At 37.6% G+C, this 121,896-nt stretch overlaps 1 protein-coding gene and 1 non-coding gene across 4 annotated transcripts; one reads left to right on the top strand and one right to left on the bottom strand.

Moving 5' to 3' along the window:
• Nucleotides 1-360: 360 nt before the first annotated feature.
• On the bottom strand, nt 361-72,944 carry AASS (aminoadipate-semialdehyde synthase). Of its 3 annotated transcripts, XM_033192353.1 has the most exons (24): nt 72,808-72,944; nt 62,781-63,005; nt 58,619-58,795; nt 55,564-55,648; nt 47,941-48,008; nt 47,686-47,832; nt 45,931-46,009; nt 45,688-45,815; nt 43,801-43,949; nt 42,302-42,424; nt 41,818-41,929; nt 29,832-29,891; nt 29,583-29,650; nt 26,633-26,751; nt 26,338-26,464; nt 20,579-20,689; nt 20,374-20,482; nt 19,222-19,362; nt 12,916-13,083; nt 8,373-8,468; nt 6,468-6,583; nt 5,736-5,824; nt 4,379-4,555; nt 361-3,155 (listed from the first exon to the last, which is right to left on the bottom strand). In XM_033192353.1, the coding sequence occupies exons 2-24, from the start codon at nt 62,988-62,990 to the stop codon at nt 3,037-3,039; spliced, it is 2,778 nt and encodes a 925-aa protein (XP_033048244.1). In that variant the 5' UTR covers nt 62,991-63,005; nt 72,808-72,944; the 3' UTR covers nt 361-3,036. The 3 variants fall into 3 exon arrangements, with proteins under 3 accessions (XP_033048244.1, XP_033048245.1, XP_033048246.1); XM_033192354.1 differs by lacking the exon at nt 19,222-19,362; XM_033192355.1 differs by lacking the exons at nt 361-3,155; nt 4,379-4,555; nt 5,736-5,824; nt 6,468-6,583 and adding an exon at nt 9,681-9,785.
• On the top strand, nt 8,595-8,657 carry LOC117073849. Its single transcript, XR_004433403.1, has one exon. It is a non-coding gene; the product is annotated as a U7 small nuclear RNA (small nuclear RNA).
• Nucleotides 72,945-121,896: the final 48,952 nt, after the last annotated feature.

The raw sequence follows: 121,896 nt of genomic DNA, 5'->3' as shown, positions 1-121,896 counted from the left end.
TTTAGATAGAGAGTGAAATCAACATGACACGAGTTGTATTTCCTAATCAATTGAGTCGAACTGAATGTCATGGTAAGAAAAAAAATTCCACAACAAAATGTTTTTACTTATTAATAGATTATTGATCTCCATATATTATCTGTGACAGGTGGGACCAGGCCTTAATCAATTTTGATTGTTTTCAAATAGCAGGAGATGTTTTCTCAACTGTCACATACTTCACACGTAGTACCTGCTTCTTTCAAGGGCAGAATTAGTTTCACGTGCCAGGATATGAGCACAATTTGTGAAGTTTAAACAGGTGCTTACTTTGTATCTCTAAAGGCAAGAGATTTTTTCCCCAAGAAGCAAATAAACAAATTGTATTTGTAATTTAATTTTTTATAACAACTTGAGATAAAATCCACATACCACACAGTTCAAACATTCAAAGTATACAATTCAGTTGGTTTTTAGTATATTCAGAGTTGTGCCACCATTACCACAATCAACTCTACAACGTTTACATCACCCCAAAAAAGAAACCCCATACTTATTAGCAGTCACCCCATTTTCCTCCCCAACCCCTCAGTCTAAGCAACCACTAATCTACCTTCTCTTTATATGTATTTGCCTGTTCTGGACATTTCATATAAATGAAATCATATAAGATGTGGCCTTTCGGGTCTGGCATTCTTCACTTGACATATTTTCAAGGTTTTTCCATGTTGTGGTGCATATCAGTACTTCATCTCTTTTTTATTGCTGAATAATATTCCTTGTATGGATATGCCATGTTTTGTTTATTCACTTGTTAGTTGATGGAAATTAGGGCTGTTTCAATTTGGGGCTACTATAAATAATGCTACAAAAACATCTGTGCACAAGTTTTTGTGTAGACATTTGTTTTTATATCTCGTGGGTATCCAACAACAGTGGATGAGGGTTCCAATTTCTCTGCATCCTCACCAACACTTGATATGATCACTTTGATGATATATCTATTCCAGTGAGTGTAAAGTGATATCTCATTGTAGATCTCATTTGCATTTCCCTGATGGCTAATGATGTTGAGAATATCTTCATGTGCTTATTTGCCTTTTGCATATCTTCTTTGGAGAACTGTTAATTCAGATCTCTTGTTGATTTTTAAAAATTGAATTATATGCCTTTTAATTATTGTTGTAACAATTCTTTATACATTCTAAATACAAATTCCTCCCTTAACTAATACATGATTTAAAAAAAAATTCTTTCATTCTGTGGGTTATATTTTTGCTTTCTTGATAGTGTCCTTGGAAACACAAATGTTTTTAATTTTAATTTACCTATTTTCTTCTTTTGTTGCTTGTGTTTTTAGTGTCATTTATTTAAGAAATCATTGCCTAATTCAAAGTCAGAAAGATTTGCACCATGCTTTCTTCGAAGATACTTATAGTATTAGCTCTTATGTTTAGATCTTAAGTCCACTTTCAGTTAATTTTTATATGCAATATGAGGTAGGAGTCCAATTTCATTATTTTGCATGTGGATATCCATATTTCCAAGCACCATTTAATGAAAAAAGACTATTTTGCCCCCATTGAATTGTCTTAGCACCATTTTCAAAAGTCAGTTTACCATAAATGCCATCAATATTTCTGGACCCTCAATTATATTAGTATTTTATTCTTTCTGATGCTGTCAATTTTTTTTTTTTTTTTGAGTCAGGGTCTAACTCTGTCATCCAGGCTGGATTGCAGTGACCCAGTGATAGCTCATTGCAGCTTCAAACTTTGGGGCTCAAGCCATCCTTGCACTTCAGCCTCTGAGTAGTTGAGACCACAGATGCATGTCATCACATCCAGCTGGTTTTTGTTTGTTTGCTTGTTGTTGTTGTTGTTTGTAGAGATGGGATCTCACTGTTTCCCAGGCTGGTCTCCTGGCCTCTAGCAATCTTTCTGCCTGAGACTCCCAAAGTGTTGGGATTACAGTCACGAGCTACCAAGCTTGACCAATGTTGAAAATTAAATTATTTTCTTAATATCATTTTTTATTTATTCATTGATACTATATCAAAAGATAACCAATTTCTGTATATTTAATCCTGTATCCTGTACCTTTGCTGAATTTATTTATTAGTTCTAATGTTTTGTTTTTGTAGATCATGTCATCTCCCATCTCTATTTAGTTACACTTCTTCCTTTCCAATCTAGATGCCTTTTATTTTATTTTCTTGCCTAATTGCCCTTTCTTGACTGTCCAGTACAAGTTGAATAGAAATGGCCAAAGCAGACATCCTTGTCTTGTTTCTGATCTCAGGGGGAGATAATCCAGTCTTTCACCATTAAGTATGATGCTAACCATGGGTTTTTCATAGATGCCCTTTATCAGGTTGAGGAAGTTTCCTTCTGTTCCTAGTTTATTGAGGGTTTCTTATTTTACATTTTTTACTGTAAAAGGGTGTTGAATTGTGATAAATACTTTTCCTGTGCCTAATGAAGTGATCTTGTAAATTGTAATTTGATCTTATCTATTCTCATTTCCAAACACTCAAGAGAAAACTATAAGGAACTACATTTACAAAAATAAACCATAACTTTATGAAAAGGGCATAAAATAGCATTTTGGCAAAAACTCACAGATAGGTAATCTAAAGGTATCTAACTGGATCAATTTTAAAAATACAAAAATATAACATAAAGTTATATTTTTATATAACTTTTATATAGGAAATTTTTTCTGACTAAAAAAGTAAAACTTTATCTGCTGGTTATAGAAAAATATGTTCTTGTAAGAAAACTGTGGCATAATAAATTAACAAATAGCACAATCATCACTTTCACATACATATTTATAAAATACAGGATAGAATTATTAAAATTCTCTGTTAGTAGCTGACATCTCCTGTTCCAAACATTTCCATATTAAAATACAGATTTATAGTTCAAAAACTACATTGTGTTAACCAAAACATATTATGCTTTATACTTTAAAACAGCACATTAGCAAACCCATTTATCACACACGTTCAGAGCTGTATTGCCTGGGAAGAAAAGAACAAAATATAATTCCCAATTATGGTTTAATTGTACTCTGTGTAGTATATATAATGCCTTCTGCTTTAATTCGCTCCAATATTGGTCCATAGATCTCCTTTGAAAAGGGCCCCATGAGGCCTTTGGCTCCAATTTCACCTGGAAGAAAATAAATGTGTAATTACCATTTTAAAGGTAGTGTCAGAGGTTAATTTCCCCATCAGGAGTCTCCACAAAGAAGCAAACTCAGAGTCAATGAATTCTTGGAGGCCTAGGCATTTTTTAAGTAGCTGCTTAAAAATGTCCCTTAGTAAATTATTACTTAGGCAACACTTTGAAAGGAAAAGGAGTTAATTTTAGATTGAAAGCATAGGCAGACCTAGGGATATTGTCAGAATTTGTACACTTACCTGCATTAATTACTGCCAGGACAATCAGAGAATAAAGTAAAGTAAGAAGTAAAGTCAATCTGACTGGTCAGCTTAACTTGCTAATGTCATTTTTTAAAAAAGGCAAGACACCAACAGAATGACTTGTAACAAGTTTGATTATATGGGCACAGGCACCTGTCAGCATGACTGAAACATAGAACCTGGGCACTCTCACTAGAGGCCACAATGACCCCAACTTTTGTCACTTATTTCTTCACTGATTCCTCAGTAACTAAGTTGGTCATTTAATTTGACATTAGCTGATATGCTACTATACATTTTTTTCATTATTTCACATTTATATGCTTTGATATTTTCTACTCCCCTCATTCTTTCTTGAGAGCCAAACAGAGGCAATGCTTATTGAATGTCTATGTGATCTTCTAGGGAGAGTGGAGAATTGAAATTTGTATTCATTTAGCCTAAAATATTTACTGAGTACTAATAATATGCTGAGATATGAAGATTAATAAAAACCTATATTCTTGAGAATCTGAAGTGAATATCTTTTTCTATTTTAGAGTTATCACTCCCAATATGGCAAAAACCAAAGAAAGAAAGGAAGGAAGTGACCATTCCCTGGGGACCCCTCTATGTGGCAGCAGCTTTATGTGTTATATCAGTTAGCGTCACAACAACTCTATGAAATAGAGATGGCAATACCCACTTTAAATATGAGGAAACTCTTGCTCGGAGGTGCTGAGTAACTTGCAGCCCATCACTCAGCCACCTTGTAATTGAGCTGGAGCGAAAATCAGGTCTATCTCCAAAGTCCCCATGCATTACTCACCAAAAGGGGCCCTCCCAGGCAGTCCACGCTTGGATCTTCTAAGATGGCTCACTTTTAGTGAATGCCTGTGTTACACTCAAAAGCAATTACTTGATGTCCAGGCACCAAATGACTTGGAGGTGATATGGAAACAGGCTCATGCCTCAAATGAACAGACTTACCGTCAAGCAACATTTTGGCTGCCATGGCGGTGGGTAACCCCACGGTTTTAGCCATGGCTGAAAAGCCATTGATATCCCCATAAGCCACAAGATCAATCGTTTTATTTTCTAAATGTCCAGAAGGATGTCTGATCCCAAAGCTGTCTCTCATCACAATCATATCTTTTTCTTCAGGACCTTAAAACAAATAAGATAAGTGAAAATGCCACTATCGTTACAACTCGAATATCGTCTACCATCTCCTCCTCCTGCCTTTCTGGTTTTAAAAGTTTTCCCTCCTTTTTTATATGATCACTAGACAATTATTTACACAGCTTTTTAGCCCAAAGTCAAAGTGAAAACCTCAAGGAAATTAGAACTCTGATTGCATTCCTTTATCTGGGATGGTATCACCGTATCCTGTTTACAGACACAAAGGCACTGCTTTAGAGGCCTTTTAGTGTGCTCCAAAAATGCTACTTAGGCATGTGCCTAATGCATTAAAAAAAAAAAAGAAGAAGTAATGCCGGGCACGGTGGCTCATGCCTGTAATCCCAGCACTTTGGGAGGCTGAGGTGGGCGGATCACCAGGTCAAGAGATGAAGACCATCCTGGCCAACATGATGAAACCTTGTCTCTACTAAAAATACAAAAATTAGCTGGGCATGGTGGTGCACACCTGTAGTCCCAGCTGCTCAGGAAACTGAGGCAGAAGAATCTCTTGAACTTGGGAGGCAGAAGTGAAGTGAGCCGAGATCACGCTACTGCACTCCAGCCTGGTGACAGTGCAAGACTCCATCTCAAATAAATAAATAAATAAATAAATAAATAAGGCCGGGCGCGGTGGCTCAAGCCTGTAATCCCAGCACTTTGGGAGGCCGAGACGGGCGGATCACGAGGTCAGGAGATCGAGACCATCCTGGCTAACACAGTGAAACCCCGTCTCTACTAAAAAATACAAAAAACTAGCCGGGCGAGGTGGCGGGCGCCTGTAGTCCCAGCTACTCGGGAGGCTGAGGCAGGAGAATGGCATAAACCCGGGAGGCAGAGCTTGCAGTGAGCTGAGATTCGGCCACTGCACTCCAGCCTGGGCGGCAGAGCAAGACTCCGCCTCAAAAAAAAAAATAAAATAAAATAAAATAAATAAATAAATAAATAAACAGTAAAACTATGTTTTTCCTTTCCCATAATAACTATCTTTATTTTTACTTAATAATTCTCAAATTCTTCTCCCTGGAAAAATGTCCAATTGCCCTTTTCATCATATCATATCTTCCCATTCCGGCTGCTTGGTGCCAACCTTCCAATACGATTATCTGCACTGACTCTATCTTATGATTCTTCTTCAGGTATATTTAGCTAACACTTCAGAGCCTACCATAGGAAAGCTTCATGACCAAATGCTTGGAGAGGGCATCCACAATGGATTCTGCCTGAGGGACTTCTTCATCCCCAAGTAAGCCCAACCTGAAAAGCACAGGAGATGGCTGCATTAGTTCAAGTCCTAGACATGTTCTCATTTGGGAAGCAAAAGGGAGCTCTTTGAATTTAATCTTGAAAGGGCAGAATTACAAGATGGTAACTCAAGTTGTAGGATTTTCCTAAAGTGTAAAATAATAACAATATCAATGTTTTAACCTTCAGAATCATCTCCAGACTCACCAAGGCACTACTCCCCGGAGCAGGGCAGAGATGTGCATTGTAATCCCATGTTCTTACAAAGCTCTTTATGAGATTAACTTAGAGGTTAGTTCTCCAACATTAAGTATACCAGCAGGATGCCACAGCAGTCATATGAAAGAATGTTTTAACGTAATATTCTCTGACTACTCAGAATCTCCTACAGGAAAGCAAAAATACCCCACTACGCTTGGGAACTGAGTGATAAAGTGTTTCCAGATAAGTATTTATCAAATTATAATTGCCATAGAGCTCCTTTTTTTATCTATTGTCTATGACCACATGAACATGGCACATGATAATCTCTCTACCCACATTAGAGCAACAAATTAATCAAAGACAAATGTAAAATATTTAACTTTTTTTTTAGTAGAAATTTACAATCATTGATCCAGTATATTTTGCTCTAAGTTGAGTGGTGGGTGCCTACCATTCAACAGCCTCCAACTGGGTATTGTCTCCTCCTAGTTTCTTAAGAACAGCTTCCTTCAACACATCGTGCTCAGAGGAGGGCGAAATCCCAACTAGGTCACAGAGGAGTTGTTTCTGGTTAGAAAAATAAAGACAAAATTTCTAAGTCCCTAATAATTTTTTTTAATTAACTGAAAAATTATCCTACTAAAACACTGAACTTCAAATACACCTCAAATTTTAAAATTAAAAATAATTGGAAACAGGAAATTGTAACACATACACATACATATACGCATCTGCATACCTACACATCAATAAATAGCTGCTATTCCAAAATGATACTTCACCAATAAAAATGGGTTCTAAGATCAACTCAATACAAAACAGATGGTGTGCTTCTTACTAGCACATTCCCTGTCTTTGTATATCCTCTCTATCACTATTTTTTTTACCCATTCTCCCCCTACCCTCCAGCAGTCCATTTTGACCAGGATGAAGTGGAAAAGGCTTACTGCAGTGGTTGCCAGTAGCAACTCAGGTTCTTTTGTAGGTTCAAGAGATAAGAAAGACCTTGCAGTTAATAAAATCTCAAAGGAAGAACATGTAAACAGTAGCCATAGTTTTTTCTACTTTCAAAACAAGACTTTTTCTAGGCTCCCAAAGGAAATGCTATGCTCTAGATCAGGAGTGAACCAACTGGTTCACAGACCAAATTTGGCTCACTGTGTTTCATTAAATAAAAAGTTTTATTGAAACACAGTCATGCTCATTGGTTTATGTATCATCTATGGGAGAAGTGAGTGGTACTGACAGAGACCGTGTGGCCCATAAAGTCTAAAACATTTATAACCTGGTCCTTTACAAAAAAGACCATCCCTAAGAATGTCTGCATCAACCTTCTCAAGCCAGCTGCCTCAACCCCAGGTTCTCTCTGCAGATATTTATTCACTCCTACCCAACAAGTAAATTTATGGAAGGTAAAACTTAAGATTGGAAAGGTTCACAAATGCACACACAAAAAAATGAATGTAAAAGCATCATAAAGAAATGTTGAATGCTTAAGGTGGTAGATACTCCATTTACCCTGATGAGGTTATTACACATTGCATGCCTATTTCAAAATATATCATGTCCTCCATAAATACACACACCTACTATGTACCCATAAAAAATTAAAAAATTAAAAATAATTTTTTTTAATGAAACTAGCTAGCAAGAATACTAAAACTTTTTTTTGAGATTTAATAGAATTAGCAACATTGGTCCTTTTCTCCTTGTGATACATTTCTGGCATTTCTATTGGAATATGGGCACACTAGTTTAAGTTGAATGACCAGCTGGTAATGAGTTAATTCTGAGCAGTTAGTGGAAGCTCTACTTCACATTCAGTTCCAAGCCTCCAAAGTTCATTCCAACTCCGAGGCCTTAAGATTTTGGTAGAACAAATGATAGACGCATAAGCTTGGTAACTGAAAATCAAAACACTCATAGTTCTAAGTAACCACATGAGAGTATTGATAAGATTTGGAGGTTGGGAATCTAGTTCTGTAATACACTAGTAACTCTCCTGGATTCTCACTTTCAGGAAGCCCAAGTGACTTCCATCACTGGGTCACCACTTAGACCACTGGAAGAGCTCAGAGCTTAATGCAGAGAGCAAATGCATCTCTTATCACAGCTCAAGGAGCAGTTAAATGATATAAGTTGCTGCAGGACATAGGCCTGATATGTGTCAACCCCACACCCTCTCCATTCTTCCACAACAGTGAAGGGAAAGGGGGCTTCAGAATTAGGATTTATCTTCCTGCTCATAAGCTAATAAATGGGTCCTTTCATTGACCCAAAGCAGAGTTCACCCCCGATCATTTCAGAAGGTATTTCTGAAGAGGAGCAGATAGAACATAATTCCAGAGTCACTCACCCAGGTGAGAAAGTTGGCCTCAGGTCTAAAGGCAGGAAGTGCTTCTCTGTTTATAAGACCTAATTTTACAAATCCATTCAAAGCTTTCATATATCCCTGAAACAAGAATTAATAAGCAGTATATAAAATGTTTCTCTTCCAATGAAAAAATATAAAATATTTTTGAAAAGAGGGATCTATCCTTGTAACTAATTTAGAAAATAATTGTTTATATTATGATATGAGTGCTACAACTCTTTTAGAATTTGCCTAGCCAGGTTTTCTCATCTTTACTAGAAACCCCTCCCCACAACCCACCAAAAAAAAAAAAATTGTATTGAGGATATAGATACAACCAATTTCAAGCTCAAACTGAGATCAATAGTGTCATAACAATTCCACTGGTTTACATAAAAGACTTTGCAAAACGTGAAGTCTTTAATTCTGTTTCTGGGTAACATGTGAATGAAATTTTCTGGCAGCATAAGGGCAAATTTTCTTATGTGTTATATGCTATCAGCTCAGCAGAATATTATTTAATAGAACAGTCAGTTGAGCTTTTTCTTATAATGGAAGGAGGAACTTGTAAGAATATCCTCCTCAAAAGCAGATAATCCAATCTACTGATTAGAGCCACTACCCCCAAGATATATGGAGAGAAGAAAAAGAGGTAGGAATCAGAGAGATTTTTCTAAGATATGATGACATCACCACTCTGATAAAAATTCCTCATATATCTTTCATTGTCTACAAAGCAAACCTGAGGTCCTTGGTATAGTATATAAAACCCATCACAATATGCTCATCTAACCTAATTCACAGATCTCCACTTTCACTATTCCCCAAATGTGCTGTGTTCTTCCAGAAACCAGGGCCTCTGTATATGCTGCTCCTGTAACTGGAATGTGCTGGCCACAGTTCTTCATTTATGAAATGTTTTCTCCTCCCTTCAGACCCAGTTTAGCACCTCTTCTGAGTCCCCTAGGTGAGTGGGCACTCCCTTCTTGTAGCATTTTGTATATATCTTTATCATGGCAATTAATACAGCTTGTAATTAATTGTCTATTCAGCTGCTGTACTGTAGGTATTGAAAGGAGGGAAATAATATCTTTATATTATATTATATTATGTTATATTATATTTTATTTGTGTGCATATTCTTCATCCCAATGCCCACTTCGGGGCAGATAAGTCAAGCAAATAATGCCTAGTCCATGGTGAGCAAAAATGCATCACCACTGATGACAAAACTGTAGAAGAGTATTATATTAATAGGTGCTAGGATAGAGGAAAACATAGCTGTGGGAGCACAAAAGAAGGGGAACTCACATAGATGGGGCTGGGTGGTTCAAGGGGAAGGAGTTAGAGAGGATACCATAGGAAGGTATTCAACATTATTGAACATTCCAATCCATTATTCAGCATTCCAATCCCCTAAAAGAGAACAAATGGCTGGATAAATAGATTCTGAATAATAGATGAAGTGAAGAAAGACCATAATGTTTATTCTCCAGTGTGCAAATGGGAAGCAAGGTGAGAGGGCTACGATAAGAAATTTTGCAGCTGCTATAATTACTGCTCAAGCAGAGAGAGAGAAAAGAAAAGAGAGAGAGGGAAGTAATTCTAGGGAGCAACAGAGTTTTTAAAATATAAAATAGTTCCTGTAACCATCAGATATTTCACTACCGAATGTTTGGTCAACTAGCAATTTTCACATTTCTAAAGGTTATATTGTTCAAACTGTTTAAAGGTTACTAAAAAAAGAATTCTCATTTGCTCTAATCCAAATGCAAATATACTTCAAAGAGGAGAAACAGAAAAGTATTATCACTAGCTTGTTTAGCTCACTTCTGGGACCTGTTAGGTGCTAGAGATCCCTTTATCCAACATCTAAAATGCTGATTTCTGAGCTATTTATTAATCTCAGAAATATATTTTTATGCTGACCCCTAGAAATGAATTTATTTTATGTATTCATTCATCAATAAGCATTTTGCAAACTGCTGCCATTTGTCAGACTTGTGCTAGGGACTGAGGCCACAGAGTGAAAAAAAATGCAGTCCCCTCTATGCAGAAACTGCAGTCAACAGAAGGGTCAGATAAGTCAAGCAAATAATTCCTAGTCCATGGTGCGCAAAAATGCATCACCACTGATGACTAAACTGTAGCAGAGTATTATATTAATAGGTGCTAGGTTACAGGAAAACATAGCTGTGGGAGCACAAAAGAAGGGGAACTCACATAGATGGGGGTGGGTGGTTCAAGGGGAAGGAGTTAGGGAGGATACTATAGGAAGGTGCTATTAAGCTGCATCTAGAAGGACAAGCAGGTGACAGGCAGGCAGGGAAGGACAGTAGCCAAGGCCTCTTTGTCATATTTGAATGACGGTATCTCATCTCCAATACTGGAAAGAATGTTAGGGTTACCGAAGGGTTGCTGGCATTGCCAAGGATGGTGGCCCTCATGATTATGAACACTGTGACATCTTCCATCATCAGAATCTGTGGGGATGGCTCCCACTTGCACACCTTGTTGAGACCTTTATTCAATGTTTAAATCTATTAAAATCCTTCATTCCAGGATCTATATGTTTGTCAAAAGACTATACTGAAAGCTATATATCCTAACTGCTGGCCAAAAAAAAAAAAAAAAAAGTTACTACTCATATTCTTTGAACAAATTGAAGAAAAGAGATGAAGAAATCTGCCAGAGCTGGGGATAGTAGGCATGAGTTCAGACTAGAATTTCTACTGTGCCTAAAGGTTGGTAGAAGAGCCACAGCTCCTAGATCTCAGTAGGACATTATCATTGATGTCTCATTTGATTTCTGGACAACGAAAAAATCATATTCATGGAGTACAAGCACCTGCTCTCTAGGAGCTTACAATCTTTTTTGGGAGACAAGAAAAATATACATAAAATTATAACTTAAAATGCTGACAAGTAAATGTTAAGTGCCCATACATGTAACAGAAGCTCTTAAGAGTAAGAAATATAGTGGTTGTTTTCTTTTTAAGAACAGATAGGTGGGTGAACCTGGAAGACATTATGCTAAGTGGAATAAGCGAGACACAAAAAGTAAAATGTTGCATGATCTCACTTACATGCAGAATCCTTTTTTTTAAGAAAGTAAAATATGCAGAGATAGAGAATAAAACCGTGGTTACCAGGGGCAGGGTTGCAAAGAAGAAAAGAAGAAGGCCTGAAGGAGTATGATACAAATACTTGGAGGAAAATTTCCAGGAAAAAGGAACAGCCAGCAAAAAAAGGTAAGAGAGTGACAGAAAAGCAGACACAAGATTGAAGAGTCATCACTGACAGGTCCATGTGCCTTACATCTTCCAGTTAAAAAGATAATCAGAGAATACTAGATAACACACATGAGACAAATCCCCTCTCTGACCTTAGCCAGGAAATCTCACAAGACAGACAGATTTGCAGCCAGGTCTCTGATCTTGAGAGATGCATGTATTTTAGGTATGCTGGTTACATAGGTTGAGTCGAGTCCCCTGTGGCCAAATTCATGGGCATCCAGAGCCTCAGAATATGGCTTCACTTGAAGGTTTGCAGATAGAATTAATTAAGGATCTCAATATGAAGTCAACCTGGATTTAGGGTGAACTCTAAGTCCAATGACTAGTGCCCTAATAAGAAGGGAGGCAACACAGTGAGACACACAGAAGAAGGTGATATGAAACTGAGGCACAAATTGGATGGATGTTTCTCAAAGTCAAGCCTCCAAAAGGCACCAACCTTACTCACACACACCTTGATTTCAGACTTCTGACCTCCTGAATGGTGACAGAATAAATCCCTATTGTTTCAAGCTACCCAGTTTGTGATATTATGCTAGAAAACTATTAAACCAGTTGTCTTGATTTGGTTACACTTGTAACTGCTTTATTTGTGATCAATAAATGTGTAGTGGACATTTGTGTTTATGCTTCTAGAATGTACTCCCCATTTTGTGGTTTAAAAACATTTTGGATTTGCTCTGGGGAGGCCCCTTTAATCCCATCTGTTTCGTCCACCCCAGTCCCCGTTTTTTAATGACATTGACTCCATCTCCAGTTCTAGGGACATATAACATAGGCCAAAGTAGATGAGCACATTTTATCCCACTGACCTTAGGGAGCTAATGAGACAAAAATCGTATTTTTGGCTATTAGAATGGTATCATTTTTTATTCCCACTGAATTTGATCCTGAGAGCCTGGGGGTGCTGCCACAACTCTGCCATCGTGTAGCACTTCAGACTCCAGTGAATACTGGAAAGAAGAGCCGAGAGGTTACGAGAAATCAGGTCCTGGGGAAGTCACTTGACCTCCAACTCTCACTAAGCCTGAAGCCCTGCCTGTCCCCAATCCTAATGAGTCAATTAATTATCTTTTTGTTTTGAGGTGAGTCTCCTAAAATATTCAATCATAAGATTTCTGAAAAAAAAAAAAAAAAAGACTCCAACTTGGTTTATCATCTTAATTATTTTGACTACTAAGAAAAGTTAAGTGTACACATCACTTACATCAAAACTGGCAACATGTTGAATCTAAAGTCCATCTGCTTACCTTATATCTCAGTGTCCCCCGCAACAAAGTGTGAGCAGAAGAAATGCCATAAATCTCAGCATATTTCGTACTGTCTCTGTTAGGATAGCCTTCCAAATTTAATCCTGGGAAAAAATCCATGGACGTAACGACATCAAGAAAGGAGATGCCCCCTGCAACATTCACAACCTGAGGAACATTGAGAAGGCACAGATGGGGTTACAGTTGTTCCTTTCTTTTAGGGCTTCCCTGCATTCTATGGACAAAGAAAGCAATAGAACTTTGAAAAAAAAAATAATGAAACCACCATAATCATTATCCCATACTTAAGCTGTTCTACTAATATCATAATTCACAAAGCAATTCTTCTCTCAAGCTTTAAAATTTGACTCTAAAACATTTAGTTTTTCTAAACATAAGGTCTTATTTTCAAGTTTTTTCCTTCCCCTGGATAAAACGGCACTAAATTATTTCCCACTAGAATTTGCCTTTTTAAAAAATATAAATATTTAGAAAAAATTTTTTAAATAAACATTTTAATTTTATTTTTTAAACCTTGTTTATTTGAAAATAAACAAGGTTTAAAACATAAACATCTAAAATTATTTTATATAAAAATGTTTAAAAAACTTAAAAAAACAAGTTAAAGCAACAGATAATTATTTAAATGGCTTCTATGCTCAAACAACAATCAATATTCTCATTCTTTTCTTTTACTTTCATGACCCTTCTAAATGCCACATTAGGCATCAGTCACATACATTTCATTCAGACAGCTAAATTTATTGAGCAGTTACTATCTATGTTCCCTTCACAAATTGTGAAGGGAATAACATGAGTGATGAAATAAAAATCTTTTGATATCTCAGTACTTCTATTTCCCATACCCCTACCCGCATCACACATACTCAAAATTCAGTGAAGGATTTCTTTGTTTCTAATTTTAATTAAAGGACAAATTTTATTTTAGTTTATGAGGCTTATTATTATCATTGAGATAATGGAAAGTATTCTGGAATGATAAAATTAGGTGTGAGAATTCTGGTTGGTGCTGCTGGTGGAACTGAATTTTATCCTTATTATACCACTGGAAACAATTTCTGACCAATTTCTCTAAGCTGCACAAAGCAACCCTGTACCAGGGAGCTGCCAATGTACTTTAAGGTGGATTCACAGGATTTGCCTGAAGAGGCCTTTGGCTAAACTTAATGATTCTCATGCCTTATTTGCAGATGGGTTCTGAACGTGCCTTTGTATGAGAGAGAAAATGGAAACTCATTTATATGTGGATGAAGCCCCAGAAAGAAAAGGGCTATGCTGGCTGCAATGTCAGGACCACTGGAGTCTTTTCAGTGCAGAGGTTCACTTTGGAGAGTGCCAAGCACCCTTTCACATTTCAAAAGTGAAAATCTGAATGAAGGATGTAAGGAATGCCTTTCATTTAATCTTCTTGTGAACTCTTCTAGACTGCAGAGTAAATATTTCCATAGGGATGATTTCTGTACTACATCTTTAAAATCAATATATTTATTTATTTATTTATTTATTTATTTATTTATTTATTTATTTTTGAGACGGAGTCTCGCTCTGTCGCCCAGGCTGGAGTGCAGTGGCCGGATCTCAGCTCACTGCAAGCTCCGCCTCCCGGGTTCACGCCATTCTCCTGCCTCAGCCTCCGGAGTAGCTGGGACTACAGGCGCCCGCCACCGCGCCCGGCTAGTTTTTTGTATTTTTTTAGTAGAGACGGGGTTTCACCGTGTTAGCCAGGATGGTCTCGATCTCCTGACCTCGTGATCCGCCCGTCTCGGCCTCTCAAAGTGCTGGGATTACAGGCTTGAGCCACCGTGCCCGGCCAAATCAATATATTTAAAAGAATTCTAAATTTTTGAAAAAATGTAAGAAAGCAAATGTTGGGCATTGTGGTGCCCACCTGTAATCCCAGCTACTTGGATCGGGAGGCTGAGGCAGGAGGATGGCTTGAGCCCAGGAGTTTGAGAATAGCCTGAGGGACACAGCAAGACACCATCTCTTAAAAAACAAAAAAAGCAAATGTTGACTGTTAGGGTCTTCACACCCATCTCATTTCTATAATCTATGACAGTTCTTAAGTTTTGTTTGCTTGTTTGAAGGTCAGGAAAATTTCTGAAAGAAACATTCAGTAAAGACAACAATATTCTAGCTTACCAATCAGAAATAAAACAGCAAGTTCTTAAGTCTATCATGAAATCCTTACAAAGAAGATGGAGAAATGTAAGCTGAACGGCAATGGTTCATTTAGTGAGAATGGCAGTTGGCTAAGCAACCTGACCCAAAAATTACTGGGTAATCATTGTCATTTGATATTAATTCATAGTTGTATTTCTAGTGGCATATAATGTAGTTCAACAATAAGTTCTTTCTTGGTTATTATTTTATTAATAATTTGAATGACAACAGAAACATATTCGTCTATTTTGCAGAGAATATACATTTCTTTCTGCTCTGACAATGCTCAGGCTCATTATTCACTGCTGTTGCAAGTTTCTCTAGGTCCAACTCTTTCACACACACACACACAGACAAACACAAATACACATCTCCCAACTAGAGAGAATCACTGTTATATTTGAATAATGTATCATATATATTCAAATAATCACAATAAGCTTGATCACCAAATTAATAAGGAATTATACAATCATTTTTTCAGGGCCCACTATGTGCCCCATGCCTTGTACTGGGCATTATCTTTAATCCATGAAATAACCCATTTTTCAGAGGTGAAAACTAAGGCTGAGTCACCCAAAGGCAAATTGAACCCAGTTCTATTTGACTGCAATGTCTGTGTTCCTTCTACTACACTGTCCCCTTAATCATGCTTATTTCTGGATCGGTATTTTCAAGGGGATATTGACAAAGTCAGCATTCCAGATTATGCCACCTAGGATGCACCTGAAAGCTGCATAAAGAATGGATACAGGCAAAGGAAGATAGTGGTAGCTCTTGATTTCCAAGGGGCTGGGTGCTGCAGTCAAGGTGGTGGCAGGCAACGGATAGAGGGCTAGAAAACTTCTCTTAAAGCGATGTTTGCAGAGCAAGCACACTTCTCACTCAGATTACATGTTTTGCCAGGTTAGACTGGGAAACACTGCAGAAGGTGATGGCAAAGTTCTGCTGGGTCACTCCCAAATGCCACCAATGTAAAAAAGTATACCACCACTGTGAGGGGAATGAAACCAAGAGAAGATGAAATCACTGTCTCTGAATATGTGGAAGAAAATCACAACTGTTAGGAATCAAATTAGAAGTTAGAAATAGTACAAGTGGCTAGAAATCACGGCAAAGATGTAAGACAATGAGTTATATTCAAATTCATAGGCCACTGCCCAATTTCTGGAAAAGTTTAAGGCTTCAATTTTAAGTAGAAGTCAAAGAAGTGACTTGGTTCCCCATTATGATTCTGTGAATTATTTAAGACCAGCTCCATGGTGCAGGGTGATGATGGCAGAGGGAGTGAAGGGCAAGAATACAAGAGAGGTTTTAAGTTGTTTAACAATCTGGCTTGGGAAACACACTGATACACCCGAATTACTGACTGAATAATGCAGCACCTAGAAAATTCTTAGACACGGAAAAATGAAGTGTCTGATTCTTTGATTCAGTTCAGACAAAATAATAGTGAACAGAGGCTGGAGTGGTCACAAAAAGCTTCATCCACAAGAGGAAACGCAAGTGGGACCTTGAAAAGAGTATCATTTTAGCTAAGAAAAGAAAGCGTCATGTTTTCTCTTGGTATCCTCCACAGTGTCAGAGAGATGCAAAAAGTACTCATTTTTACAAAAGAAGTTTAGGATGAAAGAGGAGAACTTCAAATCCAACAAATACAACTTCTCCTACCTGAAAATAACCTCTTGCTTTTCTTAAACCCTCACAACTACTAATTTCCTTATGTAGCTAATATTTGCTAGATTGATTACATGTCTGACAATCTGCTGTTAGGCAGATTGCAATCTATGTGACCTCACTGACTAAGAACCCTGGAAGGCTGGCGTGATTGTCCTCATCTTCCGACAAGGAACCCAAAGCTCACAACCAGTAATGGCAGAGCCAGGCCCACAGATATCAAGTTTCTTGCTCTTTCTTCATTGTTACCAACTTTAGCATTTATAAGGCCTCCTGAAAATAAGTGTTTTACTCAACTGAGGCAAGAATTTGTCTTGCTTTCACATGTTAATTTATACCAAACACAGGCCAGTCTCTTAAGATCGCAGAAGGTAAAAGGAGCGGTTGGAATGCAATAGGAGACAGGCTGTAGCATGTAAAAGGATGTGTGCTTGGTAAAACATCAGACTAAGATTCTGGTCCAAACTTTCATGATTCATAGACCTGAAGAATTGGATGGAACATCAGTGCTCACATTCCACATCAGGAAACTGACATCCGGTGGATCTTTTCAACTGCCAGGTCTTTGGCTATGTTATGAGGGATGCCAGGAATTAGACCAGAACTCATTGATCCTGTTTATTATTCTGAAACATGTCACACATTCCAGCATCAAGTTAAAGTGTCCTGCTTGTTTAGTACTATTTTAAGTGTAGCTGTGGTTCTCTGATCATTAAATCAGTTGTTCTCAAATTCGGCTGCATATTAGAATCACTAGGGAGATTTTAAAAATCCCCAAACCCAGGCAAATCAGAATCTTTAGGGATGAGGCCCAAGCACTTTTCAAACTCCCCTTGTAATTCCAAGGTACAGCCAAGTATGAGTTATTCTCTATATCACAGGCACAAAAGACCATGGCTAATAACAGCATTCACCTTGTTGCTTAAGAAATTCTTTCTGTCTACTCCTGAAATACATTTTGATTCACAGATACATTGACAACGTAAAATATTGATGCTAGAATAATCTTTTTAAGACACATCTATCTGATCATATTACTCATCATTCCCTGCAGGGCCAGTACTAGGGCAAGGTGAGTGAGTGCCTACAACACAATTCAAAGAGGCACTCTGAGCCTCATTACACTTTTCTCCAAACTATGAGCATAAACTATGAAGTCAGATAGATGTGATTTGGATACTCGCTCTGCCACTTGCCATTTCTTTAAGTGTAGCTGTTATCTTAAATCCCTAAACCTGATTTTTCCCCTTGTAAAACTGTCATACCATGAGTGCTAACATCCCTGCCTAGCTGGCACCTTCATATCCTTCAAGGCCAAGCACATCCTCTTCTCCACTAGTTTTCCTTCTCCCCATCCTCCTTCCCCCAACCCCTTCACCAAGGCCAATTAAACTGTTCTCCCATCTGTACCTCTGAGCCACTTTAACATGCTTTGGAAATTTCCCTATTCAATTGTAATTATTTATTCCCGTGTCTGTCCTTCCAGCCATTAGGCAATCTGGCAAAAGGAGAAAAAAACATCTTTAAGAGTTAGTTAGACCTGGGTTTGACTCTCAGTCAAATGACCTCGGACATGCTCTCTGAGCCACAGCTTTCTTATTGTAAAATAATGAAAATAATTAAACTCAGAGAGTTCTTATGTTCTGTTACATGGCAGCTGTTTCTTATGTTCTGTTACATTGTAGTTTCTTTCCCCAGCACAACAAACCCTCCATTCTAAGAGCTAAACCTCATCCCCAATCCAGCTGTGAGTTTCCTGAGGTCATGAATTTCATTCTCTGTGATAGTCTTGGGTAACTTGCCCAAAGTCCAGCACAGAGCAGATACTCAGAAAATGTTTGTCATGCTGAAATAAATCAAGAGATAACCAGTGTTTACATATATAGAGAAGTGAATTTTTGAATGGTAGAAACAACTTGCAAGAAGGCATAGGGAAGAATAGGCACAGGCTTTGCTTGGAACCTCAAGGAGACCATGCTAAACAGAGCAGAAAATATACACTGTGAAATACCGCAGGAGGAGATAATGGAGACAGCATTATTTTATTTTATTTATTTTTTTGAGACGGAGTCTCGCTCTGTTGCCCGGGCTGGAGTGCAGGGGCCGGATCTCAGCTCACTGCAAGCTCCGACTCCCAGGTTTACGCCATTCTCCTGCCTCAGCCTCCCGAGTAGCTGGGACTACAGGCGCCCGCCACCTCCCCCGGCTAGTTTTTTGTATTTGTTTTAGTAGAGACGGGGTTTCACCGTGTTAGCCAGGATGGTCTCGATCTCCTGACCTCGTGATCCGCCCGTCTCGGCCTCCCAAAGTGCTGGGATTACAGGCTTGAGCCACCGCGCCCGGCCAGAGACAGCATTATTAAAGGGTTTGGGATCAGGGAGTATTTAGACTGTCTCAGGCAGTTATTGCAGGTTGATATCACTATGCTTGGATGAGATTCCTCACCTTTCCATCAAGCAGATAGGTGGCAGACTGCATTACGTTCATCAAAACTCCCACCGGACTCCAGCTAAATTTATATCTCAATGGATTGTTCGAATGTTCAGGGGCTGGAATCCCACCACAGTAGGAAATATATGATTCAATCTATAAATTAAAGAATCAATAAATAAGGAAGAATTCACAAGTTAGAGAATGTCTAAGTAATTAATTGAAGACAATGATATGAATGGAGTAATCTTGCTACAATTTTTCATTCTTAAAGTTACTAAGGCGTTCGAAAATACAACTTCAAAGCCATGTACCATTTGATTAAATAACAGATGATTTTATATATATGTTTAAAAAAAACTGTAAAAATAGTGACTAACATTTTGTTCAGTTAAAAATTCAACTCTTAGTTCAATTCTGCTTGGTCAGTTCCTACTAACTTTTGAATTCAAATTATATATTTACATATATATAATTTGAATACATATATATACATACACATTCAAAAACCCTAAAACAATCTGAATCATCCCATTTACACCCAATAGTACCTTGCCAAAGGTACTATTTCATAAAAGATATTTCATATCAACAGACTCTGATACCCAAAGATTCTTCTCATTTTTAAAAGTCAAACCTTACTACAGAATCTTCAAGGTAGTCTAAAATTTGTATTAAGCCAAAATTTTATAGTAGCATCTGTTTCTCCAAAATTTGGTTGCTACCTAAGACCTGGACATTGTTTTCCCATATAGATATTTTTGCAGTTATAAGATTTTATTTAAAATTTCTGGGAGGCCAAGGGGGACGGATCACCCAAGGTCGGGAGTTCAAGACTGGCCTGACCAACATGGAGAAACCCCATCTCTACTAAAAGTACAAAATTAGCCAGGCACAGTGGTATGTGCCTATAATCCCAGCTACTCGGGAGGCTGAGGCAGGAAAATTGCTTGAACCTGGGGGATGGAGGTTGCAGTGAGCCGAGATCATGCCATTGCACTCTAGCCTGGGCAACAAGAGCAAAACTCAGTCTCCAAAAAAAAAAAAAAAAAAAAAAAACTCTTTAACTTTGATTAAAGGTGTTGCTATATTATAACTCATACTTTGATTCTGTACACAAGAAGTTAGACATTTTAATGTTCTCCTTTGGGCATAAATTGGGCTCACCGTGGCTCCCACTTCCTTGGCTTTATCTATTGTTTCCATTGCTAACATGTGATCAAGACCAGGGTCCAATCCCAATTCACCAATGATTGTGATGCCAGCATCTTCCACACTGCAGCAGGTGGAAAGAGAAAAAAGGAAAACTTGGATATAAAATAAAAACAGTGCCATGGATTCATTCAGTTTGTTTAAAATGATTAAAACTTACCTTTTTTCCAATTCTTTTAGTGCTGGTGTGATGTAGCTTGCGGTGACCATGTTAACTTTGTTTGTGATGCAGGCCTTGGCCACAAGAGGGTGCAATACATAAGGCAACAAGCTTAAAAACAGGAAGAAACTAATCAGAAACTCCCTTTTTCAACCCTACCTGGTACTTGAACTGTATTAAAGCTGCATCTTAAGTGACTGTTCTGATTAAATTATTCTCTCAGAAAAGGCAACACTTATACACTGTTGGTGGGAATGTAAAGTAGTTCAGCTGCTGCAGAGGGCAGTTCAGAGATTTCTCAAAGAGCTGAAGGTTGAACTACCATTTGACCTAGCAATCGCATTACTGGGTATCTATCCAAAGGAAAATAGATTATTCTACCAAAAAGACACATGCACTCATATATTCATCACAGCACTATTCTCAATAACAAAGAATGCAATAAATTGACATGCCCATCAATAGTGGATTGGGGCCAGGTGCTGTGGCTCATGCCTGTAATCCCAGCACTTTAGGAGGTCAAAGACAGGTGGATCGCTTGGGTCCAGGAGTCGAGACCAGCTTGGACAACATGGTGAAATATCATCTCTACAAAAAATACAAAAATTAGCCCAGCATGTTGGCGCATGCCTGTAGTCCCAGCTACTCCAGAGACTGAAGTGAGAGGATCACTTGAGCTCCGGAGGTCAAGGCTGCAGTGAGTCGAGATCACACCACTGCACACCAGCCTGGGCAGTAGGGTGACACCCTGTCTCAACAAAACAAAACAAAATGAAACAAAAATAAAAAAAACACCAAAAACAGTGAATTGGATTAAAAACTGTAATACATACACACCACTGAATACTACATAGCCATAAAAAAGAATGCAATCGTGTTCTTTGCAGCAACATGGATGCAGCTGGAAACTATTATTATTATTATTATTTTTCCTATACTAGGAACTCTCTTAATTCTAACTAGGTCTCTTTTTTTTTTTTTTTTTTTTTGAGACGGAGTCTCGCTCTGTCGCCCAGGCTGGAGTGCAGTCGCCGGATCGCAGCTTACCGCAAGCTCCGCCTTCCAGGTTCACGCCATTCTCCTGGCTCAGCCTCCCGAGTAGCTGGGACTACAGGCGCCCGCCACCTCGCCCGGCTAGTTTTTTATGTTTTTTAGTAGAGACGGGGTTTCACCGTGTTAGCCAGGATGGTCTCGATCTCCTGACCTCGTGATCCACCCGTCTCGGCCTCCCAAAGTGCTGGGATTACAGGCTTGAGCCACTGCGCCCGGCCTGGAAACTATTATCTTATGCGACCTAACACAGAAACAGAAAACCAAATATGGCAGGCTCTCACTTACAAGTAAGTGGGAGCTGAACATTGGGTACACATGGAATTAAAGATGGAAACAATAGACACTGAGCACTACCAAAGAGAAGAGGTAAGAAGTGAAGCAAGGGCTGAAAAACGACCTACTGGGTACTATGCTTGTTACTCGGTGACAGATTCATTGATACTCCAAACCTCAGAATCACACAATACACCTTTGTAATAAACCTGCACATGTAACCCCTGATTGTAAAACGAAAGTTGAAAGTAAAATAAATAAATATTCCCTTGGATATGATCAATGACTCCCTGTGGGCCACAGAATAAAATCATCTTTTTATCACATCTAAATAGCAACACTATTCTATTGACCTGAGGAGGAATAAATGCCTGAGAAGTGGTTTTATTGTTTATTTTGTTTTTGTTTTTTTTTTATGAACTAGAGAAAATCTGAAGTACGCAGAATGAATTTGACAAGTACAATGGTGTAGTATGATATTGTTTATGTTGGTTTTCATTTTTTTGTTGGTACTGTAGACAGTTTTACCAAATAGTCAATAAAAAACAACCTAAATATTGTCATGTAATTGACAGGGTATTTTATTATTCCTACAATAGACGATGGATACACTCATTTATATAATACTCATATTTACGAAAATTTGATTTCTTGTGATTATGCAGTCCCAGCACCAAATTATAATCCCAAAGCCAAAATTGTTGAAAACCCAGTCAAAGTTGAGCTTTGAGTACACATCATCTGTTGTTCACCATGTGGATTTTTAGCCATTTTGATAGCCTTTACACTGATCAACACCATTAAAGCCTATCTCCTCCTTGGGCCCTTCCTGGAGTCTACTCAATAACGTAATACATGGGCCATCTTGACCTAGTTTGACACTTCCTGATAGCCATTTGGAAGATGTGGAGGTAAAAAGAAAGGCAGCCCTATTTTAGTGGAAAACCCAAGACAGAAAACCCCAATCCAAATTATACTTGCCCCTTTAAGAAATTTCCAAAAAGTTGTTTTCCTCCACAAAGCTTTCCCAGATTCCTCCAAAGCCAGATATCCTTCCTCTGCATGCAACCAGTTACATCTTTATAACATTTAATGGAATTTGATCCATTCGTCCCTGTATTTCTACAGCTCATGTATTACATTATTGAGTAGACTCCAGGAAGGGCCCAAGGAGGAGACAGACTTTAATGGTATTGATCAGTGTAAAGGCTATCAAAATGGCTAAAAATCCACACGATGAACAACAGATAATGTTGTACTCAAAGCTCAACTTTGATTAGGATTTCAACAAATTTGGCTGTGGTATAATAATTTGGTTCTGGGACTGCATAATCATAAGAAATTAAATTTTCATAAATATGAGTGTTATATAAATGAGTATATCCATATTCTATTCTAGGAATAATAAAACACCCTATTAATTACATGACAATATTTAAGTTGTTTTTTAATGCCTATTTGGTAAAGCTGTCTACAGTACCAACAAAAAAATAAAAACCAATGTTAACAATATCACACTATATCATTGTACTTGCGAAATTCATTCTGCATATTTCACATTTTCTCTACTTCATAAAAAAAAAATAAAACCACTTTTCAGGCATTTACTCCTCCACAGGTCAATAGAATAGAGTATTGCTATTTAAATTTATTATAACGCAGAATAAAATTGTGTATATCTTTTATCAGTATCAAAAGCTCCTGGTCTCTGTGTTTTTGTATCTTTAAACCAAAAAGAATTAGTGCTAACAAATTTGGTAGACTTTTAGAAGCCACTGAGCAAAATACTTGCAAAACTATTAGAACCAAATATTACTAGAAAAGGTGCAATGTCAAAGGTTAAGCAGAAATTTTTAAATCACATTCGCCATATTAAACTTGCCCAATCAAAATTTTACTAAGATCTAATAATACTTTAAAACTTGTCCTTATAATAGGCTGAGAAGTATAAAGATAGGATTTTGCCTGGTGGCACTTTTTAGACAAATGGATTAGAGTTCATAATTCGTCTCGAATATGATATAGGAAGCACTCAATGGGACATACTCAAATTATTTAAGTTGACTCCAACCCAATTACTCCAAAAGGTTGAAAATGTCACCTGTGAAAAATACATACAAAATACATGTGGAATTTTCAAAGAAACATTGAAATCAATTACTACTTTGTATTAAATTATTAAAAACTAAATTTGAAAAATTAAAACTGAGAATTGTACATATTACTAAAATTTTTTTTGAAACATATTCTTTACTCATTTTTTTGTAGTCCCTATCACTGTGTTTATATCAAAACATTCTTTCCCCAACTTAAAAAATAAAACAGTTGGCCAGGCATGGTGGCTTATGCGGTAATCCTGGCACTTTGAGAGGCTGAGGCAAGTAGATTGCTTGAGGAGTTCAAGTCCAGCCTGAGCAACATGGTGGTACCCCATCTCTACTAAAAATACAAAATTTAGCTAGGCATAGTGGCATGTGCCTGTAGTCCCAGCTACTTGGGTGATTGAGGTGGGAGGATCACTTGAGTCTGGGAGGCGGAAGTTGCAGTGAGCCAAGATTGTGCCACTGCATTCCAGCCTGGGTGACAAAATAAGACTCTGTCTCAAGAAAAGAAAAAAAAAAAATGTAAGGAATGCTATATGATAACACTGTTTAATGGCATTACCATTATTCAGCATAGAAAATATACCAAATAAGAAAACATTAAATATAAAACAGATTTTGCTAATGCTAAATCTTATCGAAGGCCACCTGTTTGCTAAATTTTAAAATTTGCATATATTAATAGATTGATGTCTATGTCCATTATCTTGTCACATTTTATTTCAGATTTTGTTTCAAATGGAATTTGTCGTGTTATTTACTTTCAATTAAAAATGATATATTTAGGTACCTATGTGTGTCAAAATAAATTACTGTTCTACTTGGAAGACTAGATCATTCTATTTTGAATCAGGATTTCTTTATATGGAAAATATCAGAGAGGTTTAGTTGGTCATTAGTCAATTTTTTCTAAATAAAAATTAATGCTCATAAAATTTTTATAAGTTGAGTGACATTTTAAGTACATGAGGTTAGCCTATATTTAAAGATATCAAGAGAAATGTAAAAATGCCAGCTTACAGAACTACCTTTCATTATATGATTTCCAAGCCTACTTTTTTTTTTTTTTTAAGCAGAATATCACAGAACTTCCTCCAAAGATACGATTGGAAACTGATCTGTGAAAGTGATTAGGTAATCACTGTGAGGGAACAGATAACTTTCTTCCTCTCATCTTGGGAAAATTCTAAGAATGAATAACTATTCTCATCACTTTGACATTTCAAAACCAAATGTATTTATTATTTATTTATTTATTACTTTGATTTTAGGTTCAGGGGTACATGTGTAGGTTTGTTATACGGGTAAATTGTATGTCATGGGGGTATGGTGTACAGATTATTTCGTTATCTAGGTAATAAGCATAGTACCCAACAGGTAGTTTTTCGATCCTCACCCTCCTCCCATCCTTTACCCTCAAGTAGGCCCTGACGTCTGTTGTTTCTTTCTTTGTGTACACATGCACTCAAATATCAAAACCAAATCTAGTTATAGAGTAAATCTCATGTAATGCTGTGTCTAGATGTTAGATCTGCATTTTTGTTAGTAATACTCTATTTCAAGATCTGTTGCTATGACGAGACTTAAAATGGTCATAAGGCTAAGTATTCTACTTATTTCATTTAAGTTTTATAACTCCAAAGGATAAAATAGACACTAAAGTATATAAAATATTAATACCTTATGACCTACAATCGCACTTCTAAGTATACACCCAACAGAAATGTGTAATTACTGTTTTGGTGAAATGGTCACAAAAAGACAAATACTGAAATGTGTATAACAGTGTGACTTAAAACAGCCAAAATCCAGAAACAACCTAAATATCTATAGTAGTCAAATAAATAATAATGGTATATTCACATAATGAAATACTACACAGCAATGAGAATGAATAAACTATTATTTCAGACAATAGCACAGATGACTCTCATAATCACAACACTGAATGGAAGAAGGCAGCCACAAACGAGGATATATTGAATGATTCCAATTATATGAAGTTTGAAAGCAGGCAAAAACTAAATATCAGAAGCCAGGATAGTGTTTACTCTTAGAAGAAGGGGGAAGTGAACAGAAAGAGGCGCCAAGAGGGCTTCTGGGGAATTATTGATACTCTGTTTCCTGACATAGATAATCATCACAGAGTGTGTTCACTTTGTGAAAATTCATTGAGCTATATACTTATGATTTGTGCACCTTCTGGACCCATACTTCAGTTAAAAAGTTGACTCCAAAAGAGTATGAAGAGAGAAGTGAAAGAGAAAAAGAAAAATAAGAGAAAAGAAATAATAACAAAAGTATGAAACTCATTTCTTGCCAGATACTGACCTGATGACAAGATCCTGTTTTGCCACCAAGAAGCCCAGCTTCTCTTCTTGTTTACAAATGTCCATGCTAACAGGATTAATATTATATTTCTTGCCTAACTGTTCAATTTGATTCTTCATGTCAGAGCCTATTTCAAGCATTAAAAGTCACATTTTTAGATATGTCAGAGTAAAATATATTTTAATATCTCCAAAAATAAATGTTCAAATTTCAGAAACAAAATAGTCTTCTAAAATGTAGAAGTCAACATGCTATAAAACATATTTTTCTTCTTCAAAAATCAGTGCTTATTTACCTACTGTTATTTCTATATTGCCATCTCTTGATAAATATTCCAATACAGGCTCAGATACATAGCCAGATCCAAGAACCAAAACCTTTGTGGTGCCCATTGAAAGTGACTGAGCACATTCCCTATTTAAAAAAAAAAAAGAGGTGAAGGGGCTAATTAAAATTTTATTTTATTTTTTTAAATAACAGAATCTTGCTGTCCACAAATCATACTAAAACCTAAATAATGAAGCAACATTTTCTCTTCACATTACTTAAAATAAGAATTTCACCATGAGTGAGTTCCCGATACCAACATATTTCTTCAATTATTTTACATTTTGTACAATGAAGAACAATAGACCTGACGTCTCTGAGACACATATCTGTAGATGTATACATGTATTTCTTGAATTTCCAGTATTAGTAGTGAGGTGCAGGTGCTGGACCTTTTCTTGGTTTGCTTGTGATTGAGTAACTTGGTCTCACATTTTATCCTTCCAGAAGATGTAATTCAAAATCATGCGAGAAGCTTTACCTTGGAAACTTTATTTATTCCTCACAACAATCCCAGAAGGCAACAATTTGAGGAAGAGAATATTATTACCCATATTAGAAATTGTTTTGTCATATATCTTTAGGGTCACTTGAAAATAGTCAAAACCACGACTTTGAGTCACAAATGTCATGGGTTAAATGTAGAAAACGAAGACTAGCATTAGGCATTATTTTAATTCTTGAACAGTTTATTCTGCTGGAATTATACCTTTTGGGCAGATGACTTTCTGTCTTTCCCACAAACTATGACCTCCAAGGCAGCATCTAAGACTTACCCATCTTTACAAACCCACTAATGCTCAGCATGTTTTGTCTTAAATATGGAATTTACTCATTAAATATTTTTTGAATCAAATTCCCTGTTATCAACATGAAACCAAAGAAATGGCCTAGTGCCAGGGACTGAAGTAGGCTCTGTTATTTAGAATCTTTAGGTCAGAATGTCTCTTGAACATTAACCCAAAAACCTTTTCATTAAATTTAAATAAATAAAAATAAGTATAAGTATAAAACATTCCTGTCCCTCTGTACCCCAACACACATTATTACTGATGTGAAGAGGTCTCATTTAACTACTACCATCTCCCATTTCACCTTCCAGAGAGAACCACTATTATTTGGTTATTATATATTCTGTCTAACAATATTTTCTGTAGCTTGTATAATTAAAGCATTCCAAATACCAAATGCTCAAAACAGAAACTCACTCCTGGATTCTAATACTGTCTAGCCCATCAGTACCCCCAAATCCCAGATTCCAGGTTAATAATCACTGTGCTAAGTGATGAAAAGAACAGAAGAATAAGGCAGGATTCAATACAAAGTAAATTTCCTTTCAAAATGCAAACTTTGTTATTAGTATCTTGGCACAAGTTTCCATCAGGAAAGAGGGCAGCAAGTTTTAGCAATCAGAGCCAAGTAAACCTGCTGCTACATGAAATATGACATATAAGAGAGAAGATATCATCATGACCAGTCATGTTAGACTTTGTCACTAGTATCAGTAGTGTAAAAGACCATCGGATGATGAGAATCAAAACATAGAGCTATGAAAAACAAACAGATGTGAAGTTTTACCTGTAAGAAATTCTCCTATAGGGTTATAGAGCTAGCTTCTCTTATTCACAAAGAAAAAAAATTAAATACTTAGTGTCTTACGCCAGCATATTTCACTGACACATCAAAAAGTAACTATAATCAAACCAGCACATATGGAAAAGGCCTAACTATAGTACGCTTGATCTAGGCAGATCTCTTTGTTTACTGTTTGTAGGTAGAACCACTGAAAAAGAAGATAAGACAGTTGTGTTGTGTTGTGTTGTTTCCCAACTCTGGTTTCTCCTGAGACTTCAGTACATGGGTTCCTTTTTTAATGTGAAAAGACCAGCAGAATAGATATAAACACAGATCAAAGGCAATTGGCTGGAGGAGACCAGAACATTCCAAAAAAGTAAAATTAATGTTTTCAAACTTTAAGTAGTAAAATCAATTAGGAAAGAAGGGCCTTAGCTAAAGACCTTTCTAAACTAATGATCCTCTTGAGTAGATTCGCTACATTACTTTTTGGCATCTTCCCCCTAATAAGAATCCCTGGAGAAAACTACCTCTTATTTCCATCAATTGTTTATTCACAACTCTCTTAATTTGTTTTTTTGTTTGTTTGTTTGTTTTTTGAGACGGAGTCTTGCTCTGTCACCCAGGCTGGAGTGCAGTGGCTCTATCTCAGCTCACTGCAAGCTCCACTTCCCGGGTTCACGCCATTCTCCTGCCTCAGCCTCCCGAGTAGCTGGGACTACAGGTGCCCGCCACCTCGCCCGGCTAGTTTTTTTGTATTTTTTAGTAGAGACGGGGTTTCACCGTGTTAGCCAGGATGGTCTCGATCTCCTGACCTCGTGATCTGCCCGTCTCGGCCTCCCAAAGTGCTGGGATTACAGGCTTGAGCCACCGCGCCCGGCCCAACTCTCTTAATTTGTAACTACGAATTCACTTTCCTGAACACTACACTAAACAAAAGAGAGTCCAACTCCTCAACTAAAACCCAAACTGAAAGCACCACAGAAAGTCTAGCGTGCTCATTTTCCTTTGAAAAAATTACTGAGGCATGACCATGTGTAAAAAGTCAGAGAAAAACAAGAAGCTACCTGAAGGACAATCCTTTTGGATTTTTGCTTGTTTACCCATACGTCTACACAGGCTATTAGAAAGCCAAAATGATGCTATACTACTGTTAAGTGGGAAACAGTCACAGTGGTTTCAGTCAGCCACTTAGTTTGGATTTCGTACATTTTCAATCATCATCAAAATTTATATATTGTACAAATCTAATATTAAGAACGCCCACTGAAGCATTAAAAAATACTCATTAATTCCAAGATACGAATAAATGTATAAAACAAAAGGATTTGAACAATACTTACCTGCTCTCCCGGAGTGTCTGGATATATTTATATTTATCAGGTAATGTACCGTTGGATGTAATCACTGCCTAAATGTATATGACACAAGACATTTCTTTAGTATCCACATTTTAGTCCTACAAACATGGTCTCATGACTGATAGAGAAGAGACAGAATGGCAAAGATGGAGAGAGAAAGAGAGAGAGAAGAGAGCAAAAACGGTAATAGAAAAAACACATTTATGAAAAAATATTCTTCTCATAACTTACATCTCTCACCACAGGAGAAAAATTCTGACTTTCAAGAGGCTGTGTCGCATCTGATAATATCTGAAAGGAAAATGAGATTTGTAAGAGATAAATGACACTGCAAAGAAGGCCTCTTGGTGTTTGTATCCATATTAAAATATTAATCAAGGGAAAAAAAGAATTTAAGAAACAGTTTTCTGAGGATCACCGAGTATAAGGGATTGCTAATACAAGTCTTCTACAAGCAATTAACTCTACGCACAAGACTATGGCGTTTCAGCACAAGTCCCAATTTTAAAACTAAAATTGGATTATAATCATCTTTGCTTGCTGTGAACACAAAAAAGCTTATCTTTTGCAACCAGTTAAATGTATCATATTAAGTACTTTGCCAAGTATCTTCACAAGCTTTATAGCTATAGTCCCCCCTTTAAGGGCCTCTACTCCATTCCAAAAGTTCAAGTTGTTCTATTAGGAGTAGAGAATGAGGTTTTCCACTCAGCGAGGCCACCACCTCAGCAGTAAGCGGTCTCCCTCAGATCAGTATTAGTAGTTATATGTATAGGTACATCAGCATTTCAAAGGTGGTAGCAAAAGTGACTTGACCAAGTAGAACCTTGAAAGTCATTCACATCCTCTTCACATTATCTTGCAGAATTGAGTCAGAGACAACAAAAAAAGTAAGATGTCTCATATTAACATTTCAGCAACCTTCTAGTCCTCCTCTTTTCTCCCAAGGAACCCAACTTTTGAATATGCTGCCAAGAAGCAACGGGTATGTAAGTTAGTCCCTCTCAGAGAACGCAATTCTTGAATATACTGCCAAGAAGTAATGGCATATAAGTTAGCATTGCTGCTTCTGGTGGACAGAGAAGGGCCAATGAGACAGTCTTTCCTCCCTAACTAGGGGTTAAGATCTAGCTCACTCACCCAAATAAAAACAAGAAAAATGTACCTAGAAGGTGCTGGTAACAGAGAATCTATTTAGTGTATTAAAATAAATAGAAAATTGTTTTCGTGTATCTAAAATAAATGGTAATTTGAACAATGTCAGTTCTCCAAAGGACTAAAACCTAGATTTAAATTACTTCACCCTAACTGAATTTAGGTGAATTTCTCCTAACCTTTATCCTTGTCTATCCCACTGCCCAAAACAAAGAATATATTATCTGGAGGAAAATCACACAACATCTGGAGCCTCGAGTCATCTCTAAAATTTTGAAAACACAATGTCTAGCATTCAACCAAAAATAAATAAATATATTGAAAGGTAAGAATTTACTGAAAACCATAAAAACCAAGGAAAAAAACAGGGAACATAAACAGAACCAAGAAGTGTAACAGAATTAACAAAAATGATTCTAAATTGTGATTAATATGTTCAAAAAATAAAAGGACAATATAGATAACTTTTTTAAAAGATGCAAAACTTTAAAATTAATGAATATAAATGTTTGATAAATGAAAAATAACATGTTTCAAGCCTTGGAAGACAGATGAACATCCAGATATATGAAGAAGCTCAACAATCTCCAGAGTCAACCCAAAGAGGTCCCTTTATAATTACTGTCAAAAACCAAAATGATATTAAAAGCAGCAAGATAAAAATATAATGCTACATATAAGGGAATCTCCATTAAACTATCAGCAGATTTCTCAGTAGAAATCCTGCAGGCCAGGAAAGAATGGAATGATATATTCAAAGTGCTGATGCACAGAAAACTGCCAGCCAAAAATGCTATACACAGCAAAGCTGTCCTTCAGAAAAAAAGAAGAAATAAAGGCTTTCCCAGACAAGCAAAACTTTAGGGAATTCTTCACCACTAGAGCTGCTCTATAAGAAATGCTTAAGGGAGTTTTTCAAGTAGAAAAAAATAACATTACTAACATGATAACATATAAAAGTACAAAATTCACTGGTAAAGGTAGATATATAATCAAATCCAGAATACCCCGATACTACTATGGCACTCTGCAAAAGATAGGTATTTATAACTCTAGGATGAAAGTTAAAATTCACAACAGTCAAAATAATGATAGCTGCAATAAAGTATCAAGAAATATGTAAGCTAAAAAGATATAAATTGTGACATCAAAAAATATTAACTGGTTGCACCCAACTCAGAAAGGTAAAAAAGAAATATATATAGTATGTATGTATACTATATATACACACACAAATATACATATAGTATGTGTATATATATGTGTGTATATATACACATACTACATACACACACACACACACACACACACACACATGCACCCATTGGTGGGAGGGTAGAAGTCTAGAGTTTTGTATGCAACTGAATTTGTTATTAGTATAAAATAGTCTGTTATAACTGTAAGATGTTTTATGTAAGCCTTGTGGTAACCACAAAGCAAAATACTAAAGCAGATAAACAAATAATAAAGATAAAAGAATACAAATTTAGCACTAAAGGAAATCACTAAATCACAAAGATAAACAGGAGAGGAAAAAAAGAACAAATAAGCTATAAAACAATCAGAAAACAATTAACAAAATGGCAGTAGTAAGTCCCTGGCATATCAGTAATTGCTCTGAATGTCAACAGATTAAATTGTTCAATTAAAACACAGAGTGGCTGAACAGATTAAAAAACAAAGCTCTACTATTCACAATAGCAAAGATATGGAATCAGTCTTGATACCTATCAGTGGTGAATTGGATAAAGAAAATGTGGTATATATACACCATAGAATACTATGCAGCCATAAAAACGAATGAAATTGGCCAGGCACAGTGGCTTACACCTGTAATCCCAGCACTTTGAGAGGCCAAGGTGGGCAGATCACCTGAGGTCAGAATTTCAAGACCAGCCTGGCCAACATGGTGAAACGCTGTGTCTGCTAAAAATACAAACATTAGCCAGGCTTGGTGGTGGGCACCTGTAATTCCATCTACTGGGGAAGCTGAGGCAGGAGAATTGCTTGAACCCAGGAGGTGGAGGTTTGTGAGATGAGATGGTGCCACTACACTAGCCTGGGTGACAGAGCAAGACTGCCTCAGAAACAAACAAACAAACAATGAAACTATGTCCTTTGCAGCAATCTGGAATCAGTTGAAGGCCATTATCCTAAGTAAATTAATGTAGGAACAGAAAACCAAATGCCATATGTTCTCAGTTATAAGTGGGAGCTAAACACTGAGTATACATGGACGCAAAAAAGGGAACAATAGAAACCAGGGTATACTTGAGGGTGGAGGATGGGAGGTGGGTGAAAATTGAAAAACTACCTATCAGGTACTATGCTCACTACTTGAGTGATGAATTCATTTGTGCTCCAAACCCCAGTGACATGCAATTTACTCATGTAATAAAACTGCACATGTACCCTCTGAAGCTAAAATAAAAGCTGCAAGGAGAAAAAAAAATAGACTCTCACTATATGCTGCCCACAAGAGACATACTTTCACCTTAAGAATGCACATAGGCTTTCATCCCTCAAAGGGGATGAAAGAAGATATTCCATGCAAATAATAGCCAGCAGAGGACAGGAAGAATACTTATTCCAGACAGAAAAAACTTAACTCAAAAATTTTCACGAGAGACAAAGAAAGTCATTATTAAGGCGCTCAAGTCATTAAGAAGACATAGCAATTGTAAATATATGTTCTCTCAACGTTGGAACACCTAAACATATAAAGCAAATATTAATTAATCAACATGAAGGCAAAAAATAAATACCAAAGCAATAACAGTAGGAGACTTCAATACCCCTCTTTCAAAAATGGAAAGACCAACCAGGAAGAAATTAATTAGAAAATACTGGAATTGATCTGTGCTTTAGACAAAATGAACCTAATAGATAAATATAGAACTTTTTATCCAGTAGCACCAGTGTACGCATTCTTCTCTAGTACATATAGATCATTCTCCAGAACAGATCATACACATTGTGTAGGCCACAAAATACGTCTTAACAAATTTAAAAAAAAATGAAATCATATCAAGTATTGTTTCTGATCACAATGGTATGACGCTAGAAACCAATAACAAGAGAAACTTTGGAAACTACAAACACATACAAATTAAACAACATATTCCTCATCAATCAAGGAGTCAATAGAGAAACTAAAAAGAATATTTAAAAATTTCTAGAGACAAATGAAAATGAAAACACAACCTACCAAAAGCTATGGGATAGAGCAAAAGCAGTACTCAGAAAGAAGTTTATAGCAATGTTGAAATGCCTATTTCAAAAAAGAACAAAGATCTCAGATAACTGAATGCTGCACCTCAAGGAACAAGAAAAACAGGAACAAACTGAAACCAAAATTAATAGACACAAAGAAATAACGACGGTTAGAGAAGACATAAACAAAATAGAGACGTAAAAAATACAAAAGATCAATGAAACAAAGAGTTTGTTTGAAAAGGTAAACAAAATCAACAAGCCCCGAGTCTGCCTATGAAGAAAAGAGAAAAGACTCAAATAAATACAATTTCAGATGACTGTTGTTGGTGTATTGGAATGCTAGTGATTTTTGTATGTTGATTTTGTATCCTGAAACTTTGCTGAAATTGCTTATCAGCTTAATTTTTGGGCTAAGACTATGGGTTGTCTAGATATAGAATCATGTCATCTGCAAAAAGGGATAATTCGACTTCCTCTCTTCCTATTTGAATGCTCTTTATTTCTTTCTCTTACCTGATTTCTCTGGCCAGGACTTCCAATACTATGTTGGATACAAGTGGTGAGAGAAGGCATCCTTGTTGCCAGTTTTCAAGGGTAATCAATGTCATTAAAATGGCCATAGTGCCCAAAGCAATTTATAGATTCAATGCTATTCTTATCAAATTACCCATGACATTCTTCATAGAACTAGAAAGAAACTATTTTAAAATTCATATGGAACCAAAAAGAAGCTGAATAGCCAAGGCAATCCTAAGCAAAAAGAACAGAGCTGGAGGTATCACACTATCTGACTTCAAAGTATATTACAGGGCTACAGTAACCAAAACAGCATAAGACTGGTACAAAACTAGAAACAATGACCAATAAAACAGAATAGAGAGCTCAAAAATAAGGCCACACATCTACAACCATCTGATCTTCAACAAAGGTGACAAAAACAAACAATGAGAAAAGGACTCCCTGTTTAATAAATGGTGCTGGGATAACTGGCTAGCTATACAGAAGATTAAAACTGGATCGCTTCCTTACACTATATAAAATGGTGTAAATAAACTCAAAGTGGATTAAAGAATGAAATGTAAAACTCAAAATTATAAAAACCCTGGAAGATGATCTAGGCAAAACCATTCTGGACATGGGAACTGGCAAAGATTTAATGATGAAGAACCAAAAACAATCACAACAAATGGGATCTAATTAAAGTAAAGAGCTTCTGCACAGCAAAAGAAACTATCAACAGAGTAAGCAATCTACAGAATGGGAGAAAGTATTTGTAAACTATGCATCTGACAAAAGTCTAATATCTAGCTTCCATAAAAACTTAAATTTACAAGAAAAAACAAACAACTCCCTTAAAAACTGGGCAAAGGACATGAACAGACACTTTTCAAATGAAGACATACATGCAGTCAACAAGCATATGAAAACAAATTGAACATCACTGATCATTAGAGAAATGCAAATCAAAATCACAATGAGATACTGTCTCACACCAGTCAGAATGGATATTACTAAAAAGTCAAAAAATAACAGATGTTGGTGAGGTTGTAGAAAAAAAGGAATGCTTATACACTGTTGGTGGGAGTATAAATCAGTTCAACCCTTGTGGAAAACAGTGTGGCAATTCCTCAAAGAGCTGAAAACAGAACTACTCTTCAACCCAGCAATCCCATTACTGGGTATATAGCTAAAGGAATATAAAATGTTCTATCATAAGGACACACGCACATGCACATAGTATTGTAAAGAGTGTTCATTGGAGCGCTATTGTAAATAGCAGAGACATGGACACAACCTAAATGCCTATAAATGATAGACTGGATAAAGAACATGTGGTACACCATGGAATACTACAAAGCCATAAAAAAGAATGACATCACGTCTTTTGCAGGAACATGGATAGAGCTAGAAGACATTATCCTTAGCAAATTACTGTAGGAACAGAAAACCAAATACTGAATGCTCTCCCTTATAAGCAGGAGCTAAATGATGAGGACATATGGACACATAGAGGGGAACAACACACATTGGGGCCTTCCTGAGGGTGAAGGGAGAGGAGCAGAAAAAAATAACTATTGGGTACTAGGCTTAATACCCTGGTGATGAAATAATCTGTACATCCACCCCTCATGACACAAGTTTACCTAAGAACAAACATGCACATGTACCCCGAACCTAAAAGGTGTTTTTAAAGTATGTATTAGCTTCTGCAACGATAATGCATATCACCCACAACTCAAACAAACACACACACACACACACACAGATGAAAAAGGAGACATTACAACTGATACCACAGAAACACAAAGGATCATAAGAGAGCATTATGAACAATGATATGCCAATAAATTGGAAAACCTAGAAAAAATGGACAAATTCCTGGACAATTACAACCTGCCAAGATTGAACCAGAAAAAAAATAAACAATCTGAATAGATGAATCAATAACAAGCAGCAAGATTGAATCAGTAATAAAAAGTCTCCCATCAAAGAAAAGCCCAGGACCTGATGGTTTCACTACTGAACTCTACCAAACATTTGAAGAAGAATTAACACCAGTTCTTCTCAAACTATTCCAGAATATCAAGGAGGAGGAAATTCTTCCAAACTAATTATATGAGGCCAGTGTTAATGTGATACCAAAATCAGACAAGGACATAACAAAAAATGTAAGCTTCAGGCCAATATCCCTAAAGAATATAGATGCAAAAATTTTCAACAAAATACTAGAAAACCAAATTTAACAGCATATTTAAAAGAGCATTCACCATAATAAATGGGATTCATTCCAGGGGTGCAAGGATGGTTCAACATATGCAAATTAATAAACATAATTTATCACATTAACAGAATGAGGGACAAAAACCATGTGATTATTCCAACGGAAACATAGAAAAAGTATTTGACAAATTCAACATCACTTTATCATAAAAACTTTCATCAAATTAGGCATAGAGGGTACATACATCAACATAATAAAAGCCATATATGACAAACCCACAGCTAACATCATACTAATCATGGAAAATTGAAAGCTTTTTCTCTAAGATGTAGAACAAGAAAAGGATGCTACTATTCAACATAGTACTGGATGTTCTAGTCAGTGTAACTTGGCAAAAAAAAGAAAACAAAGGTATCTAAATTGGAAAGCAGGAAGTCAAACTGTCCCTGTTTACAGATGACAAAATCTTATATATAGAAAACCCTAAAGACTCCATCAAAACACTGTTAGAATTGATAAACAAATTTAGTAAAGTTGCAGAATACAAAATCAACATACAACATACAAAAATTAGTAGCATTTATATATGCCAACAGTGAACAATCTGAAAAACAAAATCCCATTTCCAATAGCCACAATAAAAATAAGATGCGTACGAATAAATTTAACCAAGGAAATGAAAGATCTCTACACTATAAACTGTAAAACATTGACGAAAAACATTGAAGAAAACAAAAACAAATGTAAAGATATTCCCATGTTCATGGATTGAAAGAATTTATATTTTAAAATGCCCATACTACCCAAAGCAATCTACCAATTCAGGGCAATCCTTATCAAAAAAAAAAAAAAAAAGACAATCTTCACAAAAACAGAAAATAAAATCCTAAAACTACTATGAAATCACAAAAGACCTCAAATCATTACACAATCTTTAGCAAAAACAACAAAACTGGAGGCATCACACTACCTGACTTCAAAACATACCACAAAGCTGTAGTAACCAAAACAGCATGGTACTGGCATAACAGCAGACATAAAAACAATGGAACAGAAAAGCAAGCCCAGAAAGAAATCCATACATCTATATCCAACCAGTTTTGGAGAAAAGTGTCAAGAACAAACACTAAGGGAAGAAGAGTCTCTTCAATAAATGATGCTGGGAAAATTGGGTATCTACATTCAGAAGAATAAAACTAGACCTCCTATTTCTCATCATATAAAAAAATCAACTCAAAATGGATTAAACACTTAAATGGAGGACCTAAAACTATGAAACTACTAGAAGAAAAAAAAAAAAAAAATAGGGGAAATGCTTCATGACATTGACCTGGTTAAGAATTTTTTGGATAAGAACTCAAAAGCACAAGCACAAAACCCAAAAATAGACAAATGGAATTACATCAAACTAAAAAGCTTCTGCACAGCAAAACAAACAAGCAAACAAAAAATCAATTGAGTGAAGAAACAACAGAATGGGAGAAAGTATTTGCAAACCATACATCTCACAAGGAAATAATACCCAGAATATACAAGAAAGTCAAAGAACTCAATAACAAAACAACAAATAATGCAATAAAAAAATGGGCCATACTCAAGTCAAATCTAATAGCTTTAAAATGCATATATTGCTAAAGAGAAACACAGGAAAATAATTACCTAAGCACTATTGCAAGAAGTTATGAAAAGAAAGGTTAACTAAGCTCTCAATAAAGTAAAATAAAAAATATAGTAAAGGTAAGATTATAAATTAAGAAAATAGAAAATGATACAAAATAGGGATAATCACCAAAGTTGAACTGATTTTTTGAGATGACTAATAAAATTGATCAATTCCAGGTAAAATAGATTAAGAAAAAACAGAAGGCATACCCAAACAACATCAGGAAAAAGAGAAATCACTATAGAATCTATTAAAGAGTTAATAAGATTATTACGAAAAAAATATTGTGACAATGAAGTTTACAACTTAGATGAAATATAAATTCCTAGAAAATAAGCATACCAAAATTGACAGAAGAAAAATAAAAGTCTGAGTTTTTAAATAAGATTTTCTTAAGTTTTTAAATAAAATGTAATCTATAATTTTAAAACTCACCCTTAAAACCAAACAAAACAGAAACAAACAAAAAAGAAACAAACAAAAATGCTACCAACCCAAATCGTTTTGCAAATGAATTGTATCAAGTAGAACTAAGAGTAATCTCATGTAAAATGTTCCTGAGACCAAAAATAAGGAAATACTCTCTAACTTGTTTTAAGGCCAACAAAACCTTAATATCCAAACCTGACAAATACCTGATAATAAAATTAAGTTATAGATTAAACTCTCTAATGAGCATAGATGTTAACAATCCTAAACAAGATAAATTTATGTACAAATCTCAACAAAATAATGTGGAGAGAGATATATATATATACCAAAACACATGTCAAAAATCTTTATAGTAGAATTATTAGTAAAAGCCCCAAAAAGAAAACAACCCCAAATGTCTACCAATGGTAAAATAGATTAAGAAATTTTGGTATATCCCTTAGCAACCTGAACTTAGTCATAAATAAACGGCTAACATACAACCAAGTTGGATTTATCCTAAGAATGTGAAGTTAGTTTGATATTGGAAAACCAATTGACAAGATTCACATATTAACAGAGAAAAGGAAAAAATGATCTTCTCAATGAATACAGAAAATGCATTTGATAAATGTACATAATATCCACATCATTCAGGCCATAATCCAGAATTATTCAATCTATGAAAACCAGAAGACTATGATCAATTCTCAAAGGAAAAGACAACCAATGAAGTCCAACCGCAAATTGACCCAGAAAGTTGGAAGTATGAGATAAAGATTGCAAAGTGGTTTTTATAACTATGTTCCATGCAATAACGAAAAATACACTCATAATTAATGAAAAGATAGAAACTCTCTGCAGAGAAAGAGAAAATACCAAAATGAAATTTTTAAAAAGGAACCCAACAGAAATTCTAGAACTGAAAATAGAACATTGGAAATTAAAAATGCACAGAAAAGTCTGATTAGCAGCATAGAGAATATGAAGACATTTTTGGATAAAGGACAACTAAGAGAATCTGTCACCAGCAAACCTGTACTATAAGAAGTGATAGGCCGGGCGCGGTGGCTCAAGCCTGTAATCCCAGCACTTTGGGAGGCCGAGGCGGGCGGATCACGAGGTCAGGAGATCGAGACCATCCTGGCTAACATGGTGAAACCCCGTCTCTACTAAAAATACAAAAAAACTAGCCGGGCGAGGTGGCGGGTGCCTGTAGTCCCAGCTACTCCGGAGGCTGAGGCAGGAGAATGGCGTGAACCCGGGAAGCGGAGCTTGCAGTGAGCTGAGATCGGGCCACTGCACTCCAGTCCCGGCGACAGAGCGAGACTCCGCCTCAAAAAAAAAAAAAAAAAAAAAAAAAAAAAAGAAGTGATAAATTAAGTTATTCAGTCTGCAGGGAAATGATGCCAAAGGGAAATGAATGAAGAACATCAAAAATGGTAAACATCTTGGTAAATATATTATTGCATTTTTTATACACATACAGTTTGGCCACTTAAGCATTTACTGTTATAAAATTTTAGAAGTGGAGAAACTGTTAGGATTATGTATTCATGGCTGGGCACGGTGGCTCACGCTTGTAATCCCAGCATTTGGGAGGCCGAGGCAGGTGGATCACGAGGTCAGGAGTTCAAGACTAGCCTGGTCAACATGGTGAAACCCCGTCTCTACTAAAAACTACAAAAATTAGCCAGGCATGGTGACATGCACCTGTGGTCCCAGCTACTCGGGAGGCTGAGGCAGGAAGAATTGCTTGAACCTGGGAGGTGGAGGTTGCAGTGAGCCACGACTACATCACTACACTCCAGCCTGGGCAACAGGGTGAGACTCTGTCTCAAAAAATAAATAAATAAAATAAAATAAAATAAAATAAGATTATATGTTCATTACAACCACCTCACGTTACAGATGAAATATCTGAGGCTCAGAAAGGAAGTGAGTGCCCTGCTCAAGGCCATAAAGCAAGTTGATGTCTCCAGCAAAGCCTGGCATTTGTACTCTCCTTCTCCTGCTTCTTTAATCCCTCAGCACCAACTCCAGACACATTGCAGATCCAGTACTGACTGCATCAGCAACACGTCCTTAACTTCTCTGTATTTGTTTGATAATGTGTAAAACGGATATAATGATGGTACTTACGTAATATGGTTTTCATGAGTACTTAAAATTAAAACATATTTAGTATTTTGAACACTTCCTGCACATAGTAGGTGCAATATGTCTAACTATGACAGTGTCTGCTGCCTGCATTTTGTCAGGCCTGCTACATCTCCCTGTTGACATATTCCAATAGGAAAAAGAAAGGGTCAAAATGGAATACTGTTTGAAAGAAAAGAAGATCAGAGACTGGAAATTTCATTTATTCTTGCCCCAGTAACTATTGTTCTATTTTACTGTGAGAGCTTATGAGGGAAGATGTAGATGAAAAGAACAAGAGCCATTCTTTATATTGAAATCATTGGCAGAGGCAGACATTCTGAAATAAAAATAAAGCAGGAAGGCTATGAATGCTTAGGATAAAAACTGAAATAAGAAAAATTTTCTTTGATAAACAAAATGGAATTTAGATAACATGGTATTTCATTAGCTAATCACTGATCACAGAAGAAAAATACATGACCTCAACATAAGCTATCACTTAACCATTAGTGACCAGAACGCAATAAAACGTTCTATATTTCTAATTTTTCAGATCTAGTTATTATGGCACAATAAGAGTGCCCCAATATGAACTGACATAGATGGCAAATAATTAAAAATAAAGCATGTTTTATCTCACACATGGTGAACATTCTTAATAAAATACCTATAATGGGAAAGAGATGTAATTGTAATTAAGCATGAAGGCAGTGATGTCATCATATCCCCCAGGAGACAAGTAAGCAGAACATGTCAAATAAAATAGTATCAGTACATATTTCAGGAAAGGGCTGGCATTTCATTTTACAACAGATTTCTTAGGTACAGAAGACCAGAACATTCACAGAATTACCCCATGGTTCTATTTAAAGCCACAGAGTTGTTACTGATATTACCAGTCTGCTTACCATTTCTTCAACATAAGGGTAAAGCATGTCTCCAAAGCATTCTGTAGCTTCAATTGGGAGCTGTGCTGGCAAATTGTCAATGGAACACATCAGGATCCCCGAGCCTTCAACACTAAGAGAAGCAATGTGGTTTATTCAGAAGCACAAAACATTATTTGTAAGTTCTGACTTTTCCAGGTGTCTACTTCGTTATATTTGCTTCATTATCATTTGTAATTTTGTATAAAAATACATGCAAAAAATAAACAAAACTTTTCAAACCAAACGTTTTCCTTCTTCAGCAACCCATCTCCCATTTAAATATATGTGTATGTGTGTGTGTGTGTATTCAAATTTGCATGTTTTTTTACCTAATCTTAGTATACTTGAGTATATCTCTCCAAATTTTCATAGCTTCATAAAGATGTAAAATATTAAGCATTTTAGAGTAGTATATCTATGTAACTAAGTGATGAATATCATCTAACAACTTTAACAAACTCACCTGTCATGAATAATATGCTGGTCTGCATCATACATGCAAAAGGGACGCTCTATTGTTGTACACTCAGTCATAAACTCTATAGACCCTCCTGTGTCAGCTGAAATGTCACATATTGCCACAAGTCTGAAAATAACATCAATACTTAGATGAGAGGATGAAATGCTGAAGTCTCCAACAAGACTTAAAAAAAGGAGTTCAGAACAATTTTCAACATGGATCCTAAATATTTTCCAGGCTTTTGGGGTCTTTTTCCTATAGCTCATTCTTCAGGACTCTGCACTGTTCTGTGATACAGAGAATCTTCCCAGTATGAGTTTTAGTCTCCACAAAAAAAAAAAAAAAAAGGAAGAAAGAAAAGAAAAGAAAAAAGGAAATAAAAGCAGAACATTGCTTTCCTAGAAAAATCATTAACAGACTAAAATGAACATAATTAGCTATCTCTAAATAACTCAGAAAGGTTCAGTTATGGTACCTCCACCCTGCTTAGTAATGTATAGTTTTACATGTGGTTACACAGAAATCTCTAGAATTATGAACAAAAGTCTCAGTCCAGCATTCAAAAGGTTGACTATAATTTTTCTGCCCAATCTCCAATTACCACTTGCATACATGAACCAATGCAGAGCTAGACTGACACATTCAGCACCCTAATTATGCTTTGGTAGCTCCATATTTATTAAGCACCAATCCTTTCACTTGGAATTCTTGTTCTCCTCATTCCTCCCTTTAAGGTTTGCTGAGCTCAATGCTTCTGCTTTCTTCTAAACCCCAGTGATGTTGTTGCTCCTAGCATTCCCTTGGCATTTACTTGATGCCAGTTACATGCCTAGAAAAGTAAACATATCTTTTACTCTTCCACAAATATTTAGTCATTAATTCATTCAATATTTAATAATTATTTCAATGCCTATTATATATCAGGCAACATACTAGGTGCTTATGGCCAAGAGAAACAGACCCCCTATCCTTAAGGAGATTAAGTTCTAGGAAGAGGGAGAAAAATCATAAACACGAGAAAACAAATGAGGAATTTCAAAACAAAAAACAGAGTAACAGACTAGAGACAGAGATGAGAATGGAGGAGTAAGAGAAGACTTCTCTGAGGAAATAGTTTCAGAGCGGCATGGGGCATCACAGAAGGCAAAAGAAGAGTGTTTCAACAACTGGGGATGGGCTGAGCATGGTGGCTCATACCTATAATCCCAGCTCCTTGGGAGGCCAAGGCAGGAGGTCTGCTTGGGACCCAGAGATTTAGACCAGCCTGGGAAACATAACAAGACCCCATCTCTGAAAATAAATACATACAATACATTTTTTTTTAAAAAGAAAGAAGGATGGTTAACAGTGTCGACTACTGCTAAGAGGTCAAGAAAGGTAAGGCAGAGAAGTAGTCATTAGAAATCAAGTCCTGTGATATGTGGGGACATTACATTCTTTGATCCTCTAATAATGGAAGCAGCTGGTCAAAACTACCGTCGTTGCTGAAGTAGAGTCCTTACTTGTGTGGTAATGAAGGGCAGCCTTCTACACCAGCAGCTGACAACTTGCCTGGAGCCAGGAGACTCTGAGCATCTTGGCGGGTTAGGAGGCGAGGAGTGTTTTGTTCCCAGTAGATTCCATTAATTAAGCAAGTTGTATAGGGTGCAATCTGTAATGCAAGTTCCAGGTTTAAGAAAATAGAAAAATAACCTATTTTAATGTAGTATACTGAAAGAGAGCTATCAGGAAAGTCTATGAGAAATAATTAAATGTAACTTCTAATTGATTTTCTTATTGTCCATGTCAGTGTCCATCTTTTGAGGCAAAGATAATAAATAGCCACCCAGATTTCAGTGTAGAATTACCCCATGACAGAGCAATGTATGACTATAAATACATTATCGGCTGAGCCCAGTGGCTCACGTCTGTAATCCCAGCACTTTGGGAGGCCGAGGCAGGCAGATCACGAGGTCAGGAGATCGAGACCATCCTGGTTAACATGGTGAAACCCCGTCTCTACTAAAAATACAAAAAATTAGCCGGGCATGGTGGCGGGCACCTGTAGTCCTAGCTACTCAGGAGGCTGAGGCAGGAGAATGGCGTGAACCCGGGAGGCGGAGCTTGCAGTGAGCTGAGATTGCGCCACTGAACTCCAGCCTGGGAGACAGAGAGACTTCATTTCAAAAAAAAAAAAAAAAATTCATTATTATGTTCATTCTATAATGTATTGCATGCCAAAGAAAAATGAAAGAACAAAAACAAAATAAAACAAACCAAAACAAACAAAAAACAGTGGACCTAAAATTATATTTCCAGCTCTACTAGCGGTAGGGTATGACCTAAATCATGCTACCTCAACTTCCCTGGGCTCTATTTTTCTTACCTGCCAGATGGGGATAATACACACCCCATTCCTCAAAGGAATGCTGTGAAGATTAAATCGGATAACATCTGTAAGCTCTATGGAGCATATGCTACATACATGCATGCATGGCAACTAGGTCAGTATCAGTTTTAGGATGCATCCAATCACCAATACTTCTGTGATTGGGGAAATGAAAAGGAATAAAGATTTCTTAGATTCAAAATTTTTCAGTTTGAAACTACGTTCATAACTTTTCTTCTTCAAACATCTCAAGCAGAGAAGGTAAGAGTTCTCTCTAACATGCCCTGCATGATATAAGGACTAAACTTCATACCAGAATCTGAAAATGCTATGTTGGTCAAACATATTTAAAATTATTTAAAGCATTCTTTTTCACAATAAATGCATGCCTTTTTTGTTTTATCTATTTTTTGGTTTGTTAGTTTATCTGGGGGAAGATTGTCACATGGCCAATGACTATAGAACACACAAATATATTTTATTTCTTATAAGATAAAGCCAGTGTGTCCCATCGAAGGATTTGATTTGTAAGTATAATAGCTTTTTCATACAGTGGGGATGGTCTGCACTTATGTAGGCACACTATTTCACCCTCATCCCCTGTAAACAATGGCATGCATTTCAGGATTGCTGCTTGAGATTATGGTTGTAATTTGTGGCCATGTTGAGACCAAACGTCATAGGCATTGTGCTCTGCCCACAGTGCTAACTAGTCCAGGATAAATATAGAAAACAGTAACCCACAGGAAATGGCTTAGAGCTATTGGTCACATGCAGACCTGAAGCAGAAATGGAGACAGTGAAACAAAGAGTATATCCACAGAAACCACCAAAAGCACGAAGCAAGACTACTCCAAATACCCCTAAAAGATGATAGCTCCAAAGGCCAACTCATGGTACCCAAAGGACTCACAACAGGAAAACCGAAAGCCAATGTACAATTTATAATTTCTCTCCTTGAAAATTGCCTACCTACAATGTATCATAAGCAACCAACTCAAAAGCTGAACATGATACTCACATCAGTATTAAAACGACTTATGTAGCGCTCAGGATGTTTGTCATACTCTGCAGGATCATACACACCATCTGTTTTCCTGACAAGATGATGATGACGACTTAACACCGTCCCATAGACTTTTCTGAGGTCTTGCAAAGGAGAAAGAAATTAGTAAAGTGGATGACAAATAATGAAAATTTATGGTGATAAAATATAACACAGACTGTTAAAAATATTAAAAGTTAGTCATCCCCTGTCCCTTACCTCCAGTTTGGGAAACTTCTTTTAATTCATGGGGCTCCACATATTCACAAGGTAGCTCATTAAAGATTGCTTGGGCTCCCTACAAATAACACATGAGTAAAAATCCAAACATCAATAGAAAAAGAACCAACATGGTTTTCTGCAAGGATATGATCATTTTCCCAACAATTATACAGCTCCACTTGCCTTCCCTACAACCAGGACTGCAACACAGAAATATAGACGAGCTGCTTACAACAAGCCTACTAGCTAGTTTTCATTCCTGTTTGAACAGCACACTTGGAAGGGGCTTTAATTTTTTTCTTTTTTACTCAGAGTATCAATAAGAGTGTTTAGAAATGAGGTCAAAAATATTTCCATTTATTTTAGATCCATTGCAGAAATTATTCCAAATGGGGAAACTATATTCCCTACAAAAGAAATAATCGGATGCTTACCTCACAATATAATATGAATGATATCCTATTTGTAAAATATTTTCTTTGAAGAAGTAATTATTTTACAATTACAAGTTTCTATAGGCGGTTACAAACACATTCTTAAAACCACCAGAGAAGGAAGAAATTATGAATTCCAGTCTTAAATGAATTTTCCTAACATCTTTTTGCAAAACTCCAAGTAGTCTTAAAAAATGGACTCCTGAGGTCACTTTCAAACTTATGGACATTTTGGTGATAGAGGTAAAACAGATCATCCTCAGAACAGACCTTTACACTATTAACAATGAAGTATCTTATTTATTTATTTTATTTTATTTTATTTTGAGATGGACTCTCGCTCTGTCACCCAGGCTGGAGTGCAGTGGTGCAATCTCGGCTCACTGCAAACTTTGCCTCCCGGGTTCAAGAGATTCTCCTGCCTCAGCCTCTTTAGTAGCTGGGATTATGGGTGTGCGCCACCAGGCCTGGCTAATTTTTGTATTTTTAGTGTAGACGGTGTTTTACCATATTGGCCAGGTTGGCCTCAAACTCCTGACCTCAGGTGATCCGCCTGCCTCAGCCTCCCAAAGTACTGGGATTATAGGCGTGAGCCACCACACCTGGCCAAATTATCTTTTAAAAAAGGAAAAAGAGGCCGGGCGCGGTGGCTCAAGCCTGTAATCCCAGCACTTTGGGAGGCTGAGACGGGCGGATCGCGAGGTCAGGAGATCGAGACCATCCTGGCTAACACGGTGAAACCCCGTCTCTACTAAAAATACAAAAACTAGCCGGGCGAGATGGCGGGCGCCTGTAGTCCCAAGCTACTCGGGAGGCTGAGGCTGGAGAATGGCGTAAACCCGGGAGGGGGAGCTTGCAGTGAGCTGAGATCCGGCCACTGCACTCCAGTCCGGGCAACAGAGCGAGACTCCGCCTCAAAAAAAAAAAAAAAAAAAAAAAAAAAAAAAAAAAAAAAGGAAGAAAAGAAAAAAAAAAAAGGAAAAAGAAAGGAAGAAAAAGTATTCCAAGACTCAGATAGCTAGCAATAAACTAAAAACTGTATGTGTGTATGTATGTGTGTATAGATATACACACATATAAACTTACATATACACACACATGCACACACATATATATACACACGCACATACATATACACACACACATATTTGGATCATTACTACTTTTCACTATGAGAAAAATACGTTGGTAAGAAAAGTGCCAAAAAAAGAATCTTCATTCAGTCCATTTGAAATACCCATAAAATGCCTGCCCACATCATTTGGGTTAGTTTCACAGTTTTGGATTGTTTTACAAAAGGAAGTCAGGTAAAACTTACCTTAGAAACATTACCAGTTCCTGTGAACACAAATGTTAAGGGACCTATTGACTTAGGCATCAAACCCAAAGATATTTCATAGCCAGCATCACGAACAGCTTGCACAGCCTGACTGCTATTCCTGTAGTTATGAGCCATGCCAATGTGCTGAAAACAAACATACACAACTCAAGTTAGTCCATCAGCTCAGCGTTTTTTTATTCTTAAGGTGTGAGATGTGTTTTCAAAAAAATAAGCAAAATAAACATCTCTCACCATAAAAGGTGTGTGATGTCCCAAAGCAAGGAGCCTTAAACCCATTCCATGTAAAATGTTGATCATCCCTGTTACAGAATCAGACCAATAGAAAGACTGTTAGTTGGGAAGAATTTAAGCTGTTCTCTCTGCCTGTTCTCCAACCTGTGTGGTGCCCTGCAGAAGCACAGATCACAGCATCTCAGATTTAGAAGATACCTCAGTAGATCTTATCCATCCTCTCAACTTTCTGCCATCAAATGCACTAACCCAAATGCATCCCCACCTATTCCTTTCACCTTCAATCCTGATAAAATAGGATGAATGTTCCTCTTCTTATCTAAGGCTAATCTCTCCACATTGGCTCCAGATCCCACCCCTTCCTGCCTCCCAAGGAATTTATTACTGAGTTACTCTCTTCACAATGCTTCCCTATTGCTTCATTCTTATCAGCATTTAAACATGTTCCTATGCCTCCCATACCAAAAGCAAATGAACAAACAAAAACAGTCACCATTAGCCCTAAGGCTCCCATCATCTATTTATTGACCTAAATAGCTACACGCAGTGGACACATTGTAGATCAGGTCAGAAGTACTCGGCAATGCAGACCTCTTCTTTGTTGAAACAAAGAGTGCCCCTCAGCATCCCAACTTGAAATTTTTAATCCTACCTTTCTGTAGGATCCTCTTCCTGTGGCAACTCCTTTTATATGATTCACCCTCAGGATTATGTCCTGGGCTCTATTCTCTTCCATATCTACATTTGTCCCTTAGGAAATCTCATCTAGTCCTAAATTTCAAGTACTATCTATATACAGATGACTTCAAGTCTGTCTCTCCAAAACAGATCTTTCTTTTGATTTCAAAACTTAGCCAGCCACCTTCTTATGTCTGTCTCAATTTGGATGTTCTCCGGAAAGCTAAAATTCAGCATGCCTGTAGCAAAGACCTCAGCATCGATTCTTTCCTTATTCTTTTTAGGAAAGAACTTTCCATGCTCCTCCATTCCCCATCCTCACCCCGGACACACATCCCTACCAAATTTTCTTTTATCATTTTTCAAAAGTCAACTTGTAAAGAAATAGTTTATATACAACATAATGCACCCATTTAAAATGTATAGTTTGGTAACTGTTAACAAATACACACATCCGTGTTATTACCACCATGATCAAGACACAGAGTATTTTGCCAACTCCTGGTCTCCACAACTACTGATCTTTCTCTCTGTATAGATTAGGCACTTCTAAACTTACATATAAATGAAATTTTAAGCAGTAGCCTCTCAGTGTATGCAGGCAGTTGGTTCTAAGACCCCTGTATATGTCAAAATCTGGGCATAATCAAGTCCCACAGTCAGTCCTGTGACACCTGCCTGTATGAAAAGGTGGCCCCCCCGTAAAGGTGGATTTTGCATCCAGTGAATATAAGCGGACTCATGCAGTTCAAACTCATGTTGTTCAAGGGTCAATTGTACTCTTTTACAATGTGTCGGCTTTCACTCAGCACCATGTTTTTGAGATTCATACATATTTTGTGTGTATCAGTATAGTCTTTTATTGCTGAAGAATTGCCCATTTCCATTTCAGTTGATTTCTCTGCTCATCATTTGGGTTGTTTCCAGGCTATTATAAATGGAGTTGCTATAAAAAAATTCTTTGTATAAAATATTGTATTTCTCTTAATAAATGCCTATTAGTGGAATTTATTTTGTACCTTGATACTTAAGTTTTCAGTTTCTTCTTGAGCTGATTTTGGTAATTTGTACTTTTTGAAAATTTATCTAGTTCATGAGGGCTGCCAAATTCATTGACCTATTCATAATATTCCTTTATCATCTTAATATTTGTAAGATATAGTGATGACCTCCTTGTATTCCTTCTTAGTAAATACAGTCTTTTCTCTTTTTCTATCAGTCTACTAAATGTTAATCCATTTTACTGATATTTGTCAGAGAACCAGGTTTTGGTTTCATTGATTTTCTCTATTCTTTTCCTGTTTTAGTTTCATTTATTTTCCCTGTATGTTTATTATTTTTTTTTTTCTACTTGCTTTTGATTTAATTTCTCTGATTTTCTAGCTTCTTAGAGTGGAAGCACAAATTATTAATTTAAAAACTGTCTTCTCTAATAAAAGAATTAAATGCTGTAAATTTCTTTTTAATTGCTACTTTATACCCCACACATTTTGACAAGCTATACTTTAAATTTTTATTCTATTAAAAAATCTTCTAATTTTCCTGTGATTTTTTCTTAACCAATCAGTTATTCAAAATTACATTGAATATCTCCCAAATTTTCGGAAATTTTCCAAAAATCTTTCTATAAAAACTTCTAGGTCAATTCTATTACAATCAGAATACATACTGTATGATTTCAAACTTTTAAATTTATCAAAAATTGTTTTGTGACTCACTGCATAGGCTATCTAGGAGTTTTTAGGCCATTAATGTAACTATTGATATAGCTAAATTTAAAGCTATCATGTTGCTCTTTGTTTTCTTGTTTCATTTGTATTTTTTTAAATGCCATTTTTCTTGTATTTTTGCTTGAACTGTGATTTCTTAGTATGAAATTTTACTCCCATTATTGGCTTATTAGTTTTAGAGCCTTGTTTTATTTTTAGTGATTTTTCTAGGTTACCATATGCATCTTTATCTTATTATAGTCAACTATCAAGTAATATTATACTACTTCAAGTATAATAAAAGAACCTTACAAAAGTATGGTTCTATTCCTCTTCACCTGTCCATCACTATTGGTGGCATAAGTTTTATTTTTACCTGTGCTTTGAATATCACAATACATTGTTTTGTTTGAAACTATCAATTATCTTTTAAATACTTTTTTGTTTTTGAGACAGTTAACTCACTTTGTCACCCAGGCTGGAGTGTAGTGGCATGAACACAGTTCACTGCAGCCTCAACCTCCCAGACTCAAGTAATCCTCCCACCTCAGCCTCCTAAGCAGCTGGGACGACAGGCACGCACCACCAAGCCCAGCTACTCTTGCATGTTTTTGTAGAGATGGGACTTCACCATGTTGCCCAGGCTGGTCTCAAACTCCTAAGTTCAAGCAATCAGCCTGCCCTGGACTCCCAAAGTGCTGAGATTACTGGCATGAGCGACTGTGTCCAGACCTAAAGAAAAGTTTTTAAATAAGATATGATTTTTTTATGTTTGTTTATATTCTACCATTTGTAGCGTTCTTTATTCCTCTAATTCAATCCATGTTTTCAACTGACTTCATTTTCCTTTTGCTTGAGAAATTTTTTAAATACTTCTATGCCAGTGAATTTTATCAGCTTTCATTTGATCAGAAAATCTGTGTTTAGTCTTCATTTTCTAGAAAGATGTCCAGGAAGATATTGAAAAGATCTTGTCTTTGGAAAGATATTGTAATATGCATAAAATTATAATTTGGTTTGTTTTCTTTTAGCACTTTAAAGATGTTGCTCCATTTTCTGCTAGCTTAAACTGTTACTGATTAGAAGTTTGATGTTTATCTTAGTTTTTCTATGTATATGGTTCCTTTTTCTCATTATTTTTATTTTTTTATTTTTATTTTTTTTTGAGACGGAGTCTCGCTCTGTCACCCAGGCTGGAGTGCAGTGGCCGGATCTCAGCTCACTGCAAGCTCCGCCTCCCGGGTTTACGCTATTCTCCTGCCTCAGCGTCCTGAGTAGCTGGGACTACAGGCGGCTGCCACCTCGCCCGGCTAGTTTTTTGTATTTTTTTTAGTAGAGACGGGGTTTCACCGCGTTAGCCAGGATGGTCTCGATCTCCTGACCTCGTGATCTTCCCGTCTCGGCCTCCCAAAGTGCTGGGATTACAGGCTTGAGCCACCGCGCCCAGCCTATTTTTAATGTTTTTATCATTGTTTTTTAGCAAGACAATTATGATGATTCTACTGTCATTTTCTTTGTAATTTTTTATTTCTGTTTTTGACTTGGGGTTTATTGAACTTCACTTATCTGTATATTTATAATTTTTATCAAGATATGGGAATGTTCTAGTCATTATTTCTTTCCTTTCTTCCTTCCTCATTGCAGTAGAAATTAAATAAAATGAAGCATTAAAAGAGAAAAAGACTGAGGGAAAAAGCAGAATTTAAGTGACAGGTGGTGATCAAATGGTCTAATACGTGTGTATTTGGAGTCCCAGAAGAAAGAGAGGAAGGTGAAAGGAAAACAAGCCTTAAGAGAATCAATGTAATCCACAAACATTTGCCTATTAGAACAAAGCCCAATGCTACTGAAAGGAAAACAACAAAATCTGACAATAAACAATGTAAAATGAAAAATGTCTGGCATTCAGTAAAAAATTATGAATTTTGCAATGGAACATTAACCTGGAGATAACCAACAATAGAAACAAACCCAGAAACAAGAAATGACAGAGATGCTGGTCAATGTGCTCAAGGACTAAATGAACACACAAACAAAATGAGGAGTAGAGGAAATCAATCTATCTACCATGTATCTATCAATCAATAGACACTACAGAAGAAAATCTATATATGCTCTTGAATCCTCTGCTTATGTATAGATTCTCCTTTGTGGTGACTATTGATTGATAGATGGATGGACTGATTTCCTCTATTTCTCTCCTCATTTTGTTTATGTTTTCATTTAAAACTTGAATATACTGAATATTTATTATAGCTGTTTTAATCTACTTGTCTGCTAATTGCATCTCTCTCAAAATAGACATTAGTCTCATTTTTAAGCTTTTACAGGAATGAATTTAGAGTAGGCTTTATTAAGAGCTGGTTTAGCCACACACTTCAGGGCTTCCCTGAAAGCCTTATATATTCAGTGAAGTCTCTCTACTCTGGCTGATGGGACAAACTCTGAGAACAGTTTTCCATACAGTTCTCTGGCAATTGTTCTTTTCCACAAATTGTTCCTAAGCTAGTCTCACGAATTTTCATCCTCCACTCAGCAAGACCCCTAAGCATATTTCTGGAACACTATTTCTGCATAGCTCCCTACTCTTTGGTACCACGTGTTGTCAATTCCAGCCAACTCAAGCTCCCCAACTCCTATCTCCTCAGTTCAGTGAGTTCACCAGGCTTTGTGTCACTTGTTTATATTCATACCATCTGAAAATTTCTCCAGACAGAAAGCCAGGGTAAACACAGAACTCACCTCATCTATTTTCCAGCTATCAAGGATCACAAGTCTATACTGCCTGTTGTCCAATGTCTGATAACATTGTTTTCTATATCTCATCCAATTTTTCTAGTTGGTTAATGACAGGATAGTAAGTCTGAACTCAGCTAATCCTTCATGAGTGGAGAGCACATAGTTTTCACAGCAGACATAGTTGCCCAGCTATAGATTACATTTCTCAGTCAATTTTGACCAATGGGTATAAGCAGAAATAATATGTTCAGATTCTGGGTCACATCCTTAGAAAGGAAGCTAATTGCCTCTACTTCCTTTCTCCCCTTTCTACTGACTGGAAAATAGCAACCTGAAGGGTCACCTTAGAAATGAAAGTCAAGTGTTGACAATAGCAAAGCTTTCCTCTCATTCCACCCTCCCTTGATTTCTCACTTCTGGACTTCCAGCTTATGTAAGCTCTGTTTTGTGGAGTCTCCATTACAGCAATTTAGTTTGTAATCTACTAATATATTGTCCTATACAGAACTCATTTACTGTCTTCCCCCAAATTCTTCCTCCATTCCTGTGGGTACTGAAAGAACTGAATCACTATCCGAGTTGGTGACCTGTATGTCATCATTGAAGTGTCTCCCTCACTGCCCTCACACCTACATCCAATCAGTCACCACATCCTGTGAATTCCACCTTCTAAATACTTATAAGAACCACATATAGTTCTCTCCAAATACTCTCTAAGTATACTGAACTTACTTCTATTCCTCAAAACTATTATTTTTCCCCTCTTCACTTTAAGCTTTGCACACTTGTACTGTCCTCCCTTACTTCCTTGAATAGTTTTTCATCATTCTTCAGATCTCATCTTCAAAGGCACTTTTTAAAAGAAAGTTTTTGCAACAGCCAAGTTCAAATACCTTTCTTTTCTTTTTATTTTTATTTTTCTTTTTTTTTTCTTTTCTGAGATGGAGTCTTGCTCTGTCTCCCAGGCTGGAGTACAATGGTGTGATCTCAGCTTACTGCAACCTCTGCCTCCTAGGTTCAAGCTATTCTCCTGCCTCAAGCCTCTTGAGTAGCTGGGATTACAGGCACCCACCACTATGCTCAGCTGATTTTTGTATTTTTAGTAGAGACGGGGTTTCACCTTGTTGGCCAGGCTTGTCTTGAACTCTGGACCTCAGGTGATCTGCCCTCCTCGGCCTCCTGAAGTGCTGGGATTACAGGTGTGAGTCACCGCACCCAGCCTCAAACATCTTTCTTATAGCAATTAACACTAGCATTGTATTCGTGTTTACTAGCCTGAATGCTTCTTTAAGAACATGAACTACATCCTGTTCACGGATGTGGTCCTACTTCTGAATATGGTGACTTCTAAATAAATCACCTAATTCTGATGTATTAATTCTGTCTAGGTAAATAAAACCCTCATCTGGATGAGTCCTGAAAGGCCCTAGGCATCATAGTCATCAGAGGTTTTTCTACTACTGCTTTTATACTAAGAAATTTAATTTTCTTTTAGTTTAATAGAGCTGATTTGTGTGTTGGGTGAGGAAAGGCATGAGGTGAGAGAAAAAAGCAATGAATTGTTTTTGTTGTTGTTGTTGTTTGTTTGTTTTTAAAGACAGAGTTTTGCTCTGTCATCCAAACTGGAGTGCAGTGGCGTGATCTCGGCTCACTGCAAACTCTGCCTCCTGGATTCAAGCAATTCTCATGCCTCAACCTCCCGAGTCGCTGAGATTATAGGCATGCACCACCAATGGCTAATTTTTGTATTTTTAGTAGAGACGGGGTTTCACCATGTTGGCCAGGCTGGTCTCAAACTCCTGACCGCCTCATCCACCCAAAGTGCTGGGATTACAGGCATGAGCCACTGTTCCCTGCCTGAATGGGTTTAAGTGAAAGAAATTTTTGAATTTCAAATTTTGGCTTAGATTTCTTTATTATTTAAGAAGCAGGTGGATTTGAGTATAATATTAATAATAAGCAGAATGACATAAGCCATAATAAGGAATCTTCTACTTTTATATAACAAGGTCAAACAAATAATGCCAAAGTCATGATCTTCCTTATTAGACCTGCAAGAAGTCTGATCTGAAACAGAGCTATAACATATTGTGGTGTTTCTTAACCAAACAAAGTTCAAAGAATTAACTTGACAAAATTCCTGCCCCTAGACCTTTTTTTCCCTTTCTGTTTTTCCCTATCTTTTCCTTCTCTATGTCTCATTACCAAACTGATATCTCCTTCTAGCATTTTGAAAGGAACTGCCTAAAAACCAGAGCCTATTTGTAGTTGTTATCCTTCTCCCTGCTTTTTCTTTTGAATTTTTGCGGTAAAATATTTTTGACCATGTATCTTCATACTTTATTCCACTTGTATTCATCAACCTTCAGCATACCTTCATTTTAATTTTTTCCATGGAAATAAACACTCCTATCCCCTTGCCACAGAAAAGAGAAAACTCACAGTTATTCCCCAAGCTAATTTAGAAACTGGGTGATGTAAGTCCTGGCGTACTTACCTGCCACACCAGCCCACTGTCCAAATGCCACTACCCGTACTCCTCTATGATCCACCATTTTCTCATAATCAATAAGGCGAATTTCCTGAAAGAGGGATTAAAAATTTTTCAACTGGACCCATTAGGCTTAATTTTAACAAGTAAAGACATATATGAGCAAGTAAATATTTCACATTTTTTCCTCTGAAATACATCTTAACTTGCTAATAGAAGTTATCATCAGGTATACTGTGAAATATTTAGAAAACGCCAGGTAGCAAACCAATGGTAGGCTTGTAATTAGAAATGAAAAAATGTTTGTAGCAGGTGCTCTACCCCCCTTGATGGTAGGCAATGAAATAATAAGGGTAGAATTTCCTTTACCATTTTGCACCCCCCCACCCCAGCACCATCTACAAACATATCTATAGCCCCACTCATCCTTACATCCTTCCTTCTGGTCAAAGAAAACAGATCCTTTTTGAGACAAATCTCTGTAACCTGGATCCCAGCTTCTCTCATGTCCTCCAAGACCACTCTTCTTGAACTATTACCTCTTTCTTGAATCATTCCTCTTTACATTGTTCCTCAACCATTCTAAGTACACTCAGGTCTCTTCTACCTGGAAAATAATAACACTCTCTCTCAAGTCCAAGCACAGATATTTTTCTCTCTCCTCCTCCTCCTCCTCCTTCTCCTCTTTTTTTCTTTTTCCCTCTCCTTCCTTTTACAGGTAACCTTCCTCTTAAAAGTAGTACATGATTCCTTTGAGTAACTCAGGACAAAACCTGGAGTCATTCCTGAGTCCTCTCCTTTTCTCATAGGCCACCTTTATGCCATTTCTCTTCCTTGCCTTCACTAAAATCATATTCTTCCTCTTTCCTTGAAAACCTTTCCTCTCTCAGGAAAGTATTAGTAATTAATGCTTAAAATATATTAGTGTATTGTAATTATACACTATTTTAAACAGTAATTTTATTTCCTCAAAGATTATATAATTTTTATTGTGTTTGTGATTTTAAGAATGTTTATCATTCTTCCAACTCCAAGTAATTGGTTACAAAATGCTGCCCAAAAGCAGTCCTGTTAGGTCAGTTTTTGTTAATTTTCTTATAATGAACAAAAGTTAAAGTAACAAAAAAGTTCCTAAAGTACTTTATAAAGACTTTATTTGCTTAAAGTGGAACATTCTTCCGATAGTATTATTTCCATTAATTACTTTTGAACTTATTCTTTAGAAACACTACAAATTAACTGTCACCCTGGTCTACTGTATTTGGAGTTAATTGGAAAGTATTTTATACTTCTATATAATAGGTATTTTCCATTGCTTTTACTGTTTATGATCTCTCCAATCATCTGCCCTAATCTCAGATTCTAGCTGTAACATCTTGAAGATGTGAACCTTAGACTTCTTTTTCTATACTCCCTTCCTAGGCTCATCCAGTCTCATGGCTCTAGACACCACCTAGTCTCTGACAACTACAAAATGTATGTCAGAAGAAGCCGCTGTCCTGAACTTCAGACTCATATCCAACAGCCCTCTTAGATTATCCCTTTAAATGTCTAATAGAATATTAAACTCAGCAGACCCTAAACTCAACTCTTGATTTGCCCACCCAAGGCTTTTTCTCTTGTAGTAATATCACGTCATTCCATGGCAATTGCTTCGAGTAGCTCAGGCCAAAACCTGGAGTCATTCCTGACTCCTCTCCTTTTTCCATATTTCACCTTTATGTCGTCAGTGAATCCTGTAGGGTCCACCTCTAAAACACATCCAAGATTTGTCCACATTTCACAACTTCCACTTCCACCATTTCTTCCAGGTGCAGGCCACCATCACTTGTGGCTTGCAGTCTAGACCAGCCTAGATTAGCAGCCTTCTTAGTAATGTTGCTCTCCTCCTCCCACCTCCAACCATTATTGACACAAGAGACGGAATAAGCATTTTTGAACATGGTCTACTCTAACCCCACATTCAAACAGACCTTCAGGCCTTTGCATTACTATTCTGTCTGCTTAAAAGACTCATCTCAGATGTACATGGCTTGGTCCTTCACCTCCTTCAGATTGTTGCTCAATACCACTTTCACAGTGGGATCCTTCCTGACGATCCTACTTAAAATAGCATCATCACCTCCCAGTGCCCAGAACTCCTTTTCTCCTTCAATATTATATTTATCTTCATCACATATATTCCTAAGTGGCATATTAGATGTCTTATTTATTGATTATCTGTCTCCTCCCACTAGAATGTAAGTTCTGTGAAGATAAAGATACTTTACTCTTTTGCTCTTGCATTGGAGCAGTGTCAGACACAGCATCAGCACTGAGTAAATATTTGTTAAATGAATATCCTGTGTTTTAAACAGCTGCTAGTTGTTTTCATAGTATTTATATCTCAAAATGCATTTTCCCTTATGAATGTGAATAAATGTAAAAATTGTCTCAGCCAGGCACGGTGGCTCATGCCTGTAATCCCAGCACTTTGGGAGGCTGAGGTGGGCAGATCATGAGGTCAGGAGATTGAGACCATCCTGACTAACATGGTGAAACCCCATCTCTACTAAAAATATAAAAAATTAGCTGGGCATGTTTGCTGGCACCTATAGTCCCAGCTCCTCAAGAAACTGAGGCAGGAGAATCGCCTGAACCTGGGAGGCAGAGGTTGCAGTGAGCCGAGATCACACCACTGCACTCTAGCCTGGATGACAGAGCAAGACTCCATCTCAAAAAAAAAAAAAAAAAAAAAAAAATTGCCTCTAGTTCAGATCCAGCATAATACATAGTGTGCAATCCAGTCAAGTCACTTTACCTCTCTGGGTCCCATCTGAAAAATAAGGTAGTAGATTATATGACCCCTGAGGTTATTTTCAGCTCTAAAATTCTATTTGGTAGTATCTGGCCAATTGACCTTATAAACTGGTAAGTTGTTTAGGGAAAAAGCTTTTATCATTCTTTCCATTTCAGAATATAAAAGGAATGCAATGTTCCTCTTAAACTAAAGAAGAAAGAAAAACTAACTTATATGCCATACTTCTTGGCAGTATGTTCAAGAATATTAATCACTAATTACCTGTTTTAGAATCTCATCCAACAAACCCATATTGGCCTCTTGAGCTTTTATTGTGTGGGAGAAAAATGCATAAGTCTTCCTGGACATTAATTTTTCCTCTAGAGGTCTTTTAACTCCCAAAATTAGACAAGCTTCAGAAATATCCTCCTGAAGAATGCCACCAGCTTTGACATAGTCCTGAAATTGTAATTATGATTAAAGGTCATTATCCTGATTTGTAATATCCATGTTTTCTTGAATAAAATGTGTAGCAAACAAAGGCACAACAAATCTTTTGAAGAAATAAAATCTGTATGAATTAGAACAAATAATAGAACTACTTGTAATGTTTGTACTTGTTGGCTAAAGATAATCTATCATGTTCAACTCTTAGAGCATTAAACAATTAGAAAACTCAGCATATATATATATATATATGTTTAAGAAGAGTTTATAATTTGGTCATATCCCACTAGCACATGTGACTTAAGCATATTTGTGAAATGTATATTTTGTACCAACAGTACACTGAAATATTAAATGCCAAATTGTGATTTATTAGTTGTATTTTTAAAAGATAAGACATAATTATAACATTTATTTTTCAGTGTTGGCTCAGTTAGTATTTATTACTGTCCTTACTGTACATTAGTCTGTGCTAGAGATGAGATGCTAAGATACGAGGAAAGATTGTCAAAATCTGTTCTATAAAGGAGCTCACAAAATATAGTAAAAGGTACTCTGGATTGGAGTAAATGAAAAATTCAAAACATTATGATCAGCAGCATCTAAGTGATATGCTACTTTAACTGATATTGAGATAATTCCTAGGTAGGATGATCAAAAAATATGAAAATTAATGTGAAAGGTAGGATACTAAAGAAATATGAAAATTTAAATTAATCTGAAAGGTTACCTGAAATTTAGAGAAATGAAGATGGGAAACACAAGATGGTGATATCAGTAAGAGGCACTGAAGGCATGTATAAAAATACAGAGGGAGAGAAGTAAAGAGACATTGACAGCATATGAGTAAATCGATTTGGAAATGCAGGTTGAATGTCATCATGGCTAATATGAGCTTTATTGGGTAATAAGCAACAATCATTGATATGTATTAATAAATTACTGTGTACTTTGCTAAGCTCTTTGCATGAATTATCTCATTTAAATTTCATAGAACTCTCATGAGGTAAGTACAATTATAATCCTCATTCAATCAATGGGAAACCTGAGACTTACAAATTTAATTGAGATTATATAACTAGTACATGGAAGCAACAGACAGACATATCTGATTTTTAAATAAAGAGGTATTACCAAGCAGAATTAAAAGAGCATCTATGATAGCAGTTGAACAAAGATAAGTTTAGTTAGGAATTTACTTCGAAGGAAAGTAGAGATGAGTAACAGTGATAGTTAAAGAATGAACAGGCAATTTCTCCCTAGTTTCTTCAAAAACAGTCCATTTTCTCATTTGTAGTAGATTGGTAAATAAACCATAGTAAATTTGTACAATGGAGCACTTTTCACACAGCCATGAGATGAAATGAAATGAAATATCTCTAAGAACTTACACAGAGCAATGTTCAAGATATGTTGTTACTAAAGAAAGAAAGCAAGGTAAAAAGAGTAAATATAGTAGACAGCCTTCTGTATAAGAACAAAAGGGAAATAAATACGCACACAGGTGTTCATTTTTGCAAAAAAAGAAAAAAGAATGATAGATCTGAAACAAAAGTAACCTTTGGGGTGGGTGAGAATTGGATGCATGGGAGTAAAATGAAAATATGACTTCATTTCTGGAATTTGTAAATGTTCTACTTTGAAAAACAAAATTAAATTTAAAAATGGGAAAGCAAACATTAAAACTGAATAGAAGCAATAATATATAAATCTAGATGGATATTAGATTGATGATGAAACCACACCGAAAAAATAATTCAAATAAGTTTTTTAATACAACACTCTGAATATTCATTGTCAAATATATTCTAAAGGCAAAAAAAAAAAACAAAGAAATGGTAAACTTCGTTTAGTGGGCTTACTGTTAGTTGTAATAATAGTATTGTGATTCTGACACTATTTAATACATATTATAGGATAAAGCAAACAATATGCATTAATGTTAAAGAATTAAGATTTTTACTGTTGGAGAAAACAAATGCAAATATAAAATTTTACAGGTAAAAAGGTGTGCAATTGTTAAATTTTAATTTTCCTGGACATTAATTTTTCCTCTGGAAGTCTTTTAGTATCAGTATTAACTAATGATTAAATAATATATATATGTGGGGGGGCATCTGTTTGTGTTTATTTCTAAACTCTGTACACTAATAGAGCCTAAGAGCAGCAGTATCACAGTAACAATAAACATGCTTAACACCAGATACCAGATCTCGGTTTCTATATACTAAAAGAAATTTAATCTTCTTGGTGAAATTATTAATTTCCTGATGTGGGGCAGGAAAGGTACAAGGTGAGACTAGGACAATTTGTTATTCCAAGAAACAAGAAAGCTCAAAGACAAATGGATTCATGTCCAAAGGACAGAGAAGCCCCCTTGGAAGGACTCCCACTAACCAATTTTGGGATAATTCAGACATTAAAAAGAAAAATGGTAAATGGATTGAATGAAAAAGTAAATGGTAAATGGTAAATTGATTGAATCAAAATATACTCAAAAAAGCAAAAATTAAAGAAGCATAATGCAACAGTAAATTAGAGTTCACACTTTGATAAACAATTCAGTTCACTTTAATAAAACAGTACACAACTCATCTTTTAAGCAACATCCTAAGATTCATCTTGTCAACATGAAGATGTATATATAAACTCCTCACAACAAGGCTTTAAATGCCATGGTAAGAAAGTTTTTTTTAAAGAAGTATGTTTAAACACTGAATTACAGAATTCACAGTTTGGTAAACAGTTCAATGCACTGTAATAAAACAGTTCACAACTCAAAAAAGTGGAGGAGTGGAAGAGAAAGAAAAGAAAACCTCTTTTCTAAAGAAGAATGTCAGCAAACAAACTTAGGGGAATGATAAAAAATTAGAAAAGCATCACTTCACAAGTCTCCATGTAAAAACTGATTCAGGCAAAGATTATCAATGGAGGCTAACATGATTAGTTGTAAAGTTATTGAGGAATACGAACATCACAGTACTTAAAATACCATACCACAGATGACTCAGTAATTACAAAGGATGAAACAGAGTTTAACAATGAAGAGCTCTCACTGTAACCACCTCAACCAAGTGACCACATGTTGCTAACCATGGGACGACCTGATGTTTTGTGGGTTTGATGTGATACGATGGGAAGAACATATATGACTTACGTTCAATATATAGAATATAACTAGAATATAATCTAATCACGAGAAAACAACCAGATTATTTGTGCCCAGTAGAGGACACTCTGTAAGTCTTGGGCTCTTTAAAAAAGAGTCCATGTCAATATCAATATCATTGAAACAAAATCAGAACGGGATGTGCTGTTCTAGATTGAGAGAACTAAAGACACATAATGATAAAATGCAATAAAGCTTCATTAAGCCTCAATTAAAATAAAAGGCATTTGAGCCAATGGGGAATTTGAACATAGAACTATTTGAACATTTGAACTATGTAAGATGATATTATGAATTATTAATTTCTTAGGTATGAAAATAATATTGTAGTTATGTAGAAAAAATGGTTTATTCTGAGGAGATGCACATTGAATTATGTCTGTGATTTACTTTAAAATGGTTCAGGAAAGGAAAAGTATACGTATATATGTATATTGCTAAAATGGGAATGAGAGTCAAACTTATACCATAACATTATTTTGAAGAGCAAGTGGAATGATGAACATGCTGGGCCTCCCTCAGAGTGGCAGGCAAGGTGCATTCTCAAAGCAGCATCCTCTAGGTGCAAGAATGGAATCTTGTCCCCCTAGTCCCAGAACCAGGGCTGTACATGAAGGAGAGAATGATTGAAAAATATCATCTCCTAAAAGTAAGTTCTTTTATTCCTCAGCTGGAGTAAGCATAGAATAGGGTGAAAATAATACTTTTAACCAAAGTAAAGAAATCAAAATGACACTAGCAAACATTTTATTTTCACTCAGATGCTCCTTAATTTTCATATGCAGGTTCACTTTTTTCTCACATATTTTAAACATTGGAAATGCTCACCTTATCATGAATGGCCCGTCGATTCGAAGGCTGTATCAAGACCTTGTATCCCAGATTGGTGATGCCTTTGATGTGCTTGGGAGCTAGAGGGGCCCTTCTCTCCCAGGCATTCACATCCTCCCTCCGGACGGCCAACACAGCTTTATGGTGAAGACCCTTGGAGAGGCTGACCTCCAGCCTGCCCAGTCCAGTCCTATGGACTCGCAGCATCTTGACACCTGGTGACTGTAAAGGCAATGTAAAGAGCAGAACAACAAAAGGCAGCAGGGCTGGCAGATCAGTTCTGGTCTCCTGAGAAATCTGCAGTAAAATACAACCCGCTCTTTTGAAAACAGACACAAGGTAGAGAAGAGGGAAGGGAAAACTGGATGTCAAGTGTTCCTTTACCCAAATAAAGCCAAGTTTTCAAAAGCAAGATTATTTAACTACAAAATTTTAAAAAGTATAGAGCAACATATGTGACACTAACTGTTAAGCTAAAATAGCTTTTTAAATACACATTTAATCAAACATCTATTCACACAAAAGTTTTAGATAAATTAATTTACCGTGCAAATCCAGGAAGATAATAAAGAGCAAAACTTTCAGATTGGTCCAAATTTTGATGGCATAAAGTTTGAAATCCTTATAATGGTATATAAGGCTCTTCACAATTTAGTGCCAATCTCTTTCCAATTCAGCTCCCATTCTCAAAACAAGGGTTTCTCAGTGTGCCCCGCAGCCCAGTGTCAGTGAACTGTTTTTTCTTTTTTTTTTTTTAAACTGGTTCACAGAGAGATGTGTACATAAATAGAAAGTAAGCATTTAGAAGCCTTAATACTACATGATCATTTTTATTTATTTATTTATTTATTTATTTATTTATTTATTTATTTTGAGAGATGAAGCCTCACTCTGTCAATGCTATAATGCAGTGGTGAGATAATTGCTCACTACAGCCTGTTCCCAAGTGATCCTCCAGCCTCAGCCTCCTGAGTAGCTAGGACTACAGATGCACATCACCCACCTGGCTAATTTCTTTTTAAATTTGATGACAAATTACTGGGATTACAGGGGTGATCCACCATGTCAGGCCACAAGATCATTTTTTCTAGTAATTTATTGTTACTGAATTTTACAAAAGTATTGGTCCTCAATAGATTCAAAATTTAAGAAAACCAATCAACCAAACAAACCTATTCTTTCACCATAGGTGTTAGAAGCTTAAGAAGCAGTGTTAAATCACTCTGCTTCCACCACAGAGTCCAGCCTCACCTTCTCTGTTTCCCTTTGTTGCTCTAAACATGCCAGTTCCTCTTCCTGGGTTTCCTCTCCATACCATGGCTCCTACTGTTGTATTAAACCCCGACCTGCCTCAACCAGTTTTCTGACTGCTATTCAAGTGAGAAGATTGTGTAATTCATCAAGAAATAGTTACAAAAGGCTTACTATGATGAATGTAATGGGCTTCTCTCAAAGTGGTAGGCAAGGTACATTCTCATGAATAAACTCTACTCAAAGCAGCATTCTCTGGGTACAAAAAGTGTCTTGTCCCCCTAGTCTCAGAACCAGGACTACACATGAAGGAGAGAATGACTGAAAGATATAATCTACTAAAAGCAGTTCTTTTATCCCTCAGCTGGAGGAAGCATAGAATACACTGGAAATAATACTTTTAACCAAATTAAAGAAATTAAAGTGACACTAGCAAACATTTTATTTTCACCCAGATGCTCCTTAATTTTTATATGCAGGTTCATTTAGTCCTATGCAGAATAAATCTTATATAAATTTTTAAGGCATAAATATCCAGATTTAACAGTATTCTATCCATCTTCAAATGGTTACCTACATTTTGTAGCCAAATGTCATTTCAGATGATGATTTGCTGGATCATTTGAATGCTAAAACTTAGTTTTCCATGTAAAGTTGGCAGCCAAATATAAGGATTGAATGATTTTTATACCTTCTAGAACTTCCTACCCATCATTGCTAACATATATAGAAAAGTCTGCATGAAACATATTTCTTTTACATCAGACTGCAATCTTGGAAGAGCACCAACCTGATGGATGGTGAAGACTTGACCAAACAATTAAGCACACAAGTACATTTCCTGGGGGCAAACAACTACTTGCTACCTAGACAGTAAATGTATAGGACACTTTACAACAGAATCAGAGAACAGACCAAACAGCAAAGAGTCCAGCTAAGAAGACTTTGGGAAGATGGCCAAGAAAAAAGAAAGCTGCACATAGCAAGAGAAACTGCTGATGATTAGGAATTCAGGCATTTACTCTGGGCAAAATATGCATGCAAAATAGATTATCAACATTTCAGTAAACCATTGTTATATACTGCATTTAATCTTTTGTTTATTCATGTGATTTTGTTTTTAAAATAGACTGCATTAAACTCAATCCCAAACTCATAACATTCAGTCTTCTCGCAGTTAAAAGAAAAACTGCAATGTCCCGTAGAACCTGAATCCCTTAGTTCCTAACAAGATCAATTCCAAAGACTGATTCCTTGGAACACACACACCTGTCCAGAAACGGTCCCATCTTCCCAGCAGGGGCTGTGTTTCATGAATTCACAGATGACTACATAACCCTGTAACTTTTATTATGAATCGAAATTCTTGACTCCAACAGGAGGAACATGTGCAGATAATTTAATCCCTCCCCTCTAGCCCAAACTTGAAATTTAACCTCACTTATCCATCACTCAGTAACAATCCCGGCTCCTTCTCCCTCCACCTTCTTTGTCTGGGATAGGGCAGGAAAGCAGGAGACACAGACACAGACACAAACACAGACACAAACACAGACACAAACACAGACAGACACGTAACATACACATATATACTTGCAAAGGCCAACTACCTTGGAAGACTAGGGAAAAAGACAGAAGTGCTTGGGACTGAGCTTCAGTTTATTTGGGATGCTACTTTCACTTTCACTTTTTGCATGGAAGGCTTAAATCATAATTTCTGTAGCTTTCATAATTTCAACAAATGTAACAGTAGTTACCATTGATTAAGCATTACATGCCAAGCTCTATGCTGAGCACTTTATGGACATCATCTTATTTCCTCCTTGCAAAAATCTTATTAAGTAGATGCATATCCCCATTTTATAGATGAAGAAACTGAACTCGAGTCATATAGGATCTGCTGCTTTTAAGCAGAAGCAGGATTCCTAGTTTAATGTTTAACACCTGGAATTTTCTCTTCTTTGCCAAAGGCTACAGATTCACACCATATAGATCCAACACATGCTGTTAACTCCAGCCAACTCTTGTTTCAGAAAGAAATCAGATACGTATATATGGCTTTGCCTTCAACAGTTACAGTGAATTAGCGTTCTTCCCACAGCATGCGGTGCCTCTCTTGACTGCTTTTCCTGCTTTATACTGAAAATAATTCCTGAGTGCCTGCCAAGACAAATTCTAGATTTCTGGGTGCTTAGAAAAAAAAGTTGGATTCTAGTATAACTGCTAATTACTGCTTGAACCTTAAAACTTGGTCTCAGAATAGAACTTTCAAGATTCACACTTCATTTGCTCCTGAGGTCTTCAAGAAACAGGAAACAGTGATAATTTCCAAATTGCACTGCAGGTGTCTAGTATTTCATGGCAATGCCAACGGTGGCTGCTTTAGCTTTTTCTGTCCTGGATTTTGTGGTATTTTTAAAGAATATCAGGAAGCAAATTCAATGTATATTTCTGGAATGCCTTCAATGAAGGAAGGAGGGAAGATCGGAGTTTACTCACCACCAGCTCTAGTGAGGTTACCCGACAGTGTTGGTTGCTGATAACAGCTTGTAACACAAGCAAGGAGGATGTAGAAAAGCAGGAGGCAGAGAGGGGAAAGAAAGAGCTAGAAAGAACAAAGAGGAGGAAAATAGAGAAAGAGAAGTGTCACACAGTCAAGGGTGGGGTACAAGACCCTTCCTCTGACAAATTGTAACAGTCTTCCCTTTGTTACATGAAGGTTAACATTTCAAATATAAAAATGAAACTCAAAAGATTTCTTCTCTGTTTTTGTAAAACGTAACACCACTAAGGTACACACTTTTATTTATTTACCTAAAACTGATCAGGAATTTGAAATGTCTCTAAAAGTCATGGGAGTATTATAGTGAATTGCAGCCAGATACAGTAGCCCCTGCTTATCTGTGGTAATACATTCCAAGACCCCCAGTGGATGCTTGAATTCTCTGATAGTACCAAAACCTATATATACTATGTGTTTTCCTATACATACATACCTATGATATAGTTTAATGTATAAATTAGGCATTGAAAGCGATTAGCAACAATAACTAATAAATAGAATAATTATGACAATATATTGTAATAAAAGTTATGTAAATGTGGCATCTCTCTCTCTCTCTTTTTCTCTCTCAGAATATCTTAGTGTACTTTATTCATCTTTTCTCAGACCAGATTGACAGTGGGTAACTGAAACCATGAAAAGTGAAAACTTGGATAAGAAGGAACTTCCATGTACTGAGACAGGAAGATAATAGTGAAAGTTGCCCAGTAGCAATAGGAGAACATACTCTATGATACTGTCTTATCTTTCCATCCCTCAAGGGGCAAGACTTAATCTTTTAATTTACTAATTACCTAACTTTGCAACAAAAACATGAGAATCAGAGGAAAGAACATGCTTGAATGTTCTTTGTATTTTTTATTATTTTTCAGGAAAGGGAAAGGAAAATGATGGAGAGAGAGAGAGAAAGAGAGAGAGAGAGAGAGAGGAGGACACAAAGACAGAGCTCAGCACTCCATACATATCCCACTATTTTCTTTCAATGACCATGAGCTGTCCTATGGCCACTGAGTACACCATCATTCTAAATCACATGGAGTAACCAAAGCAAAGCAGATTCTGTAAAATGTATTTATAAAAGATTATATTTAAGAAAAGCTACTCTCAGGACAGAGAATCTCATGTGTGGTTAGAAAGGTCCTTTCAGAGTGTGAGCAGACTGGTCTTTTGTACAATTACATATATTAATATAAAAACCACTACTCATTTGCTTATAGAATGAATATTTTCTAATATTTAAATTATAATGAAATCCTGAAAGTCTCTTGATAGAGTTATCAAAATTGTACATGGAATATGGGACAAATGCTTTTGATTCTCTTTAATTCAAAAAATATCTGGGGGCTACCTAAGATATGCACAGCATGATGCACTTGGGAAAGATACAAAGAAGCAGTAATCCAGTCCCTGCCCATGTTCAGGATTAGTTTTATCTAATTAAATGGTACTGATCAATATCTGATGGTGAATTTTTAATTATTGATTTTATCCCAATATTAGAGTCAAAGTGGGCTTGATAGAATGTAATCTAAAATCTTGTATTACAAATAAGAATCGTGAGGCCCATAGAAATAGGGAATATTTTTTCTGTTTTATAGAAAGCATTTTCCAAGCCTCTATTATGTATTTTTATAATGACTTATCATAATGGATGTCACAATAAGATAGTCTGTTGTTCTCATTGGTGTAACTTTTTAAATGTAACTCAATCAAGATTTTTCTCTCTGCTACTTTTCAGGCAGTATTTATGCCTTAAAATGATGTATTTGGCCAGGCACAGTGGCTTATGCCTACAATGCCAGCACTTTGGGACGCCAGGGTGGGCAGATCACCTGAGGAGTTCGAGACCAGCCTGGGCAATAGGCAAAACCTCATCTCTACTAAAAATACAAAAAATTAGCTGGGCGTGGTGGCACATGCTGGCAGTCCCAGCTACTCGGGAGGCTGCAGCATGAAAATTACTTGAATCCAGAAAGCGAAGTTTGCAGTAAGTGAAGATCATGCCATTACACTCCAGCCTGGAAAACAAAGTAAGACTCTCTAAAAAAAAAAAAAAAAAAAAAACACACACACACACACACACACACACACACACACACACAAATGATGTATTTAATTTTTGCAGTTTTTTATAAGAGAAGTGGGTAGATGAAGAGAGCTGAGATTTTCATAGAGCTTTTTAGTCTTCCATCAAATAGCAAAAATTCTTTAAGTCTCTTCAAACCTTCCCATAGCACCAACCCAATCAGAATACTTTTTAAGCTTACAGTTCACCTACCTAAGCAAAACAATGCACAAGCATTACAAGAACTTAAGAATGAACTAAGCTGCCGGGCGCCGTGGCTCACGCCTGTAATCCCCACACTTTGGGGGGCCGAGGGGGACGGATCACGAGGTCAGGAGATCGAGACCACGGTGAAACCCTGTCTCTACTAAAAATACAAAAAATTAGCTGGGTGCGGTGGCGGGCGCCTGTAGTCCCAGCTACTCGGGAGGCTGAGGCAGGAGAATGGCGTGAACCCGGGAGGCGGAGCTTGCAGTGAGATTGCGCTACTGCACTCCAGCCTGGGCGACGGAGCGAGACTCCGTTTCAAAAAAAAAAAGAATGAACTAAGCATTGCTCCTCTTAATTCCTGTCATTTCTATTGGTATATGTATAAAGGATCATACATTCATTTCTGAAGAAATTAAGGCCAAATGTTCCAACTTCAATCCCCACAGTTAGGAACGTGCTCTTTGTCCATCTATTTTAGCTCTTTAAAATAACTTCACTACAGCATAATTCAGTGACTCAAACCAAAACTATCAAATCACATGGGGGATTTCTCAATGACAAATTATTTGCAATAATCAGGCATACATTGTGATTAAATATGGAGAGACTAAGAATGGAGAAATGTAGTCTTTAGATGAAGAAAATAAGTTCATGGATGAACAGCACTAATTATTTATATTCACCCTTCCAAGTAACTAAAAAAAAGAAATACAAGTATATATTAAAACCCATGGTTTCTCAAGAAGCCTTGGTGTCTGTAAATAAGTGTGGCAGCTCTATGGCTATGAGTCTTGGTCCACACTAGGTATCCAAACCATATTTTTTGGAAAGGTTAAAAAGAGTTCCAGAATTAACAGAGCACCGGATGGTGGCCTAGAACGAATCCAAATCGCTCCCCATTTCAAGGCTTGCTAGAACTAAGCTTGGGCTTGCATTAACACTGGTCTCCATACTTTCACTTCCAGTGCGTGGGTACATTCTTTTAATGCTTCCATGTTGAATCTTTTATAAAATACTTTACCGGATTAAGAAGAAAATAGTAGACTTTGGGAGAGGAGGTCTATTAGTGTTAATTAATGTGGTTTGAGAATTTTCATATTTTCCCCAGCCCATCACCTACTCAAAGTTATCCATAAACATGACACATATTTCTCCTGGTCTGTAGCTTATAATTTTAGCTTCACTGAAATGGAATATAAAGTTAGTTCTAAATTGGAGTCTAGTCCAAAATGCTTATCTGCTTACTTGTCTGTCTCTTTGCTAAACTGTAAATGTGTATGAACTGTGTTTTACTCTCATCTCTGTATTCCCAATAACAGGCACATGGGAAAACAGCAAGTGTTTTAAGAAAGAATGAATAAATGAATGAGCAAATTCAATAAACATTATAAAGACCTATGCAGCAAGAAAACAAACAAAATAGACACATGAATAAGAAGAGACTCACATCCCCCCAACCCTGCAAAAAAAAAAAAAAAAAAATCTCTATTCTCTTCCAAGATCTCATAGATCAGTGAATGTTATGAAATATAGTACAGTATAGTGGGAAAACTTAGACGTGGAGCTGGGACACATAACTAGATGTAGGGTTCCTCCTCTCAACTTCAGTTTCCTTGCCCAGACTAAAATATAATACTAAAGTCCCTTTCGGGCTCCGATATTCTGATTCTATTAAGCATAGTAGTGACTGGACACTGTGAATGACAAAAACATTAGAAATGTAGAACATAAATAGGCGCTCTGACTTATTAATTTCCAGCTAAAGTACACCAAACAGGGAAACAAAATACCAAAAACACAATCAAGAAAGAGTGGACATTCACCTGTGCTACCTGCATTAATAGCATGAAACAGGAGCCAAGAGCCTGCAAAAGAAGATGGATACCGCAAAGGAATACTGGTTTCTCTCCTGGGTTCTTTGGCAGCCAAACTTACTCTGTGACCTTGGCTGGCAACTTAACCTGTCTGTGCATCAAGTGCAAAATGAGAGTCATCTGAACCTCTACCTCTTAGGGCTCTTGTGACATTTAATTGAGCTAGTATGCATAAAGTGCTGAGCATTGCTGTGTGTCATAAACAATAAATTTTAAGAAAAGAAAAAGCCTCCAGTCTTGCCTACTCCTCGAAAGCAAGCATAACCGCCACTAACATTTCTTTCCTCTGTCACACCATAGTAAGGCCTTCACGATGGCTCCATATTAATCCCCCACCCTTATATTATTTTGGAAAAAAAAATAATTAGAGCCCAATAAGCCCTCTCTTCAACTTTAGGCATGGATGTTCAAGATAAATAAATTACTATTTTAATGTTGTATTTCATCAAATTTAAGACAATTTTTTTTTTTTACACATTTTAGCATCTGTGATATAGGGATGCATCTTACAATTAATGGCACCTTAGATCAGATGAATGTGGTAATAAAGTTTGGGGGTTATTTCCCATTCCAAATGTTTGTTTCCATGATTTCATGAATTGCATAGAATCTTTTGTGGCCTTACCTAAAAAACTTACCACTGTTTGTAATGTTATTTCTACGAGAAAATTAATAAAAGTATAAATGAAAATAGTGAAAATGTTTTGTTAAATGGTGGTTTCTTACACACCAAAGATCATTTCCAAAATTCTGAACCAAGGTCTGTTAAAGGACTAGTGAGAAAAAAATTCAGTGACAAATAAACCAAAGTTCTGATAATGCCATCATCATTAACAAGTGAGACTGATAACAAATATGATTATCTGGAGAGTAGGAAAATGATTCTGGTAAATCGGCTTCAATTTTTGTCCACCTAACTCACTTTGCAGAATGGCCACCAGGTTACACAGTCAAGTCATGTAGCCCTAGATTCACTCATCTTCGTGGGAAAAAAAGAAGAGGGGAGTGCAAGGGACAAAATACACAAACCTAGAAACACCAAAGTGCCATCAGTGTTTTGGGGTTTTTAAAATAAAGTATTGGAAAGCCGCAGTCTTTCAGTCAAGGACCTTTCCGTACTGTGTATAACTACATCTCACAGCTGCACCTTCCCCACTGATGACCCACAACATCAAAAAATGTTAATCCTTGTTCAAGTTACTGAACTAACTCATTCTTCCTCTCGCGCGCGCGCTCTTTCTCTCTCTCTCCCGCTCCCCACACCCCATTCCCCTGAAATCAGTCTGAAAAGCACATTTCTTCTTCTGAAGCTGTCAGGTTAGACAGACATTCAGCCCCATTCAACGGAGGAGGGTGGGTAAACTGCTTCTCCCGGCGCCCCCTCCCGCGCGAGCGCTCACAATGGCCCGCACAGCCCCGCAGGGGCTCAGGAGTTCAGGAAACCCAGACTTGCAAGGCGCCCACTTCCACCCGTCTCTGATCCTTGCTGGAGAATGGGTCTCTGTCTCGGAGAGTGGGCAGCCCGAGATGGACAAGGAGAGAAGTTTGTGATCAGAGTTTGTCTACGCCGGGCGTGGGGAGGGAAGGGGGAAGGAACCTCCCCGAAATTTCCATCCACCGCCCCTCAGCCAGAAGTCCCGTTTAAGCACGCGGTCCAAAAAGTAACAAGGCGTTGTTTCCACAGCTTAAGCAGTTCTTTATTCCCTAGCCACAGCACCACCACTATCCACCAAAAAAGAAAGAAAAGAAATTCGAATTGCAATCTCTCGGCTTTCTACTTAGAAATGCTGGAGCTGCACTGACCGCTCTCCCTCCCTTCCTTGCAGTGAAACGCTCTGCGTTTGCGCTCTCCCTCCATTCCTCGCAGTGAGGCCCGAATGCTCGCAGCCTTCTCCCTTCTATCGGCCCAGCCCAGGTCGCCTCGCCGTACCAGGACCCGAAGGCCAGGCTCCCGGGCCCCTCCCAGCGACAGCCCGAGTTTGGCCCCGCGATCTCCAGCGCATCTCATAGGCTGAGCCCACCAGCCCGTCTGCTCAGCTCTCCTCCGGGACCTCTCCTCACCTCGTCCGCTCTGGGGCGCCTACTTGCTTCCCGCCGCCTCGGATCTTCCGAGTCGCTGCAGGGGAGGCTTCGAATTCCTAGCAGAAATTGGGATGGAAGCCCGGGAAGTAGGAGGTGTTTGCTCAACTTCTAAGGACGTCACGCCTCTGCCTCCCGTAGCCAATGAGCAGCCGTCCTGCGGGAACAACCTTCTCCTCCGCCAATCGGCGGCCTGACAGATGCTACGTCATGCCCGGCCCCTTCTCCGCCCCAAGGTCCTTCTGCCTCTCTGATCTCCGACCTGCGTTCTTAGCTGGGACTTCGAGTTCTCCCAGCATAATTACCAACCAGATTTGTAACTGTCCGTGGCAGAAGGCCGGCGGGGACGGAAAACAACGAAAATAGTCGGGGCATTACGCGCTAAATATAGGCGCACATCTCCTGGGGAAAAGTTGCGAGCGCCGGTACCTCACGTTTGTTTAGCTATAGGCACTTTTCAAAGCATTTCACCGCCTTGTCACAAGCATATGAAGCCAGATAACCGTTCTTACAACAGTTTTAGAAGCCAGCAAGCAGAGAATCTGAGAAATTAAATCTGAGTGTGTTAATGTGCATATGGCAATGTCCAATGTTCTTGAAAGGTCCTAACTACGTAGGAGGCCTGAAGGGAGGGGGAAAGCGTATTTCATAGACACTATCCCCAGCACTAGGAACTGAAGAATCGTCTGAAGGCCCACTGTGATTCCCCCAAGGAGTCAATGGTCAGAAGTTAATCTTCCCTCCTGTTTTTACAAGTTTCTCCACCACTTACTCTTCTTATACCTGCCATAGATGTATTTAGCTACTGAATTCTTATGTCAACAATAGCCAGAACATTCTTGAGACTCCACTCATATCTCGAATTGCAGAGAAAATTATTTATTTATGGTAGAGATGGGGTCTCGCTGTGTTGACCAGGCCACTGGTATGGAACTCCTAGCCTCAAGCTATCCTCCTACCTCGTCCTCCCAAAGCCCTGGGATTACAAGTGTTAGCCACTGTGCCCAGCCCCAAATTAGAATTCTATCTGTAAGTAGAGTTAGAATTTTCTTCGTATGTTTAGCTTCACATTTACAAAATCCGATCCCTTATCGTTTTTGGAAAGTCTTCCAAAGGCTGTGTAGTGGTTCACACCTGTAATCTCAGCACTTTGGGAGACTGAGGCTGGAGACCTGGGCTCAAGTGAGCCAAAGAGTTTAAGACTAACCTTGGCAACATAGCAAGACCTGTGTCTACTAAAAATAAAAATAATAAAAAGTAAATAAAATTTAAAAAAGCCAGGTGTAGTGGCACATACCTGAGTCCCAACCACTCAGGAGGCTGAGGTGGAAAGATCACTTGAACCGGGGGATGTTGAGGCTGCAGTGAGCCATGATCATGCCACTGCACTCTAGTCTGGGTAATAGAGTAAGACCCTGTCTCAAAAAATAAAATAAAATAAAATAAAGCCTTCCCTTTTGTGTTTACCTGCTCTGTTATTAATATCACTGCCTTCCTACTCACCACCTGTTCAGACTTAAAAAGCCACAGTCACTTCAGTTCTTCCTCTGGTCTCTTGGGCTTACCCTTGGTGTTGACACTGTCCTTTAAAAACCCCACTACTATCACCCTACTTCAAACCCCTTTTTATATACAACATAGACCATTTTTTTAAAGCATACAACTCTAATTGTCTCATTGGCCTAAGCAAAAAGTCTCAGAGACTACCCAGTACTTGTGGAACATTAGCCCAAACTTCTTCGCATAATGTTAGTTGCTTCAGATGTGGCCAAAATCAATGACCTTAGCTTTATTTCTGCAGCAGAACCAGCCTGAAACTACCACTGAAACACAATTTATGCCTTGCTATCTTCCTAAGGATTAAGCATGTGGGTGAGAATGTAAGAATCCTTACTTTTCTCCTTCGAGTTGTAAATCATGGGCAAGTTACTCAGTTTTTTAAAAAAACCTGTGCTCCACTATCTGTTAATGGGTTAATAATAGCAACTACTTCCTGGAGTCATGAGAACAAAATGAGATAATGGCCAAAGTGCTCTGTCAAGTGTCTCGCTAAAGAAACTGGAAATCATTATTTATTTTCCTCCAAATACCTCATGTTATACCTTTATCTGTAATTCTAATTTACAAAAATATGCACCTTTCTAAAACTAACCAGCCCTTTGGGGTTCAGCTCAATGCCACTTAAATAATGAAAACTTTCCTGAATATTTCAACCAGATGTGATTGTTCCCCTTCTCCCTTGTGTATTGGCCTCTCTTATTGTACTTATCACAGTCTTCCTTTTGTCATAGTTATTCATATTTATCTTATTCACATTGCTCAGCTCACCTGTCATCACCACCATAAAATAAGAATATGTACATGGACTTCTTCTTTTCTTTTCTTTCTTTCTTTTTTTTTTCATTGCTTCTAGTACGATGCTATGCATGTAATAAGTCAGTCGGGGTCTCAGCAGGAAATAGGTGGCACAATCCAACTGGGTAAATTAGGAGACACAAAAGGACTGAGTGTATGCAGGGATAAAGGAAAGTGGCAGTATATGTGTCATGTAGTCCCTGGGACTAGCAACATTGACAATCACTCGTAGGCCTAAACAGGGCCAGGGAAAGAAATAGTTACCAGAACTCAGGAATAGTTCTACCTGTAGTGTAATGATAGCTGTAGCTGTAGCTTTAGGGAGTGTCATTCAACCAACAGTAGTGTTTCTGGCAGGAATAAAGCTGCCTAAAGATTAATCCTGCTGGCCGGGCACAGTGGCTCATGCCTGTAATCCCAGCACTTTGGGAGGCCAAGGTGGGCAGATTACCTGAGTTCAGGAGTTCGAGACCAGCCTGGCCAACATGGTGAAACCCTGTCTCTACTAAAAATACAAAAATTAGCCAGGCGCGTTGGCATGCACCTGTAATCCCAGCTACTTGGGAGGCTGAGGCAGGAGAATCGCTTGAACCTGGGAGGCGGAGGTTGCAGTGAGCAGAGATTGCACCACTGCACTCCAGCCTGGGTGACAAGAGTGAGACTCCATCTCAAAAGCAAACAAAAAAAGATTTATCCTACCTGAAGAAGAACCTACCTAAGGCAGGGGTCAACAAACTTTTTTTCTGTAAAGGGCCAGAAAATAAATATTTTAGACTTCACAGATCATACCATCTCTGTCATGTCATGACTACTCAACTCTGCTGGCTGGAGTGTAAAAGGCAGCTATAGGCCATATTTAAATGGATATGTGTGGCTGTGTTTCAATAAAACTTAATTTACAAAAGTAGGCTGCAGGTCAGATAGGGCCTCTGGGCTATAGTTTGCAGACCCCTGTTCTTCCATAGGGAAGGAATAATCTTACTTCACTCTCCTCCTGCCCCTTTATCTCCTGCTGGTGGCTTCTACTAATTGAACATAAATAGAGCCAGATTGTTAGTGCAGTCCAGAAAGGTCACCTCCCATTGTGGGGGCAGAGCAGGTGCAGAAAGGGACAGAAATTCTAGAATGTTCAAAGGAGAATATTCAACACAAAATGTTTTCAGTGACTGCTTGTTGAAATGAATGAATCGTATGACTGGTCACTGTGAGTCCCACTGCAAATGATTGAACACTCATGGAAAAACTGCTGAAATGTAATTCCTAAATAGGAAAAGCTGGGAGAGGGCCCTGGACCATCATGACTTCAACGAGGACCTGAGGCTCAGTGTGCTTCTCTCTTGCTTTACTTTAGAAATTTTGCAAAATATACACATGAGAAATACTGGTTCTTGAAATGAGGAATTTTGAACACTTTTTGGTGTGGTGACATTTGTTGTAATGAGTGTGACAGATCTCAGAAATTTCTTTATAATGAAAAGGGATAACAGATGAGAGACAAAAACAAACCTTGGATACCCCTCAAGTCAGCTCCTGCAGTCAACCCCTCAAACGTTTTTAATAAGGGAGACCCCTTCTATCCACATTGGGTGCTGAGTCCATGCTCCTAAAATTGGAAAGTTGAGTCTAGGCCACTCAGGCTGCCTCTTTCTCTCACCTACGTTGACTTTCTCTCTTCCCTGGTCATTCTCTACTTTAGTCTGGTTCTTCTTGTGAGGTCCTGAAAGGTAGTGGTTTGGCACTTGAGCACTGGAGTGAATGGGACCTAGATTTAATCCCTTCTTTGCCACTCACTAGCAAGTCACTTTGTCTCTTTAACTCTCGCTTTCTCCCATCAGGACAGTGGAGAACATCACAGGGTTGTCAAGATTAAATGAGCCATGTTCTTAATATATGTGAGCTAATGTTAAAGCTTACTAATTTGTCCTGTTTTATCACCCCCTCACCTTTCATTGCATTTGGAACCCAGTCTCACTTTTAAATAAGTTTTTCTATAAAGAGAAAACAAGTAGGTATTTGAGAGGAGAAGAAGGAAGAAATCCAGAAAGCTCCTAAATGTGTTCCATTTATTTCTCAAAATTTTATACAGTAAGTCCTCACTTAACATTATCAACAAGTTCTTGGAAACGGTGACTTTAAGCAAAGCAACATGCAGCAGTTCTTTGAATAACATAATTTTATTCAACATAGTTTTGTTATAACATTGATGAGAAAAAATGGCTTTGTTACATACATATGTATGCCATTTTGCTTAAAGTAACAGTTTCCAAGAACCTATGGATGACATCGTCAAGACTAATTGCATTTCTTAAATGAACAGCAATATTTACAATATCATCTATGATATGCTCACCCTAATAAATTATTCTACTTATTGTAAATAGAACATTCTTATAGGCAGAAATTACAAATTCAAAATAAGAAGTAATTTCGAAAAGAAAAGTTTTTAAATGACAATTACTATTGTTGCCTAACTCCCATATTATCTTGGAAATAACACATACCTTTTTTACCTGAAAAGAATTTAAAAATCAATCAATTTTTAAAAATCATGATTCAAAATCATGAGCAGGAACCACCCACAGGTAATTCTAAATCTCACTTCCTGCAACCAGGACTGTTCTCCCCTACAATCACCACACTTAGATGAAAGAAGGAAAGAAAATTAATTCCTAGTTTACCTCCTCTACCATTAGTCATATTTAGGGAATCCTTCTTGAAAAAAATTCAAGAAAATTTCAAGCCTCTTGGCATTTTTAGGGTCAACTTTTATTCGTTTCTAATGTTTTTAAAAAAACTTCCCAATGGTCTGTGGCTTCTTTTGAGAGTTACACGTGCGGTACACCTCACTTGGCAGATTTGCTGCTCATTTCTGCCCGCTTAGTAACTGTTACCACAAGTCTATCAGGACTTTTGAATTTTCAGTTACACATCACTGCAATGAATGCATGAAAGTTATATTTTGTAATAATGTAAGCAAATTTGGGGAATGCAAATTTCAGGATGTATCTCGCTGACATAATGGATCTAATGTATTCAACGCAAGGAAGAAAATCCAGTGTTCCCTTCCCCATCCTCTTTTGAGCAAAAGTCTCAAAAGAAAAGATGTTTCAAAGAACTAAGAAAAGATCGGAGAAGAAGATGGGAAAAAATTAAAGCACAAATAAAACACACGGGTAATCTTTCTGGGGGTTGAGCTGGAGCCAGCTAACAGATGAGGTTTAGGAGTATCAACCTAAAGGAAAAAACTGAGGCAAACTTAATATAAGTGAAGAGTCTATTTGGTTGAAGTTTGAGGACTAGAACTAGAGAGGATATATTCAGCTTGCCCTGAATATACACTCCCATTAGCAGTGGGTACAAGTAAATTTTTAAAGGAAAGGAAAAGGCAGTTCCTAAATTATTTACCAATAATTTAGATTATTGCTATCGACTGGCCATACATTGTTCTTTGTATCACAGATCTCAGGAACATGGAGATAATGGATAAGGCAGCTATTTAGGAACAAAATTGCTTTAAATAATTGTCCTCCTCCACCACCACCACTATGGGCAAGTCCTATACTCATGTCTCTCTGGGTCTGATAAATTTTGCACAACTCACATTCCTCAGACTGCTCTGAACTATTTTCCTTTTCTCAGGAAACAAGAGCAGTCAAGATTTTTCCTTCTAGTCTCATTCTGGATCAACTAAATGAAAACAACCTTTTACAGTAGTCATTTCACTATTGAGATGAGAAGGAAATAAAAATAATATATATATGTATACATATTATGTGTGTATGTGTGTGTGTGTGTGTATATATATATATATATATAGCCATGTAAGAAGTAGCAGCTACGAAAAGTAATCAAAGTATAGGCAAGGCCACAGCAAAAAAATGTAAAGTAAAATGGAGAAAGTATCCCCGACATTCAACTGACTCTCATGCTAATTGCCATCTGTGTAGCTCCTCAGAAACAAACATAATAGAATTTAAAAGGGACGGAAAAAGAAAAGCAGAGGAGAATGATTTCATTGGATGGTAAACTGTTGACACTGCCCATGATAGAAACAGATGTTTTTGTCATCTTATTTACTATTATTGAACAACCCAAGATTCTAAAACAAAACAACAGTAAGACACACACACACACACACAAGGCAAGAATTTAATAAACAAGGTGTTGTCTGCACCTATATACACAGGTTAATTCCAAAATGTTTGTGAGTTGTTCTGTAAACATAGTTAAGATAAATACTCCTTCTATCCTAAGAAACTGAATGCCTAGTATGCCAAAAATGATGTGTCAAGACAAACACCACACTAATCACTGCAACCCGCCTCCCAGCTTCAAACGATTTGCCTTCCTCAGCCTCCCAAGTAGCTGGGATTACAGGTGCCAGCCACCACGTCTGGCTAGGTTTTTGTATTTTTAATAGAGACAGGGGTTTCATCATGTTGGCCGGGTTAGTCTCAAACTCCTGACCTCAGGTGATCTACCCTCCTCAGCCTCCCAAAGTCCTGGGATTACAGGCCTGAGCCACCACTCCCAGCCCTAATGTTTTTACTTCTAAAAGTTAGAGACTTGGGTTCTGTGTCTTTGAAATCCACCAGGATCAACTAGCTGCCCCACACAGAGTGGGGGACTGAGGAATCTGTGCAGTTATGTGGAGAAGTAGATTTGGACCTGGAGAAAACAGAGAAATAAAAAAGGAACAAGGAGGGAGGGTGGATAAAAATAAAGTGAGTGGAGGATGAGGGGCTGACAGTAGGAGGAATAAGCCAAAGTTTGCTTACTTCATGGGGAACCTTAAACCCCTTCCTCACTTTGCTTCCAGAATGCCTGCAGCTAGGCCTTTGTCTTCCAGACAGAAAATTTAAATAAAAAAAGAACATTTTTTCTGTAAAACTTTCCCAGCCAACTTTCAGATGTGGAATTTGAAAGAAAGATGAGTCAAGAGTAACACTAAGATTTTAGGCATCAACAATTTAGAAGCAATAAGTTGCCTTTAACTAAAATGGGGAAGACACTTAAAGGGCAAGGGTAGGAGAAAGATCAGGAGTTTGGTTTTGAACAACTCAGGTTTGAGATTCTCATTATGTTACCAGTAAATAATATCCAAGTTACCAGTGACTAATCCTTACGGGTCTGTAGCAACCTCAATTCTTGCCTCCTTAGAAGAAATAATTCAACTGAGGGGCATAAGGAAGAAAAACAGACTGAAGCAAGTTTCAGAACAAGAGTGGAAGTTTATTTTAAGAGGCTTTAGAACCACTTTTCCGGGAAAATGTAGTTTTCTGGAAGTCTAATGAAGAAATAAAATTTGATTTGCATTTCTCAAGTGATCAGTAATGTGGAGTTTTTTTCATATGCTTGTTGGCTGCACATATGTCTTCTGAAAAGTGGCTGCCTGTGACCTTTGTCCATTTTTTTTTTTTTAATTTAAGTTCAGGGGTACAAGTGCAGGTTTGTTACATAGGTAAATTGTGTAATGGAGGTTTGTTATAATATTATTTCATCATGTAGGTATTAATCTAGTACCCATTAGTTATTTTTCATGATCTTCTTTTTCCTCCCACCCTCAGCCCTCCAAAAGACCACAGTGTGTCGTTCCCCCTATGTGTTCATGTGTTCTCATTATTTAGTTTCCACTTAAGTGAGAACATGTGGTATTTGATATTCTGATCCTGTGTTAGTTTGCTAAGGATGATGACCTCCAGCTCCATCCTTGTCTCTGCAAAGGACATGATCTCATTGATTTTATGGCTGCATAGTATACCATGGTGTATATGTACCACATGTTCTTTATCCAGTCTATTATTGATGCCTTGCCCAGTTTTAAATGTTGTTTTTTCTTGTAAATTTGTTTAAGTTCCTTACAGACACTGGATATTAAAACTTTGTCAGATGCATCATTGGCAAAAATTTTCTCCCATTCTGTAGTTGTCTGTTTACATTGTTGATAGTTTCTTTTGCTGTGCAGAATCTCTTTAGTTTAATTAAATCCCATTTGTTAATTTTTGCTTTTGTTGCAATTGCTTTTGATGTCTCCATCATAAAACCTTTGCCAGTTTCTATGTCTAGAATGGTATTGCCTAAGTTGTCTTCCAGGGATTTTATAGTTTTTGGTTTTACATTTAAGTCTTTAATCCATCTTGAGTTGATTTTTGTATATGATATAAGGAAGGGGTCCAGTTTCAGTCTTCTACATTGGGCTAACCAATTATCCCAGCACCATTTATTAACGAGGAAATGCTTTCCCCATTGCTTTTTGTCAGCCTTGTCAAAGATCAGATGGATATATTCTTATAATTGTTATAAGAATATTATTGCATGGAATTACAGTGAACCAGGAACTAGAATCTTTAATAGACTAAGGGCAATGACTTGGGTTGAGGTACAGCCTAGCCCCAAAAAGAAATAGTAAATATTAAGATGTAATGATGTGTGATGAAAAGCTGTGTGTTTTTAGGGATAGAGTGATACAGGTTTGGAAGCTTCAGAGAACAGCAAGTAACATGCCACTACTCCATTCCCGGTGGTATAATGGATGTAGCTGAGAAAACAGCCACTGCTTAAGAAGATTGCAGGGGTAAGAGTGTTACCAGAAGCCAGGTTTAATGAGAGCAAGAAGTTGAAGACACCATTCAGAAAAGATCATGAAGAAAGGAGTATTTTACTGATAATTGATGGATTCCAGAGGACACAGGGCAAGGGTTTTAGGACATAGGCAGAGACAGCAAAAAAGGTTATTCACAAAACCATATGTGCGTTAGAGCACAGAAATAAAGACCTGAAATTCCTGGGCTTCCCCTGGTGACTGTCAAGAGCAGGGATGTAGACAGGATTTCTCAGCCTCATCACTATTGCCATTTGGGCCTGAACAGTCTTCGCTGGGATTGTGGGTGGAGTGGGGAGGGGATGTTCTGTGCACTGCAGAATGTTAAGAAGCATCCCTAGGTTCTACCTACTAGATCACAACTCAGGTATGACAAACAGGAATGTCTGTAGACATTCCTTGGAACTCACTGTAAGAAAATAATTACATGTGTAATAATATATTTATTTTCAATATATATATCTATACCGTGTGTGTATATATACATGTTTGTCCGCCAGAGTATGATATGTAATAGCCCCAAATTCAAAACATATAAATGACCCTCAATAGGATATTGGCTAAGTAAATTATGATATATTCATATAATGTATCATCTGCTACAATTTATAAACATGAGAAGAGGAAGATGGGCTCAGGACAGCGGCCATTAGGGTCTGGTGTAGGCAAACATGCCAGGAAAGAAATCTGAGATCCAATGTGAGAGAAGCAAGGAGAATGAGCTTCAACAGGCAACAGAAAACAAAGTGTTTCAAAAAGGGGAAAGAAGTTAACGGTTTTGAAAACAAAATAAAAACAAATCAACAACAACAACAACAACAAAAAACCCCACCAAAATCTTAGAATACCTCTGTTTAATTTTCAGTTCAGGAAATCTTTCATAGCTAGAAGCAACTTCTGCTGCTTCTGCTTCTTTTGCGCACAGGCTGCCCTTGCCTCCTTAAGTCCCCAGCATCGTGGCTGCTTTGACATCTCTGCAGCTTGTGGAAGCCTCTCTGTGCTACCTGCTGAGCCCACACCAGCTCCCCCGACAGGAAGGCAACCCTGTCCCTAGCACCACATGAAGTTCAATGGCCTTGTAATGGTTCATAGAGAACCCCGCCCTCCCATGCCCAAAAAATTCATGCCCATCCAAAACCTTAGAATGTGACCTTATTTGGAAATAAGATTTTTGCAGATATAAGAATCAAGATGAGATTATAGAACCGGGCATAGTTGTTCATGCTTGTAATCCTAGCCCTTTAGGAGGCCAAGGCAGGAGGATTGCTTGAGGCCAGGAGCTCAACACCAGCCTGAGCAACATAACAAGACTTTGTCTCTACAAAAAAATAAGACATTAGCTGGATGAATCCCTGTAGTTCAAGCTACTCAGGAGGCTGAGGCAAGACGATCACTGAAGCCCAGGAGTTCAAGGTTTGTAGTGAGCTATAATCGTGCCACCACACTCCAGCCTCAGTAACATAGCAAGACCTTTTTTGTTTTGTTCTGTTTTGTTTTTCTTTGTTGTTGTTGTTTGTTTTTTAAGTGAGATTATACTGGATTTGGGTGGGCTCTAAATCTACTGAACATGTCTTATTAAAGACAGAAAGGGACACAAAGCTGGAAATTTCTATAGACCCAGTTAGCAAAAGTATCTCACGATAAATATGATAAATATGTGAAAATAAAGTACTGGGAATAAACTTGTTTTTGATTACCTGATTCCTGACAAGTCTGTAACTCATGGTTCTTCATTAGGTAGGCTGACAAAAAGCTTATCCAAAAGTTGGTACACACTATCTTGAAAACATATCTTGAAGCATTATATAATAATGCAGGGTATTATTATTATGCAGGGTACACTGGGCCCTAAAACCTCCAAAATGTAAGGAAAAGAGGATGTGGAGAAATAGGAACACTTTTACACTGTTGGTGGGATTGTAAACTAGTTCAACCATTATGGAAAACAGTATGGCAATTCCTCAAGGATCTAGAACTAGATGTACCATATGACCCAGCCATCCCACTACTGGGTATATACCCAAAGGATTACAAATTACTCTACTACAAAGACACATGCACACGTATGTTTATTGCGGCACTATTCACAATAGTAAAGACTTGGAATCAACCCAAATGTCCATCTGTGACAGACTGGATTAAGAAAATGTGGCACATATACACCATGGAATACTATGCAGCCATCAAAAAGGATGAGTTTGCGTCCTTTGTAGGGACATGGATGCAGCTGGAAACCATCATTCTTAGCAAACTATCACAAGAAGAGAAAACCAAACACCGCATGTTCTCACTCATAGGTGGGAACTGAACAATGAGATCACTTGGACTTGGGAAGGGGAACATCACACACTGGGGCCTATCATGGGGAGGGGGGAGGAGGGAGGGATTGCATTGGGGAGTTATACATGATATAAACGTTATGCACATGTACCCTAGAACTTAAAGTATAATAAAAAAATAAAATTAAAAAAAAAGATATCACTCTCAAATGAAACAGATGGAGAGTAACAAAATGGAGGGAAGAATGGCCAACTTTACAATTTGTTTTTAAATGAATCACTGAAGGTACTAAGAAATTTCCCAGGTCTCTATCAGGAGACCCTATTGTCTTCTCAAGAAGATTTTAATTTATTTTATTTTTTGAGACAGGGACTCTGTCTGTCACCCAGACTGGAGTGCATTAGTGTGATCATAGCCCACTACAATCTCGATCTCCTAGGCTCAGAATCTTGCTTCAGCCTCCCAGGTAGTTGAGACTCCAGGCACGTACCACCACACCTGGCTAATTTTTTAATTTTTGTAGAGTCGAGGTCTTGGTATGTTGCTCAGGCTGGTCTCGAACTCCTGGCGGCAAGTGATTCTCCTGCCCAGTCTCCCAAAGTGCTGGGATTACAGGCATCAGCCACGGCACCCAGCCTATGACCATATTTTCTGAATTCTGCTTTCTGCCTTCTTAGCTGCATTTGCTCCACCACTTGCAACTACATCCCAGTGCCAACGGTTGCCTTCATCTGGTCCCTCCCAATTTCTCCTCCTTTCCATAATGTATCAGTCAATGGAATAGCAGGAAATAAAAGGCAAACACAAAGACTGTAACTGAGTGAGCTTAATAAAAATATTATCTAAAGAGTTATGGACAAGGTTAAGGAAACAGAAACTGTGTGATATAACACTTAGGGACAATTAATCGTAGGAAATTATTGTCATCCCAGAACTAAAGGGACAAGAATGGGAAATAGTGTTTCCAGAACCTGGAAAAAGTTTGGAGCCATAGAAGAGAAATTGCTCGATAGAAGCTGTAACTATACAATGCAGCTGCTGCCAAAACTGTGGCCAAGCAAAGGTAGAAGAGATAGGAAAATACTCCTGCCTCTTTCTCCTCCTGCCATCTGATAACCTGCTGTGGCATCCCTTTGGTCAAACCCAACTGGAAGCAAAAGGGCAAGAGAACCCTGGTCATGGAATTTATGGAGATCAGTGTCCTGGGATACCCAGGGTAAAGGGCATGCTATGAATCAAGGCATGAGTAGGGGGATGCAAACAGAATAACCAGCACAGTTCACCTCTTCTGACACTCAGCATCCAGTCTTGACCCTTGCCTGAATAAAAATTTTTGACCTCAACACAGGAGAAGCATAAAGTCTTATCAGCCACAGTGTAATTGCTGAGTGATGTCAGTTCTGTCACGCTTCCTACTGGAACCTAAATCATAATGTTAGCTACCATTAGTTCTCTTTATAAAATGTATGATGGAAAAGGGGAAAAACAACTAACTTAAAACTAGGTGGTTACAAGACCTCAACTGACAACAACAGCTTCCCACTTGCAACATCCATTCTCCTATCCTTCACCAGCACATTGTCTGCACAGAATTCTTTACCTGGTAGAGTTCATCAAGCCTTCCTTCCTACAAAATATGTTTCCTAGGTGCTTCTGACATTTTCAAGCTATTCGTTTTCCATTGTTGTGCTTTGAGCTGGGTATTCTAGACTTTAAGGTTATCTTTTTTCTTTATGTACAGTCCCCAGAGTAGCCCAGTCCACCCCGACAATCCACCACATTGTTGAAGAGCCCAGTCCACCCCAACAATCCACCACATTGTTGCCATAGCTGCAAACATTGGCCAGAGCATCTCATTAACTCAACTTCAAACAGGAAATTCTAAGGCAAATTCTGCAGATGCCTTAATAGAGGTTAGCCTCCAGGGCAAAGAACAAGACAGAGCAGCCTGGAGAATGGATGTGATAGAGCACTCAGATAATAATCAGCATACTTGGCCACATTGACATTTTTTTAAATGCTTGTTTTTTTAACTTGTAACTCTTGAATTAGAAATTCTTATAACACCTGAATTAGAAATTTTAAGATTGAGAAGACACATCTTTATAACAGAGTAGAAACAGCCATACTTATCCCTCTAAATCAATGTGAAAGATCATCTAAGTGACTATGCTGTGTGCCTCCAGTGGTCTCCAGGCTTCCTCCTCAGCTTCCCACTGGCTGTCAGGCCCAGCAATCTCTAGCCATCTGCTGAAACCTTCTGTGGCAGTCACTGATTTGCCACAGGGCCATTATTGCTATCCTTGCTCCAGAGCGAACAGCAGGACAATCTGCACTGGTGTAGCATCCTGGGATCAGCTGCCAAGCCTGCCTGGGCCCTCTGCCTCTGCAACAGAAAAGAGAAGAGAGTTGATAATAATAAAATGCAAAAATTCTTCTTCAAAGAGGCAGATCTGCTTTTTGCACCCCTGGAAAGCAGAGACAACTACAACTTCTGAAATTAATGAAGACAATGAAGATTATTATGCAGCCATGCCACCTTTAAAACTATTTATGGAGATACCTAGTGTAGATTGGAGAGAGTTGTTTTTCCAAACTATTGAGCATGGTGACTTAGTGATTAGAAAAACTAGTTTTATACAGGAATTTTAATTTTTCATGGTGTTGATTTGTTGATGAAGCAGCATCATAGGAGATACATTCTGCTTAGAAATCACAGGACTTTCTCCATTAAGAAATGTGTCTTCTCCAGACACATGAAAAAAATGCTCATCATCACTGGCCATCAGAGAAATGCAAATCAAAACCACAATGAGATACCATCTCACACCAGTTAGAATGGCAATCATTAAAAAGTCAGGAAACAACAGGTGCTGGAGAGGATGTGGAGAAATAGGAACACTTTTACACTGTTGGCAGGACTGTAAACTAGTTCAACCATTGTGGAAGACAGTGTGGTGATTCCTCAAGGATCTAGAACTAGAAATACCATTTGACCCAGCCATCCCATTACTGGGTATATGCCCAAAGGATTATAAATCATGCAGCTATAAAGACACATGCACAGGTATGTTTATTGCGGCACTGTTCACAATAGCAAAGACTTGGAACCAACCCAAATGTCCATCAATGACAGACTGGATTAAGAAAATGTGGCACATATACACCGTGGAATACTATGCAGTCATAAAAAAGGATGAGTTCATGTCCTTTGTTGGCACATGGATGAAGCTGGAAACCATCATTCTTAGCAAACTATCACAAGGACAGAAAACCAAACACCACATGTTCTCACTCATAGGTGGCAACTGAACAATGAGAACACTTAGACACAGGAAGGGGAACATCACACACCAGGGCCTGTTGTGGGGTGGAGGTAATGGGGAGGGATAGCATTAGGAGATATATCTAATGTAAATGATGCGTTAATGGGTGCAGCACATCAATATGGCACATGTATACATATGTAACAAGCCTGCACGTTGTGCACATGTACCCTGGAACTTAAAGTATAATTTTTTTTAAAAAAAATGTGTCTTCTCATAATAACCATAGGGGTTATTTATCATCCTATCTGGTGACATCATTCAAGCTGGAATCAAGGATATTGAGAGATGCCATGCAAAGCTTGCACTGTCTCTCGTTACTGCGTCTCTTCCACCACACCTATCTGGTATTAAATTAGGTGTAATTAGCCCTGAAGAACTTCTTTTGTGCTACAGGAGGCGTGTTGAACTAAATAACAATTCTTTGGAGCCTACAAAAACATCATGCAGAGTTCAGTGGGATTTGTTAATCCAGGAGTAATTTTTTTCTAGAAAAAGTAGGAATAGACTAATCTAATCCACCACCTTAAAAAAACATATTTAGGACCAGGTACAGTGGCTCATGCCTGTAATCCCAGCACTTTGGGAGGCTGAGGCGGGCGAATCAATATGTCAGCAGTTCAAGACTAGCCTGACCAACATGGTGAAACTACGTCTCTACGAAAAATATAAAAATTAGCTGGGCGTGGTGGTGCATTCCTGTAATCCCAGCTACTCAGGAGGGTGAGGGAGGAGAATCACTTGAATCTGGGAGGCGGAGGTTGCAGTGAGCCAAGAGTGTACCACCGCACTCCAGCCTGGGTGACAGAGCGAGACTCCATCTCAAAAAAAAAAAAAAAAACACCAAAAAACATATTGAGGGGATACAAGTGCAGTTTTGTTACATAGATGTATTTCACACTGGTGAAGTCTGGGCTTTTAGTGTACCCATCTCAAAAATAATGAAAATTGTACCCAATAGGTAATATTTTTTATTCCTTACCCTCCTTCCACCATCCCACCCTCCTGAGTCCCTAATGTCTGTTATTCTACTCTATATGTCCATGTGTACACATTGTTTAGCTCCCACTTAGAAGGAAGAACATGTGGTATTTGACTTTCTGTTTCTGAGTTATTTCACTTAGCATAATGTACTACAGTTCCATTCGTGTCGCTGCAACCATCCACCGTATTTAATAAAAGGCCTGGAGAGCAATAATTTCTCTTAAGACAATTTTTTTCTGCATTAAGAAAGAAACAATATGCATCTTGGGTTTTAAAATAGGTGAAGATTACAGTTTAAGATTAGATGCCATGTGGATGCTGTGAATGAATACCATAAAACTCTAGAAACAAACAAAGCACTGGCAGTTCATGCAGGGTTAAATGTGACAAAGGGAAATCTGACCAAAGCAACAGAAGATTTTGAGCTTGCATTACAAAACTCTCCAACTCACAGACACTTGTAGAAAGAAGAAGGTAGTTAGAAGAAGAAAAGTTTTTAAATGCTGAAAGTCACCGGAAGAAAGCTTTGGCTTTGGATGAGACTTTGAAAGATGTAAAAACTACTTCACAGAAACTTCATGAATAAGTACAGAGAAAAACAAGTTGAAAAGGAAGAAAAGCAGAAAACAAAGAAAATAGAAACATGTGAAGAAAGTTACATAAGCTCTTAAAAGAGAACAAGAGACAAAGCGCAGTGGCTCAGCCTGTAATTCCAGAATTTGGGGAGGCCAAGGCGGGCAGATCACTTGAGTTCAGGAGTTTGAGACTAGCCTGGCCAACATGGTGAAAAGCCTGGATCTACTGAAAATACAAAGAAGTAGCTGGGCATGGTGGTGTGCACCTGTAATCCCAGCTACTCAAGAGTCTGAGACAGGAGAATTACTTGAACCCGGGAGGCAGAGGTTGTAGTGAGCCAAGATTGCACTACTGCACTCCAGCCTGGGCAACAGAGTGAGGCTCCATCTCAAAAAAAAGAAAAAAAAGAGAGAGAGAAAGGCTAAAGAAGAAAAGAAAATCAACTACTTCCTCTTCCTGTTTCTTCTGCTAATGAATCTGTTTCTGCATCATCCTCATTCTCTTCTGGTCACAAAAAGCATAAGAAACATAAGAGGAACTGTTCAAAGTCTGCTTGAAATTCAAAGAGGCATTTGCTTAGGGTATCCTCAATCCAGATAGATAGAGGAGGAAAGGTGAAACCCAGTTTCAACAAATACTTTAGCATCTTTTCTTTTTTTTTTTTTTTTGAGACGGAGTCTTGCTGTGTTGCCCAGGCTGGAGTGCAGTGGCCGGATCTCAGCTCACTGCAAGCTCCGCCCCCCGGGTTTACGCCATTCTCCTGCCTCAGCCTCCCTAGTAGCTGGGACTACAGGCGCCTGCCAACTCGCCCGGCTAGTTTTTTTGTATTTTTTAGTAGAGACGGGGTTTCACCGTATTAGCCAGGATGGTCTCGATCTCCTGACCTCGTGATCCGCCCGTCTCGGCCTCCCAAAGTGCTGGGATTACAGGCTTGAGCCACCGCGCCCGGCGAGCATCTTTTCTTAACCAAAAACAAGAAGTGGAAAAACTACTGGAAAAGCAGGATAGGTTACAATACCAGAAAACATGAGTAAAAGAGAAAGATAGATACTCTCTCCATCTTCAAGTGAAATATTGTATTATTTTGGAGACAGGTCTGAAGAGCCAAGAGATTTTTGTAATACCGATAAAACTGAGACAAGTAGTAGCAAAGCAGAAAAGCCGTATAAATCAGAAAGATGTTTTTCCAGTAGAAGAAATTCCTCAGATTCCTTCCATAGGAATTCAAGAAACAAGATAAAAGTTTATGGTTGTAGATTTGAACAGGATATGGTTGTAGGAGATGTGGTTGTAGGAGGGAAGAAAAGAGTTCTAGAGAAGGTAAAAGCCAGGTTCTATGAGGTATTTCACTTCACCAGCAAGCTCAGACCACTACTGGAAGTCAGTTGAGAGGTACAAAAAACATACTTATTCTACATCATGTGGTTTCAGTAGACATGAGCTAAGATACTGATCAAATACAAATCAAGGAAAATATGAAGGAGAAAACAATTATGGGCAGGATATCAAAACAGAGGTTCCAGAACAAGATGGACTTATAGCAAAGAACACTCAGAAAGCAGCGTTAAAAAAAAAAATAAAATTTACTCAGTGTATTTAATCAGATAGGTGGATTTGGGAAAGAAAAAGAAAGTAAGACAAAAAATTTGTATGCCAAGGAAATCAGCACCTTTATGCTAAATGTTAGTAAAAGTTTTGGGTGTTTTAGTTATACCAGTCCAGGGCAAAAATCTCTTGTTTCTAAAGTTATACATAGAGATTACACAAAGCAAATGTTTTGTAGCTTTTCTCAAATTGCATTTGATTCAGTTGTAAGTCTCTTGTTACAGCTGGATTTTTAGGCTTTTCATGTGTATGTTTATATACAGTATGTTTCTTAGTCTGACATTTTTAATTTATTCACCTAAAGATAATTCTCTGAAAGTATTGTTTCTTCATTGTATGATGGTGTATGAGAGTCCATTATACTGGGTCCAACGTATCCTGCTGTTTGAGGGAAAATTAAATCTTTGCATGAATACTTGCATCGTTTTCATCAAACATTGTTTCGTTCCCTTTTCTGTTAAATTTAAAACCCTAAACCTTTGAAAGTGATTGTATGTGTTAATGTTTTTAACACCATTTTATATGTATAATTAGTTCAAATATTAAATATTTTTGCACAGTTTCTTTTTTTTAATAGACTATATGGCAAGGGCAGTGGCACACACTTATAATCACAACGCTTTGGGAGGCTGAGATGAGAGAATCACTTGAAGCCAGGAGTTCGAGACCAGCTTGGGCAACACAGCAAGACCCCATCTCTACAAAAATTGTTTTAAAACATTAGCCAAACATGGTGGCATGTGTCTGTAGTCCCAGCTTCTGAGGAAGCTGAGGAGGGAAGATCACTGGACCCGGGAGGTCAAGGTTACAGAGAGCCATGATTGCATCACTGCTCTCCAGCTTGGGTAGCAAAGTGACCAAAAAAAAAAAAAAAATACTACGAACGTGAGTATGTGATACTCTGTGTTGCAGAGGACTGGGACCTCACTATCTAAATGGAAACATTACTTGGCAAAAGCCAACATGCCTTATCATTGTTTCACTTTGATTATATTTTCATTAGGGGGTTTAATGAGTTTGAATACTTTGCAGATGTTATTTTGTTAAAATGGAATTTATTAGATTTAGAATATAAATTATTATAAATTATAGTTAATATAATTATAACTATAAATATTCTTCAATAATACTGTACATGTTTGCTAGTGTCATTTGGAGCAGACATAATTACCAGAGCATATGTGGACTTTAAAACTTTCCTGACATTGATGAATACTCAAGTCTTATCCTTATACTGGCAGCAGACCTTGGAACTGATACTTTTCTTTTTGTTGAATTTTTGGGATCTGTCATGATGGCATGCAAAATCACGAACCAAAAGTATGGATTATTCATGTAAATAACACAGAGACTTGTAAAAAAAATACAATGTAATATAAACACCAAAGAGTATTTATGGATGCTAATGTGTTTCATTTGGATAGTTCATAGAGCTCTGCTATTGGTGAATGAAAACTAAGCTTAAAACACTGATTATATTAAGCATAAACATGGAGTGGAGTAGTGAAGGAATGAAGGGTTTGGGTGAAAAAGGGATACTGTGATTGGAGGAGCTGTGTGAGCACCAAGATAGGATTTTGTTGGGGCTCAACCTCCTGGCCTAAAAGCCAACACTCCCATTTGAAAGAGTTTATCTAGATCATCACAAGATGACACTGATAACTTTATGATCTGCTTCTGGAAATTCAAACGTGATGGAGAGTACATAGACATGTAGAATTACCTCAATGTAACTAGGGATTTGAATTATTTTACTTTAGTTCTTGGTATAGTATTCCTAACAATATTTTGATGATTGCTTTATGTTTCTTTCATTCCATGGGGAAGATTGATTTTTGTACTGAGGTCCTCAAAGCAGGAATGTAATATATATAGCAATACATATATAATTTATGTATAAATATGTCAGTTATTTGTATAATTTGTGTGTATATGTGTATATAAGCACAAAAAATATAGAAATGAAGGTATATATTTATTTTAATATATAAATTATATGTGTGTTTAAATATACAGTTATCTGTATAATTTGTGTGTGTGTATGTATATAAGCACAAAAAATTTATAGGAAATCAATGAGTTCCTAAAAGTTTTTCATAGACCATCTGTGAAAAATATGCTGCAAATGATCAGAAAATATTTTAAAACCATAGGCCTACTTGTTTCTTAGGGGGAAGAGAGTATGAGCAACAGAGTGATGAAATAAAAGGCTAGAAAGTATAGGTCAAAATCTAAAAATATTGCGCATATTTTGGAAAGCTCTAAGGAAGAGGTTTAAAATTATATGTGAGTACAGTGATGAAATGACAAATACACAAACAATAAGATAATTACATAGCATAAAATAAGAAAACTTACCATACTTAAATATCTATGCTAGGTTTTGAGTGATAAATCAATAATATTTTATGTAGTCCATACAACAATCCATGAAGTAGATACAAATAGTCTCCACCGATATGAGGAAACTGAGGCTTAAAAAGGTTTAGTGATGGCATTCACACCCGTGCTTAAAGCCTAAGTTGGGGTCAACTCTGGTGGACTCCAAAGCTTGTGCTCTTAACCACTGTGCTATAATTCCTTTCATGGAAAAAGAATTAGTGGAATAGAGCATAGATTGGATTTTCTTCTTGTTGTTTTTTGTTTGTTGCTGTTGTTTTAGTAAGGCAAATGTTTTTTTACAAAATTTTTATCCTTCATAGAACCTGCCTACTGCAAATGGTCCTGCAACAGGAAAGACTTTACCCTATATAGGTGGCAACCCTTTTGATTGTGGGTCTTTGTGTCTCTCACTTTCAGAATCAATGGAAAATACAGTCCCTCAGTGTAAAGATAGTCTGTTCATTCCCAAGGCTTAGTTGTAGACATTATACTCTAAACTAAAAGAAAGTGGCAGCCCTGGATCAGGGATGGAAAAAAGAATGTGCGAATACTCTGAAGGAATTATTTTATAGATATACAAAAAAGGTACAGAAATTTTGAGCTGGCAACAAGGACCTTTGGAGAAACATATGGGGAAAGAGTAGAAGATTTTGAAGATCACAAAAAATGCACAAAGCAAAGTGAAATTAAAGTTCTAAGAGACAAAAAAAAGGTGGGAAGGGGTACAGAGAAATCCCAGATGTGGTAATACCTTTGATCATACTTAGGGCATATCAAATATGAAATTTATGGAGAGGTGGAATGATTGGAAAGAAGACTGGGGGCTGCAAAGCAGTTGGAGGAGCTGGATAAAAAAACAACAACGAAAACAAAACAAAACAATACTTTCCAATAGCTAAACGAACATAGCCAATGGGTAATAAGTATGCACAATAGAAGTCATGAATAGAGATACTTTTTGATCATAGGAGTTCTCAAAAATATGATTTTTTTTTTTTTCTTTCTTAGGACAGAGTCTCATTCTGTTGCCCAGGCTGGAGTGCAGTGGCACGATCTCAGCTCACTGCAACCTCCGCCTCCCAGGTTCAGGCAATTCTCCTGCTTCATCCTTCTGGGTAACTGGGATTACAGGTGCCCTCCACCATGTCCAGATAATTTTTGTATTTTTAGTAGAGATGGGGTTTCGCTATGTTGGCTAGCTTCGAACTCCTGACCTCAAGCGGTCCTCCTGCCTCGGCCTCCCAAAGTGGTGAGTTTACAGGTGTGAGACACTGCGCCTGGCCCTGAATTCTTTAATGTAGACAACAGAATAGAAGGGCACCAAAGTTTTTCTTAATTAATTATACTCATGGAATTTTTTTACACATGAATTGAAAGTATTATATAATGAGATTTCTCCAATTCCCCCAAAAAACTTTTCTTCTTCTAGTCATCTCCGGTTTATCATTGGCACACCATACAGTTGTAGAAGACACAAATCTAAGCCATATCTTTGATTCATTCTGTGTCCTGTAGGCTAAGCTGGATAATTTAGATTCAATTTCAAATGCAATCAGAAACCACTGAAGGTTTTTAAGCAGATAAGTGGTTGCTGGGATCAACATTTTTAAGAAGCTTATTCTGGCAACTTTTGGATAAATTTGACTGAGGAGCAACAGTAAAATTTACAAGATCTTTCTGATTTCTCCTAAGTGAGCTGGCACCTGCCTGGCACTGGTGTCACATCCCCTGTCACTCTTTTCTGTTTTACATCCCTCTGGTCATGCCAGATTCTTTCCTGTTAACACTTGTCTGGAATGCTCCCGCCCAGGTTCTTGTATAGCTTACCGACACTCATCTTTCGTGCCTCAACTTAAGTTTCATCTCCTCAAAGAGACTTTTCCTGATCATTCATCATTTCATTTCCTTTACTTGTTTCTTGTCTCTTTCTCCTGTTGGAATATTAGCTCTATGAAGGTAGAGACTATATCTACCTTGTTACTAGCACATAGCAGCACATAGTAGACACTCGGTAAATATTCATTAAATAAATCAATGAATCAATAGAAAAATGGATGGAGAGATGGGCAAATAGGATTAGGTTCATTTCTGAGATTCAACAAGATTATGGAATGTGGGAAATGGTACTTTTAAGCTGAAGGTTCTTACTATTATTAGTAAACTTGTTTGGCTTATCTCTGCTGTAAATTATTTCAGGTTTAGTAAGACTCATGTGAATGTTTCCATGTTACAGACAGATTTTTTTTTTCTAAAATAATGTTCCTCTTGTGTCTATCAGAAGACCATCTGGCTTCCAGACTGAGCATTCTACACGTCAGATGCACAGTGGTGTAAAATGACATTTTCTATCTGTATTTCTCTCTTCTCACCATCCTTTCTCTTAGATAAGACAGCAACAATGACAAGGATCCTATTAGGAAATCTTGTATTGTCTAATAGCTAATCCCAAATGGGAGATAAAACTCTTTGCAACAATTCTTTTTTACTTACTATTATATTCTCTCTTATGCTTCATAACTCTTTTACACCTTTCTTCTCTCCTCAAACCTCCCATAAGTCTTCTTCTTTCCCTTTTCTGACCCTCTCATCTGTCTAACGGTTACCCTGCATATTTCACTGAAAACAGAAGCACTGTCAATCGATAGTTAAACCCCCTAATCCAGGAGTCATCTTTGATTTCCCTTTTTCATTAATTTCTGACATCCAATCTCTCTGCAAGTCCTATTAAGTCTCAACTTCAAAACATACAGAATTAGTGTGGTTCTCTTCATCTCCCCTATGCCCACCCTACCTGAAGAACCATCATTTCCCATCTGGATACGGCAACAGCCTCCTGGTTGACCTCTCCTTTTCTGTAAAATTGATTTTCCTCATAGTGGTCAGAATCATGTGTTAAGAACATAAATCACATCCTGTTGCTTTTCTGCCTGAAACCATGGGCTTCCTTTCCTACTTAGAGTAAAACTCAGTGACCTTACCTTGACCTAGTAGTCCTACCAGACCTGGTCCCTGACCACCCTCTCTGATCACATCTCTCCTGTTACATTATTCCAGATACACTGCCTTCTTTTTGTCCTGGAACATGCCAGGCTAGTTCCTCTCATGTTAGGGCCTTCACACTTGTCATTCCCTCCTCCAGAAAAGCTCTTCCCCTAGAAGATTTGAGCAAGATTGGCTTCTTTTTGTCATCGAGTTCTCAGCTTCAATGTTACCTTCTTACTGAGGTCTTCGGTGAGGACCCATTCTCATCCTGTTGTATATTCTTCTTAGCACTTAACAGTATCTGAACTTATTTGCTTACTACCTGTGTTTCTCTACTAGAATATAAGCTCCATATGGTAGAAACTTTGTCTATCTTGATGTGCAGCCAGTGCCTAGAGGAAGTACTCAATAAATATTTCTTGAAATAATGAACTAATAATTTACACCCAGACCAACATTTTTTATAGGATGGAATATCCCTATCATTTGAGTGGATTTCCATAGAGTTGGAAGAAGTCACTCTCTCATAATCAGAAAGAAGAATTTTTCTTAAATTCTCATTTCTCAAATGATAAAAATGTTGTGTGTCTGTTTTTGAATCAGGGTGTCTGAAGTAACAGAATATATGAGTCTACAAATACGGCATTTTATTTAAAAAAATAGCTATGCATTTGCTCAATTCAAATTATCTCCCCAAATATGATGTCCATAACTTTCTACCTCTATGAACTGTCCAGTGTTACTGACATAAAGAATGAGGAGCAACTTGGCAATGTGGCAGACCTGCTTTAAGGTTGTAATTGATTCCAAGCTGAATGATCACATGACTTAGCATTTTAAACAATATTCGTATACACTTCCTTTATAGAACTTGTTCAAGTATCTAATTTCTAAATCCTACACCACATGGAAAGCCAGTTTCATACAATATTTAAGGAAAAAAATCTTTGCCAGATTCCAGGAGCCAGGGGAAGCAGATAACATAAGAAATAGTCTCTTTGCTATAGAAGTAAGTTGTCAACATATTCCACTTCCCTATTCCTTCACCCTCACTGAAACTGCCATCCCCAGCAGGAGTATTTGCTGTTCTTGACTTTTAAAAACTAAGAAACTATCACCAGATTAAAAATCAGAGACTGATTGTGATAGTTCAGAAATAAAGGACAGAATAAGCAATGTCTTGGTACATTTTAGCTGTTGGCTGTCAGCTTCTCATGCAGCTGAATTTAAGGGTTTAATAACTATGTTGAGGCATTGCAGAGGATTCCCACTATTCAGCCAGGGATGCCTTTACTCTCATCCATTTATATCCACTTCACAGAGCCAAATAGAAATTTGAGCAAGAGTAAACACAAAGCTGTTTGTTTGTTTTGAGATGGAGTCTCCCTCTGGGGCCCAGGCAGGCGTGCAGTGGCACAATCTCAGCTCACTGCAACCTCTGCCTCCCAGGTTCAAGTGATTCTCCTGCCTCAGCCTCCCAAGTAGCTGTGATGACAGGCACACACCACTATGCCTGGATAATTTTTGTATTTTTAGTAAAGACAGGGTTTCACCATGTTGGTCAGGCTGGTCTTGAACTCCTGACCTTGTGATCTGCCCACCTCAGCCTCCCAGAGTCCCGTGAGCCACCACACCTGGCCTAAGCTTTATCTCCTGCATGTCTTTCTCCTAGCATCTCACCAGCAACATCCGCTATTGTTCCCTGTAACCATCCATTTTAGATGAAGGAGAGGGAACAGGAAAGAGGGGGCTTGTGTTCAGAGGCTGCTGCTGCTACAAAGATACAAACTTAGCTTTATTTCAATGTATGTATGTTTTAAAGAACATTAGCATGACCTAAGTATTATGTGTATTATTAGGTCAATAAATGGGGAAAAGAGATAAAACTGGAGAAATAGAATTTTCTTTCTTTTCCCACTTCATTGTAGTTACAAAATTTGTTCAGGGTCTGCTCTTTCACTTAAACTTTATTGTCAGCATTTACACAGGTTGACAGTTTGTGCCATAATTGCATTTTTATTGATGGTGAGTTAGTTTTCTAGGGTTACCATAACAAAATACCACAGACTGAGTGAAACAAAGAAATTTGTTTTCTCACACTTCTGGAAGCTAGAAGCCTAAGATCAAGGTGGTGGCAAGTTTGGTTTTATCTGAGGCCTTTTTCCTTGGCTTGCAGAGGCTGCTGTCTCACGTGTCTTCAGATGGCATTTCTTCTGTACACACAAATCCCTGTTGTCTCTTTGGGTATCCAAATTTCTTCTTCTTCTCCTTCTCCTCCTTCTTCTTCTTCTTCTTCTTTTCTTCTTCTTCTTCTTTTTTTTTTTTTTTTTTTTGAGACAGTGTCTCGCTCTGTCACCCAGACTGGACTGTAGTGTAGTGGTGCGATCTCAGCTTACTGCAACCTCCACCTCCTGGGTTCAAGTGATTCTCGTGCCTCAGCACCCCCAAGTAGCTGGAATTATAGGTGCACGCCACCATGCCTGGCTAATTTTTGCTATTATTATAATAATTATTATTGAGATGGGTTTTGCCATGTTGGCCAGGCTGGTCTTGAACTCCTGGCCTCAAGTGATCCTCCTTTCTTGTCCTCCTACAGTGCTGGCATTACAAATGTGAGCCACTGCACCCAACTCCCCAAATTTCTTGTTCTTATAAGGTCAACAGTCAATTTGAAATAGGACTCAAATTAATGGCCTCACTATCATCACCTCTTGAAAGGACCTCACTCAAAATACAGTTATACTCTAAGATCCTCAGGGTTAGAGATTCAACATATGAATTTGGAGAGTGGGGGACACAATTCAGCCTGTAATAGATGGTAGGCTTATACTACAACATCAGGCTTGCACTGGGTACAAGCCGGTGCAAGCCTGCTTTTCCTGCTTCTACCTCAATGCTTTTTTTCTTCCCTTCCTTGGTACATGTTCATAGTTGACTAACATAATTCTTTTTTTTTTTTTTTGAGGCGGAGTCTCGCTCTATCGCCGGGACTGGAATGCAGTGGCCGGATCTCAGCTCACTGCAAGCTCCGCCTCCCAGGTTCCCGCCATTCTCCTGCCTCAGCCTCCGGAGTAGCTGGGACTACAGGCGCCCGCCACCTGGCCCGGCTAGATTTTTTTTTTTTTTTTTTGTATTTTTTTAGTAGAGACGGGGTTTCACCGTGTTAGCCAGGATGGTCTCGATCTCCTGACCTCGTGATCCGCCCGTCTCGGCCTGACATAATTCTTATTGTTGAAGCAAGTGATGAAGTTGCCTAGTGATAATAACTAATTTTCTGGAATGCTTTTGGAATGTATAGATGCCTGTTAGGAATCACCTAGTAACAGGTATATTGACATGAAGCTAAAGTCTGTGTAGATAGTAAAAAATTCTGGCGAAACACCAGCACGTGCTAGAGTAATGGAGAAGAGAAAAAAGGTACAAGGAAAATATGATCCTTGTCTTAGTCTATTTTTTTTAATGCACTAGAACAAAATATCTGACACTGGGTGATTTCAAAAGAACAGAAATTTATTTCTCACAATTCTGGAACCTGGGAAGCCAAAGATCATGGTGCCAGCAGATTTGGTGTTTGGTGAGCACAGACACCTCCTGAAGACCTCACCTTTTAATACATTGCACTGGGAATAAACTTCAACATGAAATTTGAAAGAGACACGAATAGTCAAATCACAGCAAACCTAAACCAAGAGGAGCTAATACAAGGGAATGTTTGAAATAAGCAGATTAAGAGAGGGCCTGATGAAGTTTCCAAAGCAAAGCATAGACAATTAAAGATACTTTTTTTTTTTTTTTTAACAGTTTTCATGACAACCAGCATGGTGAGCCTGCAGCATTTCAGAGGCAGAAAAAGAGTGCATAGACATGAAAAAGAGCAGCCATGTTGATAAGAAAAATAATACAGAGGTAGATTCTATAGTACTTTGAAGACGCCTGAAAAACGGGAGAGAGAAATGATATAATTGAAAATGATTAAGTGAGAAGATAGTGATTAAATACAGTAGGTAGTGTTGAAGAGTTGTATTAGATAAATTGAATTCAGTGTTCCTGCAAGATATCTAAATGGCAACACACAGGAGGAACTGGGAAATTCAAAACTAGGCTTGTTAGAAAAGTTAAGGCTACAGATAAGGATTTGGCATTTGTCTGCATAGATGACACAAACCAAAATAGCTAGTGAAGATATTGAGAGAGCACAGAAGGAGAAATGAAGAGAGTTAAGGACATAGCCTTGTAAAAGCCTACATGGGAGGGAAGGATGAGACCAAGAAGTAAAGAGAAGGCGCACCCGGAGAGCACAACACAATAGACTTCAAGAGAAGAAGATGCTTCAAGGATGTGCGTAAATGGCTTAAAACCTTTTTTTCTTTTCCATGAGACTTTGTTGTTTTAAAACTTTCTAACCCTGTTCTTCAGGAAATGTGATAAAAATGAAATGTCATATCAATGCTAAGCAACTCAATGAACCCTGATTGGAAGATTGTGTCTGGACTGGGAGTTCTAGGTATGACTATACGTACTGAGTGATAAGTCACAATTTTTTATTTTGGATATGCAAGACCCTGGAAACTATGGCTAAGGGTTGTTAGAAGAGATGTTGGCTCATGCAGTACATAGGGTTTCTAAGCTAGGGTTGTTCCCACACTCACTTATTGTGTATTTTGTCTTCTTGCATGGATTGTCATGAGGAAAGAAAGAACAAAAAGAATAACCCCAGGACAGATAAGTAGACTGGTGGATTAACTGCCACAAGGAATCCCAATGAAGTATTGAAAGGGAAAAAAAGTCAGAAGAGAATTGCGTACGCAGCTTCTCCCCCTCAAAAAAGAACAAAATCATTCTAAGACAAAGGTGAAATAAAAGCATTCTGTCAAACAAAAGTTAGGAGAATTTATCACCGGCAGACATGCACTGTAAAAAATGTTAAACGGAATACTACATAAAAGAATGAAGAGGTCGGGCGCGGTGGCTCACGCCTGTAATCCTAGCACCTTGGGAGGCCGAGGCAAGTGTATCACGAGGTTAGGAGATTGAGACCATCCTGGCTAACACGGTGAAACCCCGTCTCTACTAAAAAATACAAAACATTAGCCGGACGTGGCGGCGGGCGCCTGTAGTCCCAGCTACTCGGGAAGCTGAGGCAAGAGAATGGCGTGAACCCGGGAGGCAGAGCTTGAAGTGAGCCGAGATTGCGCCACTACACACTCTAGCCTGGGCGACAGAGCGAGACTCTGTCTCAATAAAAAAAAAAAGGAAGAAAACCAAAACGAATAAATGATGTAAGGGTAAATATAAAAGATATTTTTTCTAATTTTTAATTTCTTTAAAAGAAAAATGACTAAGGTAAAAACAATGGCAATGTATTGTAGGATTTATAGTGAATGTGGGCATAAATTGTATGACAATAATAATACAAAACATGGGGAGATGGAATGAAAGTATACTATTATTATAAGATTCTTACATTTCTTACATTATCCATGAAGTGAAGTGGTATAATATAATTTGAAGGAAGACTGTGATAAGCTGAAAATGTAAACTCTAAGAGTATTGTAAAGTCTAGAGCAATTACTAAAATAATATAACGATAAAGCAAAGAGATATTTAATAAGACAAATGGGAGAAAAAATAAATTAATTTAAAAATCTATACAAAAAGTAGTGGAAAGGGAAAATGGAACAAAAATCAGGTCAGATAAATAGAAAACAAATAACAAGGTGATAAATCTAATCCAATCATGTTTATAATTATATTAGTCACTAATGATTTAAACATTGCAATGAAAAGGCAACAATTGTCAGACTGGATTTTAGAAAAGCAGGACCTAACTCTCTGCTAAAAAAAAAAAAAAAAAAAAAAAAAAAAAAAACTACTTTAAATATAAAAACTCCAGCTGGGCGTGACGGCTTATGCCTGGGCCAAGGAGGTGGGTCGTTTCAGGTCAGGAGTTCGAGACCAGCCTGACCAACATGGTGAAACCCCCATCTCTATTGAAAATACAAAAATTAGCATGGTGGTGCACACCTGTAATCCCAGCCACTCAGGAGGCTGAGGCAGGAGAATCACTTTAACCTGGGTGACAGAGGTTGCAGTTAGCTGAGATCGCACCACTGCACCCCAGCCTGGGCAACAGAGCAAGACTCCATCTCAAAAATAAATAAACAGATAAATAAACTCAGATATGTTAAAAATAATGGACGGAAAAAGATATACTATACCAAAACTAATAAAAAGAAATCTGGAGTGGAATTAATAATATCAAATAAAGTAGATGTCAAAGGAAGGAATATTACCAACCCGGGAAATAAAGCAGGGCACTCATACTATGAAGGGATCATTTACAAAATATAAGAACTAAAGCTATGAACAACAACTTGATAATAAATATACAAACTGACCACATTTTTGTTTAATGGGTATAAATATACAGATAGACAGAAGGAGTAAGTTCTAGTGTTGGATCGTATAGTAGGGCAATTATGGTTAAAAAGAATATTTATTTTTTATGTGTCATTTGTGTTTGTTTTTTGACAAAGTGGCAAATGGGGACATGAAAAGCTGCTTACTATCACTAGTCAAAAGGCAAATGCAAATTAAAACCACAATGATTTACGAGTACACACCCAGAAAAATTACAATATCAAATACTGGTAAAGATGTGGACCGTTTGGGTTGAATGGGGGTCTTATTAGTTGGGGAAGGAGCCGGGGGAACGTTGAGGCAATGCCGGGGCAGGGAGGTAGACTCTGAGGGCTTCCTGTAGGGCATAAATTATACTTTTTACACAATTGCAAGTTGTACCTTAATGAAAATAAAGTTTGCACATATGGCACTTCACTCCATTTGCCCTCCTTTCTACAAAAGAGGTCTAGCTGTAAGATGCTGTTATAATTTATACTTCCCTCAGGGGGCCAGGTTTCTCCCCCTTGAAGAGGAAATTGCGGCCAGGCAGTACTGCAGAAGAATGTAAGTCGCTTATTTCTTAGCGTCTGAGGGTCAAATTGGTTCCATTTCTCCAGAATACATCGTAGGGGCGTTTTTGCCTTGGAGAAAATGTTTCTTATTTGGAAAAAGAACATAGGGATGCCAGCACCACTAGTCATTTTCCAATGAGCATTAGTCCTACAGCGTCCTCTATGGTCCTACTGCCTATTCTGATACTTCTCAACAGTAAGAAGGAATGAACTATTCATATATACAATAACTTGGATGACTCTCAAAGGCATTATGCTACTACAAGAAAACATTAGGGAAAATCCCCAGCACATTGGTCCGGGCAAAAATTTCTCGAGTAATAGCCTACAAACACAGGCAACCAAAGCAAAAATGGACATAAGTTAAGAAACTTCTGCACAGCAAAGGAAACTATCAAGAAAGTCGAGGGACAACCTATAGAATGGGAGAAAATATTTGCAAACTACCCACCTGACAAGGAATTAACAACCAGAATATGTAAGGAGCTCAAACAACTCTATAGGAAAAAGTCTAATAATCTGATTAAAACTGGGCAAAATATTTGAATAGGCATTTCTCAAAAGAAGACATAAAATGGCAAACAGGCATATGAAAAGGTGTTTAATATCACTGATTATCAGAGAATGGAATTTAAAACTACAACGAGATATTATCTCATTTCAGTTGAAATGGCTTATTTCCAAAAGACAGTCAATAACAAATGCTGGCTGGGCGCGGTGGCTCAAGCCTGTAATCCCAGCACTTTGGGAGGCTGAGATGGGTGGATCACGAGGTCAGGAGATCGAGACCATCCTGGCTAACACGGTGAAACCCCATCTCTACTGAAAAAATACAAAAAAACTAGCCGGGCGATGTGGCGGGTGCCTGTAGTCCCAGTCACTCGGGAGGCTGAGGCAGGAGAATGGCATAAACCCGGGAGGCAGAGCTTGCAGTGAGCTGAGATCCGGCCACTGCACTCCAGCCTGGGCAACAGAGCGAGATTCCGTCTCAAAAAAAAAAAAAAAATGCTAGTGAGGATGTGGAGAAAAGGGAACCGTTGTACACTATTGGTGGCAATGTAAATTAGTACAACCACTATGGAGAACAGTTTGGAGATTCCTCAGAAAACTAAAAATGCAGTAACCATATGATCCAGCAATCCCACTTCTGGCTATATGCCCAAAAGAAAGCAAATCAGTCTATCAAAGAGCTATCTGCACTCCCATGTTTGTTGTAGCACTGTTTGCAGTAGCCAAGATTTGGAGGCAACCTAAGTGTCCATCACAGATGAATGAAGAAAGAAAATATGGTACATATACCCAGTGGAGTAGTATTCAGCCATAAAAAGGAATGACACCCTGTCATTTGCAACAACATGGATGGAACAGGAGATCATTACGCTAAGTGAAGTAAGCCAGGCACAGAAATACAAACTTCACATGTTCTCACTTATCTCTGGGATCTAAAAATAAAAACAAGTTACTGGACTCATCAATACAGAGAGTAGAAATATGGATACCAGTGGCTGGGAAGGGTAGAGGGGATAAATGGGGAGGTAGGGATGGTTAATGGATTTAAAAGGAATAGCAAGAATAAGACCTAGTATTTGCTAGCACAATAGGGTGATTGTAGTCAATAATAATTTAATAGTACATTTAAGAATAACTAAAAGAGTATAATTGGATTGCTTGTAACTCAAAGGATAAATGTTTAAAATGATGGATAACCTATTCCCCATGATGTGCTTATTTCACACTACATGCTGCATCAAAACATCTCATGTACCCCATAAATATATACACCTACTCTGTACCCACACAAGTTAAAAAATTGCTTAGAAAAGGAAAATCAGTTGGTTGTAAACACAAAGATTTATTTCCGCGTTCTCTATTCTGTTTCATTGGCCTATGTATCTGTTTTTATACCAATACCATGCTGTTTTCATTACTCTAGCCTCATAATATATTTTGAAGTCAGGTAGTGCGATACTTGCAGCTTTGTTCTTTTTACTCCATATTGCTTTGGCTCCTCAGGGTCTTTTGTGGCTTCATAAAATTTTAGAATTTTGTCCTATTTCTGTGAAGAATGTCACTGGTGTTTTGATAGAGTTTATATTGAATGTATAGATTGCTTCGGGTAGAATGGTCATAATTTTTCCAACTCACGAGCATAGAGTAGCTTTTCATTTGTTATTGTGCTCTTCATCTACTTTCATCAATTATATTTAGTTTTCATCATGCCTTTCACCTCCTTGATTAAATTTATTCTTAGGTAGTTTATTTTTTGTAGCTATTGTGAATGTCATTGTTTTTTTTTTTATTATTTCATTAAGATAGTTCATTCCTGATTTCATTCAACTAGTTGTGTTTTTGAAAAGATAAGCAAAATTTAAAAATACTTAGCTAGAATATTTTAAAGGGGAGCCTAAAATAAATCAAATAAAAAATAAAACAGGAGACATTGCAAATAATACCACAGAAATTTTTTTAAAAAACATAAAAAATATCATGAACAATTACATACCAAAAATTAGACAAATGAGAAATGGACAAATTCCTAGAAACATACAACCTACTAAGACTAAATCAAGAAAAATAAAAATCCTGAACTGACCAATAACAAATAGAGAGACTGTATCAATATTTATAAACCTTGCAAGAAGGAAAAGCCTAGGACAAGATGGCTTCCCAGATGAATCCTACCAAACATTTAAGGAAGTTTAATTCGGATCATCCTTAAATAATTACAAAAACAGAAGAGAGAACTCTTTGACACTCATTCTATGAGACCAACATCGCTCTAATAGTAAAGCCAGGTGAAGGCCGGGCGCGGTGGCTCAAGCCTGTAATCCCAGCACTTTGGGAGGCCGAGACGGGCGGATCACGAGGTCAGGAGATCGAGACCATCCTGTCTAACACGGTGAAACCCCGTCTCTACTAAAAATACAAAAAATTAGCGGGCGAGGTGGCGGGCGCCTGTAGTCCCAGCTACTCGGGAGGCTGAGGCAGGAGAATGGCCTAAACCGGGAGGCGGAGCTTGCAGTGAGCTGAGATCCGGCCACAGCACTCCAGCCCGGGCAACAGAGCGAGACTCCGTCTCAAAAAAAAAAAAAAAAAAAAAAAAAAAAGTAAAGCCAGGTGAAGACACTGCAAGAAAAGAAAGTATAGGTCAGTATCACTGACTACCGTGGATGTAAAAATCCACAACAAAATACTAGTAAGCCAAATTCAACAGCACATTCAAAGGATCATATACCATAATCAAGTAAGATTTATCACTGGGATTCAAGGAGACTCAATATAAGCAAACTAATCAATGTGATACATCACATTAACAGAATAAAGGATAAAAACATATAATAATCTCAATATATGTAGAAAAAATATTTGACAAAATTCAGCAGCTTTTCATGATAAAAACACTCAATGTGTTGTGAGTAGAATAAAATTACATTGGCATAATAAAGGCAGTACATGAAAAGTCCACAGCAAACCTCATATTCCACAGTGACAAACTAAAATTTTTCCTCCAAGATCCAAGAATGCCCACTTTCTCTACTTCTATTCAAAGTACTGCAAGTAATAGCCAGAGCTATTAGAGAAGAACAAAAGAAAGGCATTGTAATCAGAAAGGAAGATGTAAATTTATCTCTGTTTGCAGATGATGTCATCTTATATATGAAAACCCCTCAAGATTACATACACACACACAGAGAAAGAGAGAGAGAGAGAGAGAGAAACAGAAAGAGAGAGAAAGAGAGGGAGGGAGAGAGAGAAGAGAGAGAGACACGCAAACCTGTTAGGACTAATAAAATAATTCTGTAAAGTGGTAAAGATACAAAATCAACATACAAAATCAGTTTTGTTTCTATACATTAACAATGAGCAATCTGAAAAGGGAAGTAAAACAATCCCATTTACAATAAATTCAAAAAACATTTTAAAACTTTGGAATAAACTTAACCAAGGAGGCAAAAACTTGTATGCTGAAAATTACAAAACATTGCTGAAATAAATTTTCAAAAACAACAAATAAATGGAAAGATATACCATGTTCATAAGCCAAGTACACTCTTAAGTACAGTGGAGTTCACAAATATATGGTTTTCTTCTCTTTTTTCCACCTTAGCATTTCATTCCAAAATATCATCTTTTTATTCATGTATCACACCCATGATTTTTTCTGTTTCTCCCTGATCCCTAGAAAGTTCTGAAAACCCTCTAAAATTGGAATTGAGGCCAGGTGCAGTGGCTCCTGCTTGTAATCCCAGCACTTTGGGAGGCTGAGGCAGGCAGATCACTTGGCCTCAGGAATTCAAAGCAGCCTAGGCAACAGGATAAAACTCTGTCTCTACAAAAAAAAAAAAAAAAAAAAAAAAAACAGAAAAACAGCCAGGCCTGATGACATGTGCCTATATGTTAGCTACTGGAAGACTAAGTTGGGAGGATCACTTGAGCCTGAGAGGTCAAGACTGCAGTGAGCCATGTTCACACCACTGCACTTCAGCCTGGATGACACAGAAAAAAAAGAAAAATAATGGAAGTAATATTTATGAATGAGGGGTTGCAAACTAATGCTGTAGTTGGTTAAGAGGAATAACAAAAGTTACCCAATATTTTTTTTTTCTCATTCTGTGTAATGGCTATAATGGTTTCCATGTGGGATATTGTAAAATCTAAATGTGGTTTCATCAGACAAAAGCCAAGATTTTGTTTATAAGGAAAGTAAAGGGACTGTTGAAATGTTTGCGAATGTGTTGACATGAGAATATCCATTGAAAGAAAGAGGAAAGCTGGTGTCAGGGGAAAGTTTCAAGGCAATATAGACCTGAGCAGAATGCACAAGAAAAATTAGACTAAACTGGTTAGGATGAAAAGGTGGTAAGAAGTAAACTTAGGGTTTTCTATGGCATTTTAATTTCTATAGTTCCCCCCCCTCACAGGCCCCTTGATGACAGAATGTAATATGGTTCTGCTGTGTCCCCACCTAAATCTCATCTTGAATTGTAGCTCTCATAATTCCTACGTGTTGTGGGAGGGACCCGCTGGGAGATAATTTAATCGTGGGGGCAGTTTCCCTCTAACTGTTCTCGTGGTGGTAAATAAGTCTCACAAGAGCTGATGGTTTTATAATGGGAAACTCCTCTCATTTGGTTTTCATTTTTTCTTGTCTGCCACCATGTAAAATGTGACTTTTGCCTTCTGCCATGATTGTGAGGCCTCCCCACCTACATGGAACTGTGAGTCCATTAAACCTCTTTTTCATTATAAATTACCCAGTCTCAGGTATGTCTTTATCAGCAGCATGACAACAGACTAATTACAGTAAATTGGTACAGGTAGACTGGGATGCTGCTGTAAAGATACCCGAAATGTGCACGCAACTGTGGAACTGGGTAACAGGCAGAGGTTGGAACAGTTTGGAGGGCTCAGAAGAAGACAGGAAAATGTGGGAAAGTTTGGAACTTCCTGGAGACTTGTTGAATGACTTTGACCAAAATGCTGATAATTATATAGACAATGAAATCCAGGCTGAGATGGTCTCAGATGGAGATGAAGAAGTTTTTGGGAACTGGAGTAAAGGTGATTTTTGCTATGTTTTAGCAAAAAGACTGGTGATATTTTGCTCCTGCCCTAGAGATTTGTGAAACTTTGAACTTGAGGGAGGTGATTTAGGGTATCTGGTGGAAGAAATTTCTAAGAAGCAAAGTATTCACGATGTGACTTGGGTGTTGGTAAAGCATTCAGTTTTAAAGGTAAACAGATTATAAAAGTTCAGAAAATTTGCAGCCTGATAATGTGATAGAAAAGAAAAGCCCATTTTCTGAGAAGAAATTCAAGCTGGCTGCAGAAATTTGCATAAGTAACGAGGAGGTAAATGTTAATTGCCAAGACAGTGGGGAAAATGTCTCCAGGGTATGTCAGAGACCTTTGCAGCAGCCCATCCCATCACAGGCATGGAGACTTAGGAGGGAAAAATGGTTTCGTGGGCTGGGACCAGAGCACCCCCACTATGTGCAGCCTAGGGACTTGGTGCCCACATCCCATCTGCTCTAGCCATGGCTAAAAGAGGCCAAGGTACAGCTTGAGCCATGTCTTCAGAGGGCGCAAGCCCCAAACCTTGGCAGCTCCCATGTGGTGTTGAGCCTGCAGGTGCACGAAAGTCAAGAATTTGGGTTTGGAAACCTCCACCTAGATTTCAGAGGATGTACAGAAATGTCTGGGTGTCCAGGCAAAAGTTTTCTGCAGGGGAGAGGCCGTCATGGAGAACTTTTAGGGCAGTACAGAAGGGAAATATGGGATTGAAGTCCCCACACAGAGTCCCCATTGGGACACTGCCTAGTGCAGCTATGTGAAAAGGGCCACCATCCTCCAGATCCCAGAATGGTAGATCCACTGACAGCTGGCACCATGCACCTAGAAAAGCTGCAGACACTCAATGCTAGCTCATGAAAACATCCAGGAAGGAGGCTGTACCTTGCAAAGCCACAGGGACAGAGCTGTCTGAGACCATGGGAACCCACCTTTTGCATCAGTGTGACCTGGTTGTGCGACATGGAGTCAAAGGAGATCATTTTTGAGCTTCAAGATTTGACTGCCTTGCTAGATTTCAGAATTGCATGAGGTCTGTAGCCCCTTTGTTTTGGCCAGTTTCTCCAACTTGTAACTGCTGTATTTACCCAATGCCTATACTGCCACTGTATCCAAGAAATAACTAACTTTGCTTTTGATTTTACAGGTTCATAGGCGGTAAGGACTTGCCTTGTCTCAGACAATAGTTTGGACTGTGGACTTTTGAGTTAATGCTGAAATGAGTTAAGACTTTGGGGGACTGTTGGGAGGGCATGATTTGTTTTGAAATGTGACAACTTTAGATTTGAGAGGGACCAGAGTGGAATGATATGGTTTGACTGTGTCTCCACCCCAATCTCATCTTGAATTGTAGCTCTCATAATTACCACATGTTGTAGGAGGAGCTTAGTTGGAGATAATTGAGTCATAGTGTGTGTCGGGGGGCAGTTCCTCTGTACTGTTCTCGTAGTGAATAAGTCTTAAGAGATCTGATGGTTTATAAGTGGAAAACCTTTTCACTTGGTTCTCATTCTGTCTTGCCTGCTGCCACGTAAGACGTGCCTTTCAGCTTCTACCATGATTGTGAGGCCTCTCAAGTCACATGTAACTGTGAGTCCGTTAAACCTCTCTTTTTTTGGAAATTACCCAGCCTCTTGTATGTCTTTATCAGCAGCATGAAAATGGACTAATACAGAATGCATTCTAAAAATCAATAACTAAGCAAGAATTTATTGTCATTTTTATTAATACAAGTGTATGTGTCCCATATCTCAATGTTAAACTATGGATTAGAAAATACAGTTTAAGTTCAAAGGTAAAGTGAGATCCTCTACTCTCTTAAGAGTATTGGAAGGGAGGGAAGGATAATTGAAGGAAAGGACAATGTGCAAATCAAACATGTAATTTACTAACCCAGCCAGCCACATGAATGAGAAGTGTATGACTGCTTCATCTTCACAGTCTTCTGCTTATTGTGAGGACAAATGTCCACCAATCTATCTGATTATCATTTAAATCCAACAGCATGTAAAAAGTAAAAAAGAAACTATGCTACCCAAGGGCACTGATTTAGCACAGTGACTCAAATTCCAATGCATCAAGTTTGCAATCCTTTTTCTTATGGAAAGGAATGAGTATAGGGGTGAACAAAGTGAGAGGTCAAAAGGGCTTAACTTCAAAATTCCTCTGAAGTAGAGGTGTGGTGTGGCACACAACTCTCTTGCCTTTGAACAGCGGCAGAAATGGGAGAAGCAGAAATGCTTCACTCTTCCACAGCAGGTATCCAACCCAAGGACTTCAACAGGTACATTGGTGTAGGAAGGACAGTTGACGTAGGTGATTCTTAGGCTTATTTTAAGCACCAAGATAATAAAAATTAATTACTGGGTACTAGTCCTTTTAAAGTGAAAACAAGGTTAGCAGACATGGGTTTCAAGGAAATCAATGTGTAAAAGAACAATAAAAATAGCAACCAGATGTTTATTACAATTTGTTCTTGAATGTTACAAATAAAGGTTTCCATATTCCACCTCATGAGCTGGTATAAATCTCCCATATCATAAGACACTGCTCTCTTTTTGTTCGAGTTCTATGCCCCAAATTTTAAGCAACTTCTTCACTTCAAGAGAGAGTGGGTAACAAATTCCTGATGAATAAGGTCATATTAATTAGTATTTTTATTCTCACAAAAATATAGAATGGTGGCTAACACATAGTATGTACTCAGTTAATGTTTGTTGAATTAATGAGAGGAAGAAATGAATAGTGGTGCAAGAACTGACTGGAACGGACTGGCTGGCTCTGATTGTTAAATAGTTAGGATTTTTGAGAGACTAAATATTTCATGGTTGTTATCTCGAAATTCATTATAGTGAGTGTATTTGCCTCAAATTTGTATCAAGAAAATGGGCAAACACTGTGAAATTAGGGCTTTTCTTTCTTTTTTTCTGTTTTTTTGAGAGAGCTAGTCTATCAGCATACTACTGTCTATTGCCACCACTTTCACTCCACTCTAATCTTTTCACCTCGGGAGAATCTCACTTCCTGATAGTTTCAATCTGAGAAGTGGCTAAAGACCAAAACAATGCCCTCTCTTTCCATCTTGCAGATTCTGGGATATGCGTCTGGTTATAGCTAAAGAAATGTTTGGAATCTTGTTGTAGTAATAGTCTTAATCTGGATTTACAGACATATGTGTGTAGATACTTTTTTCTCCCAAAACAGTAATAAATACATGTTCATATAGATTTAAGAAAAGCCTAATATTAGAATGTTAACCCTGATGAAATAATCTGTACACTAAACCCCCATGACATGCAATTTAGTCATGTAACAAACCTGTGTATGTACCCCCTAAACCTAAAATAAAAGTTGGAAGAAAATAAAAGTTTGAGACGTGTCCACTGTAATGTTAAAAAAAAATTCTGAAAGAAATCAAAGATCTAAATAAATGAAAAGACAATTCAAGGATAACACAATTTAATTTTGACAAGATCACAATATTCCACAAATAAATCTGCAGATTCAATGCAATTCCTGTTGAAATCCCACCTGTCTTTTTACAGAAATTGACCAAGCAACCCCCAAATATATATTTAAATGCAAAGAAAGTCACATAAGCTAATAAATATTAGAAATAGACACAGTTTTTTAAACAGTTAACCCTGCTTTAGGAACCCAAGGCAAAAACAAACTCTGGCAAACTAAAAGAATTGATATTACAAATGCACGTAAAGATTCAGTGACATACTCTAGATAACAATGATGCTGTTCCAGCAACCTACAGAATGGGAGAAAATTTTTGCAATCTACTCATCCGACAAAGGGCTAATATCCAGAATCTACAAAGAACTCAAACAAATATATAAGAAAAAAACAAACAACCCCATCAAAAAGTGGGCAAAGGATATGAACAGACATTTCTCAAAAGAAGACATTCATACAGCCAACAGACACATGAAAAAATGCTCATCATCACTGGCCATCAGAGAGATGCAAATCAAAACCACAATGAGATACCATCTCACACCAGTTAGAATGGCAATCATTAAGAAGTCAGGAAACACAGGTGTTGGAGAGGATGTGGAGAAATAGGAACACTTTTACACTGTTGGTGGGATTGTAAACTAGTTCAACCATTATGGAAAACAGTATGGCAATTCCTCAAGGATCTAGAACTAGATGTACCATATGACCCAGCCATCCCACTACTGGGTATATACCCAAAGGATTATAAATCATGCTGCTATAAAGACACATGCACACGTATGTTTATTGCGGCACTATTCACAATAGCAAAGACTTGGAATCAACCCAAATGTCCATCTGTGACAGACTGGATTAAGAAAATGTGGCACATATACACCATGGAATACTATGCAGCCATAAAAAAGGATGAGTTTGTGTCCTTTGTAGGGACATGGATGCAGCTGGAAACCATCATTCTTAGCAAACTATCACAAGAAGAGAAAACCAAACACCGCATGTTCTCACTCATAGGTGGGAACTGAACAATGACATCACTTGGACTCTGGAAGGGGAACATCACACACTGGGGCCTATCATGTGGAGGCGGGAGATGGGAGGGATTGCATTGGGAGTTATACCTGATATAAATGACGAATTGATGGGTGCTGACGAGATGATGGGTGCAGCACACCAACATGGCACAAGTATACATATGCAACAAACCTGCACGTTATGCACATGTACCCTAGAACTTAAAGTATAAAAAAAAAAAAAAAAGATGCTGTTCCCTTTCATCCATAGCAGCTCCAGAGCCTATTTACCCTTGAACAAAAGGCACAAAATTTAAACCTTCAAACACATGACCAATATTTCAAAGCCAAGGTCCACATATATTTAACATTGCCACTTATAAATATTTCTGTGGCTCTCACAAAACATCACTCTGACTAGAGTCTATCTCCAAAAAAAAAAAAAAAACCAAACAAATAACAACAAAAAAAACCCTTATTAAGTGCCTCGCCTTTAATGTCCAGTGTTTCAAAAGCATTATTTATGTGTCTGGTATTTATTTTAAAAGAATATTTTTCTTAACTCGATGAGAAAATGCTGCCCAATAGGTTGGTTTTGAAAAAGCATTAATTTCAAAAACCTGTTAATTGTTACTGCTTTCTTCATATCTAAAAGTCTTTATTCTTACACACACACACACACAGACCTAGGTAGATAACTTCGTGAGCATTGGGACTGAACACAATTTCTCATAAGTAGGTTACTTATAGATGTTGACCCTTATCATTCTTACATATGTAATAATAGAAGCAAATAACTCTATGCTCCTATTGTGTAATGTGCTACCTCAGGGGTCAAACACTGAATCTTTCGCAGGAATCCAATTAGTTCCTTCTATAAATTCAATATAGAGAAATCCCTGAAGACATTTTGAAATTTATGTAATCCAGGATAAAGAAATAGGTCTGGCCAGGAGCAGTGGCTCATGCCTGTAATCTCAGCACTTTGGGAGGCCAAGGCGGGTGGATCATCTGAGGTCAGGAGTTCAAGACCCGCCTGGCCAACATGGAGAACCCCATCTCTACTAAAAATACAAAAATTTGCCTGGGTGTGGTGGTTTGTGCCTATAATCCCAGTTACTTGGGAGGCTGAGGTAGGAGAATCACTTGAACCTGGGAGGCAGAGGTTGCAGTGAGCCGAGATAGCACCACTGCACTCTAGCCTGGGCAACAAGAGTGAAACTCTATCTCAAAAAAAAAAAAAAGAAAAGAAAGAAAGAGAGAGAGAGTGAAAGAAAGAAAGGAAGGAAGGAAGGAAGGAAGGAAGGAAGAAGGAGGGAGGGAGGGAGGGAGGAAGGAGGAAGAGAGAGAGGAAGGAAGGAAAGAAGGAAGGAAGGAAGGAAGAAGGGAGGGAGGGAGGAAGGAAGGAGGACGAAAGAGAGGAAGGAAGGAAAGAAGGAAGGAAGGAAGGAAGGTAGGAATCTGTAAGATGTATCTGATGCAAAATTGAGACGGAGTTCTAGGTATTCTCCAAACTATCCCTTTCATTCCCTGTGTCCTCTCCAGGTGCAGATTTATCTAAGACAAGTGCATTTTAAACATTCCTCTTTTGCACAGACCATTTACGAAGCCTGGAAACATCCCTATAATGGTTAGCTGCACTTGTCGACTTAGCTAGGTTATGGTCACCAGAAAATCAATCAAACACTAACCTAGATGTTGCTACCACAGTACTGTGTAGATTTGATTAAATCCTATACTCAGTTGACTTTAAGTAAGAGAGATTATCTTAGGAAATCTGTATAGGACTGATTGAATCAGTTGAGCTTTAAGAGTGGAGTTGAGGCTTCCTTAAAAAAGAAGAAGTTCCACCTGTGGACAGCAGATTTTGATATCCATGCCTGAGAGTCCAGTCTATCCGAAAGATTTTGGACTTGCCACAATCATGTAAACAAATTCCTTGCAATAAACCTCTTAATATATATCTTCTCCTGGTTCTGTTTCTCTGGCTGAATGCTGATGAATACAGGCCCGACAATATGTGCATATATTTCCTTTTGTAATTCACAAAAGTAAGATATTTTAATTTCAGTGAATTGAGACTATTCCTTTCCACTCTGACTTGCCCCCTGCCATACCCATGCAGTAGCATTTCAGTGGCCACAGATATTCTGAGGATCTTGCTCAGAAGAAGTTGAGTTAGAGATATATTTAGTTTGAGTTTACTGGAATTTATTTATAATTCACAGTCACATCCATGAATAATTATTTCTAGCCACACCTTCCAGAAATATTATTACTATCACTGTGAAAATACACCTGAGTTTTGATTCAAAGTATCTAGAGATCATATCAGAATATGAACATGTCCTAGAACATCTGGGGCCAAATATATGTGTGTAGTGAAAATTTTAAAAAGTTGAAGTGCATGAGCCAGAGCTGGTCGGTGGAAATGTTTTCCAGTTGTCAGGTATGTAAAATGTCAGAAAAGGAGATGATGATGCTCATGAACGTTTGATGAAAATTGGATCCCTTTTTCAACAAGAATATATTAAATAACACATTGTATGTACAATCATGAATGCACAGTGCAGCTTTTTTCTTTTTTGATGGAAATTACAAACATAGAATTTATCATAATGTCTATGCTTATAGAGTATGAACTTGTAGCAGCACTGTAGTGTCTAAAGTTTCCTACGTTATGCCTTTCAACAGTCAGTAATAAAAAGGCAAATTTCAATTAATCATGCTAAGGAAATATTGAATTATCATTTCATTCTCTCTCTGCAAAATGTTGTTTCTTATGAAGAAGTGATCACGGGGTCAAAACTCCAGACAAAAAAGTATTTGACAAGTGTGTTAGACAGCTAATAATTATGCAATTTTTCTTGATTTTGTGTCATTTGTTGAATTTACTGCCTTTTAAAAATTTGTAACTTGTGATTTCTTTTTCATTGTAGATAGATATCCATTTTTGTGAATACAAAATCAGGAATTTATAATTAAGAATTTCTTTCCTTAAAGAGATTCTTCAAATTGTATAATCTTAAATTCTCACAAATTTGAGATCTTATCACCCGCTTCTGTGTGCGTGTTTGTTTTGGTGTCCCTTAACACTTTCCCTGCTTCATCACACTGCCCAGAGCTTCCCACTGGGAACATACTCTCACCTCCTTAATTTCCATTTCCTTTTTCTTCCCCAAACAGGAAGGAATAGCCATTATTCGTGCCATTGTCAAAACCTCATGGCAACAAAAAGTCCAGGGCTGGAATTAAAAAGATAGTTACAAAGGGGAGCTCCACAATCAGGTGATCCAGCATTGATAAGGTGTTTGGACTTGATTATATGAAACGAGATTTCTATAATTACAAGAGCTTGTTTTTCACTCTAGTATGCATTCTTTTAGGGTTATCTTCTCTCCTAGAAATTATAAGATAGTTTGAGCTAAAAACTCAAAGCTAAATAAGCCTCAATGTGTGCTATGCTAATATAACATTCCAAACAACCCACATCTAAAGAATATGAAGATCTGCCATTAGTTTAGAATTATAAGATTTTTATAAGAATAAATTTGCCTTGGGCAAATGGCACCTGTAAATGGCACTAATCTAAAAAATTGAAAAAGCAAACATTCTACTATATATAAAAATCTGAAATGATATATGCTCTGGTTTGGGGGAAGGTGGTTGTTTTTTAAAAAAATATGACTGTGGAGATAGTGAAGTGGTTAATGGAATATGGTACTGAAAATGTCTAACCTATTCTAATATGATGAGATAGTTCCCTACACAATAGTTTAGGAATCTTATTCTAAGTAATACTCAGGCAATATCACTTTGCTGCTAATGCTTATTGAAGGGAGTGACGATCTGAGTGTGCCACTTTGTGTGTCATTGAATGACTGCTCTGAGAAGAAGGAAAGTAAACCCAGCATTGTAGTGATAGTCCTTGGAATGAAGCTCATGGTGAGAACCAAGGGCAGCTCCAGTAGGAAAGAAAGGGCAAGGTCAGAAAGGAGATTAAGATCTTGGAAGCAGAGCTGTCCCAGGGGTACCTGCTAACTATTCCTATGTACCTGCTGTGAGCTGACTATTGTATCAGGCATACAGGGAGTTTCAAAAAAATCAGATCCTGCCTTGAGAAAGAAGAACATTACCTTCAAGCAGCATTTACTAAGCTTCCATCTATGCATAGTTTGGGGAATGAGTGTATGCCAAGAAATTTCAACATATAGTATAACCAACAGTCAGGGGGTTAAAATCTAAAAAACACCAAAATGCTCAGTTTTCTAGAATGAATTGTGAAACTTTTCCCTCTGAGTTATTGTCTGCTATGTATCTATAGGAATCGGCTTTCCCTTCTAAAGAAACAGAGAACTGCATATTTTGCACATTTCCTCACACTGTGATATGTGCAGTGAGAATGCAGACATGGCTAACAATGATATTACCCAATGCTCCTTCACTTACCTGCACATGGCTATCTGACTAACTCTCACCAACGAAACATGAGAGGAAAAGTCCTCCTTTGGAGCCAAGACTTTTAGGATGCTCATGTAACTTCTCTATCTCTTTTTTCCCTTCCACTAGCTAGAGTCACATGACTGTAAGTCCCGGGAATGATGATGCCACAAGATGGAAGGAGTCTAGCTACATGATTTGTTGCATGGATAAAAGCCAGCTCGGAATGTCCTTCCTCAAATTAATATATTACTCAGAGACAAACACTTACTATCTGGAAAAAAATAGTCTGGGTCTTCTTATTCCACAGCCAAGCATTATGTAATTCAATGCCCTAGACAAAGGCACCTAATACACATTTACTGAATTTAAAATGACAGGCTAAGACAAGCATTTAAGATGCTGCATAGAATCCCAGTCGCATTCTATCTAATGTATTGTAGTTGCTTAGAGAGAGGGGAAGTGATAGAATGGATGATGTGTAAATTAAGAGCAAGGTAGAAATAAAAAGTAGGAAAATACTCAATGTCTGAGTTTCAATGAGTCATGTGAGATGGACAGTTGCAGTGTTGCCATCTATCATCCATTCCCCATCCTTACAGAAACACCACCACAATTATATTCGATAAGTCCAGATTCTCTCACCTTCAGTAATGTTCCTGGTCTCTTCAGGATAAGAAAGTAAAGTTAGAACTGATGCAGTCATGTCACTTCTGCAAGATAAGGGCTTGTCTGAAAATGACATCAACTTGTGGAATAGAGCAATGCCAAGAGACAGAGATAGATGATGTTCAGCCCCAGAAGCCAAGTAGATCTGAAGTTAGCACTGCCCCATATGTGTTTCTTATAGTAGACCAATTCCTCTTTGCTTAGGCCAATTGGATTGGGTTTTCTGCCACCCATAACTATAAGAGCTCTAACTAACGCATCATAGAAGGTTTTGTGGTATTGGCAATACCCTGCCACTTCTGAGTGCAGCTGGTAGTTGGGTCAGATCCCTCTGATGGTGAGTCAAGGCCATTTAGGTAGAGAGCAAGTTGCCAGAAGCTATAGTACTTGCAAATGAAAGTCTGGGGTATGCCAGGACTTTATTCCCCTTCTTCATAAAATCTCCATTAATTGTTCTTTTCTAAACCATCACATAATTAAGAAAGATTAAAATCTTTGATAAAGATATTTCCTCAATTTTATCCTAACTATGCTTAAAGTAACTTTCTAAAACTTGGCATCTTAATTACTCTATAACAAACAAGATGAATAAAAATATGTGTGCCATGCACATAACAATTTCTTTACAGCTCCCTCAGGCCCTGCTTTCCCGCACTCTTACCACCCCTGTGCTTTTCCCATATAGAAATTCTGAAACTGCTCAAGCTAAAAGTCAAGTTCCAAAATTCTACTTAATAGAGAGAACCAAAAGCATGACCAAAATGGTTCCTCAGAATCAGGAGGTAAAACCTAAGATTTGTACTGAGATTGGAATTCAGACCCAAGGGCCAGGAGTCAGATAAGATAATAACAAGGAGGTGGTTAGTTAAAAAGAGTGAAGGGGATGCTGTCTGAATTATTTTGGAAACAGTTACTGGTGACAGCAATCAGGCTTTCACATGATCTTTATGACATGTCTCATTTGTTGCTTAGATTCATTTAAAGGACCTAGGAAATGACCAAACCTGAAGCTTGGATCATTTACTTAAAGTTTCTGAAGACACAAGGGCCAGGCTCTATTCACATAGCCATTGCCAAACCAAATCCCCAAACTTGTCATTGTTTTTTTCCCTCTGCCTCTCCATTCTCTAGACTGGGAACCCTACATGAGCACTTACAGGCAGTCTAGTACTGGTTTAGCAGCTCCCCAACCCCACCCCAGACATTGCTGAACAGACATTCCTTCCAACTACCATCTGGTATTTTCACAGATCAGCTTCAGACAATCTACTGAACAAAATAAGGAAGGAGACTTGCTCTAGTGGCAATGTAGGAGGTCACAAGTTTATATTCCATTTATGCCTCCACTAATTCTATTTGTTTCCTTCGCATTAGGTGTTCCAAGATAATGAATACTTCCATAGCAACAAAAGTCTGACAATAAACGGTTACCTTGATTTTCACATTTTCAAAGAAAAATCCCTCAATGGCAACTAGACCAGAAGTCTCAGCACTGAATATGCAATAATGGCTACAAGGTGAACAGTTTTTCTATTCCATTTTCTTAGCAACATCATTGATTGATTTTCTTGGAAAGGAAATTAGATTGGATTAGATGATCTTTTTGTTTCAGTCATATAGCCTGTTATTAGCAATTAAAATATGCAGTAGCTTTTGAAACAACACAAGTAATAAGTGACTTCAGTACAAATGTATTATATTCTAATACAAATGATTTATAAATGCAATTTTATTTTAAAATTTATATCCTTTCTCTCTCCAAGTATTCTGAAAGTAGAAAGTGTGTATGATTGAAAAAGTGGTATAAAATATTTCAGATATAGTATATACTCTATAGGTTGAATTCAAAAGACTGCTGTCACTGTACATTTTTTCCCCTAACAAATCATCTTTTTTCTATGCATAACATATGGTGAGGCAACATTCTTTACATTGTGTTAAACAAGAAAACACTTTGCAATGAATTAAAGTTAAGGAAAGACTATATCAGCCACAAGGAACTTGAGTTCTGGCAGTTTTGAGGGCTTAACGCTCACAGCTTTTAGCAGCTATGTCTGCGTAAGGACTTGATTTGATCAAAATAAAGAACACAAACATGAACAAGGGGCTCCCTGAAAATTCAGAGCTTCAGTGAGTTCAGCACAAGTCCTAAAAGGACAACTCCCTAAACATTGACATTAAACATTTTTGCACTGGCTTGACCAGGTATAACTTTAAAATGAAACACTAAGTGAAATATCTATATAATGAAAACTGTAAAACACTGACAAAAGAAATTGAAAGAGACACCAAAAAATGGAAACAATTCCATGTTTATGAATTAGAAGAATCAATATTATTAAAATGTTCATACTACACAAAGCAATTTAGAGATTCAGTGCACTCTTTGTCAAAATACCAATGAAATTTGTATCAGTCATGGTCCTCTAGAGGGACAGAACTAATAGGAGATATATATACATATGATACATGATGTTCAACCCCAGAAGCCAAGAAAATCTGAAGTTAGCACTGCCCCATATGTGTTTCTTATAGTAGACCAATTCCTCCAATAGGATATATATATATATATATATATCTCCTATTATATATGTGTATATATATCCTATTATATATATCCTATTTTATATATACACCCTATTATATACAGAACTAATAGGATATATATATCCCATTATATATGTGTATATATATCCTATTATATATAATATATAATATATTAATATATCCTATTTTGTATATATAGAACTAATAGGATATATATTTGATTATATATATAGAACTAATAGGATATATATCCTATTATATATTATAAATATTCTATTTTATATATATCTTATTTTATATATAGCCTATCATATATATATGTGTGTGTGTATATATATATGAAGGGGAGTTTGTTGAGGAGCATTAACTCACACAATCACAGGTCCCATAATAGGGCATCTGCAAGCTGAGAAGCAATGAAGCCAGTCCAAGTTCCAAAACTGAAGAATTTGAAGTCTGATGTTTGAGGGCAGGAAGCATCTAGCATGCAGAAAGATATAGGCTGGGAGGCTAAGCCAGTCTAGTCTTTTCACATTCTTCTGCCTGCTTTTATTCTGGCCATGCTAGCAGTTGATTGAATTATGCCCACCCAGATTAAGGGTGGGTCTGCCCTTCCCACACCACTGACTCAAATGTTAATCTCATCTGGCAACACACTCACAGACACACCCAGGATCAATACTTTGCATTCTTCAATCCGATCAAGTTGACACTCAGTATTAACTATTACAAGTCCACCCACTGTCAAGTTGAACCCATACACATCTCCTGAGATCATACATAATCATCAAATAAAGACAATAATAAGGTCATAATTATGCCTAACATAATACAACTATCTTTCATGCAACCAGAAGCACACCAATTCCCAACCCAAACGCTATTACATAAAGCTAACAACACTTAAATGCTGATATGAAGTCAATAAATATTATGTCACATGTTAAAGGAAAAAGGAAATAAAATGAAGATATTTTCTTAGTATAAGTGTATACATACACAAACATGTTTTTAACAAAAGAAGGAGGAAATACTCATGACAATTACAGTCCTCGTTTCTGCAACTGGTCATGTGGTTGTAGGCTGGTATTGATAAGTACCTTCTTCTACTAACTATTCTGTATTCCCTTTGCCTTCAGCAAGCACCTCAGCAGGTTGTGGTTTTTTTCCCTAGTGGAGTGACCCAAAACTTCATTCCTGAAAGGTCTGGACCATTTGTAGTCCTGCCTGGATTGGACTATTATAGTTTCCCATTGACCTTCATCACAGGGCATAGTAATAATAAGAGATACCCTAAAGCA

Source organism: Trachypithecus francoisi, unplaced genomic scaffold (assembly GCF_009764315.1).
Source record: "Trachypithecus francoisi isolate TF-2019V2 unplaced genomic scaffold, Tfra_2.0 Lachesis_group4, whole genome shotgun sequence".
NCBI lineage: Eukaryota > Metazoa > Chordata > Mammalia > Primates > Cercopithecidae > Trachypithecus > Trachypithecus francoisi.
The sequence above is the reverse complement of the archived record's forward strand: the minus strand, read 5'-3'. Positions and strand labels throughout refer to the sequence as shown.

Excerpts from the sequence above, each read along its gene's own strand:
- AASS (XM_033192353.1), bottom strand. The coding sequence starts at position 62,990 with ATGCTGCGAGTCCATAGGACTGGACTGGGCAGGCTGGAGGTCAGCCTC. Across the intron at positions 46,010-47,685 it reads GAACTGGTAATGTTTCTAAG|GGAGCCCAAGCAATCTTTAA; the intron begins GTAAGTTTTACC and ends TGTTATTTGTAG. Across the intron at positions 3,156-4,378 it reads AGCCAAAATGTTGCTTGACG|GTGAAATTGGAGCCAAAGGC; the intron begins GTAAGTCTGTTC and ends ATTTTCTTCCAG.